We start from the raw sequence: 137,755 nt of genomic DNA, 5'->3' as shown, positions 1-137,755 counted from the left end.
CCACTTATCAATCACAAAATAGGCCAAGTACCTTCCTCTGTGACACTGCACTGATACACACACAGGTGTGCCATTCTGGATGCCCTTCTCCCATAGGTCAGGAACTCACCTTTCAAGTCTTAGATCAAGCTCCAGCTCTGGAATCCTTTCCAAAAACATCCCTTTTCTCTTTGACTTGGCCACACTACTTGAGGAGTCCGCATTGCAACCTCTACTGTCTTCTAACATGCAGCTGTCAACACTTTGTTGCACTTACTAGTCTGTACATTTATAGGCACAGTGGCTCATGCCTGTAATCCCAGCACTTAGGGAGGCTGAGATAGGCAGATCACCTGAGGTCAGGAGTTTGAGACCAGCATGGCAACATGGCGAAACCCCATCTCTACTAAAAATACAAAAATTAGCTGGGCATGGTGGGCGCCTGTAATCCCAGCTACAAGGGAGGGTGAGGCAGAAGAATCACTTGAACCCGGGAGGCGGAGGTTGCAGTGAGCCGAGATTGCACCACTGCACTCCAACTCAAAAAAGAGCTAGAGTCCAACTCAAAAAATAAATAAATAAAATAAAATAAAAATAAAATAAAAAACATACAGTGGCTGGGTGCAGTGGCTCAAGCCTGTAATCCCAGCACTTTGGGAGGCCGAGGCAGGCAGATCACCTGAGGTCAGGAGTTGGAGACCAGGCTGGCCAACATGATGAAACCCCGTCTCTACTAAAAATGCAAAAGTTAGCTGTGTGTGGTGTGCATGCCTGTAATCCCAGCTACTACAGAGGCTGAGGCAGGAGAATCGCTTGAACCCAGGAGTTGGAGGTTGCAGTGAGCCCAGATTGCGTCGCTGCACTCCAGCCTGGGTGACAGAGCAAGACTTGGTCTCAAAAAAAAAAAAAAAAACCCATAGTGGAGTGAAGTAAATCTGGCTGGTGAAGCCACGGGTCAAGGTTCACATCCAGGCTTATATATATATAAAATATATATTTATATATATATTCATATTTATATTTTTATATTTATATATATATTTTTGAGACAAAGTCTTGCTCTGTCGCCCAGGCTGGAGTACAGTGGTGCGATTTTGGCTCACTGCAACCACGCCTCCCAGGTTCAAACAATTCTCCTGCCTCAGCCTTCTGAGTAGCTGGGATTACTGGTGCCTGTCACCATGCCTGGCTGATTTTTGTATTTTAGTACAGACAGGGTTTCCCCATGTTGGCCAGGCTGTTCTCAAAACTCCTGACCTCAGGTCATCAGCTCCCCTCAGTCTTCCAAAGTGTTGGGATTACAGGCATGAGCCACTGCACCTGGTCTATTTATTTATTTATTTTTATAATTTTTTTTTTTTGAGACGGAGTTTCGCTCTTGATACCCAGGCTGGAGTGCAATGGCGCGATCTCGGCTCACCGCAACCTCCGCCTCCCGGGTTCAGGCAATTCTCCTGCCTCAGCCTCCTGAGTAGCTGGGATTACAGGCACGCGCCACCGTGCCCAGCTAATTTTTTGTATTAGTAGAGACGGGGTTTCACCATGTCGACCAGGATGGTCTCGATCTCTTGACCTCGTGATCCACCCACCTCGGCCTCCCAAAGTGCTGGGATTACAGGCTTGAGCCACCGCGCCCGGCCTATAATTTTTTTTTTGAGACAGAGTTTCACTCTTGTTGCCCAGGCTGGAGTGCAGTGGCGCGATCTCAGCTCACTGCAACCTCTGCCTTCTAGGTTGAAGTGATTCTCATGCCTCAGCCTCCCAAGTAGCTGGGATTTTTTTTTTTTTTTTTTTTGTATTTTTAATGGAGACGGTGTTTCTCCATCAGGCTGGTCTCGAACCCCCGACCTCAGGTGATCCGCCAGCCTGGGCCTTCCAAAGCACAGAGATTACAGGTGTGAGCCACCATGGCAAGCCTCAGCCTCTATTTATTTATTTATTTATTTATGACGGAGTCTTGCTCTTTCACCAGGCTGGAGTGCAGTGGCACGATCTCGGTTCACTGCAACCTCTGTCTCCCGGGTTTAAGCGATTCCCCTGCCTCAGTCTCCTGAGTAGCTGGGACTACAGGCGCACATCACCACGCCTGGCTAATTTTTTGTATTTTAGTAGAAATGGGGTTCCACCATGGCCAGGATAGTCTCAATCTCCTGACCTCGTGATCCGCCCACCTTGGCCTCCCAAAGTGCTGGGATTACAGGCGTGAGCCACTGCGCCCAGCCTATTTATTTATTTTTGAGACAGTGTATCACTCTGTCGCCCAGGCTGGCGTGTCCTGGCTCGATCATGGGTATTTTTTGTAGAGAAGAGGTTTTGCCATGTCGCCTAGCCTGGTCTTGAACTCCTAGGCTCAAGCATTCCTCCTGTCTCAGCCTCCCAAAGTGCTAGGTTTACAAACATGAACCACTCAGTCCAGCCGTGTTTTTATTTTAGTTAAAAAAAATTTTTTTTTTTTTTTTTTAGCTGGGCATGGTGGTGCACACCTGAAGTCCCAAGCCACTCCAGAGGCTGAAGCAGGAGGGTTGCTTGAGTTTGGGTGGCAGAGGTTGCGGTGAGACCAGATTGTGCCACTGTACTTTAGTGTGGGTGACAGAGCTTCTGTTTCAAAAAAACAAAAACAAACAAAAATAAAGAAATAGTTTGTTTTTGTTTTTGAGATAAGGTCTCACTGTGTCACTCAGCCTGGAATGCAGTCATGGGATCTCAGCTCATTGCAGCCTTCACCTCCTGGGCTCAAGCAACCCTCTTACCTCAGCCTCCCCAAGTAGCTGGGGCCATGGGTGCCTGTCACCACACCTGGCTAAATTTTTTATTTTTATTTATTTTTTATTATTATTATTTTTTTCTTTTTTGAGACGGAGTTTCGCTCTTGTTACCCAGGCTGGAGTGCAATGGCACGATCTCCGCTCACCGCAACCTCTGCCTCCTGGGTTCAGGCAATTCTCCTACCTCAGCCTCCTGAGTAGCTGGGATTACAGGCACGCACCACCATGCTCAGCTAATTTTTTGTATTTTTAGTAGAGACAGGGTTTCACTATGTTGACCAGGATGGTCTCGATCTCTTGACCTCGTGATCCACCCGCCTCGGCCTCCCAAAGTGCTGGGAATACAGGCGTGAGCCACCGCACCTGGCCAATTTTTTATTTTTTATTTTTGTAGAGACAAGGTCTCACTGTGTTGCCCAGGCTGGTTTTGAACTCCTGGGCTGAAGCGATTCTCCTGTCTCAGCTTCCCAAAGTGCTGGGATTACAGACATCAGTGACCTTGCCCAACCTTAAAACATGTTTCTGAGACAGAGTCTTACTGTGTCATCCAAGCTGGAATACAGTGGCACAAGCATGGTGCACTGGAGCTTCAACCTCCTGGGCTCAGTGATCTTCCTGTCGCAGCTTCCCAAGTAGCTGGGACTACAAGCAGAGACCACCATACCCAGCTAATTTTTAGAACTTTTTCTAGAGATGAGGTCCGAATACGTTGCCCAGGCTGGTCTCAAACTCCTGGACACGTGATCCTCCTGCCTTGGCCTCGCAAAGTGCGGAGATTACAGGTATGAGCCACCACGAGTGCCCAGCCAGATATTTTTATTTTTTGTAGAGATGGGGGTCTGTGTTCAGCCTACATTTTGGCATTGAATTGTTTGACTTAGTGTTACAGCTCTTTTAGAATTTGTCTAGCAGGCTTTCCAGTTTTTACCGGAAAGCACCGCCCCCCCAGACACACACACACACGCGCACACACACACACACACACACACACAATTGTTTGACTTAAAGAAGTTTGTTATGTGTGTTATATATTATTTGTTTAAAATATGACAAATATTTTCTCCATATGGATTGTCTTTTTAAAAATTCACATGCTGCAGGTGTCTTTGTTTGTTTGTTTGTTGACACAGAGTTTTGTTCTTGTTGCCCGCCACCACGCCTGGCTAAGTTTTGTATTTTTAGTAGAGACGGGGTTTCACCATGTTGGCCAGGCTGGTCTGGAACTCCTGACTTCATGATATGCCTGCCTCAGCCTCCCAAAGTGCTGGGATTACAGGTGTGAGCCGCTGGAGTTTTCCTCTTGTTGCCTAGGCTGGAGTGCAATGATGCGATCTTGGTCACTGTAACCTCTGCCTCCCGGGTTCAAGTGATTCTCCTGTGTCAGCCTCCTAAGTAAGTAGCTGGGATTACAGGCATGTGCCACCACGCCCTGCTAATTTTATATTTTTAGTAGAGACAGCGTTTCTCCATGTTGGTCAGGCTAGTCTCGCATTCCCAGCCTCAGGTGATTCGCCGGCCTCGGCCTCCCAAAGTGTTGGAATTACAGGTGTGAGCCACTGTGCCCAGCTCATTTTGTTTTTTGAGATTAAAAGATACAGCTTTAGTGAGGTTTATTTTATTTTATTTTAAAGCCGGGGTTTCACCATGTTGGCCAGGCTGATCTCAAACTCCTGACCTCAGGTGATCCGCCCACCTTGGCCTCCCAAAGCACTGGGATTACAGGTGTGAGCCACCACACCCAGCTGAGGTTTAATTTTTACACAATAAAATGCACTGAGTTAAAGCGTACATTTTGATGAGTTTAGACAAATGTCTATATTATCACAATGATCAAGATATACCGCATTATCCTAAAAAGTTCCTTTGTGCCCCATCCTCCCAGGCAGTCCCTGCTAACCACTCTCCCTCCACACATATCTTAGTCCCAGGCAGTCACAGTCCTGCTTTCTGTCACTCTAGATTAGATTTATTTTTTTCTAGTTTTACAGATGGAGGCTGAAGCAACTCCATCTTGGATGCTAATCTGCTATGTTGACTTCTGAATAACCCCAGCTCCAGGAATGCCTCTAAAATTACTGTTTTATCTACAGATCTTTAGGTAAGAGCATGTACTTATCATAAATCCTGCCCTTAGGTCAAGACCTTGACCATGAATTCTGCCCTTAGGCAGATTCACAAACATTCTTGCCTTTCCCTTAGAGGTGGACACATTGTCCTGCACATTCCTTCCCTATGGTATATGAATTCTGGATCAGGAGATTCATGGCACAGGGATACACCATCTTCTTTCACCACCGCCAGACATACAAACATGGCTTCTGTTCATAAGTCCCTATTAAATGATTCTTTTTTGAGATGGTCTTGCTGTGTTGCCCAGGCTGGAGTGCAGTGGTGCAATCATGACTCATTGCAGCCTAACATCCCAGACTTAAGTGATTCTCCTGCCTCAGCCTCCCCACTAGCTAGGACTACAAGCAGGCAACACCCTGCCCAGCTAAATTTTTTTTTTTTTTTTTTTTTGGAGACAGAGTTTCATTCTTGTTGCCCAGGCTGGAGTCCAATGGCATGATTTCGGCTCACCACAACCTCCACTTCTGGGGTTCAAGCAATTCTCCTGCCTCAGCCTCCTGAGTAGCTGGGATTACAGGCATGCACCACCAAGCCCAATTAATTTTTGTGTTTTTAGTAGAGATGGGGTTTCTCCATGTTGGTCAGGCTGGTCTTGAACTCCTGACCTTAGGTGATCTGCCTGCCTTGGCCTCCCAAAGTGCTGGGATTACAGGCATGAGCCACCATGCCTGGCCTTATTTTATTTTTTATTGTAGAGATGGAGTCTCACTTTGTTGACCAGGCAGGTCTTTAACTACTGGCTTCAAGCAATCCTCCTGCCTCAGCCTCCCAAAGTGCTGGAATGCTTGAATTGCAGGTGTGAGCCACTGCACCTGGTCTAGTGTATCAGTTCTAACTTTTGCATAGTATTCCCTTCAAGATGGAGAACTAACTTCTTTATTTTTATTTATTTATTATTTATTTTTTTATTAAAAATTCAGTCCCTGTAGAGACTGCCAAAAATTGCCAATGCCGACTATATTTCAAGTCGTCATGGCGGGGTATTGGGTAAAGTTTTCCATTAGCAATAATCGCACCTCGGATAAACCTCATTGGCTATGATACTGCTACTGAGCAAAGCTGAGAACTAGCTTCTTGAACCAGAAAGCTGCCATGAATATCCTCAAGCATATTCTCTTACAGTTCTGTGCAATACTTTCTCATGGTGATGATTCTAAAATAAAAATGTGGTCATTTCACCTCCCTGCTCCACATCCTTCAATAACTCTTCATTCCTTTTCCTTCTTCTAAGTTTCTGTGGACTTTCTGAGAACAAAGATCAGACCTTGAGTGCAGTGGCAGGACTTCAGCTTACCACAACCTCAATCTCCTGAAGCTCAGGCGACACCTCAGCCTCCCAAGTAGCTGGGACTACAGGTAAACACCATTACGCGTGGCTAATTGTGTGTGTGTGTGTGTGTGTGTGTGTGTGTTTAATAGAGGAGGGGTTTCACAAAGCCTTCCAGAGGCCATGGCTGGTCTGGAACTCCTGGACTCAAGCAATCCACCTGCCTCAGCCTTCCAAAGTGCTGAGATTATGGGCATGAGCCACCATGCCCAGCTTCTTTTATTTTTTCTTAAGACAGGGTCTCATCGGGTGCAGTGGTTCACGCCTGTAATCTTAGCACTTTGGGAGGCTGAAGTGGGTGGATCACCTGGAGCTTAGGAGTTCAAGACCAGCCTGGATAACATGGCGAAATCCCGTCTCTAACAAAAATCCAAAAAAAATTAGCTGTATGTGGTGGTTTGTACCTGTGGTCTCAGCTACTCAAGAGGCTGAGGTAAGAGGACTGTTTGAGCCTGGAAAGGCAGAGGTTGCAATGAGTCAAGATTGTGCCACTGTACTCCACCCTCAGTGACAGAATGAGACCCCATCTCAAAAAAAAAAAAGCGTCTCCAGCAGGGGGTGGTGGCTCACGCTTGTAATCCCAGCACTTTGGGAGGCCCAGATGGGTGGTCAGGAGTTCAAGACCAGCCTGACCAACAAGGAGAAACCAGGTCTTTACTAAAAATACAAAATTAGCCAGGTGTTGTGGCATGCACCTGTAATTCCAGCTACTTGGGAGGCTGAGGCAGGAGAATCACTTGAACCCAGGAGGCAGAAGTTGCAGTGAGCTGAGATCATACCATTGCACTCCAGGCAGCCTGGACAACAAGAGTGAAACTCTGTGTCAAAAAAATAAAACAAAAAAGGGTCTCAGCCTCACCATGTCACCATGTTGCTGATCTTGAACTAGGCTCAAACTGGACCCCAGCTATCCTCCTGCAGCACTGTAGGCATGCGCCAGCATATACAGCCCTTTTTTTTTTTTGAGTCATAGTCTCTCTCTATCACCCAGGCTGGAGTGCAGTGGCTCGATCTCAGTTCACTGCAACCTCTGCCTTCCAGGTTCAAGTGTTTCTCCTGCCTCAGCCTCCCAAGTAGATGGGATTGCATGTGTGTGCTACCGCACCTGGCTAATTTTTGTATTTTCAGTAGAGATGGGGTTTCTCCATATTGGTCAGGCTGGTCTCCAACTCCTGACCTCATGATATGCCCGCCTTGGCCTCCCAAAGTGTTGGGATTCCAGGTGTGAGCCACAGCACCTGGCCTCCTTCTTTCTTTTCTTTTCCTTCCTTTCCTCCTCCCTCCTTACTTTTCCTCCTTCCTTCCTTTCTGCTCTCTCCCTCCCTCCCTCCCTCCCTTCCATCCATCTGGCTCTGTCACCCAGGCTGGAGTGCAATGGCATGATAGTAGCTCACTGCAGCCTTGAACTCCTGGGCTTAAGGTATCCCCCTGCCTCTGCCTCCAAAGTAGGTGGGACTATAGGTGTGCACCACTGTGCTTAGCTCCCAGCTCTTTATTTATCATCATTAACTCTTATAACTCTTTTTTTTTTTTTCTTTTTTGACACAGAGTCTTGCTCTGTTCCCCAGGCTGGAGTGCAGTGGTGTGATCTCAGCTCACTGCAACCTCTGCCTCCTGGGTTCAAGCAATTCTCCTGCCTTAGCCTCCTGAGTAGCTGGGATTACAGGCACATGACCCTACACCTGGCTAATTTTGTATTTTTAGTAAAGATGGGGTTTCACCATTTTGGCCAGGCTGGTCTCAAACTCCTGACCACAGGTAATCCACCTGCCTCAGCCTCCCAAAAATGCTGGAACTACAAGCATGAGCCACAGCGGCCAACCAACTCTTATAATGCTTGAAAGAAGTTCCTGGCCGGGCGCGGTGGCTCAAGCCTATAATCCCAGCACTTTGGGAGGCCGAGGCGGGTGGATCACAAGGTCAAGAGATCGAGACCATCCTGGTCAACATGGTGAAACCCCGTCTCTACTAAAAATACAAAAAATTAGCTGGGCATGGTGGCGCGTGCCTGTAATCCCAGCTACTCAGGAGGCTGAGGCAGGAGAATTGCCTGAACCCAGGAGGCAGAGGTTGCAGTGAGCCGAAATCGCGCCATTGCACTCCAGCCTGGGTAACAAGAGCGAAACTTCGTCTCAAAATAAATAAATAAATAAATAAATAAATAAATGAAATAAAATAAAAAATAAAAAAAAAAAAAGAAGTTCCTAACAGGTGCTCACCAAATTCATGTTGATCTGTGGAGAGAATCCAGACCATTCCAGCCAGCCTCCACTGTGAGAAGCTGGGCCTGTCCTGTTCCTGTGCTGGTGAAGCAGGGCGTGTACATTTATGTTTTCCATAGTTCATCTGTCTTACTCCTCCTGGCCTACCTTCCCCTACCACACTGCCTTTTCCCCAGCATACCATATACATCTGCCATTCATCCTTCACAATTCTTCTTTTTTTTTTTTGAGACGGAGTTTCGCTCTTGTTGCCCAGGTTGGAGTGCAATGGCGCGATCTTAGCTCACTGCAACCTCTGCCTCCCAGTCAAGCGATTCTCCTGCCTCAGTCTCCCGAGTAGCTGGGATTACAGGCATGTGCCACCACGCCCAGCTAATTTTATATTTTTCATAGAAATGGGGTTTTACTATGTTGGTCAGGCTGATCTCGAACTCCTGTCCTCAGGTAATCTGGCTGTCTCGGCCTCCCAAAGTGCTGAGATTACAGGCGTGAGCCATTGTGCCCGGTCTCATCCTTCACAGTTCTACACAGTGGTTCCCTTCTCTGGGGAGTCTCCTCAAGATGGAGCTGGGGACTGCTCCCCCAGCATCAGCATTTATAGTAACTACCATGTGGCAGGGAATGACTTTTATGTATTTCTCCTTAGGCAGTGAATTTTTTTTTTTTTTAAAGATGTGGTTTCACCATGTTGGTCAGGCTGGTCTTGAACTCCCAACCTCAGGTGATCCGCCCGCCTTGGCCTCCAAAGTGCTTGGATTACAGGCGTGAGCCACCACGCCTGGCCAGGTAGTGAATTTTTATGTATCATGAAGGTTGTCTACCCCATTTTATACACAAGGAGACTGAGGCTCAGATAGATGGTGCAGCTAGCAAGTGTTGGTACTTTAATTCACACCCTACTCTGACTTCCAAGGCAGTGTACTTAACCACTACTCAAACTACCTCTCAGCATCATACAAGTGTAGTGTTGTGTTAACCAAGGTCTCTTCCACGAGATCGGACACTTCTTCTTAAATGCTACATTGTACACTTCTAGTACATACCTGGCACACAGTAAATGTTTAGGAAATGTCTGTGAAAGGCAGGTAGACAGGCTGGTGGGGCAGAAAATAGACCAGCACTTGCAGAACTCTGATACCTTGTGCTTGCCCTCTCCGTGCCAAGACTATAGGGAACGATAGAATAAGTATTATAAGTATCATAACTCTGAGACTTTTTCCCACCTCAGCCCTTGCCTCAACCGCTGACAACTCTGCCACTTTCCCCTGCAAAAAAGGTGCCAACAGTCTGCTTCCAGCCATGAGCCCCAAGCAGTCGGCGATAGGTGGTGTTGGGAGGCTCACTGCTGCCGCCTGGTGGTAGGAATAAGCTTTCCTTATTCTCCAGGGCAGTGGATCCTAGGGACGGTCTTGTCGTCTAGAAAAGCGTAGAAGCTCTTTTGCACACTGCCCTTTCCCCTGAGGGAGGGTTTTCTTTTTTCTGGAATCCCTTCGCACGCCTTGACATTCCTGTTATTCCAATATGCTGAATTGGATAGAGTTAGGACCCTTAAAGATCCTAAGCTCTAAAAAGATTGCGGTGCACGTCTCTACCATGAGGGGTTCAAGACAAAAACAATACGAAAAACTGTCCCGGTGCGGTGGCTCACGCCTGTAATCCCAGCGCTTTGGGAGGCCGAGGCGGGCGGATCACTTGAGGTCAGGAGTTTGAGACCAGCCTGGTCAACATGGTGAAGCTCTGTCTCTACTGAAAATCCAAAAATTAGCCTGGCGTGGTGGCACATAGCCTGGCATGGTGGCTCATGCCTATAACCCCAGTTACTTGGGAGGCTGAGGCAGGACAATCACTTGAACTCGGGAGGCAGAGGTTGCAGTGAGCCGTGATTGTGTCACAGCATTCCATCTTGGGCGACAGAGGGAGACTCCGTTTCAAAAAAAAAAAAGAATCAGGCCCCTACCCACCCTCTTATCCTTTGCTCCCACCAACTGTAAGAAAACACATTTCAGGCTGGGCACTGTGACTCACACCTCTAATCCCAGTGTTTTGGGAAGCCGAGGCAGGTGAATCACCTGAGGTTGGGAGTTTGAGACCAGCCTGACCAAAATAGAGAAACCTCGTTTCTACTAAAAATACAAAATTATCTGGGTATGGTGGCACATGCTTATAATCCCAGCTACTCAGGAGGCTGAGGCAGGAGAATCACTTGAACCGGGGATGCTGGAGGTTGCTGTGAGCTGAGATCACACCATTGCACTCCAGTCTGGGTGACAGAGGGAAACTCCGTATCAAAAAAAAAGAAAGAAAAATAAAAAAAAAAAAAGAGAACACATTTCAGCTCCAAAGAAGGATCCTAAAATGGTAATCTCTTATCATTTGCTGAATAGTGTTTTTTTCAAATAAGTTTCATTAAGAATAGCCATCTTGACTTTTGTCAGATGTCTTCTTAGCATCCATTGAATTGATGATGTGATATTTCTTTTATTTATTTAGTTTTAGTTTTTGGAAACAGAGTCTCGCTCTATCCCCCGGTCTGGAGTGCAGTGGTGTGAGCCTCTGCCCGCAACTTCTGCCTCTGGGGTTCAAGAGATTCTTCTGCCTCAGCCTTTTGAGTAGCTGAGTAGATTACAGGCGCCTGCTACCATGCCCGGCTAATTTTTGTATTTTTAGTAGAGACAGAATTTTGCCATGTTGACCAGGCTGGTCTTGAACTCCTGACCTCAGGTGATCTGCCTGCCTTGGCCTCTCAAAGTGTTGGGATTACAGGTGTGAGCCACTGTGCCCAGCCTGTTTTTATTTTTTAAGACAGAGTCTCGCTCTGTCACCCAGGGTGGTGTGCAGTGGTGCAATCTTGGCTCACTGCAACCTTCACCTCTTGGGTTCAAGTGATTTTCCTGCCTGAATCTCTTGAGTAGCTGGGACTACAGGTGCATGCTACCATGCCTGGATAATTTTTATATTTTTAATAGAGACAGAGTTTCACTATGCTGGCCAGGCTGGTCTGGAACTCCTGACCTCAGGTGATTCACCAGCTTCAGTCTCCTAAAGCGATGGAATTACAGGCATGAGCTACCACGCTCGGCCTAATGTGTTCTTTATTAACTAATTCCATCATTAAAGACCCATTCATTCCTGATGCAAATCAAAAGGGACCTTAGAGATCACGGAGACCAGTGGTTTTCAATTAGACATAGCCAATTATTTCTTTTTTTTTTTTTTAGCCAATTATTTCTTCTTCTCCTTCTTCCTCCTCTTCTCCTCCTCCTCCTCTTTCTTTTTCTTTTCTTCCTTCTTCCTCCTTTCTTCTTTTTCCTTTTTCTGAGATGGAGTCTCCCTCTGTCACCCAAGCTGGAGTGCAATGGCGCGATCTCGGCTCACAGCAACCTCTGCCTCCCAGGTTCAAGCGATTCTCCTGCCTCAGCCTCCCAAGTAGTTGGGATTACAGGCACCCACCAGTGTGCCCAGCTAATTTTTGTATTTTTAGTAGAGACGTATTTCACTATGTTGGTCAGGATGGTCTCGAACTCCTGACCTCAGGTGATCCTCCAGCCTCGGCCTCAAAAAGGGCTGGGATTATAGGCATGAGCCAATGCGCCCAGCCTTTTCTTCTTCTTCTTCTTATTTTTTTTGAGACAGAGTCTTGCTCTGTCTCCCAGGCTGGAGTACAGTGGTGCAATCTCGCTCACTGCAACCTCCACCTCTCGGGTTCAAGCAATTGTCTGTCTCAGGCTTCCAAGTATCTGGGATTACAGGCGCCCACCACCACGCCTGGTTAATTTCTGTATTTTTTTTTTTTTTTGAGACAGAGTCTTGCTCTGTCGCCAGGTGCCAGGCTGGAGTGCAGTGGTGCGATCTCAGCTCACTGCAACCTCCGCCTCCTGGGTTCAAGCATTTCTCCTGCCTCAGTCTCCCGAGTAGCTGGGACTATAGGCACGTGCCACCATGCCCAGCTAATTTCTGTATTTTTAGTAGAGACGGGGTTTCATCATCTTGGCCAGGCTGAGTCTTGAACTCCTGACCTCGTGATCCATCCGCCTTGGCCTCCCAAAGTGCTGGGATTACAGGTGTAAGCCACCGCGCCTGGCTATTTTGTATTTTTAGTAGGGACGGGGTTTCACCATGTTGGCCAGGATGGTCTCAAATTCCTGGTCTCAGGTAATCTGCCTGCCTCGGCCTTCCAAAGTGCTAGGATTACACTTGTGAGCCATCGTTCCTGGCCCCTAGTTTTTTCCTGCATCTTTTTTTCCCTGACCACACTGCTAAACTCCCAAAGAGCAAGGACCAAGGGTTGTATGCAGCATTTTCTCTATAGTATTTCACCCAAGGGGCCACTCAATAAATGTCATTGACTACCAAACTGATGACTAGTCTTTTGTACTGGAGCTAGAGCAAAAAGTTACAAGCTAAAAGGAAGATAGAAGATGATGGTTATACCACATAAAGGACTTCTGGGCAAGGCATGGTGGGTTATGCTTGCAATCTCAGCACTTTGGGAGGCTGAGGTGGGAGGATAGCTTGAGCCCAGGAGTTCAAGACCAGCTGGAGAACATAGGGAGGCCTGTCTCTACAAAAATATAAATAAATAAATAAATAAATAAATAAATAAAATGACTTCTGGATAGTTAGAGGCAAATCATTAAACATGTGAGTGAAGATGGCTTGAGATATTGCCTCCCCAGGTGAGCTTGGGAAAGGAGGATATATTTTCTAACTGGCCCACAAAACTAAAGAAAGAGCACAGGACTTTTGACCCTTATGATTATGTAGTCAGTCCCTCATCCCTTTATGGTAACCCTGCATCCCAGATTTTCTGGAACTTTCCAATTTCAAATATTTCCCTAAACCAGTGATATGTTCCAGGAAACAGAAGACTATGTATCTCTATCCGCAGCTTTTCCATAGCTCTGTCCCATATTGTGTTCATGCACAAATCTGTGCCCTTTCCATTCAGCAAAAGACAAATGTGGGATGTAAAAATTACGTCACTGGGGCTGGGTGTGGTGGCTAATCCCTATAATCCCAGCACTTTGGGAGGCTGAGGCGGGTGGATCACCTGAGTTCAGGAGTTCAAGATCAGCCTGGCCAACATAGTGAAACCCCATCTCTACTAAAAATACAAAAATTAGCCAGGAGTGGTCCCGCATGCCTGTAGTCCCAGGTACTAAGGAGCTTGAACCCAGGAGGCGAAGGTTTCAGTGAGCTGAGATCGCACCACTGCACTCCAGCCTGAGTGACAGAGCAAGACCTTGTCTCAAAAAAAAAAAAAAAAAATTAGGGTCTTGTACTGGCAATGTGATGGGCAGAAGATAATTGGTTGAAGAATAGGCTGAGCTGGGGGCGCAGTCCCCGCTCTCTTCTCAATCACCAGGGCTGAGATAGAAGAGATCAGGAGGAGCAGTGGTGGGGGCAGGATGTCACCATTAAGGCCACAAAATCCCTAGGCTCCCTCTCTGTCCCCAGGAGTTACTCTGGTGTTCCTCCTCCAGGCTCCCAGAGCTCCCTGCAGCTGCACACATTCTTCCCTTTCTTTGTCCCTTGGCTGCCATGAGTGAGCCCACTAGACATCCTATGCATCTTCTCCAAGAATCTGGAGGCAACCAGAAAGTGTTCTGAAGGTAATACTTGAGAAGACGCCCCCACAGCCTTCCTCTACCCCAGATCCCAGGATCCTGGAGAGATGGGCTAGGCAGGCCTGAGCACCATCTAGAAGTGGAATGGGATGGTGGGTGTTGTCTGGCAGGGCACTTTAGATGTCTCTGTCTCTTCTGTTAACTGAGGTCTTCGTGCTGTCCTGAGCTAGTGTTCTTGGATTCCTAAGGTCTCCTTATCTGGCAAGGAAGGCCCAGGGTCCAAGGATATTTTAAAGAGCCAGGTGGAGAGAGAGTGTGATCATCCATGGGTGTGTTAACTTTGTATATCTTTTTCTAAGACCTGGCCTCTGTGGTTCATGTGCCGCCATGGATGCCCATGGATGTGTGACTGTGGCATGTGCTATGTGTCTGTGTCAGCCTCTGTGTGTCAGGGCAGGGGTTCCCGTGGTGTGCATATGTGTTGGGAGGGGGTGATGGTGAGAGCCTGGCTCCCTCTCCTCCTCCCCCATTCCTGCTCCCATCTGGCCTTGATCAGCCGGTCCCTGGGGAGGGAGCCGCGGTTTCGGATACAGGAAAATGTTCCAGGAAGCAGCCACTGTGCTGGGCCCTGCTCTGGCTCCCCCAGCGGAAATTGTTCTAGGAGGGAGGGAGGAAGGGAGTGTTGAGATAGGACTAAGGGAGGAGTGGGTTGGCTCTTGGCTCCCCTCTCCACAGGATAAAGCTGGATAAGTTGATGGGAAGCTCAGGTCAGCCACGAACCTGGATGCTGCTACCAAAATAATTGAATGCAGGCAAATGGAAGGCCAGCAAAAGAGGGTCCCCTTTCCTATCTGCTTCTCTTTTTAATAAAGTTTCAGGATTGGGATGAGGATGGCCTCTGAGAGTCCCTCTTCTGGCCCTGCTGTCATGTACACAAGCTGGAGACCAGAGCACCTGGGTCTTGTCTGAAAGTGGTGTGGCTTGGTGAGGAGGTAGAGGGTGTAGGATTCAGCTCCTTTTTCTCCCAACTGAGGGGGCTTTGAAGCCTGGATCCAGGACTGGGAGGGCTGCCTAATTGGGATAATGGAGGTTAATGGGGCGCCTGGAGGGGGTTGCCACGCTCCTAGATCAAAGAGGCCAGCTCTTCCCAGCCACCACAGCTGGAGGTCACAGCTGGAGGGGGAGGGGCAGAGGCTTCGGGCCAGCCAGCAGGGGGTGCTCTGGCCCTGGAAAGTCTGTCCTCTGCCTCTCTGACCCCTTCTTCGCTTGGAACGGCTTTTGCCTAGAGAGTGCGTTGGGGAACGGAGGATAAGTGTGGAGCCCTGAGACCCCGACTCCTCTCTGTGGAGCCCTGAGACCCCGAGCCCTGAGACCCGACTCTGGGGTGATAGGGAAGAGGAAGGGCATGAGAGACTGGCAGCCTGGGGTCAACGGGATGTTAGCACCGTTGGGACCTCGGACACTGCAGGATCTGGAGGAAGAAGCTGGGTCGCAGCCTCGAGAAAGCTACGGCCGAGGAGGCAGGACTCCTGTCCTAAGTTCGGGCGGCTGAGAAAGGACTGGGCTGGGCAGCGGGGGGCGCTGGCTGGGCGGAGGCGAAGGGGCATCCGGCGCTCCCCCGCCGCCGCCCCCTCCCCCGAGCTGGCGCTCCCTCTCGGGCTCTAATCGGCGCGGCGGCCGCAGCGGGCAGAGTCAGCGCCGCCAGTCTCCGGGACGCGACTCCCAGCAATTGTGGTCGGGACCGCAGATATGCAGCTGCCTCCTGCCCGGGCGCCTGGCCCTGCCGGCCCCGCCCGCGCCCCGCCCCCCGGCCGCCCGCCCCTCGGCTGCGCGGGGACACTGAGGCACGGGAGGGAGGCGAGATTCCCCGGCGGCCCTGAGCCCGGCCTAGGCCGCGAGACCTCCCAGCAGCCTCCAGCTCACGACCTGCCCTGTTCGTCTGAGGGTGCCTATCTCCCTAACAGCTGTAGGTGGGGGCTGAGACCCCCCCAATCCTGCCTCAGCGTCAACTGTGCTTTTTGCCTCACACCACCACGCGGGGTGCGGGTGGATGGAGGGCGTTGAACAGTGCTTTGAAATCTAGAGGAGGGGCCAGGGAAGTGGCTCACAGCTGTAATCCCAGCACTTTGGGAGGCCGAGACGGGTGGATCACCTGAGGTCAGGAGTTCGAGACCAGCCTGACCAACATGGAGAAACCCTGTTTCTACTAAAAATACAAAATTAGCTGGGCATGGTGGCACATGCCTGTAATTCCAGGTACTCGGGAGGCTGAGGCCGGAGAATCGCTTGAACCCGGGAGGCGGAGGTTGCGGCCAGCCAAGATCATGCCATTGCACTCCAGCTGGGCAACAAGAGCAAAACTCCGTCTCAAAAAAAAAAAAAAAGAAAGAAAGAAAGAAAAGAAATCCAGAGGGGTGCGTCCCATTGAGGCTGTGCGGGGAGGAGGTGGTAATGTTGGTACCTGAGTCCCAAGGACCCTCATTAACTGAGGCAGTGGAAAAACAGGTGGGAAAGACTAGGCCTAGATAGGCTTAGAAGTTACAGCGGGTTCCTATGTAGGGGAGGTGATGGAAGGTGGGGAGGCAGAAATGGGTGAAAAGGGGGAAAGGAAATAGTTCAGGAGGAATTGGGGCAGAGGGCCAAGGCAGGGGTCCTTCTGGGAGGCTGTGGGCCAGGTCCTCAGATATTGCCCTGGCCCTTCACTCTGTTGGCCAGATCCAGCAACTGTCAAGAGCCATTCTCAGAACTGAATAGATACCTTTAAAATGCCTGCATGTCCTGTGTGCAAGTGCACACGTCAACACACAGATCAAGGGAAGTCATGCATGACTACTCACCCTTCACATCCAACTGGGCACTAGTCCTGTCTACTTCACATCCTCAATATCACCCCTCCATTGACTTTTTTTTTTTTTTTTTTTTTGAGACAGGCTGAAGTGGCGTGATCTTGGCTCACTGCAACCTCTGCCTCCCAGGCTCAAGCGATTCTCATGTCTCAGCCTCCCAAGTAGCTGGGATTACAGGCATGTGTCACATGCACAGCCAATTTTTTATTTTTAGTAGAGAAGGGGTTTCACCCATGTTGGCCAGGCTGGTCTCAAACTCCTGACCTCAAGTGATCCGCTCTCCTTGGCCTCTCAAAGTGCTGGTGTGAGCCACGGTCCCCCTCCACTGACTTCTGCTCATCCCTACTGCTGCTGCAGGCCACACCTTCCCACATCTTGCTTGGACTGCTACAACGGATTGTTTCCTTGCCTCCAATTTTACCCACCTCCCAACTGTGACAATATTGATAGGCACCATTTATGGAGCAACTACTAAGTGCCAGACCCTGTGCTAAGAACTCTACATGTATTATTGCTAATCCTTAACAACAGTGGGAGATTACCAAATTATGCTGCCCCTTTCAACAGAAGAGGAATCTTAGGCATCAGAGGTTAAATAGCTCACCCATGCTTGCACCATTGTAAATGGCTGATTTACCCAGAACTGCCTGGCTCCGTATTTCATTCTCCTCTCTGAAGTCAGTCGTTTTTCTAATACACAGGTATTCTCGTATGTTGCCTTTGGATCAAGTCTGGTCCCTTGCATAGCTGATTAGATCTTCTCCATCAGCCTCCACTCTGTGTTGCACTCATACTCAATTTTCAGCATCTCAAAAGTTGTCAATCCCTCATACCTCTGAGTCTTTGCATATACTCTTCCCTTCCTTTTTTTTTTTTTAGATGAGGTCTCATTCTGTCACCTGGGCTAATTTTTTTTTTGTATTTTTTTGTATTTTTTTGTAGAGACAGGGTTTTGCCATGTCGCTCAGGCTGGTCTTGAACTACTGGACTCAAGTGATCCACCAATCTCAGCCTCCCAAAGTGCTAGGATTACAGGCATGAGCCACTTTGCGGGGTCCACTCTTCCTTTTTTTACTTGATAACTCTTATTCGTCCTTCGGTTTCTTTATTTAGTCATCCTTTCTTCCAGGAAGCCTTCTTCAACTCCCCCCAACACTGGCTTAGATTTACCCTTTTGTCCTTATGCCATCAAGATACTTCTAGGCTGGGCACAGTGGCTCATACCTGTAATCCCAGCACTTTGGGAGGCCAAGGAGGGCGGATCATGAGGTCAGGAAGTGGAGACCATCCTGGTTAACAAGGTGAAACTCCATCTGTACTAAAAATACAAAACAGGCTGGGTGCGGTGGTTCACACCTATAACCCCAGCACTTTGGGAGGCCGAGGCGGGCGGATCACAAGGTCAAGAGATCGAGCCCATCCTGGCCAACATGGTGAAACCCCGTCTCTACTAAAAATAGAAAAATTAGCTGGGCGTGGTGGCATGCGCCTGTAGTCCCAGCTACTCGGGAGGCTGAGGCAGGAGAATTGCTTGAACCCGGGAGACGGAGGTTGCAGTGAGCCGAGATAGTGCCACTGCACTCCAGCCTGGTGACAGAACGAGACTCTGTCTCAAAAAACAAAACAAAACAAAACAAAACAATTAGCTGGGTGTGGTGGCGCACGCCTGTAATCTCAGCTACTCAGGAGGCTGAGGCAGTAATCACTTGAACCTGGGTGGTGGAGGTTGCAGTGAGCTGAGATTGAACCACTGCACTCCAGCCTGGGTGACAGAGCAATACCCCATCTCAAAATAAAAAAATACTTCCTACTCTTTTGTTAGATGCTGGTTAGTTTGTGAGGTAAAGGGATGTTTGTTGTTGCATGCCCAAGTCTAGCCCAGTGTGCTTGGCACACAATAGGTGCTTTCTGAACATTTGTTGAATGAAAGAATGTTCTCTAGGTTCATTCCACATCTCAAAAATCTGTGCTACCAAGAACACAGCAGGTCAGAGAAAATGGGGAGAGATGTGTATTTAGGATTTTTTTTTTTTGAGATGGAGTCTTGTTGTCTCCCACGCTGGAGTGCAGTGGCTCATTCTCAGCTCACGACCTCTGCTTCCCGGGTTCAAGTGATTCTCCTACCTCATCCTCCCGAGTAGCAGGGATTACAGGCGTGTACCAGCACACTCTGCTAATTTTTGTATTTTTAGTAGAGAGAGGGTTTTGCCATGTTGGCCAGGCTGGCCTCGAACTTCCTGACCTCAGCTGATATGCCTACCTCGGCCTCCCAAAGTGCTGGGATTACAGGCCCGAGACATCGCACCCAGCCTGTATGTAGGATTTTGAAGGACCATTCCCTTGGGTTGCTCAGCCTTACTCCTAGGGATGATGTAATCAGAATTCCATCACCCCAAATTCTTCCTGTGAAAGACATTAGAATATTTCATGTATCAGATTCTAGGATATCATTTTTACAAAGAGTAATTTTCCTTTTTTTTTTTTTTTTTTTTTGAGACAGAGTTTTGCTCTTGTTTCCCTGAGCTGGAATGCAAAGGAGCGATCTCGGCTCCTAGCAACCTCCACCTCTTGGGTCCCAGTGATTCTCTGCCTCAGCCTCCTAAGTAGCTCGGATTACAGGTGCAAGCCACCACACCCAGCTAATTTTTGTATTTTTAGTAGAGACAGGGTTTCCCCATATTGGTCAGACTGGTCTTGAACTCCTGACCTCGTGATCCACCTGCCTCGGCCTCCCAACGTGCTGGGATTACAGGTATGAACCACTGCGCCTGGCCCAAAGGGTCATTTTCTAGAGATGACCAGGTTCTTACTTAATTCAGTGTTGTCCCATGTGAGACACGCCCACCCAGGACAGGTCCCCTTTTTCAGAATCAGACTTCAGTCTTCCCCTTCCTTTCATTTTCCTCTTTGTCCCCTGCCATCCAGATTTCTTCTTCCTGCTTCCATCATGGCACTTGTTTCTGATTCTGATCTGCCTCTCCTAAAGCTGCCAAATTATATCAGGGCTCAAATGTCAATGAAGGAGCCTAAGGTTCAGAGAAGAGGGGAGCCAGAGCCTGTCCCAGAAGTCCTCCCTTGTAGCCCTAGTGCTGGAAGAGGCGGTGGGGAGACCTAGGAGAGAGGGAGGGAAGTTGCAGTCTGTCTGTACCTGCAAATTTGTGTACATATTTGTTGGGGTGGGGAGCTCCTTTTCCAAGCTGTCCTATACAAAGGTTGCTAGCCTCTTAAAAGTTTCCCTTCTATCCCATGTCCTCAGCTTTGCCTCCTAAAATTGGATCCTCTTCCCTAAGTACCCTGAGCCTCGTGTCAGAAATGCTGGGTCAAGGCACTCAGCAGTCTGTAAATCCTGAGGCCATGAGTGGATGTTCCTTCAACCCAAGGAGCAAGCTTTCCTGGTCATCAGCCCCATTATTCTTGGAGGACCCAACAGACTGGTAGCTGATCCTCAGGGTCTCTTATCTGTAGGCCCACCATTTGTTTCTGCTTTGTCTCTCCCATGTCTTTCTGTTTCCCTGTCTCTGGATGCCTTCTTCTTTCCTGTCCCCTCTATGTTCTCTGTTGCTGGAGTATCCACTAGAGACAAGGGCTGGGCTGGGTGCATGCAGGGGTAGTGGCCAGACCAGGGGCCCGGGACATGAGCGCAACTTTCCAAGCTTCTCTTCCAGGCCCCTGTGGTTGGGGAGCTCCACAGAGGGAGAGATGAGTCAGCGGGGCTGCAGAGCAGCAGGGGCCTGGGTGGGGGTAGGGATGCTGGGGTTCCCCAGAGCCAGGGAGTTTGCTGGGGCCATCTGGGTCTCTGAATTCCGGTGTGTGTGGGGAGTATTGGATCAAATACTCCCCATACGCACCAGACCTAAAGGTACACCAGAGCTTCTTATACTAGTAGGAGTTGGAGGCAGCAATTTGCAGGACTGGCAGTGGCCTCCATATCACCCTTATCCCCAGATCCTTATAGGGAGAGGGGTTCCCAAATGGCCTTTAGGAGACCTCAGGGATCTCCAGAGCTGTAGAGTTGTAACAATAGCCCTGGGTATATGTGTGTGACATTTGCCACATGTGTAGATACATGTGTTGATGTGAATCTGTGAGTCCATGTGGGACGTATTCTGGGTGACCATGAGTCTGTATGCATGTAAACATACTGGTGTGTGCATTTTTATGATTGGGGGTTAGGGTGTCTTGGGGTAAGCATTATCTGTAGAGTATATGTATATATCAGTGTGTGTCAGTATGGGTGCCTGCATAGTACAAATGTGTATGAATTATGTGTCACCTTGTGTGTGTGCAAGTATGCAGATCTGAATGTGTCACTCATCAGGTATGCATTAGGGCGTGTGTCAGTCTCTCTATTTCAGGGGCTCTGCTCACTATTCTCTGGTGATTCTCTCTAGGGTAGTCAAACCTTCTATAACAGCGACAATGAAGAGCTGGGAGTCACTTTGGATGAGGCTGTTAGAGACAGCCCAGCCTAGAAGAGTGGTAGAGGGCGATGGTGTGCATGACAGAGGGTGCATCCCTTGGGAGTAGGGGGTACAGGTCTCCCACTCTCCACTGATCTTTCCAAAAAGATCCAAAATCATTTGGAGAACTGAGGCAAGTTCCAGATTCAACCCCCTCTAACCTAGAAAGCCCACCCTGATTCTCCTAGGGGAGGGCGAGAAGGGAGTGGTTCCTGTGGTTCAGCGAGTCCTGGCATTGGGATATCAGAAAGGCATCATCCCACCCCTTCCTTCTGGGGCATCCATCCCTTGGAGTTCAGTGTCTGGGTGGCCATGGGCGGAGGCTGAGGGGCCCCCAGGGTGGTGGGGGGTGGTGGATAGAAACCAGATGCCTAGGGGGTTTATACTGGAAGGACCAGAGCCGCAGCCTCTACCCGCCCCTGCCACATGGCGCCTCTGCTTGGGCTGCCCCACCCCCTCGGAGGCTGGGCTGAGGGAGGACTGAGAGGGTGGAGGTAAGTCCTTGGTTAAGATTTCTAATTGCTGCCCCCAGCCCCTCAGGGCACTGGGAAGGAGACTGGGGAGCTGGACCCAGGAACACCAGCATCTCAGCTGGCCTGCAGGATTATCTTTAAAAAGGATGTGGGAGAAGTCAGAACCCAGGGGCTCCTGAGGGCAGCAGCTGGGGCTTCAGGCAGCCCCTCTGCCTATCTTTGGCCCTGATCTCTGGTGGGGGGCAGGCTCTGTGTCCAGGGGCTGTCCTCTGTTGATCCATCAGGGGCCCTGGCTCACATCTTCCTGGGACTCTGCTCCTCCTTTTTCTTTCCCTAGAACTCTTAGGATTTGAATGTGTCTGCCCCTTCCCAGGTAGGGTTAGGGATTAAAGCCCACACGGGGAGTGAGAAGGTGACCCTTCCTTCCAACTCCTCTCCCCAACCCTGTCTGTCCATTCATCTTTCCATCCTTCCTCCTTTTCCCCTTCGGTCTCTTCCTTTCTTCTCTCATCTAATCTGAGTCCCAACCCCCTCCTCACCTGCTCTCTCTTCTTTAGAGGGTCACAGGGTAGAAGGGAAGCTTCTCTAGAGTCCTCCTCTGCCTCAGTTTCCTTCCTGATCAAACTGGTCTTAGGCTTTTCTGCTGGTGATACAGGAATTGCTCTAAATTTTCTCCTTCCCAACATCTGAGTTGGGGGCCCCAGAAATCCAACTGGCACCTCAGTCTCAGACTCCTCCCAACCAGGGGGAGACCGCGAGGTCACAGGGACACCCCACCACGGGCACTTCCTCTCGGGCAGACGGGTGGGGTGGCCCGTGTAATCAGCGGACACAATTATGCGCTATTTATATTCCATCCCCGCCTCCCCACCTGCCTGGCAGCCTCCTCCTCCTCCTCCTCCTCCTCCTTCTCTGGACCTGGCTATGCCTCAGGCTATTTTCCCTGTCCTTCCCAAGCCTTTGTCTCTCCATCTTTGTTCCTCTGGTCCTGTTTCTTTACCTTTTTAGTTTTTTTCCTGATCTTTCTTTTTTTTTTTTTTAAGCCACACATCTGGTCTTCTGTTTTCCTCTTTCCTATCTCTTTCTTATACCCAGTGATATCTCTTCTGATTCTCTTGGACTGTTTCATTTGCTCTGTTTCTTCTTTTGCTTCTTTCTCTTTGTCAGCTACCTGGTTCCCTAACCCTTCCCCTAAACCTTGGGTTCTCAGAGTTCCTTGGGGTAAATCAAATCGTGGGGCTAGAATCCAGAACTCCTGGGTCCTACCCTGAAATTCGTGCCTGCCTGTTGGCAAAACTGCTGTGCAAACCTCCCTGGACCTCCATCTGCTCCTGTCACCTCCCAGACCTTTCTTTGGAGATCTGGGAGAGCTAAAGGAGCGAGGAAGTGGGCACTCCGAGAAAGTGAGGGGATGGTGTTGAGGAGTGAGGAGGGTGGAAAGGACAGGGCTTTATTCCTCTGACAGGAAGAGCTGGGAGGGAGAGAGATGTGTGTTAAGGAATAAGCTGCCAAACAACCCCGGCAGGCTAAGCCCCACTGTGGGAGAGCTGTCAGTTCCACCACTAGGCTGCCCAGTCCTCTCTCTCCCATAAACACCTGGGGGTCCAGGGCCCAGGTTTCAGGTAATAGACTTTTTGGGTTTCCCTCCCAACCTGGCTGACCTTTCTTCTCTTATTTCCTATTTTGATGGGAAGTCAAAGTTGGGAAGTCCTTATTAAGTTGTAACTTCAGATCTTTCTTTGGAAGAGGGAATTGATGCATGGCAATGAGAAAGGGAACTGGGAGTTCCCAGGAAAGTCAGATCACTCAGGAGAACTGTCCACCAAAGGGTGGAGATTAAACTCATGGCCTCCAAGAGAGGCCCAGGTAACTGACAAGGAATGATGAAGTTTAGGGCATTTCTTTTTGGGGAAAATAATCCAAAGGGGCTAGGTGTCAGCATGAATGAGTTGACCCAATGACCTTCCACTGCCACCCTCACCCCTGCCTGTCTTTTTTTTTTTTTGAGATGGAGTCTTGCTCTGTCACCCAGGCTAGGTGCAGTGGCACCATCTCGGCTTACTGAAGCCTCTGCCTCCCAGGTTCGTGATTGTCCTGCCTCAGCCTCCAGAGTAGCTGGGATTACAGGCACACACCACCACACCCGGATAATTTTTTTTTTGTATTTTCAGTAGAGATGGTGTTTCACCATGTTGGCCAGGCTGGTCTCGAACTCCTGACCTCAGGTGATCCACCTGCCTTGGCCTCCCAAAGTGCTGGGATTATAGGCATAAATCACTGTGCCTGGCCTCCTGCCTGTCTTAAATTCTCTCTTCATCAGAAGATCCAGGTTCTGCCCCACAAGGTGAGGTAGGCCTAGGTATCCAAACAGTGAAACTGAGGCACTGGGAGGAAAACTGAGGGACCCCCCCAAGCCAATACCAAGCCTTCCCTAACTCTTCACCCCTTCCTCCAGGCCTTGCTCTGGAACCTACCTCAGTGACACTAAAAGTTTAGGCAGCAGAAGCCTCCACCTCAGAACCTCCCGTCCCTCTTCACACAACACACACACTTGGGCACATACACACTGCTCTCCTGATCTAGAGGCAGGTGGGTGACTGGGGAAGCAAGTTCTCCACGGTCAGCTGGGGCGGGTGTGGCGCGTGTGCCTCCAGCGTGTTACCGTGTGCATTTGCGTGTGTCCATCTGCGTTCATTCATGATAGTGGCTGTGCCCCGTGTGAGTGGTACTGTGTGTGTACATGTGCACGCATCACCCCTGTGTTTGGCCACGAGTGTGTGTGTCAGTGCGTTCCAGTCTCTCTGTGTGAGTGTCGTCCCCAACCCCCCATCCCCCCCCGGATCTCTAATTAGTGGTTTGGGGTTTGTTCCTTTTCCCTCCTGTTCCTTCCCTCAGCAGCGGCGGGCGGCAGCAGCCTCAGCAGCAGCAGTAGCAGCAGCAGCAGCCAGCGAGCAGCAGCAAGGACTCTGGAGTCAGAGTAGGACCGTAGGACCGGAGCCTGAGTGGGAACGGGAGTGGAGCTGGCCTGGGAGACAGCCGATCCCTCCCAGCACCCTCAGGCCACCCGCTGCCTGCAGTCTCCCTGCCAGACCTCCAGAGAGGAAAGACTCGGGACAGCCAGCCCCAGGTTCCCCCAGGTACATGACACTGGGGAGCGCTGGGAGGGGTGTCCACAGATGCCTATGGGATTGCTGCCGCGTGTAGGACACCGGGGTCCACCATCCCTTTAACCTCTCCCCTCTGCAGCCCCTGACGAAGCCCTGACAACTGGCCGTCGTTGCTCTCCCCTTTTCCTGCCTCCCACCCCTTCCATGGGCGCCCCTTTTTCTCCTCTCCCTCCCTGATCCCTTCTTTGGGGAGCTTAGCAAATGGAGCAGGAAATTTGGACCCTCTGCCTCCCTCTCTCGCCCTCCTCATTGGATCCGGAGCCTTCTCCGCTGGGAAAGCTGTAATTAGAGGGTGGATCCCTACAGACAGAGAGCAGCCCCCCACCCCCCACCCCGGTCCCTTCTAACTTTAGATATCTTCTCTCTCATTCTCCCATTCTCCCTCCCTCTCCCTTCTCTCTCTCTCCCCCCCCACGGCTCAGCTCTCTCCATCTGCCTGGCTCCTTGGGACCCGTTCCCCAGCCTCAGGATGGCGTCCTCCCTGCTTGAGGTAACTGTCCCCTCTTCCCCCCAGGAAACCAGCCACAACCGTAATAGTCCTAGTCCCTGCCCACCCACCTCCTGCAACTCACATAGATAGTAGCTGTGGTGCCTGTCAATTCCAGGGGTCCTTCTGATGTGGAGAGAGGAGTGGGGTCCAAGAAGGGGGAAGCAGGGGGCAGGAGAAAAGGGAGGGAAGAAGAGGGCCAGGGGTCAGAGGGCAGTGAAAAGAGGGTGAGAGGGGATTAGGTCAGAAGGAGGAACACGTATCCCAGCTAAGCACACTGACTGTGAGGAGTGGAAAAGGGATGGGGATAGGAGGGGAAGAGGGGGAGAGGGGACTGAGGAGAGAGGGGTGGGAACAGATAAGCTGGCAGCAGAGATAGAAGGCAGAGAGGACTGGCTGAGGGGGCACAGAGCAGCAACTGGGTATAGTTCTTTGGGGGTCCTGTCTCCTGGGACTTGTGGCCCAGGCAGGATCTTGCCTGTTGTGTGGGGAGGGGGCTGGGCCCGTGAGCTGGTGTGTGGAGGCGAGGAGGAAGGCTGTGAGAGAAAGGAGGCCAGCCTGTGCCTGTGGGGGGCTGACCAGGGGAACTGAGCCCAGGCCTGAGAGGGAACCAAGGAGGAGGGACGGGGTCTGAGGCCGCTTGCCCGGCTCACAAATATTTAGCTTTCAGCCAAAGACAAACTCAGCTCTATTTTGGGAGTGGGAGGCTCCAGGGCGGACTGGGCCACTTCCCCTCTGGGCTGGGACCCTTGCATCCCTTGCCTCTGGCGTGGGGACAAAGGGAACTGGGGTACTGTGGGGGTCAGGGTTTGGGGTCTTGAGAAATTTCTGACTCTACCAGGGCTTCTGGGGGACCCAAGCCACGGAGTTGGGAAGGGAGGGCTCACAGCCACTCAGGGCCAGAGTCCTCCCTGCTTCTGGGTCTCTGACACTGTTCCTCTGTCACTATCTCTGTCTTGCTTTCTGGGTCTCTCTGCAGGAACTTAGGGCCAGAGGGCCCTCCCCAAAAGCCTTGACTCTTCCCTATTCTTGGGTCCCACATCTCTCTTCCCAGCGCCCTAACTCAGGCCCAGGGGTGCTGGGCCAAACAGGAAGCCAACTCACTCAACCTGTAGGAGAAGTGTGTGTGTGAGAGATGGGGCAGGAGTCTTTTAACACCTGTGTTCATTGGTCTGAGTATAATCATTAGGGTGCAGTGGAGTGTGCCCGCCCGCTGCCGGCTCTGTGAGAGAGAGAGAGAGACAGAGAGAGAGAGAAAGTTGGGCCATCTGAGTGCTGTGAGTCCAGGTGAGGATTGGCGTGTGCAGAAGGCTGTGAGATAGTGAGTTTGTGGCTGAGTTTGGGGAGTAGCATGCAAGCCAGCCAGATGGCCACCATGTCCCTTGTCATACTCTGTATCCAGCCAGGGGTCTCTGGATGTTGTACTCTACCCACAGCTGCAATGGGGGCAGATTGTCATCCTGCCACCTCCCCAACAGACTCTATTTTGAGCCATCATTGAAACACTGTGGTCTTGAGGAATAAGAAGCATGGAAATCCTGGGTCCACCCAGGGCAGGGACAGTGTCAGTGGGCGTGGGCATCATGCCAGTATTGCCAACGTGGCGCTGGTGGCTTGGGAGGGACTGGCCCAGAGGCCTGCTGGAAAGACATGGGATTGGGGTAGTGCATGGTGAGAGGAGGGTGTCGTGGAAGCTAGCCTCTCACGTCCCCTCACTCCTGCGAGCTGGAGATGCCTACGACACAGGCACACCAGTCCTTCCCATCTCTCTACCACTCTCACCTAGTTTTTGGGTACCTGGGCCCTCAACTTCCTCCCCCTCTCCCCAGGAACCCCCCTGCCTGGTATGGGTAGGCTCTCTGGCAGTGGGAAGAACTTGGGGTTCAGAGAGGGAAGCAGCTGCTGCTTGATAGGGGGCTCACCTGGGCCAAGTGAGATGCAGGAGAACAGGAAGGAGGAAGAATTGGTTGGAGCCCTAGGTGGGAATGGAGAACTGGGAAGCTGGGAGAACTAACGAACTTGGGAGAAGGCTGAGAATGTTGAGAACTGGAAAATGGGAACTTGGCTGCTCAGAACCTAAGGCCAGTCAGCCCTGAGATGTCTAGTGAGATTTCCACTGGGAGGCCAGGCTGGGCACTGCACCACCAGTTCCCTGGGAGGAGGGGTCCCCTTCCCCTACTCCACATCTGGGTGGGAAAGTTGGGACAGCTCCTATCTTGTTCTTTTTCCAAACAGTCCCACTTCAATACCTTAAGTCTGTTTTTTTGTTTTGTTTTTATTTTTTTAAGGGTGGTGGGTGGAGGTCAGGAGGGAACAGCTGGAAGGTGGGACTGCTGGGCCCTGGAAAGGGAACACATTTGATCAGGTATGGGGACACGTACTTAGAACTCTTAACCAGGACTCTTTCCCTGAGTTCCCAGGAGAGACCAATCAGCAAGAGAAGGAAACTGAGGCTGTGGTGAAACTTAGCCACGTGCCCAGCCCATAGCCTCCAGAGCATTCTGAGTGGGTCTGGTTCTTCCCTCCCCGTTCCCTGCCCTTAAGGGCCCTCTGGGCCTCCACTCCCCAGGGCTGGGGTCTCCTGTTGGCCTGGGGCTGGCTGCCTTCTTTCACCCCTCCTTCCCTCCCCACAGCTGGGTGGGGTCCCTGGGCTTGGCTGAGGCCCCTGTGGCCACAGTGTGAGGGCCGGGCGGGGGACGGCGTCGGCGTTTTTAAAAATAAACCGACCGCAGGGAAACCATCGGAGCCGGGCTGGGCAGAGGGAGAGGGGACGGTCAGGGGGGAGAAGGAGGGAGGAGTGGCCTGGTCTGGGGGTTTTCTGGGGCCCAGCACCATGGTGGTTTTCTCTTAGGTAGGAAGTCTCCTCTCTTCTTCCTCCTCCCCCTTTTCTTCTCCTCTCTGCTTTCCTTTGCTTTTCTAGCCCAGTCTGTTTTCCAGCATCCCTCCTTCTTAGTTTGTGTCTTTTCACCTTTCTGCTTTTTTAGGTCCCTGCCTATTTCTGCCTCTTTTTTGTTGTTGTTTTTGATACAGGGTCTTGCTCTGTTGCCCAGGCTGGAGTGCAGTGGCGCAATCATAGCTCACTGCAGCTTCTAACTACTGAGCTCAAGTGACCCTCCCATCTCAGCCTCCTGAGGAGCCTGGACTACAGGGGTGCACCACCAAGCCCAGCTAATTTTTACATTTGTTATGGAGATGGGGATCTCATTATGTTGCCCAGGCTGGTCTCAAACTCCTGGCCTCAAGCAACCCTCCCCCACTTGGCCTCCCAAAGCACTGGAATTACACCTATTTCTGCCATTTAATGCCAATTTTTCCTCTCTAGTCCTCCTTCCCCCGTTGCTATGGGCATTTTATGTCAATTTGTCACCCTACACAGGTCCTTTGTGCCCCATATCTCTGAGTATCTGCCCCTCTCCTTTGAACTTCATGTTTCTACCTCTTCTCTCTGCTAGGATTTGACTCCTCCTCATCAGCTACCCTGCTGTAGCTCACCCTCTGCTTGGAAGATCAGGGGTTCCAGGGAAACCCTGACTAGAAGCAGCCATAGGTGTTCACTGTGGTTAGACTGGAGAAAGCTTTTGGTGGCTCGGTTTGGGAGTCAACAGGACCTTAGAGAGAGGTAACTGCCCAGGAGGAGCAGCAGGTTTGCACTTGGGGGTGTAGCGCGGGAGGGGCTGCACACACGCCTCATGGCAACCCCAGGGCCCAGGCCCACCTCTCGGATGGGCATTGTACACATGCCACATGCTAGGAGCTACCAGGCAGGTGTGAGAACCCTGGATTCTTGAGTTCTCTTCTCCGCTTTACTGGGAAAGCAACAGGCATATCAGCTTATGAAGACCCCAATCCTCAAAACTGCTTTTCTAGCCCTTTGAAACCCATATAACTGTATAGGGTTAGATTTTGAGGGCATTTGTTTTGGTGGGATTCCCAGCAATACATGAATGTCTATGCCAGCCAGGGATGCTATAGAGCATTTCTTCCTTGGATGACTCACCCAAAGAGAGGTACCATGAGCTCCCGAGGGTGATTTGGCCCAGTAGCAGCAGCACGGTGGGCATTAAGAAGATACTTTACGTTTCTAAAAGACACCCATGCACTACAGCCACGTCTTCCTTCATTCACAGTGCTAGAAGGACTATGTGTTAGGGGACGCTGAGGCATGGAGCAATGTGGCTGTGAGCCAGTATGTTAGTCACCCCAATTCCTTGCCTTGGAAGGGCATGATGTCTTTGGGTTCTTCTCGCCCTCTCAAAGGGGTACCAGCTGGCACCACAAAGCAGGAGGTGCTCACTGCCTGCTTGAAAGGCATTCTTGTCTCAGCCACAGTTCTGGCTTGGCTGCAGCCCTGTTCCCTCTCAATGTCCCAGTGTCTCCACCATCACTTCCTCTTGCTCCCCAGCCTGAGTCCCTGCCAAGAGATTCCTTACCAAGGACATGAGGATTGGACCCCAGGGAGACCAGGCCACTGCCTTAGTCAGGAGCTGAAGCAGTGACAGGAAATGAAATATGGGGTATGGGATGAAGCTGGGAAATCAGGCATGGGAGCAAATACAGTCCTCTAATACTTTGGCCTTCTCCCCATGCTGCTCTTTGAGCCCCATCTTTCCTCTTCAAGACCCTGACCATGGCCTCGTTCTGCTCCAAACTGACTTCCAAGGGTCAGGATCCCCAATTCTCACCTCAGCTAGCTGCTGTCTCTTTCACCAGTTCTTCCCACAGCCATTTAAAAAGAGTTAGGCTGGGCACGGTGGTTCATGCCAGTAATCCCAGCACTTTGGGAGGCAGAGGAGGGGGTGGATCATGAGCTCAATAGATCAAGACCATCCTGGTCAACATGGTGAAATCCTGTCTCTACTAAAAATACAAAAATTAGCTGGGCGTGGTGGTGTGTGCGTGTAGTCCCTGCTACTCAGGAGACTGAGGCAGGAGAATTGTGTGAACCCGGGAGTGGAGGTTGCAATGGGTTGAGATCGTGACACTGCACTCCAGCTTGGAGACAGAGCGAGACTCTCTCTCAAAAAAAAAAAAAAAAAAAAAAGGACTGATGTATCGGCTCAGGCCTGTAATCTCAGCACTTTGGGAGGCAAAGGTGGGCGGATCACGAGGTCAGGAGTTCGAGACCAGCCTGGTCAACATGGTGAAAACCTGTCTCTACTAAAAATATGAAAATTAGCCAGGAATGGTGGCGGGTGCCTGTAATCCCAGCTACTTGGGAGGCTGGGGCAGGAGACTTGCTTGAACCTGGGAGGTGGAGGTTGCAGTGAGCCGAGATTGCGCTACTGCACTCCAGTCTGGGTGACAGAGCAAGACGTTGTCTCAAAAAAAAAAAATAAATAAATAAAAATAAATAAAAAGAGCCACCTGGCACGTGCCTGTAGTCCTAACTACTCTGGAGGCTGAGGTGGGAGGATCACTTGAGCCCAGAAAGAAGTTTGAGGCTACAGTGAGCTATGATGGTGCTACTGCACTCCAGCTTGGGAGACAGAGTGAGACTCTGTCTCTAAAAAAAAAAGTTTTTTGGCTGGGCATGGTGGCTGATGCCTGTAATCCTAGCACTTTGGGAGGCCGAGGCAGGTGGGTCACTTGAGGTCAGGAGTTTGAGACCAGCCTGACCAACATGGTAAAACCCTGTCTCTACTAAAAATACAAAATAGCTGAACATGGTGGCATGCACCTGTAATCCTAGCTACGTGGGAGGCTGAGGCAGGAGGATCACTTGAACCTGGGAGGCAAAGCCAAGACTGTGCCACTGCATTCCAGGGTTCAAGTGATTCTCCTGCCTCAGCCTCCCGAGTAGCCAAGATTACAGGCACCCGCCACCACACCTGGCTAATTTTTTGTATTTACAGTAGAGATGAGATTTCACTATGTTGGTCAGGCTGGTCTTGAACTCCTGACCTTGAGAGCCACCCTCCTCAGCCTCTCAAAGTGCTGGGATTACAGGTGTGAGCCACCACGCCCGATCTTCTTTTCTTTTTATTAAAAAAAATAGTCTGGGCTTGGTGGCTCACGCCTGTAATCCCAGCACTTTGGGAGGCCGAGGCAGGTGGAGCATGAGATCAGAAGACGGAGACCATTCTGGCCAACATGGTGAAACCCTGTCTCTACTAAAAATACAAAAAAATTAGCTGGGCGCAGTGGCATGTGCCTGTAGTCCCGGCTACTCAGGAGGCTGAGGCAGGAGAATCTCTTGAACCCAGGAGGTGGAGGTTGCAGTGAGCCAACGTCACACCATTGCACTCCAGCGTGGGCGACAACAACAAGACTCTACCTCAAAAAAGAAAAGAAAAGAGCTTCCTGTTCCTTGGAGGCCCCTTGGACACCCCTAGTAACTCCAGAATGAGCTCTGCCTACTGCCTCCCAGGTTCGGGTACTGGACTGCAGTCTTCAGTCTCTGTTCTCCTTCTATGACTCCATGTGAGCTCTGCCCTGAGGTCCAGTTTTTACTGGCCAACCTCTTTTACCTGTAATTCTCCAGCCTCTTCAACTCTTCCCGGACCCCTCTGTTCTGTTATGGATGTCTCTAGGTCTCAGTCCTAAAATGCTGCCCTTCATTCTGCACCTATCCTCCCCTCTCCCTAAGCAGTGCATCCCTCTTTCCACAGGAGGAAGTTCACTATGGCTCCAGTCCCCTGGCCATGCTGACGGCAGCCTGCAGCAAATTTGGTGGTTCCAGCCCTCTTCGGGACTCAACAACACTGGGCAAGGCAGGCACAAAGAAGCCATACTCTGTGGGCAGTGACCTTTCAGCCCCCAAAACCATGGGGGATGCTTATCCAGCCCCCTTTTCAAGCACGAATGGGCTCCTCTCACCTGCAGGCAGTCCTCCAGCACCCACCTCAGGCTATGCCAATGACTACCCTCCCTTTTCCCATTCATTCCCTGGGCCCACTGGCACCCAGGACCCCGGGCTACTAGTGCCCAAGGGGCACAGCTCTTCTGACTGCCTACCCAGTGTCTACACCTCTCTGGACATGACACACCCCTATGGTTCCTGGTACAAGGCAGGCATCCATGCAGGAATTTCACCAGGCCCAGGCAACGCTCCTACTCCTTGGTGGGACATGCACCCTGGAGGCAACTGGCTAGGTGGGGGGCAGGGCCAGGGTGATGGGCTCCAAGGAACACTGCCCACAGGCCCTGCTCAGCCTCCACTGAATCCCCAGCTGCCCACCTACCCATCCGATTTTGCCCCCCTTAATCCAGCCCCCTACCCAGCTCCCCACCTCTTGCAACCAGGGCCCCAGCATGTCCTGCCCCAAGACGTCTATAAACCCAAGGCAGTGGGAAATAGCGGGCAGCTGGAGGGGAGTGGTGGAGCCAAACCCCCACGGGGCGCCAGCACCGGGGGCAGTGGTGGATATGGGGGCAGTGGGGCAGGGCGCTCCTCCTGTGACTGCCCCAACTGCCAGGAGCTAGAGCGGCTGGGAGCAGCAGCGGCTGGGCTGCGGAAGAAGCCCATCCACAGTTGCCACATCCCTGGCTGCGGCAAGGTGTATGGCAAGGCTTCACACCTGAAGGCCCACTTGCGCTGGCACACAGGCGAGAGGCCCTTCGTCTGCAACTGGCTTTTCTGTGGCAAGCGGTTCACTCGTTCGGATGAGCTGGAGCGCCACGTGCGCACTCACACCCGGGAGAAGAAATTCACCTGCCTGCTCTGCTCCAAGCGCTTTACCCGGAGCGACCACCTGAGCAAACACCAGCGCACCCATGGCGAGCCAGGCCCAGGTCCCCCTCCCAGTGGCTCCAAGGAGCTAGGGGAGGGCCGCAACACTGGGGAAGAGGAGGCCAGTCAGACACCCCGACCTTCTGCCTCACCAGCGACCCCAGAGAAAGCCCCTGGAGGCAGCCCTGAGCAGAGCAACTTGCTGGAGATCTGAGCTGGGTGGAAGGCCTCCCACCCCAGGGCTCGCCTGCCAGTCTCTCTTGGTTCTCTGGACCACTGCTTGACAATCACTCTCTTTACCCGACGCATGCCTCTTTTGGGGATCTCTCCCTCTGTCTTCCTCCTGGCCATTCTGAGCCTGGGTATCCCCTTGCATGCCTCCTCATCTCACCTTCTCCCTTCACCATGAGACTGGCTTTCTGGAAACTCTCATCTCATGCCCTCCCTTTGTGCCTGATTCCTGCACTCCAGCTTCCTAGACTCTGGCCCTGCCACGCCAACTCATTTTCTTTCCATTTGGGCTCCCAATACTAGTTCTTCATCTAGCTCCTTGACATGTATGTACCCTTTCTGCTTCTCAAGTTTATTTACTGATGTCCCTCAGCCTTCAGGCTCCAGTCAGTCTTCCCAACCTCCCATCATTGCTTGCCATTCTCCAGAGCCTTTTTTCCTTTTTACAATCACAATGATAATGATGATAATTTATTGCCCCCTGGTGGCCTCTTCATCAGGGATCATGGTTAGGGGGATTGGGGTTAGTGACCTGGCCAGAGGCAGGGTGCCAAGAAGGGGGCAGACCAGTGGGGATCTGATCCCAAAGACGGGGTAACCCCAGGGTCAGGGAGGCTGCCCCCAGGCCTGTATATTTAACCCCTATGTACCAGGAGTAATGAATAGTAATAATAATAATTCTATTTATGTAAGTTATGATGACGGGTCAGGTTGAGTGAGCTGGGGAGGGAAGCGGATCCATTTCTGCCAGAAAATTCTAGCCAAATGCATCTCTGTATAGACAAAATGTTAGTGGAGAAGGTCTTGTTAATAGAATGTCTATCATCAGGATCTCAGTTGATGGGGTTTCTCTTTTAATGAAGTCTCTACACATTGGGTTAGCTAGATCTCTGCTAAAGAGTTGATGGGGTATTTCTTGATTAGGGGATACTTAATATCCCCAGCCCCAGCCAGAAGCTGTGAAACCTCAAGTCCTATGGAGGGGAGAAGGACTGGAATGTATCCCAGCTCCCTTGACCCCAGAGCAGGTTCTTCCACTGCCCCTCCCCTTAGACACCATGACCCCATCAGGTCAATCCCCTGTTGCCATGGTTATGGAGGTTTGCAGCTGCCATCTTAGACGTGCTCTTTGGGGAAGTCCATCTAACAGGAGGACATTGGTTTGGAGGTGCACCTCCTGAAGAATGGGTGGGGAAGGCTTTCTCTGGGATCAAATTCAAATAAATCAAGTATTTATTGAGTGCCTACTCTGTGCAAGGCACTGTGCTAGACCTGGTGCCTAGAAGCCCTGAGAAAGAAGAACTTACAGAGCTAGGAGGACAGAGGCTCCCGAGCTGATCTGGGAGTGCACCCACATGCCCCCACGCTGGTACTTCCGATGCTCCCACCTCCACCTCCAGTGACTTTTAAAGCCGCTTAGTGCCTTTCCTGTAACTTTGGATCCTCCTTTTCTGTCCCCTGCTGTCTCAAGGCCCCAAGTTAAAGGGTTAAAGTCGCTGGAGCTTGGGGAGAGAACATTGTGGAAAGGAAGGGATCATGCCCTTTGTGGAACCTTTCTTTTTTTTTTTTAATTTAATAAATAAAAGTTGGATTTGAAATTTTGTCCTGGTGAGAAAAGGAGAAGAGGAAGAGTGGTTCAAAGATTTTTTTCTTTGGCAAATTGGGGACTACCCATGGGCGAATATTCTATTGCGCATGTTTGCTTACTATGCTCGCGGTTAGTTTATCGGCGGGCGCGGTGGCTCACACCTGTAATCCCAACACTTTGGGAGGCCGAGACGGGCAGATCACTTGAGTCAGTAGTTCGAGACCATCCTGGCCAACATGGTGAAATCCCCATCTCTACTAAAAATACAAACATTAGCCGGGCGTAATGGCAGGCGCCCATAGTCCCAGCTACTTGGGAGGCTGAGACAAGAGAATCGCTGGAACCTAGGAGGCGGAGATTGCAGTGAGCAGAGATCGCACCACTGCATTCTAGAGTGGGTGGCAGAGCGAGACTCCGTCTCAAAACAAAACACAAAATTGTTTATCGGTCAAATCCTCCAGCCGTGTTCAGTTTTTGGGCGTGCAGTGCTTTCTGCAGAGTTGGGAAGACCCACTGGTTTCTACCCACCGACCCTGGTCAGTGCAGTGACGCGACCCGAGCGCGGGCACCGCGGTTGCAGTGCGGGCTGCTGCGCGGCCCCAGTCCGGCGGTGGTGCGGCTCCCGGCGGGCGGACGCGGCCTGGCACGTCACCCGCCCCCTGCCCCGGGCCTGCAATCAGTTGTGCCCGCCACGGAGTTAGCAGAGGAACAAAAGCCACTCTGTGGCAGCCATCCCCGAGCCACAATAGGGCTTTGTGCGGCCCCCGCCCCCCAAGGTTACCCCGCTGGGCCGAGGGGGCGCACAGGCCTCTTCCCCCAACCTGGGCCCGGCTCCCAGCTGCGCCGCGCGTCGGACGGTCCACCGCGCGGGCCGCAGGAGGCGCTGCTACGGCTGGGAGGGGACCGGCGACCCTGGGCGGGCTCGGGTTATGACCCCTCTCCCCACCCTGACGCCACTCCCGCCCCCGCCCAGGTGCGAAATCTCCTGCCCTCTGGCTGGGAGCGCTGCTTCAAAGGCGCTTTGAAGAAATCGAGTTCCGAAGACTTCTTTAGTCGGCTGGGGGCTGTGACGGAAGAGACCCGGGAGAGGGGGCTGGGGCGGAGGAAGGGCGGGGGGCGCCTTGGAGCTGGTCTGAGCGAGGCAGCGGCCTGGGGTGGACCCCCGGGATCCCGTCCCAACCCCGCCGGGCAGGCTCCTCCGGACCCCCCAGAGTCTGGCCCTTTCGCCTCCCGGTCTCCGCCTGTCCGGTGCCAGCTCCCTCCTGCCGCAGCCTCGCGGTCCTCCCCTCCCCAGCCCCTCGGTCCCTTTCATCTTCCCTAGACTCCGCATGGGGTTTTGCTGGTTTCTGGGAGATAAAAACCGCTTCAAATAGCGGCGGCGCGCTGCCAGGACAAACAAGGGCCGGGCGGGCCATGTGCGCCTGGTTACCGGCCCCGGGTCGGGGCGCCGGGCTCCAGCGGGCCCAGGAAGGGGTGGCGGGCGGAGCTCCAGGCACCCAGGCTCCGGCGATGACTCCCAAAGTGGGGGGCCCCTTTTAGAAGCGGCCTGCGCGCGGCCTCGGTTCCCGCCCAGGTCGTAGGGAGGGGCTGGCGGGGACCGCCCGCTAAGCGCTCCGAGCCCGTAGGGTTCCCCACAGTCGCTGAGTCGCCGGGGCCGCCGCGCCCCCTGGTGAAGTTATTGGGTGAGCAAGCTGGGCCTGGACTTGGACTTCCCTAGAACCCGCAAATTGTGAAAACCGTTCCACAAACGTTAAATAAGCAGTATGGGGGAGGGAACAGTACTTGTGCCAGGCCAGGGCGGGGGCAGCGGGCGGAATAGCACTGTTCCTTCTCTCCAGTTCACCTTACAGGGTAAGATGCAGGCACCTAACCGATCATTATAACCTGTTGGTGAAAATCGAGGTTTCATGGAAGGCTGGTGGAAGTTGCAGGTCGGGGTGATTTCCTGGGAGTATCTGGGTCTGGATGGTGTTACGACTAAGGTACAAACGGAAACTTGATCGCGGGTCCTCAGTGCTCTCCACTCATCAGTCAGTCACCGACTCCGTCTTCTACCTCCAACCTGCCCACTTCCCCTTCTCAGGGACAGCTTTCCCAGCCAGGTTCCCCAAACCATCCCCAGTGTATACCTTAGGCTCTTCAAGCTTTCTGTGACTTCCCAGGTGAAGTGAACTCATTTCAATAGGGCTATGGGAAAGGGTTAGAGCAGGGGTCCCGCCTCGGTCTGTAAAGGAACCGCACTGCAGGATGAGCTAAGCAAGCTGAGCACCGCCTCTCAGATCAGCGGCATTAGATTCTCAGAAACGCGAACCCGCCAGGCGCGGTGGCTCACGCCTGTAATCCCAGCACTTTGGGAGGCCGAGGCAGGCGGAGAGCCTGAGGTTGGGAATTCTAGACCAGCCTGGCCAGCATGATGAAACCCCGTCTCTACTAAAAAAAAAAAAAAAAAATACAGAAATTAGCCAGGCGTGGTGGTAGGCGCCTGTAATCCAAGCTGAATGCAGGAGAATTGCTTGAACCTGGGAGGCTGAGGTTGCAGTGAGCTGAGTTCCCGCCATTGCACTCCAGCCTGGGCACAGAGCAAGACAAAAAAAAAAAAAAAAAAAAAAAAAACTGATCTCAGGTGTAACAGCTTTATACCGAAACCACTCCCTCCCCACCTCCCCGTGGAAAAACTGTCTCTGGTTGGGGACCGCTAGGTTAGAGACTTGCTACTTAAAATGTGGTCTGTGCAGTATCAGCTGGGGATTCTTTGGAAATATAGCCTCTGAGCGCCACCCTAGAAGATGCTCAGGTGATTTTTTTGAGACAGAGTCTCATTTTGTTGCCAGGCTGGAGAGCAGTGGCACAATCTCGGCTCACTGCAACCTCCGCCTCCCAGGTTCAAGCAATTCTCCTGCCTCAGCCTCCCGAGTAGCTGGGACTACAGGTACACTCCACCACACCCAGCTAATTTTTGTATTTTTAGTAGAGACGGGGTTTCACAATGTTGGCCAGGATGGTCTCGATCTCTTGACCTCGTGCTCTGCCCGCCTCGGCCTCCCAAAGTGCTGGGATTACAGGCTTGAGCCACCGTGCCCAGCCTCAGGTGATTCTTATGTCTCTTAACAGTTGAAAAGTACTAGATTAGAGGAGGTCCAGCTGCCTTCTCAGGTGAAGTGCATTTTCAGGAGACTCTGGAGCCCTTTGTTTTTTGACCTGGGAATAACTCTCTTGGGGGGAACTTTTCTGGTGAAAAGAGGGCAGACACGTAATCCAGAATACTAGAATTGGAATGCCCCCCTAGGTTATTCAATGAGACTGGCAGCTCTTGGGAGTGGGAACTGCCTTATACATCTTCAAACCACTTATTAACATTTGTTAAGGAACTCTGACCAAGGTTACCTAGCTGATGGCAGTTATAGCAATTAACCTCTGACATTTGTTTAGCACTTCAAAATTTATTAGACAGCTTCACTTCCATGATTTTTATGGAAAACAACCATATGAAGTAATTAGGACACTGCAAATGAGGGAAGGGAGACTCAAAGAATTCAATGGTTTTAACAAAGTCTGTAAGAGGGGCCCCCATTCTCTTTTTCTTCCTTCCTCCCTTTCTCCCTTTTTTTCTCTCTCCTTCCTTCCTCCCTTTCTTCTTTCTCTCTCTCTCCCTCCCTCCCTTCCTGCCTTCTTTCTTCCCTCCCTCCCTTTCTTCTCTCTCTCTCCCCCTCCCTCCCTCTTTTTCTCTCTTTCTCTTGCTTGCTGGCTTGACAAGGTCTGGCTCTCGGACCAGGCTGGAGTGCAGTGGCGCAATCTTGGATCATTGTAGTCTTGATTCTCCCATCTCAGCCTTCCAAGTGTCTGGGACTACAGATGCTTGGCACTGTGCTGGCTAACTTTTGATTTTTTGTAGATACATGGTCTTGCTATGTTGCCCAAGCTGATCTTGAACTCCTGGGCTCAAGAGATCAGCCTCTGTCTCTCAAAGTGCTGGGATTACAGACGTGAGCCACCATGCCAGGCCTCACTTTTATTCTTAAGTCAGAATAACTGGTTTGGGTGTATCTAGTTCCAATCTCTCTGTGACTACTTTCCTTGTGGTGACAGAAAAGCACATACCTTATGGGGTTATAAAGATTATAAAAGCACTTATTGTAATAAGTGCTCAGGAAATAGATTTCCAGACAGGTGAGGTGGCTCAGGCCTGTAATCCCAGCACTTTGGGAGGCTGAGGCGGGTGGATCACTTGTGGTCAGGAGTTTGAGACCAGCCTGGCCAACATGGTAAAACCCGGTCTCTACTAAAAATATAAAATAAGCCGGGAGTGGTGGCGCATGCCTGTAATCCCAGCTACTTGGGAGGTTGAGGCAGGAGAATCGCTTGAACCTGGAAGGCAGAGGTTGCAGTTAGCCGAGATCCCGCCACTGCCTTCAGCCTGGGCAATAGAGCGAGACACTGTCTCAAAATAAAATAAAATAAAATAAAATAAAATAAAATAAAATAAAATAAGGGAAATGTTAGTTTTCCTTCCTTCCTTTCTTTTTTTTTGAGATGAAGTTTCACTCTTGTTGCCCAGACTGGAGTGCAATGGTGCTATCTCAGCTCACTATAACCTCTGCCTCCTGGGTTCAAGTTATTCTCCTGCCTCAGCCTCCTGAGTAGCTGGGATTACAGGCACCCGCCACCACACCGGGTAATTGTTGCATTTTTAGTAGAGATGGGGGTTTCACCATGTTGGCCAGGCTGGTCTCGAACTCCTGACCTTCAGGTGACCCACCCACTTCGGCCTGGCCGTAAGCCACCGCGTCTGGCCAGGAAATGTTAGTTTTCCAACCGTCCCCACCTCCCTTTCCAGGACGCCTAACCTTGTGGGTGCAGCACTGCTTCTCCTCTCTTAAGACTTTTCCTTCAGCTTTCCAGCCTGCTTCCTGTGACATGCCTGTATTTTCTTCTGGGTGATCCACAGGCCTGGGAGGGTTAATTTGGTACTTCCATGAATGTGGCTGATTTCGGGCTTTCTAAGCGCTAAGAGAGTGAATGGCAGAAGGTGTAGGGGAATTCGGAGCTGGAAAGAACAGTAGTAGCAGTCTCATGGAAAACAAGAAAACTCCGCTTCCGACGGTAACCAGGGGTTGGCCAGAGGACGCACGTATCCGCGCTGCTCCCCCTCCGGCCGCCAGGGGGCGGAGGAGGAAGCTTTGGAGGTCTGTCCCGGGACCACGCACGCGTCCTTCTTTCCCGTTAGTCTTTCCTTCACTTCCGTTGAGCTCCGCCTCGCCGTTTGTCCCTTGCGGCTACCCGTCCGCATACGAATCTAGCCCGGGAACTGAGTCGCGGGAGTGCGGTCTGTGCCGTTCCGGCCGGGAGTTTGCTGACTCCAGACGTCCTGCGGACCGGCAAGATGTGCTCCCTGGGGTTGTTCCCTCCTCCACCGCCTTGGGGTCAAGTCACCCTATATGAGCACAATAACGAGCTGGTGACGGGCAGTAGCTATGAGAGCCCGCCTCCCGACTTCCGGGGCCAGGTGGCCAGGGCGAGGAGGGAGGGGACCTACAGGCATGGGGGCGGAGTCGGAGAGAACTGGGGAAGGAAAGCAGTATGACAGGGGCAGGGTCGCAGAGTCTAGCCGACTGCAAGCAGCCTGGCCCCTGCAGAGAATAGAAGGGCTGGAATCTGTTTGGACTGGGATTGGAGTATAAGAGGGAGGTTAAGGAGCTGTGGAGGAGGCCTAGAGGGGATGGAGAGAATGAGAGAGATTCTAGGGAGTGTGAAGATGCAGGAGAACTCTTTAAAAATTGGGGACAGTATCTTGGGAGGATCAGGACGTTACAACCTGGAACTTTTTCCATGGTGTTTCTGGGAAGGACAAGGAAGGGAAACTGACATTGAGTGTTTGTCCTGTAAGAAAGAGGCTGAGTCAGGTGCTTTCTAAAAGTGTTATACAGTTTCATAATTACAGCAACCCTATGAAATATTATTCTAATTGTACAGATACGGGAGCTAAGACTTGTTTCCCATTCTCACAAGTGTTAGCTTTGTGGAAATGGGAAACAGGCCTCTGGAATCTCTTATACTTAGCCCAGCGGTGGGTGGAGATAGCAAGAAATTAAAGATTTGGGAGGAGACTGACTCACTGTCACACCCCTCACTTCTGTGCTATAGTGGATCAATCTTCCGATCCTACACCTGACCAAGGATCCCCTAAAGACCCCTGGAAGGCTGGACCATGGCACAAGAACTGCCTTCATCCATCACCGGGAGCAAGTGTGGAAGAGATGCATCAACATTTGGTGAGGCATCGCAAAGGGTTTCCTGGGTCATAGTCTGCAGATCCTGGAAAATGAGTCACCACCCCTTTACCTTGGGGTGTTCTTCAAAAGATTTTTTTTTTTTTTGAGACGGAGTCTCGCTCTTGTTACCCAGTCTGGAGTGCAATGGCGCGATTTCGGCTCACCGCAACCTCCGCCTCCTGGGTTCAAGCAATTCTCCTGCCTCAGCCTCCTGAGTAGCTGGGATTACAGGCATGCGCCACCATGCCCAGCTAATTTTTTTTTGTATTTTTAGTAGAGACGGGGTTTCACCATGTTGACCAGGATGATCTCGATCTCTTGACCTCGTGATCCACCCGCCTCGGCCTCCCAAAGTGCTGGGATTACAGGCGTGAGCCACTGCGCCCGGCCTGATTTTTTTTTTTTTTTTTGAGACGGAGTTTCGCTCTTGTTACCCAGGCTGGAGTGCAATGGCGCGATTTCGGCTCACCGCAACCTCCGCCTCCTGGGTTCAAGCAATTCTCCTGCCTCAGCCTCCTGAGTAGCTGGGATTACAGGCATGCACCACCATGCCCAGCTAATTTTTTGTATTTTTAGTAGAGACGGGGTTTCACTATGTTGACTAGGATGGTCTCGATCTCTTGACCTCGTAATCCACCTGCCTTGGCCTCCCAAAGTGTTGGGATTACAGGCGTGAGCCACCGCGCCCGGCTATATCAAAAGACTTTTATTCAGGCTCGCTCTCCATGAGAGCTGTATGTGCTAAATCGTATGAAATTACTAGTCCTTATTGTAGAACTCAAATGCTCAATAAATATCAGTTTTCCTTCCTTGTCCTTCCCATGAACACTATGGAAAAAATACTTCCATTTCATCTCTAGTTACTTGCTTTGCTTTCTGGCTTGATTAGGTGAACCTGCTCTCTGCCCCTACCCCATATCATTACCACTTCTGAGCTTTTACTTGAAGCTCAGCGAGATTAGATATAAGGTTGCATTGAATAGTCTCATACATAGGTGATCCACTTTGCACATGTAGGAGTGGAGCCACACTCCCTGGGTCCTTTTGTTTTTTGAGATGGAGTCTTGCTTTGTTGCCAGGCTGGAGCGCATCTCAGCTCACTGCAACCTCTGTCTCCTGGGTTCAAGTGATTCCCCTGCCTCAGCTTCACAAGTAGCTGGGACTACAGGCATGTGCCACCATGCCTGGCTAATTTTTTGTATTTTAGTAGAGATGGGGTTTCACCATGTTGGCCAGATGGTCTCGATCTCCTGACCTCATGGTCTGCCCACCTTGGCTTCCCAAAGTGCTGGGATTACAGGCGTGAGCCACTGTACCCGGCCGGGGTTCATTTTCTGGCTGTGCCATTTTTTAGCTGTGTGACCTTGAGCAAGTTACTTAATCACCTTGTTTTTCAGTTTCTTCATCTGTATATGGAACTTATCTTACAAGGTTTTAGTGATGATTAAGTGAATTAATAAAGTACTGAGAGAACGGTGCTTCATATTAATGGCACATTTTTTTTTTTTATGAGACGGAGTCTTGCTCTGTCCCCCAGGCTAGAGTGCAGTGGTGTGATCTCGGCTCACTGCAACCTCTGCCTCCCGGGCTCAAGTGATTCTCCTGCTTTGGCCACCTGAGCAGCTGGGACTATGGGCTCACACCACCATGCCTCGCTAATTTTTGTATTTTTAGTAGAGATAGGGTTTCATCATGTTGGCCAGGCTGGTCTTGAACTCCTGACCTCACCTGATCTGCCCGCCTTGGCCTCCCAAAATGCTGGGATTACAGCTGCGAGCCACTGGGCCTGGCCCTATTAATGGCACATATTAATCCCTTCAAGGATTAGTTGTGCCAGGCACAGTGACTCATGCCTGTAATCCCAGCACTTTGGTAGGCTGAGGCAGGTAGATTGCTTGAGCTCAGTAGTTCCAGACTACCCTGGGGAACATGGTAAAACCCCGTCTCTACAAGAAAAATGCAAAAATTAGCCAGGTATGGTGGTGTGTGCCTCTAGTCTCACCAACTCAGGAGGCTTAGGTATAGGAGGATTGCTTGAGCCTGGGAGGTGGAGGTTGCAGTGAGCCAAGATTGCACCAGTGCAGTGGCATAGAGTGAGACCTTGTCTCAAAAAAAAAAAAAGGGTTAGTAGGGATGAATTCCTAGAAATTAAGTTGCTGGGCTCAGAGGTTATGTTCATCTGTAATTTTATGAGGTGTTCCAAATAGTCCTCTGTCAAAATTGTACATGTATATGGTCCCACCAGCAGTGTGTGAGAGCCTGTTTTCCAACACATGTACTGTCAAACTTTGATCTTTGGTACTTTAGTATAGTTGAATGTGCATGCCTGTGTGAGTGAAGTTGAACATCAGTTTATTGAAAAGCCATTCATTCCCAGGCTCTTTCTTGTCTCTTACTTCTGCGGCTGCTGCTTGTCAGGCTTTTTGGTGGCTCCTCTTCCTGATGTCCTTTAAATGTTGGTGTTCCTGGGGCTAGATTTCCAGTCGATGCATCAGACCTGGGTGTTCACTTGTTTGCCAGATTATCCTGCTTGAATATTTCACAGGCTTCATATATTCAGCATGCTCAAATCCAGTGTCTTTATTTCTCTCTCCAAACCTACTTCTCAATGATCATATTACTCATTTAGGAACAAGTGGTTTGAGTGTAGGTTCTGCGGGAGATAGATGGTTGACTCCTGACTCTGCTACTTTCTACTGAGATTACCTTGTTCATATTAATTAACCTCTTCACACCTTTTCTCTCATCTAAAAATGCAGTGATAGGCTGGGCACAGAGGCTCATACCTATAATCCCAGCACTTTGGGAGGCTGAGGCGGGTGGATCACTTGAGGTCAGGAGTTCGAGACCAGCCTGGCCAACATGATAAAACTCTGTGTCTGCTAAAAATAAAAAAATTAGCCTGGCATAGTGATACCCACCTGTAATCCTAATTACTCAGGCTGAGGCACAAGAATTGCTTGAACTTGGGAGGTGGAGGTTGCAGTGAGCTGAGTTCACACCATGGCACTCCAGCATGGGCGATATAGTAAGACTCAGTCTTTAAAAAAAAAAAAAAAAAAGCATAGTGAAACCCTGCCTCTACAAAACATTTACAAATTAGCTGGGCGTGATGGCGTGTGCCTGTAGTCCCAGCTGCTTAGGAGGCTGGGGCAGGAATGCCTGAGCCCAGAAGGTTGAGGCTGCAGCGAGCTGTGATCATGCTACTGCACTTTAGCCTGGGTGACAGAGCAAGACTCTGTCTCAATAAAATAAAAATACATGCAGTGATAACAATACCTATCTTGTAGGATTGTGAAAATGGCTTGATTAGTTCATGTGAGGCACCTAGTCCGGAGCTGGCACACTGTAAGCATATTAGCTGATATAGATACTACCTAGGCGTTTCCCTTGTATTGCTCTTTCCTTTACTAATGTCTGTTTAGTCTTCACATCTTGTTCATGCTACTTCCTAAATCTCTCAAATCTGTCTCTTTTCTTCATACCCACCAGTTCAGGCCATTTTCACATTTTTCCTGAAGTAGATTCTTAACTGATTTATTTTTCTTTTCTTTTTTTTTTTTTTTGAGACAGAGTCTTGCTCTGTCGCCAGGCACCAGGCTGGAGTGCAGTGGCATGATCTCGGCTCACTGCAACCTCCACCTCCAGGGTTCAGGCAATTCTCCTGCCTTAGCCTCCTGAGTAGCTGGGACTATAGGCATGCGCCATCACGCCCAGCTAATTTTTGTATTTTTTAGTAGAGACGGGGTTTCACCATGTTGGCCACGATGGTCTCGATCTCTTGACCTCATGATCTGCCCAACTCAGCCTCTCAAAGTGCTGGGATTACAGGTGTGAGCCACTGTGTCCAGCCTTTTTTTTTTTTTTTTTAAAGCAGGGTCTTGCTCTGTTACCCAGCGTGGAGTGCAATGGCACAAACATGGAACACGGCTCACTGCATCGTCAGCCCCCGGGGCTCAAGCGATGCTCCCTCCTCAGCCTCCCAAGTAGCTGGGACCACAGGCGTGTGCCACCACACCTGGCTAATTTTGTATTTTTTTTGTAGAGACGGGGTTTCTTTATGTTGCCTAGGCTGGTCTTTGAGCTCCTGAGCTTAGGCAATCCACCTGCCTTGGCCTCCCAAAGTGAGCCACTGCACCTGGACTTTTTCTGTTCTGTGTGTGTGTGTGTGTGTGTGAGAGAGTGAGAGAGAGAGAGAGAGAGAGAGAAATGGAGTCTCACTCTTGTCCAGGCTGGATTGCAATGATGCGATCTCGGCTCACTGCAACCTCTGCCTCCCAGGTTCAAGTGATTCTCCTGTCTCAGCCTCTCGAGTAGCTGGAACTAGAGGCGCATGCCACCACCCCCAGCTCATTTTTGTATTTTTAGTGGAGATGGGGTTTCACCATGTTGGCCATGATGGTCTTGATCTCCTGACCTTGTGAACCGCCCGCCTTGGCCTCCTAAAGTGCTGGGATTAGCATGAGCCTCGTGTAGGCCCTTATTCTTATCACTCCCTAATCTGCAGCCAGACTGCTCTTTCTAAAATGCTACTGTGTGATCGGTTTATTCTTTTCCTTAAAATGCTTCCATTGCTTTCCATTCATTGTCTTAGATCAGGTCCTAACTCCTTGGCCTGCTCACAAAGCCTCAAAAGTCCTCAGAGCCTTGGTTGCCTCATAGATAAATGGGTAGAATGTCATTCAGATTTGTGAGATACTTAAATGAAAGGACAACATATAGAGTGCCTGGTACATAGTTGGCACTCATTAAATGTGAATGCCCATATTTTTAATACATGTATATTGAATGAATGAATGAAACTTGTAGAGGGGACAGAGGGGATCAGAGTAATCTGACTCACATTTTCCTCCCTTATCAGGTGTGATGTGGGCCTTTTTGGGGTACTAAATGAAATTGCAAACTCAGAAGAAGAGGGTAAGTATTTTTCCCTCCAGCCTTCCCTAGTTTTGTAGTTATTTCCCCTCCATATTCTTGAACTCACCCCAACACCTGTTGGCCCAGACTCTTTCCTTTTAGCCCTATTTTTCCTGTTCTCTTCTCTCCTACCTACCCAAATAACCCAGAGTGGGTGTGCAGAGTGAGGTGTTGGGAGCACTTACTGGGCAGAAGGACCTGGGGAGTGGCTGGCTGTCCTTCCTTGTCTTTCACCTAGAGGGCATCTGGTGAGAACCCTGTGAATGCTTTAATCAGAGTTGCTTCCTCAACCCCACAGTGTTTGAGTGGGTGAAGACGGCATCTGCCTGGGCCCTGGCACTCTGTCGATGGGCCTCCTCCCTCCATGGGTCCCTGTTCCCCCATCTGTCTGTAAGTTTGGCTTCCTCCCCAGCCCTCTGCAGTTGCTGCATCCTCAACCCACTCTGCCCCCATTCCTATCCCTGCAGATCAGGGTTGGGTGTGATGACTTTAGAGGGTAGGAGTGGTCCAGCTCCCCAGTAGGAATAGTGAGGGGATGAGCTCCTTTTGCCCCAGTGTGTCCTCTGTCTGCTTTGTTCTTACAGCTCAGGAGTGAAGATCTGATTGCTGAATTTGCCCAAGTCACAAACTGGTGAGTGCACAGTCCCTGGAGCTCTGTGGGAAGGAAGTCCTGAACCTTGAAACTTCTTCTGGGGAGAAGGCAAAGACTCCTACTCCTTTCCTGATTACTCCCCATATTCTCATTCCTCCTGTTCCCCCGAAAAAGAATAAAAGAAAAAGTAGAAAAAAACCAAGTCCTTACTGGAAATGAATGTGAGCTTCTGGGCTTGGCTGGGGTAGGTGCAGGACTCTTTATGTTAACTCCTTCCTTAGGTCCAGCTGCTGCTTGCGTGTCTTTGCATGGCACCCTCACACCAACAAGTTTGCAGTGGCCCTACTAGATGACTCAGTCCGTGTGTATAATGCCAGCAGGTGTGTGTGGGCATACCAGGTGGGCTCTGACTTGTCAATATCACCTTTGCTTGCCAGCCTTGGTCCCATGGTCCCAGGGAGTCCTGTAGTTCTTGAACCTGATTCATAGGGCTCCTTCCAGAACTGGGGTCAGGGAAGCTCCATAACTGAATGTGTGCTCTTTCTAGACCTAAACTTTATCCCCTCCTACCCCATAATGCCCCTGGGCCCTGGATGGATCATCTTTCTTCTCTGTGGCTTTCTCTCCTTAACTGCACTCTGGGCCCTGAAGCCTTAGTGTTCTTGCCTTGACTCAATTCCCTACCCCTTTACCCTAGCACCATAGTCCCCTCCCTGAAGCACCGGCTGCAGCGAAATGTGGCAGCTCTGGCCTGGAAGCCCCTCAGTGCCTCTGTCTTGGCTGTGGCCTGCCAGAGCTGCATTCTCATCTGGACCCTGGACCCTACCTCCTTGTCTACCCGGTGAGTCCTAGTAGCCTGTCTTACCTTGGCCTGAGAGTTGTGCAATGCTAGGCATGGTGGGTGATGAGGAGATCTGAAAGGAGAAATTCTTTGTCCTCACAGCACTTCCCAGGGCTATAGGAAAAGCAGATTAAGATCAAGGTTGGTTGCTAAGAATAATCTGGAGAAAGAGACAGAACTAGGGGCGTTTTGGATTGTGGGTACAATGTGTCTGTGGGTTACAGGGTGGAAAGACTTTTCTTTTTTTGTTTTATTTTATTTTTTTTGTTATTGCATTTTAGGTTTTGGGGTACATGTGAAGAACATGCATGATTGTTGCATAGGTGCATACGTGGCAGTGTGATTTGCTGCCTTCCTCCCCTTCACCTATATGTGGCATTTCTCCCCATGCTATCTCTCCCCAACTCCCCACCCCCCACTGTCCCCCCACATTTCCCCCCAACAGACCCCAGTGTGTAGTGCTCCCTTCCCTGTGTCCATGTGTTCTCATTGTTCAACACCCGCCTATGAATGAGAACATTCGGTGTTTGATTTTCTGTTCTTGTGTCAGTTTGCTGAGAATGATGGTTTCCAGGTTCATCCATGTCCCTACAAAGGACGCGAACTCATCGTTTTTGAAGGTTGCATAATATTCCATGGTGTATATGTGCCACATTTTTCCTGTCCAGTCTATCATCGATGGGCATTTGGGTTGGTTCCAGGTCTTTGCTATTGTAAACTGTGCTGCAGTGAACATTCGTGTGCATGTGTCCTTATAGTAGAACGATTTTATAATCCTTTGGATATATACCCAGTAATGGGATTGCTGGATCAACTTTCTTTTCTTTTCCTTTTATTTTTTTGAGACGGAGTCTCACACTGTTGCCCAGGCTATAGTGCAGTGGCGCGATCTCGGCTTACTGCAATCTCCACCTCTGGGGTTCAAGCATTTCTCCTGCCTCAGCCTCCTGAATAGCTGGGCACATGCCACCATGCCCAGCTAATTTTTTTGTATTTTTAGTAGAGACAGGGTTTCATGTTGGCCAGGATGGTCTCGATCTCCTGACCTCGTGATCTGCCCACCTTGGCCTCCCAAAGTGTTGAGATTACAGGCGTGAGCCATCTCGCCCAGCTGGTAAGACTGTTCTTCAGAGGACTATCAGGAGACTTAAAGGAACTATGAAGAAAATTAGTACAGATAAGATCAGAAACTAGGAATACCTGTGAGCACTAACTAAAATAAAACCAGAAACTGGTTGTTTAAATTATGAATAAGCTGGGTGCTGTGGCTCATGCCTGTAATCCCAGCACTTTGGGAGGCCAAGGAGGGTGGATTGCTTGAGGCCAGGAGTTCAAGACCAGCCTGGCCAACATGGTGATACCGCGTAACGCCTGTGATCCCAGGGACTTGGGAAGCTGAGACCGAGAATCACTTGAACCCAGGAGGCAGAGGTTGTAGTGAGTTGACATCATGCTACTGCAGCTGCACTCCAGCCTGGGGGACAGAGCAAGACCCTGTCTCAAAAAAACAAAAAACGAAAAACCCAACAATTGGTGGTATGCACCTGTAGTCTCAGCTACTCAGGAGGCTGAGGCAGGAGAATCACTTGAAACCCAGGAGGTAGGGGTGGGGGTTGCAGACGTTAACATGGGGGTTGCATGTTAACATCTTATATTACCATGTTAGATTTGTCAAAACTAAGAAGGCAATGTTTGTTATATTTGTTCATTATAATTAACTACAAATTTTATTCAGAGATCACACCACTGTGATCCAGTCTGGGCAACAGAGCAAGACTGTCAAAAAAAAAAAAAAAAAAAAAAAAAAAAAAAAATATATATATATATATATATATATATATGTATATATGAATAAAAAAGAAAACCTTTTGGCCAGCCTAATTAAGGAGAAAGAGAAAACCAAAGTATACTATTTTCAGAAGTGGAAAGAGAGATAACCATAGATATGGTAGAAAATAGAAGAATTATAAAAGAATATTACGGACATGTTTAGGCCAACAAATTTGAAAATCTGAAGGAAATCTTTGATTTTCTAGCAAAATATAAGTTACAAAAGTGGATTGCAGAAGAAAATGATGAGTTCTACCACTAAAACAGACACCAGGCTGAGATGGTTTTATGAGGGTTGTATCTAATTTTCAAAAGGATAGTCTTAGGTTGGGTGCAGTGGCTAACGCCTGTAATCTTATCACTTTGGGAGGCTGAGGTGGGAGGATCACATGAGCCCAGGGGTTTGAGAGAAGCCTTGGCAACTTAGACCCCATCTCTAAAAAAAATTTTTTTTTTTTTTTTTTGAGACGGAGTTTCGCTCTTGTTACCCAGGCTGGAGTGCAATGGCGCGATCTCGGCTCACCGCAACCTCCGCCTCCTGGGTTCAGGCAATTCTCCTGCCTCAGCCTCCTGAGTAGCTGGGATTACAGGCACGCGCCACCGTGCCCAGCTAATTTTTTTGTATTAATAGAGACGGGGTTTCACAATGTTGACCAGGATGGTCTCGATCTCTCGACCTTGTGATCCACCCGCCTCGGCCTCCCAAAGTGCTGGGATTACAGGCTTGAGCCACCGCGCCCGGCCGTCAAAAAAAATTTTAAAAATTAGCCAGATGTGGTGGTGCAAGCATGTGGTCCCAGCACCGCAGGAGGCTGAGGCAGGAGGATTGCCTGAGCCTGGAAGGTCAAGGCTTCATTGAGCCATGATCTCTACAGAGTGAGACCTTGTCTCAAAAAAAAAGGTATAGTCTCTATGTTACTTATTCCAGATTATAGGAAATTTGGAAAGCCTTCTGATTTTTTTTTTTTTTTGAGACGGAGTTTCACTCTTGTTGCCCAGGCTGGAGTGCAATGGCGCGATCTCGGCTCACCGCAACCTCCACCTCCTGGGTTCAGGCAATTCTCCTGCCTCAGCCTCCTGAGTAGCTGGGATTACAGGCACGTGCCACCATGCCCAGCTAATTTTTTGTATTTTTAGTAGAGACGGGGTTTCACCATGTTGACCAGGATGGTCTCAATCTCTTGACCTCGTGATCCACCCGCCTCGGCCTCCCAAAGTGCTGGGATTACAGGCGTGAGCCACCGCACCCGGCAGCCTTCTGAATTTTTTAAAAAAACTTTAATAAACTTTTTATTTTGGCAGAATTTTAGATTTATAGAAAAGTTTCAAAGATAGTACAGAGAGTTTCAGCATACCCTTCATGCAGTTTCCCCCATTGTTAACGTCTTATATTACCATATTAGATTTGTCAAAACTAAGAAGGCAATGTTTGTTATATTTGTTCATTAACTACAAATTTTATTCAGATTTCACCTGTTTTCCTGTTAATGTCCTCCCTCTTTCTGTTGCAGGATCCTTCCTGATTTATTTTTATAAAGTTAATGTAATCCTAATACCTAAACCTTGACAATAGATACTATAAGAAAAAAAATACATGATAATAGGTTTTGTTTTTTATTTATTTTTGAGACAGAGTCTTTCTCTGTCACCTGGGCTGGAGTGTAGTGGCATGATCTCGGCTCACTGCATCCTCCACCTCCCAGGTTCAAGTGATTCTCCTGCCTTAGCCTCTCTAGTAGCTGGGATTACAGGTGCCCACCACTGTGCCCAGCTAATTTTTGCATTTTTAGTAGAGACGGGGTTTCACCATGTTGGCCAGGCTAGTCTCGAACTCCTGACTTCAAGTGATCCGCCCACCTCAGCCTCCCAAAGTCCTGAGATTAGAGATTGGGCCATTGTGCTCTAGCCTGGGCGACTAGCAAAACTCAATTTCAAAAAAATTTAAAAAAAAGGCCAGGCGTGATGGCTCATGACTGTAATCCCAGCACTTTGGGAGGCTGAGGCAGATGGATCGCTTGAGTCTAGGAGTTTGAGACTAGCTTGGGCAACACAGACACTGTCTATACAAAAAAAGTTAAAAAACTAGCTGGGGTTGGGGTGTACTCCTGTAGTCCTAGCTACTTGAGAGGCTGAGGCTGAGGCAGGAGCTATATTTATTATTATTATTTTTTTTTGGAGACAGAGTCTTATTTTGTCACCAGGCTGGAGTGTAGTGGTGTGATCTCGGCTCACTACGACCTCCGCCTCCTGGGTTCAAGCAGTTCTCCTCCCCAGCCTCCCGAGTAGCTGGGACTACAGGTGCGTGCCACCACGCCCAGCTAATTTTTGTATTTTTAGTAGAGACTGGGTTTCACCATGTTGGCCAGGATAGTCGATCTCTTGACCTTGTGATCCACCTCCCTCGGCTTCCCAAAGTGCTGGGATTACAGGTGTGAGCCGCCGTGCCCAGCCAGGAAATATTTTTTATAGCATTATGTATAATAAAAACTTACAAACAAGTCAAATGTCCATTTGTAGAGGCATGACTGAATAAACTATGGTTCATCTATTGAGTGGTATACAGTGGAGCCACTGAAAAGAATGAGATGAATCTGAACTGACCTGCAAAGGCAGCTGTGATTTATTGTAAAGTTCAAGAGAATTAAGTTGTATATCCATAACTAAGCCTTCACTGGAGCTGAAAGTGGTTATAGTTAGGTGGAAAGAGGAGAAGGTGGCATTTATTCAGGTAGTAGCCTTCATCTGTCAGGTCAGGCACATGGCTCTGGAAATACACAGCTGCAGACACATGGCAGGTGCCCTCAGGTAGTTCCCTTTCAGTGATGGAGGCCAAGCCACAGGCAGCATCTTTGTGATGAGCAGCAAACAATGCAGGAGTGCAGATGTGGGAGGAGCTCTGATAAAGGAGGGGTGTGTTCTGAGGAGCCTTAGATAACTTATTCTGGGGAGGAAAGGTTGGAACCTTATGTCATAAATTATCCTTGGATGGATGGATGGCCAGGCTGGATAGCCTGCAGCGGGAAGCTGTGTTCTGGGGTGGGGCCTGACATCGCCCCAGGGCACACCTTCTAGGTTACTGGTTAGGTTTTACCTCCTCATGGCCTGTAGTGAAAGCATTCCCTTTCACCCGGGCCTTGAGACCTTGCAGATCACCTCTTCTCTGTTGACCTGCTCATGGTGACTTGGCCCTTTTTTCCTTCGCTGTTTTTTTCTTTTAACTTCCACAATCCTTATTCCTTTTCCCTAACCTGGATTTGACCTCAGAGCAGGACATCAGGATAGGGAGATTTTAGCAGAAGGAGGCAAAGAAATAGAATTTTGGGGCTAGCTTCTTGTCATGTTCTGACTCTATACCCTCTGTGTTCCCCTCAGACCCTCTTCTGGCTGTGCCCAAGTGCTGTCTCACCCTGGGCACACACCTGTCACCAGCTTGGCCTGGGCCCCCAGTGGGGGGCGGCTGCTCTCAGCTTCACCTGTGGATGCTGCTATCCGGGTGAGTGGGTCCCTGTCCTGCATGCTCCTTTCCGTCCTGGCGAAAGTGTTTCTCACTCACTGGTAGAAACATCATGGGGGAAGGAGGAGGGACCCTGGTCCATTTAGTCTTAAACTTACCCAGGGAGGAGCTTTGCCATCAGTCTCATTAGGATGAAAACTCCACCCTCTGTAATTGTCAGCACGAACCCGTGCCTTCTGTTTCACAGTCCCTCTCTTGGTTCCTTTCCTTTCTGGCTTTTGTATGTTAGAGAGGGCAGCCCACTATGAGATGATAGGGTGCTTGAGTTTTCTCTACTGCCCCACTCTCCTAGGTATGGGATGTCTCAACAGAGACCTGTGTCCCCCTTCCCTGGTTTCGAGGAGGTGGGGTGACCAACCTGCTCTGGTCCCCAGATGGCAGCAAAGTCCTGGCTACTACTCCTTCGGCTGTCTTTCGGTGAGTGGGAGAAGGATGGAGGGGGGCATGGACCTAGAGAAAGGCACTTAGCTCCTGGAAGCTCTGTCAAGGGAGGTAGGTCCAAATTTTGGAACTTAAGAGGTCCTAAGCTGTAATTTGTTTCTGTCTGGCTCAGAGTCTGGGAGGCCCAGATGTGGACTTGTGAGAGGTGGCCTACTCTATCAGGGCGCTGTCAGGTAAGAGGGGACTCTGATTCACAGATGCTGGGGAGGAGAGGATTCCAATGGGTCCCTGATGCCCCCAAGCCCAGCCACCTCTACTTTCCATCCTGCATTCTAGTATAGACATAGCTTCCTCCCCTGCCTTTTGCTTCCTGACCCCAGACTGGCTGCTGGAGCCCAGATGGCAACCGATTGCTGTTCACTGTGTTGGGAGAGCCACTGATTTACTCCCTGTCTTTTCCAGAACGTTGTGGTGAGTTAGGGCAACACTTCAGTATTTGGGGTGGTCAGAGGGAGGCAGCAACATTTGGTAAGATGCAGCTCTGAGGGATAATGGGAAATATAGAAGATTAGGAGATTTAGAGGTGTTGATGCCTGTGGTGAGCTGGCGGCCGACCAGTGAGAGGCCTGTTTCTTGCAAGAACCTCTGCTCTTATCCATCCACAGGTGAGGGAAAGGGGCGTGTTGGAGGTGCGAAGTCAGCAACAATTGTGGCAGATCTGTCTGAGACAACAATCCAGACACCAGATGGTGAGGAGAGGTGAGCTAAGTGTTTGAGAGAACGGCAGTGAAAAGCAGGTGGGAGGGACACACTGAAACTCTCCCAACCTGTCCTCACACATAGGCTTGGGGGAGAGGCTCACTCCATGGTCTGGGACCCCAGTGGGGAGCGTCTGGCTGTGCTCATGAAAGGTAAGAGGCAAGGATGAAGGGCTCAGCCCACAGCCATCTTCCCAGTTAAAGTAGTGAGGCCATGCCCTGGCCTGCAGTTCTCCTCTGCCCCCATCCTGGGACTCTGCCATCAGAGTTCCTCCCCATCCCTGGATCCATTTCTTACAGGAAACCCAAGGGTACAGGATGGTAAGCCAGTCATCCTGCTCTTCTGTACTAGAAACAGCCCTGTGTTTGAGCTCCTTCCCTGGTAAGTGCCACGTGGGCCCTTAGGTCTGGACTCCTCACCAGACTTCCTGCACAAAACCCATATCTCACTACATGCAGCTCCCTTCCGCCTCCAGTTGCCTGCTCACCTTTTCTTTTAGTGGCGTTATCCAGGGGGAGCCAGGAGCCCAGCCCCAGCTCATCGCTTTCCATCCTTCCTTCAACAAAGGGGCCCTGCTCAGTGTGGTGAGTGTGCCAGGCTGCTGGGGCTTCCGGGCCTTGGCTGCTATATGGCTCTGCCAGGTGCCCTTCTTTGGGCCCAAGCTGATCCTTTTCTTTCCCCACTCTGCAGGGCTGGTCCACAGGCCGAATTGCCCACATCCCGCTGTACTTCGTCAATGCCCAGTTTCCACGTTTCAGCCCAGTGCTTGGCCGGGCCCAAGAACCCCCCGCTGGGGGTGGAGGCTCTGTTCGTGACCTGCCCCTCTTTACTGAGACAACCCCAACCTCTGCTCCTTGGGACCCTCTCCCAGGGCCACTACCTGTTCTGCCCCACTCCCCACATTCCCACCTCTAATAATAAAAGTTTTCCTTTTGTTTTTCAATCTGTTACCAGACTGTCTTCCAGGGAGTTGCACTGGAGTATAGTCAGGGAAGAAAGCGTGGACTTTGGGTTAAGACCCTGTTCTGTCACTTTTTAGCCACTTGTGAATTTGGTTGAATTATTTAACTCTAGAAACTGTATAGTTTCAAATGATTTGGAAAGCAAGGCTAAGAAGCAAGGCTAAGAAGTTAGTGTGAAGAAAAGAATATCTAGCACAGGGTCTCACAAATAGTTGTTTTCACTTTCCAGAATGGTATAGAGCAAGAATGTCAAGGAGTGGGTATGAGACAGAAAGTTTTGTTGTTGTTTTTTGAAATGGAGTTTCACTCTCGTTCCCCCGGTTGGAGTGCAATGGGGTAATCTTGGCTCACCGCAACCTCCGCCTCCCAGGTTCAAGCGATTCTCCTGCCTCAACCTCCTGAGTAGCTGAGATTACAGGTGCCTGCCACATGCCCAGCTAATTTTGTATTTTTAGTAGAAACGGTTTCTCCACGTTGGTCAGGTTGGTCTCAAACTCCTGACGTCAGGTGATCCGCCCACCTCGGCCTACCAAAGTGCTGGGATTACAGGCGTGAGCCACCGCGCCCAGCCAGAGATGGAAGGTTTTTTTTTTTTTTTTTTTTTTTTTTTTTTTTTGAGACAGAGTCTCGCTCTTGTTACCCAGGCTGGAGTGCAATGGCGCGATCTCGGCTCACCGCAACCTCCGCCTCCTGGGTTCAGGCAATTCTCCTGCCTCAGCCTCCTGAGTAGCTGGGATTACAGGCACGCGCCACCATGCCCAGCTAATTTTTTTTGTATTAGTAGAGACGGGGTTTCACCATGTTGACCAGGATGGTCTCGATCTCTCGACCTCGTGATCCACCCGCCTCGGCCTCCCAAAGTGCTGGGATTACAGGCTTGAGCCACCGTGCCCGGCCTGAAGGTTTTATTAGACTAGGAGATTCGTGGGAGGTGTGAGCGCTGGGCCAAGGTGGCACGGGCCATGCTCAAGGCACCCTCTCGGGTACAGTGACCGCCAATGAAGCCGCTGGCATGGACGAAGATGCAGCCAGGAATCCCACTGACCTGGTCCAAGGCCTTGTCCCGAAGACCCCGCCATGGCTCTGGCAGGGGCAGCCTACGAATGGGCAGAAAGGAGTAGAGCAGAGGTCAGAGTTGGCAGCATTCTCTTAACAAGGCTGAGACAGGCCTGAAGGTGTGCAGGGTGGTTCCCTAGGGCCTCACCGGCTTTGGAATGAGTGGAGCTCCTTGGGCACACACTGTACTCGCCATTGTCCAGCCTGGTCAGTGTAGATAACAAAGATGATGGCCACTGGAGGGGACAGCCCAGATTCCAGGTGGTAGAGATGCTCCTTCCAGGGACATCCACCTTTTGCCAGTTCCACAATCTCCCCACTTGGGTCCACCTGGAAGAGGGAGAGCATAGCTAGAAGATTTAAGGTAGGCTGGGCATGGTGATCATGCTTGCAGTCACAACGCTTTGGGAGGCTGAGGTGGGAGGATCAATTGAGCCCAGGAGTTTGAGACCAGCCTAGGCAACAAAGTGAGACCCTGTCTCTACAAAAAATACAAAAATTGGCTGGGTGAGGTGGCATGTGTCAGTAGTCCCAGCTACTCAGGAGGCTGAAGTGGGAGGATTGCTTGAGCCTAGGAGGTTGAGGCTGCAGTAAGCCAAGATTGTGTTCCACTGTACTCCAGCCTGGGCAAGAGAGGAAAAAAAAGGGTTTAGAGTAGAAGCAGGAGCTCCTATTTATTGGCAGTCAGTAATCCCCAAGCCACAATGCCTCCTCCCAGGCCTGTACCTGAAATCGCTGGGCAAGGGCCTTTTCCACCAAGGCCCGGGCTGGCAGCCAGCTGTGTTGGTAGAAATCTAATCTCTGCAGAAACTCCTCTTGAACCAGATTCATTGCACGCTTGAAGCCTGCCTGGGAATGATGAGAATCAGAACCAGTGCTGGCCCAAACTTTGAATTTGCTAGGACTTAGGAGGAAATGCTCCCATTTCCCCTCAGCCCACAGTTCTTACAGGTCCCAGAAGCCCCATTACCTCAGTGTCTTGATCGGGCTGGCTCCAGGTAGGATTAAGTCGAGCAACTCGTGCACTCAGGGTAGTGGTCACTGCATATCGAGGCTCCCCTTCTGCCCACTGGGAGATCCCATTGTCCACTGCATCCACCTCCTCCACAAAGTTCTCATACATCTAAAGCAGCAGCAAGGGAAATGTTATTGAGGCTACCTACTAGTTTCGTGAAGTCTTACAGGATTCAAAGTATGTTCATACACACAGTCAGCCCTGTGAGGATCTCTCAACATTAACTGGAGGAGAAAAGGAGAATTGGCAAGTTCAGCAGCCTGCTGAAACTCAGAGGGCTCGTTGTGCTGTGACTGAAATTCAGATCACCTGGTTTCTAATCCAATGCTCATTGTGCACAAAGCTCAAGCCAACGGCAACACATGTGGGGAAGGGACTGCTAACTTTTGAACAAGGAAGATCTCCAGTTGCTGCTAGAGGGTATCTATCTATCTATCTGTGGGGGTGAATCCCCATGGCTGAAGGCTGGTACATCTCCAGGTGGGGTGAGTAGGTATTTAGTGACATGGTCAATGAGGTGCAGGAGGGGCTCTGGTCAAGAACACAAGCGGGAGAAAATAAGTGTGAGACTAAACTCTAAAAGCTGGATGCTGGGTTATGGTTTTGGGGAAGCCCATAATGTGCCACATGACATCAGCAGTTGCTACATCTCCTGGGTCTGAATAAATGGTAGGCTAATGCCTCAAGAGTTTTGGGTCAGACACTTTATGCCAAATGCTCTAAAAAACAGACCTCCCTATATAGCAGTACATCTGTGGTATGTAGAAAAGTGCTACTCGCAGAGCACTGAGAAAGTAACTCCTATGCCCAGCACCTCTTTGTGTGGACCCCAACCTGATGATCAGCTAAAACATAAGTTTAGGGTGAGGCGTGAGGATCACTTGAGCCCAGGAGTTTCAGTCTAGCCTGGGCAACATAGCAAGACCCTCCTACAAAAAGTTAAGATATATAATTAGCCAGGCATGGTGGCATGCACCTGTAGTCTCAGCTACTTGGGAGGCTGAGGTGGGAAGATGGCTTGAGCCCAGGAGTTTGAAGCAGCAGTGAGCCATGATGGCACCACTGCACTCTAGCCTCGGCAACAGTCTCTCAAAAAATAAACACGGGTTAAGTTTGGTCAATTGTTGTTAGGGCCGGGTGTGGTGGCTGCAATCCCAGCACTTTGGAAGACCGAGGTGGGTGGATTACTTGAGGTCAGGAGTTCGAGACCAGCCTGGCTAACATGGTAAAACCCTGTCTCTAATAAAAATACAAAAATTAGCCAGGCATGTTGGCAGGAGCCTATAATCCCAGCTACTCTGGAGGCTGAGGCACGAGAATTGCTAGAACCCAGGAGGCGGAGGTTGCAATGAGCCACTGCACTCCAGCCTGGGTGACAGAGCAAGACCCTGTCTCAAAAAAAGAAAAGAAAAAAAAATTTAGTCAATCATTTAGAAATCCTTCAGCAGTAGAAGGGAAAACTGACTCAGTCTAAAATCTTGATACTCCAAAAACTCTATAGTCAACAGAGGGCAGAAGATGGGCAAGCTGAAACTGAGAACTGAACTCAACAGTCCACATGCCAGAAATCCAGCTGACTGAATCTGCGCTTTGACTTGCGAACAAGTAGGTGTCCTCGGTACTGTGCGACCCGACTTCATGTTCCTTCCCCAGCAGCAGGAAGCTGCTTGCAGGGGATACTGGTGGAATCCAAAGATAGTTTCATAATAAAACTCTTCCCAGCTGAGCTTCCCAATTTATGTACCACTAGTGAATTACAGTGGTGCCTAACATATGCTCCTCTCAACCTTCAGAGCAGCCAGAACCTCTTGAGCCATGTTTCCAAACATAAGCAGCCTCCCCTGTGTTTACCCAAAGGTGCTGAACAATTGCTCTTTGTGTGTCAAGAAAAAGACGGGGCCATGCTGCTTTATGGTTTTCAAAGCCCTTTCCAATATATTACAGCATCCACTTCTCACAACCACCCCAGGATGTAGGTAGGGGCGGTATCACCATCTCCTTGTGACATGAGCCTGATTGAGGGAGAGGATGAGTGTTGGGCCAGCTACAGGCCAGGAACCCTGACCCGAGGCCCCAGTGCTGAGTGCTGTGTGAGCACTGCTCCCAGGCAGCCTGGTGGAAATGCATGTAGGGGGCATGTCTGTCCTCAGGTTCCCACCTTGTCATAGAGGGTGCCCACCACGCTGTCCTCTTCACTAGTGCCCAGCAACTGGGCCAGCAGCTTGTGCCCGAAGTGCAGATAGATGAGTCCTGCACTGCTCAGCTTGGTCTGCCATGGCTTCCCAGGGGACAGGGAGCTCATGGTCTCTGTGAAAGACCTGAGAAGCAGAGGGAGGTAGGGCTCAGGTGAGGGACCTTGGCTAGTCTCCATGCATTCATTCAATGGTTAACTCAATGCTTCCTAACTGCCACATTTTATGTTTTATATGACATTAAGGATAAAAAAACCAAGATGCTGTCCTCGTTTTCTGATTCATCTGCGGAGGCTAACAAACACAACCCCCCCGAGTACTCTCGCTAGACATGAGAAGGAAAAGGAAGGAAGGGATGAGGAAAGGGTTTAGAGGACAGCCTTCAGGTCAGTTCTGAAAGATTAATTAGTGATGTCCACCAGAGAGACAAGGGGTGAAAGAGAAAAAGCATTCCAAGTAGAGGGAACAACATGAATGATGGCTGAAAGACAAGTGTTTTGATGGGACTTCAGGAAAGGCAGCTCAGGTGTGAGAAGTGAGTGGCAAAAGATAAAGCTGGAAGGGCAGGCAGGGCCAGACCACTGGACTTTATCATTGGGTAATGAAAGTCACTGGGAGATTTTAAGCAGGCAGGTGCATGTTAGAGCATTGCACCAGCCAGCATGAAGAACAGATACAAGATTACCTGCAATGGTTCAGGTGAATAAAGAAGGCAAGAATTGAACAGCAGTGGGGTGGAAAATAGAAAAAAGATATAACAGATGTTAGGGAAGTAGAAACTACAACCATTTCTAAATACCAGTCCATCTCAGAATCACCTAGGGAGCTCCATTTGTTTACTTTTATTATTAAATATTGAATACAGGCTGGGCCCAGTGGCTTACACCTGTAATCCCAACATTTTGGGAGGCCGAGGTGGGCGATCATTTGAGGTCAAGAGCTCAAGACCAGCCTGTCCTACATGGTGAAACCCCATCTCTACTAAGAACACAAAAATTAGCTGGGCATGGTAGCGCATGCCTCTAATCCCAACTATTTGGGAGGCTGAGGCAGGAGAATTGCTTGAACCTGGGAAGTGGAGGTTGAAGTGAGCTGAGATTGTGCCACGGCACTCCAGCCTGGGCAACAAGAGTGAAACTTCATCTCAAAAAAACTAAAACAAACTAATTGAGGCTGGGCATTGTGGCTCACGCCTGTAATCCTAGCACTTTGGGAGGCTGAGGCGGGTGGATCACCTGAGGTCAGGAGTTTGAGACCAGCCTGGCCAACATAGTGAAACCCCGTCTCTAATACAAAAATTAGCCGGGCATGACGGTGGGCAGCTGTAGTCCCAGCTACTCGGGAGGCAGAGGTAGGAGAATCACTTGAACCTGGGAGGCAGAGGTTGCAGTGAGCTGAGATTACACCACTGTACTCCAGCTTGGGTGACAGATGAGACTCTGTATTAAAAATAATAAAACAAAAAGCTGAGTAAATACAAAAGAATATATAAAATATTCACAGGTATGACACAAATGATACAGTAACCCCCCCCAGATAAAAGTTCGAAAAGAAGCAAAACTAAGTACACTGTTAATGCAAATAGACATTTGCTAAACTATACAGAAGAACAAGCGTATGAAGAACACAAAATTAGGACACTGCTGACTTCTGGGGGTCGACGTGGGATGGGATAGAGAGAAGCACACAGGTATAGATGTAAAGGTACTGGCAATGTTCTAGTTTCTTAGGCTGGGAGACTGTTTCATTTTGTTTGATATTTTAGAAATGTTATATTCTTTGTTTCAAATGTGTAATTTTAAGTGTACATAAACAAAACAATTTGATAAAAGGAGGTGGTCAATAATGCCAAGTGCTAAAGAGATCAGTTGAGACCCTTTGCCAGCTCCCTGGTTTGGTGCTGAGGTCACTGGTGCCCTTCTGTTGAGCAGTTCCAGTGGAGAGACTGGGAATGGGCTCGAGGGGAATGAACTGGAAACGAAGAGGTGAAGCCACGGTCAGCTGATTTTTGAAGGGCAGCTGAGGAGTGAGTGTGAGAGCTTAGGCTATAAATATTGGGAGGGTTTCCTCCTGACATCATTTATAATATGTATGCTAAAAAAAAAAAGAGAGAGAGACTTAAAACATCATAATCCCTCTCTCCAAGATAGTTACTTTTCATGGTATGGTATAATTGAGGGAGGGTTTTGTTTTTGTATCTTTGTTTCTTTTCAAGATGGAAGATACTTGAGAAGGGTTTTAGGCTGTAGGGAAGGTGAGGTGAAGACACTAGTGGAACTGTGACATGAAATCTCAAAGGATAGGCTGGTAGTGGCTCACGCCTAAATCCTAACACTTTGGGAGGCCAAGGCCAGTGAATCACAAAGCCAGGAGTTTGAGACCAGACTGGCCAATATGGTGAAACTCCATCTCTACTAAAAATACAAAAATTAGCTGGGTGTGGTGGCACGTGCCTGTAGTCCCAGCTACTCAGGAGGCTGAGGCAGGAGAATCGCTTTAACCTGGGAGGTGGAGGTTGCAGTGAACTGAGATCGCACCACTGCACTCCAGTCTGGGCAACAGAGTGAGACTGTCTCAAAAAAAAAAAAAAAAAAATCCAAGAGGACAAAGTAATAGACTGGAAATGGGGCAGAGGATTAATCTCCGACAGAAGGGAACAAATTTCCCTGAATTGGTAGGAGAAGCTGAGGATAGTTTGGGGTGGGATACTGAGGAAATGCTCAATTTCTTTTGAGAAGAGGCAGGGACGCTGAGTTTGATGCCGTAGAGGCCTGATGGGGAAGAAAAGGATTGGAATGGACTACCCTTGAGCAAGAAGGATTTCCCTTTGGAAGGGTGTAAATGAAGTAGAAAACTTCACACATTTGAACTGTCACCAACTGCCACAATCGTGGGCGCAGCGGTTAGGTGGAGCAGCAAGGGCACCAGAATGGATTAATAAAAACTGATGGCTTTATCTAGTTGGGGTGAAATTGCTGTTGGCGGGGGCGGGGGGGGGGAACAAAAAAAAAAAACCTTAGCTAAGGAAGGAGATGAGATAAGGAAGGGGCCCAAGGGACTCCTTGGAACCAAGGGAGGTCCCAGGCCAGGGAGATAGGTGAAGAACAGACAGAGCCAGAAGGATGGTGTATCCTAGTGGGAGTTTGATTTCAATGATGAGGCAGTTCTTTTCCCTGACACTGACCAAGGCAGTAGATGGCTGAATTGGAGCACAGAGGAAAGTTGAGGTCAAGGAAGTTAAATAAATGGTATCTGGGAACCTACCTCTGGTGATGGTCATATCGGTGTCTCTGAGGGTCGTACTCGCCCCCCACGTCCACCACGATATCACAGGAAGCGAGTTTTTCGGGATCCCGGGTTCGCACAATCTCTGCATCCTGTGAGGTACATAGTGGGTAAATGGACTGACAGGGGTTGCCAGGTAGGGGATTAATGCTGGACTTCAGGGATGCAGGGCGGGTAGGAAGGGTGCTTGGGCTGCTGGGCGCTACCGGAGGGACCCTGATAGCGGAACGCCGTCCACCCTGGAGGCATGCATGCACGCAGTCTCAGGGTCATTTTTGCGGACCATACCTGGTACTCCGGCAGCAGGCGAAGCAGTGCGCATGCCAGTGCCTCGTCGCAGTGGAAGGTGCCATTGTGCGTCCCGATTCTGGGTGGTGCCATGAGTTTGCTGCAGGGTCGCTTTGAGGGCGGGACGGACTCTGGGCCGAACATGTGGTGCCTGGTATAGAAGGGTGACGGCGGCAGCAGCAGCGTATACAGGCCGCGCAGGAAGCGGTGACCCATCAGATCATCCCCGCAGGGAGGCGGTAGCGCCGACCCGGAAAAGGAAGCGCCAATGCAACTCCACTTCCGCCTAGCGACCGTTCCCTTGGCAACCAGCTCTGCAGCGTGAGCAGCACACTCCCAGCATAGGATTTCTTCCAGCTGGTCAAAGGGCCCTGCGGTGGAGCCTCCAAGAAGAGAACCGCATCACCCCTGTGCATCAGGCTCTGGGGCGGGGCCCACACTCTCGGCCACCCCCGCAATCTCATCACCAATCCCTTGCTTAATCCAAGAAAAGACCAACATTCTGCCCAGCTGGCACATTTATTGGCATTAAACACAAGACCCTTCCAATTCCAGCACCAGGAAGCCACGCCCAAACGGTGTCCCTCTGCCCCATTTCTGCAAAAACTCTCAGGCCTTAGCAGTAGCCTGAGCTGCCCCCAGAGCTGTGAGCTGCTGAATCTTCTGGCTCATCATTTCCATGACAGCTGTGGAAAAAAAGAAGAGTCAGATCTTGGTGAGGAGCAAAAAGGAGAATCTGGAGTTAAGGAGAAGTGACTGGCAAGTTTAAGGACGGGAATACAACTAACTGCAGTGTATTAATAGAACTTTTTTTTTTTTTTGAGATGCAGTCTCACTCTTGTCACCCAGGCTGGAGTGCAGTGGCATGATCTTGGCTCACTGCAACCTCTGCCTCCCAGGTTCAAGCGATTCTCCTGCCTCATCCTCCCAAATACCTGGGATTACAGGCATGTACCACCACACCCAGCTAATTTTTGATTTTTAGTAGAGACCAGGTTTCACCATGGTGGCCAAGCTGGTCTTGAACTCCTGACCTCAGGTGATCCACCCACGCTGGCCTTCCAAAGTGCTGGGATTACAGGCATGAGCCACTGCACCCGGCATTAATAAAACTCAGTGATCCACTGTGGGGTCACTAACACAGATTTAGGGTCTACAATGCATCAGTCAATATACTAACCACAGCTGGGTGTGGTGAGAACAAGACCGTCTTGAAAAAAAAAGATGCTAACCACAGATATAAAAACGAACACTATATGGTATTAAATGAGTCACACATAATCAGAAGACTATAATGTGGGAAGATTTTTACCTTTAGAACACTGGTTCTGAATCCTGATTTTAACAGAGGGGAGCTTTTTTTTTTTTGGGATGGAGTCTCACTTCGTTGCCAGGCTGGAGTGCAATGGTGCGATCTTGGCTCACTGCAATCTACGCCTTTCTGGTTCAAGCCATTCTCCTACCTCAGCCTCCTGAGCAGGTGGGATTACAGGCATGTGCCACCATGCTCAGCTAATTTTTATATTTTTAGTAGAGACAGGTTTCACCATGTTGGCCAGGATAGTCTCAATTTGCTGACCTCGTGATCCACCTGCCTCGGCCTCCCAAAGTGCTGAAATTACAGGTGTGTGCCACGTGCCTGGCCAAGGGGAGCTTTTTTTTTAAAAAAACACTGACCTTGGTATAACTTCTCCTCCCTTGACTTCCAGGTTTAGTCGATCTGGAATGAACCCAGGTTTTCTTTCTAAACCTCCTGAGTGAATCTAGTGTGCAGCTGGAGTTGTATTTGCTGGTAATTAGTTCGTCTGGGTCATGATTCCTTCGTGTGTGTTTATTTCATCCCCCATCCCATCCTCATTAAATAGGAGCTCCACCAAAGCACACACAGGATTTCTTTCCTCTCAATTTCTCAAACACTCAACCCAGAAATCTACAGATAGTGATTATGCAGTACACAGATTCTAAAGATGCCAAAGAGCAACTAAGACATAGTTTTAATCCAGCAAAGGGGACACCCCCATGGTTCACACTCCAATCCATGTTTTTTATCATGGAGATAGAGACGGTCAAGAGGTGCCCCAGGAAAAGCTTACCCTGTTTCATGGCGTGCTTCTCCTGGAGAGCTGGTTGGATTTTCTCCATCTGCTTGGTTAGAAAATCTATCTTCCTCTTGAAGAAGTCCTTGGCATCCTCAGCTGTCTGCAAGATCAGAGGTGAATGAGGGGCTAAAAGGAGATACCCTCTGGCCATGTTGCACTCTAGGTCTTCCCTAAATTTCCCTTCCCTGTTTGGAGGGGCATCCACATGCTCTCACTCACCTTCTCTACATAGTACCCAGTTCCCACATCGATGAGCACGTGCTCCACATCATGCAGCTTCCCAGGGACATACATCTGAGAAGCAAGTATTAAGGGAAAAACTAGCCCAGCATGAGCTGTGATTCTGCCACCCAGCCTGCTTGGCCTCCAAAGACCCTCGTTTTCCAAAAAGCTACAAGGCATAAGGACTCAATAATCTGGAGGCCTTAGAACAATACCTATAACTACAAATGGAAAGAAGACAGAAGTTGGTTCTTTATGGAGAAAATGATGTATGCTGGAACTCTCTCTTGTCCTGCCTCATCCCATCTCTCACCCTCTAAACAGTTCTTGCAGTTCTTCCCATTAGCCCCTCCAGAAAGACCAGATATAATGTTTTCCTACTGTTGTAGAGTATAAGTGGAAAGCTAGCCTCACTTCCCTTAACCCCCTCAATCATGAAGTAGCTAATTCTTGATGAAGTTAATGTTTTTTTTTTTTTTTTGAGATGGAGTCTTGGTCTTGTTGCCGAGGCTGGAGTGTAGTGGCACACTCTCAGCTCACTGCAACCTCCACCTCCCGGGTTCAAGCGATTCTCCCACCTCAGCCTCCTAAGTGAGATTACAGGCATGTGCCACCACGCCCGGCTAATTTTGTATTTTTAGTAGAGATGGGGTTTTTCCATGTTGGTCAGGCTGGTCTTGAACTCCCGACCTCAGGTGATCTCCCCACCTCAGCCTCCCAAAGTGCTTGGATTACAGGCGTGAGCCATGGCACCCAGCCATTTTTTTTTTTTTTAACGATTCCATACTACACTACTATTCCTGTGTTCCTTTTAGCCTGTCAGTTCTCAGACTACAGATTAAAGGTGCCCTATTGCCATAACTCGCTCATTCAAGTAAAACGTTCAGCAAGTGGACACAATCCAGGTTCCTTAGTGGCAGTTTAGAATGAGCCACAATTAAGCTGAAATTGAAGATTAATTAACAGAGTCAACCTACCTGTTTCTATATCCTCCTATTTTGTCTATTGCCTGTGTCTTCTAAGTTATTAGCAAAATGTAAACCACCAGCTTTATCTCCATATTCATGTACTCAAACAGCAAAGGGAAATACTACATCTCAACTCGACATACTCCTTGGTATTCACAAGGCATTAGTTGGATGTGGTGTGAAGTTAGATAAAAGAGCTACAAAGTGTGTATAGTAAGAGTATTCTCAAAATGATTGGGGGGAGGGGAATCTGAAGTAATCAAAACGACCCCCCTCCCTGCTTTTTGGGGGAGAGTGAGGGAGAAAGGGAGAAGGCAGCAGGTAGCCGTTCCTGTGGAAAGGATACAGAACTCGTCAGTGGGACGAGTAATTCTTTCCCTGTGAAAGCAATGAAGACAAACACCTGGGGAAGGTTAGCGGCTCCAACATAAGACATTAAAGAGAGTTCCAAAGGGGTACAGCACCCACAGACAGTGTGAAAAGAACGGAAACAGGGGCAACAGGAGTAGAGGTATGTCCTGTACATTTCAATTCTAGGTAGGCAACATGCAAAGGGTTCATAAAGCGGTATACGAGATGTAATGGATTTTCTCGTTTCAGGTAAGAAAAACTGGATTAGTAAGTGGGACGAGAGAAGCCGGCTCGCCACTTTAGATTACCCTCACCCGCCTACCCCATACCCTCGTTGCTCTTGTTCAGCACGTTCAGACAGTCCTTGGCTTCCACATACTTGGTCTGTACCACTTTGAGCTGGGCAATGGACGTGGACAAGAACTCCACTTCCTACAGAGGACGGGAATAGAATCAATGAAAGGGCTGCGGGGAGAAGAGAGCCCGGCCAGGGAGGGGGCAGATCCTGGGACCGGATAGAGGTTTCGCCTGGGAAAGGCAGTCTCCCAACTTGGAACGGAGAGTGAGGAAGTACGCGTGGGCAGGGGGGATGTAGAGCAGGAAAGAGGTGCCTCTGGGGCCCGTCCCCACCTGGTCCAGCTGGTTTTTGAGCATTTCTAGCTGCGGCAGATTCAGCTCCGTGATATTAATCGACTGCGCCATGTTGGGAAGGAGGACTAACGAAAAGGAAGTCCCTCGGCGAGCAACGCTCTAGCCGTCCTCTGCGCGTCTCTATGGCGCCAGGAGGCCTCGCTGCGCCAGGCAGCTCTATGATTCTCCGTCCCGGAAGGGAAAGAGGGGCTTGAACCTGTCAGAGGCTGAGTTGTGCGTTCTTTTCATAAAACATCCTAAGCCTAGCACAGTAAAGTTGCAGCAAACAAGACTCCTGCCTACAAGGAACTGCAAAATCTTAAAGTCCTCACGACACAACCACGATGTTATAAAGTAGTGTATGCTACTCCACATGGGTGGTATAAGCTACTGACAGATCTTCACAGTAGGAAGCCTGTGAAGTTCTTTGGTCCAGGAAGTAGCATCGTGAAAATGGTGCTTTGGGCAGATGAAGTGGAAGAGAGTCTGGAGATGGAGAGAACAGCAAGGAAGCACCATTGTCAACCAAGTAGAGCACAAATTAATCAATAAAATGTTTTGGCCGGGCACGGTGGCTCACGCCTGCAATCCCAGCACTTTGGGAGGCTGAAGAGAGTGGATCGCTTGAGCCCAGGAGTATGAGACCAGCCTGGGAAACACGGCGACACCCCGTTTCTACTAAAAATACAAAAATTAGCCTGGCTGGTGGTGCACGCCTGTAGCCTCAGCTGCTTGGAAAGCTGAGGTGGGAGGATAGCTTAAGCTGGAGAGTTTGAGGCTGCAGTGGGCCGTGATTGTGCACTCCAGCAACAGAGCCAGACTCTCTTCGAAAAAATAAAAAAGGTTTTACCATGTGCTATATGTGAGGGATACGTGAGAGTGTAAGATATTTGCTTCCCTTGAGCTTAACAATTGGAGAGAAAAACTTCACTATTATAACTCCACAGATCCACAGAATCTATTGCTAAAGTATACACAGTGGTAAGTGTGACAGCTGTACATGAGCAGACAGCAGTAGCCTTTAACATCTACTTAGGAGTCAGGCAGGGCAACTGAGGCATTAAAACTAGTGCTACTCCCAGGATACCTGAGGCAGGAAGACAGGATGGATGGGTGGTACCTGCCCAAAATACTCTCAACGGGTCAATGATTACCCTTCCTTGGGCTTGTCTCTACTTAGCATTTTGATGCCCCTTTCTCCTCCAGATTTGTCTGCTGAGGCCCAGCAAGGCCTGGCAGGCTTTGTCCTATGTCTTTGCCTTTCTTCCCCAGGCTCTCAAACTTGATCTCCTGTAAGCTGTTCCCATCAGTTTACAGTACCACAGCAGGAAGGGGGCAGTTATGCTGTTTTTTGTTTTTTGTTTTTTGTTTTTAAGAGAAGTCTCATTCTGTTGCCCAGGCTGGAGTGCAATGGCACAATCTCAGCTCACTGTAACCTCTGCCTCTGGGTTCAAGCGATTCTCCTGCCTCAGCCTCTCGAGTAGCTGGGACTACAGGCATGCACCACCACACCTGGCTAATTTTTTTTCTTCCTTAAGTTGGAGAAATCATGATTTTAAATTTTGTGTTATTTCAAATCACAAACACTTGTTAAACATTAAGCTTCTGTTCAATCCCCTGGGAAGAGGATTCATTCTGATATTTATATTTCAAAAAAAAGTTACATTGTGCTTGGAACACAGAGAACCAGTTATTAGCTTTCTGCTACTATTATGTAATAAATAATAACAGCTTGGCCTAGGTTACTGTGACCTGTGACAGATCAAGGAAACAAGTTATTTTCTCCTCTTTGTGATTACAGCACATTGCAAGACATTTATTCCTTTTTTTAAAAAAAAAGAGGGTTTCACTATGTTGGTCAGGCTGGTCTTGAACTCCCGACCTCAGGTGATCCACCCACCTTGGCCTCCAAAGTGCTTGGATTACAGGTGTGAGCCACCACGCCCGGCCGACATTTATTCCTTTTAATAAATGTCCTGGTACTCTGAGTTTCTCTTTCATTTAATTTCAACAATCTGTCAAAAACAGCCAAAAAACAAATGCTGAATTACATTCTGTTGAGTTTTTTAAAGACTCTAGACTACAAAAACATCTTGTATATCTCCCACCCTGACCACCCTGCTATTTTTCCATATACCACAGGCCACCCACAGACACAAAGCCGTGGGTGAAGCTGACGTGGTCTACTTGGAGGCAGTAGACAGGAGGGGCGATGAGTCCTAATGAAGCGCTTATGGACAAAATGTAATTCACTGTGGGGTTGAAGTTCTTCAATATGAAGAAGGAAGCAACAATGACCGAGACCAGGAACAGAGTGTTGTTACAGAAGATGGAAAATGTAGCTTCATAATCAGCAACTTCATTCCCCTTCCACAAGATTCTTTCATCTTTCTCCTTCCAAGACATCTTTCTATTATCAGCTTCAGAAAGTTTTTGAGTCACTTCTTTGGAAACAGCATCCTCCCTCTTCTGTGCTACTTTGTGCTTGAGAACAAATGTCACATTCTTATATGCAAAGGCTACTAAATATGTACTTACTAGGGTCATCACACTATATAAAACAGCAGACTGAAGAAGATCCAGGGGCTGGGCACAGTGGCTCACACCTGTAATCCCAGCACTTTGGGAGGCCAAGGTGGGCGGATCACAAAGTCAAGAGATCGAGACCATCCTGGCCAACATAGTGAAACCCCGCCTCTGCTAAAAATACAAAAATTAGCTGGGCGTGGTGGCGCACGCCTGTAGTCTCAGCTACTCAGAAGGCTGAGGCAGGAGAATTGCTTGAACCCGGGAGGCGGAGGTTGTAGAGAGCCAAGATCGTGCCACTGCACTCCAGCCTGGCGCCTGGGGATGGAGCGAGACTCTGTCTCAAAAAAAAAAAAAAAAAAAAAAAATCCATATGCCATATTCTCCAGTGTAACCAGATGGGGATGGCAGACACAAAGAACATGTTCCCAAAGAAGAGCGCAGAGGACTTGGCTGAGAGGTTGAGGCTGAAATCCTGCAGGAGCAGGTCCTCCTCGGACTGCTGTTTGGCACTGCCTTTAGGAGCCATGGCAGAATGGGAGGCAAGAGCCTGATATATTTTTTTTAGTAGAAACGAGGTTTCACTATATTGGCCAGGCTGGTCTCTAACTCCTGACCTCATGATCTGCCTGCCTTGGTCTCCCAAAGTGCTGGGATTACAAGTGTGAGCCACCATGCCTGGCCATGCTGTGTTTTTAAATGTTCTCAGATAAACTATGCAAAACAGGGTTTGAATGATGTATCTTTATTATATTGAGGTTAAATCAAATGGAAATGTTTCATATAAAACACTGAGGAAAATCACTTTAAAAGAGTTATCCTAAGGATTAAATCTAAGCTTGGAGGTAGAACTGTCATGTTGCTTCTAGCATCCATAAGACAGCTCCAAGGGGTTACCGCAGAGAGACAGGCAAACCATAGGCTATAGGTGCAGCCCCAATAAGATACTTGAGTCGGGGAGCTTGGCGGGCCCGGTTTACATAGTAGAGAAGGGGGGCTCCTGGGCCTGCTCCAAGCCAGCCCTGCAGCAGAGCTTCCGTGTAGCGGTCAATGTCACGGTCAGTCACATCCCAGAGATTACCCAGAAACAAGGGGCTGGGAAAAGAGAAGGAAGAAATACAAAGTAAGGGCTCTAAAACAGAATACATAGGAAAACACCATTGGTGGTGGGGGTGGGTGAGTAGAGAGGATTGAACCAATGAGAAACTCCTTTGGCCCTTAGTTACAAGAGAAGAACAGAAGGGAGCTAAGGGTTAATGGTTCAGGCATGCCAGGGAACTGGGATAGGACGAAGGTGGGGCACAAGAGAGGCAGGATTCAGACCTGAGAAAGAACCTGGGGTGAGGGCAGGAGTCTTAATGCCCTAGGATGGATCTTGCCCTTGGAGACTCACCAGCCAGCCATGATGTACTTGAGCACGATGCCAGCCCCCTCCAGGTTTCCATGCACAGCGAGGGCCGCACTGCTGCAGCCAAACAGCAGGGCCACTGCCCGGCAGCTCAGCCGCAGGACAGCCTGCCCATCAAGGAAGCGGGCACCAGCCCCATGCCCTGCATAGCTAAGGCAGAAGGAGGTGAGATGAGTCTTGACCTAACAGTACCTGACCTCTGCCTGTGTCTCCAGAGGCACTGAAGTCCCAAAGCAACCCATGGTGACACCATCCTTAGGACTGCCCCTCTCCCCACATCCCTGCCTTCAGCACTCACATATACAAATCATGCTTTGTCAGGGCTTCCTGCACCTGTTCGGGTCTTGGCACCTCCCCAACCACTCCTTTCCAGCCAGCTTCACTGCAGGGAAAAGGTGGGAGTGAGAATAGATAGGGAAATGCACGGCAGGGGTCATCAGACAGAAGGTGGGCTGCGACAGTTTATTCTGGAGAAAAGGCTTGTTGCCCCTGTATGTTGTCTCTACCCTTCCCCACTCCCCTTCTTGTCTTCACTCCCCTGACCTGCTGAAATTGGCTCGAAATTGTTCCTCTGTGCTTGATAGGTTATTGTGAGGGTTCAGGACATAGAAGGTACTTCGCGGATCCACCCCTTGATTCAGCACTGGCGAGGCCCCATACTGAGGAGGAGACACTGGCGATTAGGATGCTGGTCTCACCAAGAGGCCCTAACTCGTAACAATCTCAGCCCCTTTCCACATCTGAGCAATTCCTAGGACCCTCTCCTATCTTCCCACGTCTCTCTGCCCTTCTTTCTTCAGGTCTTCCCCAATCGCCAGTCATTCCCAGACACCACTCCCTAAACCTCACCTCTTTGGTGATGGAGTAGCTGAGTAGGAAGCGGAAGGAGGGCAGCCGGGTGACAGGCAGTACCTGGAGGCAGGGCATGCTTTCCCACGGCAGCTTCTGCAAGTCCTGGGCAAAAAGCACTAAGAGATTACCGTCCCCAGCCAGGTATATGCAGAAGTCAGAAGAGGCATGGGGATGAGTAGTACTCACTGCCCAGTAGACACTACCCTCTGCCCCAGCTCCTTACCTTGTCTAGGACCAAGACAAGGTGCCTATTGCTTGGTACTGTCAGGCCCTGTAGATGCTCTACTGCCTCATTCAGGAGCTCTTGGGCTCTCTCTGGCTGGATTGGGCACATCCCGTAGGCCAGGGCCTGAATGTCCTGAGGGGTGAGGGCACTGGCGCCACTGAGCATGATCTACAGGGGAACAGTGGTGGTGAGCACCATCTTCATTCATTCATGATGGCTGCTGGGAAAGGATTGAGTCAAGTTTCTTCTCCTTCCCTGCTTTCTTTTTTTTTTTTGAGATTGAGTCTCGCTCTGTTGCCAGGCTGGAGTGCAATGGCGTAATCTCATCTCACTGCAACCTCTGCCTTAGGTTCCAGCAATTATCCTGCCTCAGCCTCCTGAATAGCTGGGACTACAGGCATGCACCACCATGCCCAGCTAATTTTTGTATTTTTAGTAGAGACAGGGTTTTTTTTTTTTTTGAGACAGTTTCGCTCTGTCGCCAGGTGCCAGGCTGGAGCGCGGTGGCGCAATCTCAGATCACTGCAACCTCTGCCTCCTGGGTTCAAGCAATTCTCCTGCCTCAGCCTCCCAAGTAGCTGGGACTACAGGCACACGCCACCATGCCCAGCTAATTTTTGTATTTAAGTAGAGATGAGGTTTCACCATGTTGGCCAGGATGGTCTCGATCTCTTGACCTCGTGATCCGCCTGCCTCGGCCTCCCAAAGTGCTGGGATTACAGGCGGGAGCCAACCACACCTGGTCGAGACAGGGTTTTACCATATTGGTCAGGATGGTCTCGAACCCCTGACCTCGTGTCCACCTGCCTTGGCCTCCCAAAGTGCTGGGATTACAGGCACAAGCCACTGCACCTGGCCCTTTTTTTTTTTTTTGAGATGGAGTCTCGCTCTGTCACCCAGGCTGGAGTGTGGCGATCTCGGCCCACTGCAACCTCAGCTCCCCAGGTTCAAGCAATTCTTCTGCTGCAGCCTCCGAGTAGCTGGGATTACAGATGACCCCGACCATGCCCATCTGATTTTTGTATTTTTATAGACAGGGCTTCGCTATGTTGGCCAGGCTGGTCTCAAGCTCCTGAGCTCAAGCAATCTACCCGCCTTGGTCTCCTAAAGTGGTGGGATTATAGGTGCAAGTCACTGGGCCCGGCCCCCTTCCCTGCTTTCCTCACTCACTTTCAGCAGAGTGGGGTCAGGATATCTCCAGCCACATTCCTGCAGCAGCTCCTGTAGGCGGGAGGCCTCCTGGGCAGGGCCAGGCTCCTCACTGGACGGTAGCAGCAGCCCCTTCCAGCAGCCCAACACAGACTTCTCTAGGGAAGCGATGAGAACCTGAATGCAGAGGGCAGAGCCTTCAGTCAGAGAGGAAGCCGAGCTTCTTTCTCACAGGCACTGACATTTTGGAGAGGAGAAAATGTGTTATCCGATGTGCCTATTTGTCTTACATATCTTTCTGCTAGTCATAGAAGGCAAGAATCTAGAAACTTTCTTCATTTTCTGAGACTGGGAGAGTCTAGACTATAATCTATCCCTCTGTTGTGACAAATATGAACAGGTGGGCAACGAAAGCTAAAACTGGGAAGCTGATAGTTGGGTTTAAGCCCTTTGTTTTTCTGTGTATCGTTAAATATCCATCGCCATATATTCTTCAGTTTCTGGGCTCTGAAGTTCTTCCCAGGTGACACAATTTTTTTTTTTTAACTGGGGTCACACTCCCCACCCACACCCCTCCCAGAGCCCTGACAGGGACATTCAGGGGCGTGCCCCCAGGTGACACAATTTTTAAATTTAGATCTACACTTCCAGAAGGGATATGAAGTGGCTTTAGCACTGACCCAAGACCTCTGGCAGAGAAGACACTGGGACCCCCCCTCCCTGGGTCATTCCTAGGGCAAGCCTGACCCCACCCCAGCAGCACACACCTCCATCCTGTGGTCCAGTGCTAGCCGCCCCGTCCACCATTCGCGCTTGTCAGTACAACTGCTGTTCTCTTTCTGTGCCTTCTGGATGGCATCGAACTCACTCAGGGCTGAACTCAGAGAAAGCTTTGGGAGACAGGGCTGTGAGAGCTCTGCTTATCCACGTGATCACCATCTCTCCCTCCCGTAACACAGAATGTGAGCAGCTTGACCCAAAGCCCAACCCAGCCCAACTTTGCTCCATGGCCCAGGAATCCTACCTTGTTTTGGGCAGTGGGAATCTGCATAGTGACTGGGGGACTGTCCTTTTCCAGCCGGGTCAGCAGGAGGGTGTTGCCCACAGTTCCGGGCTGGAGGGTGACCAGGGCCAATACACACACAGTCACCCCTGACACACAGGATACAGACAGAATCATTTCAGCTGTTAAAGGAATTCCCTTCCCTGTCTTGGCACTCAATCCCTATCTATCACTCAAGACAATGTCAAGAAGTCTGCCCCGGTCACTGGAGTTCAAGGTGCTCTCCTTTGCTCTAATATTCCCTGTGCACAGAGACCACGTCCTGTACTTTGTGTCCCTCACAGCAACTAACAAAAGGTCGTGTACAGAGAGAGGCACTCAAATCATGTTTCATGTTAGTATAGAAGACCCCAGACATTTGAACCCACCTCTGAAGCAAGACACTGAATTTGCTGGTAATTCCAAGTTGAATTTTTTTTTTTTTTTCTTTGAGACGGAGTTTCGCTCTTGTCACCCAGGCTGGAGTGCAATGGCATGATCTCGGCTCACCGCAACCTCCGCCTCCTGAGTTCAGGCAATTCTCCTGCCTCAGCCTCCCGAGTAGCTGGGATTACAGGCGCGCGCCACCATGCCCAGCTAATTTTTGTATTTTTAGTAGAGACGGGGTTTCACCATGTTGACCAGGATGGTCTCGATCTCTTGACCTCGTGATCCACCCGCCTCAGCCTCCCAAAGTGCTGGGATTACAGGCGTGAGCCACCGCGCCCGGCTGTTTTTCTTTTTTTAAAAAACCTTCCTGATTTAAGATGCTAACAGGTAAAAAGTTATGACATAAGGGTCATAAATCTATGTAAACTAACCAATGCCTAAACTCCTTCACCCAGCTCCTCAGTAAGAAGATGCAGAAGAGGACAGAGGAGCCGGCCAGAAGCCTGCCTGCATACCACTGGGAATCAGAGCCAGGCGCTCCTGGAAACTCTCCTTCTCGGGCTGGGGGAAGTGGCCAGATCCCGAAGTCCTGAAGGAAAAGAGGCGCTGGATGCGGGTCAGCGGGACATCTCCAGGAGTCTCCTGAAGGCTCAGCCCCTGCAGCTGGTCTGCTATTTCAAGTGATCCTCGGTGCTTCTGGGCCTTGCTGCAAGCAACACAGGGAGGGGTGAGGTCCCCTTCCTTCAAAGTCTGGACCCTCCCTCCAGTCTGGCCCAGCAGGAGTCTTGGGGATGCTGGGTACCCACCTGAGCTGTCTGTGGAGGTGGGTGAGCAGCTGGTGGCGACAGGTGATGGAGACGGACTCGGTGACAAGGAAAGCAGTGGCATAGGGATCCCAGTGGCCCAGGCACAAGGCCAGGAAGCGGCAGAGGTGGGCATAGAGCCCACTAGGAGGACAGTGACTAATGCCCCTGAAAGCAACACTCAGGGAGTCACAGATGGAGTCCAGGGTAGAAAGACCTAGAAGAATGTCAGGACACTTGGTACAGCTTAATTCCTTATTTCATAGTTGACAGGAACTTTCCAAGAAGGAAGAGTCCCTGTCTCATCTCCCACATGGCAAACAGCAGCTACCATTTATGAAGGGCAATATGCCAAATGGGGTGCTGTGCAACTCACAGGCATCAGCTCACTCCACCATGCCCCTAAACCCCATTTTACAGAAGGAATGGAAGGTCAGAGAGCTTAAGTGACTTGTACACAGCTCATAGAGAGAGTGCTGGGATTCAAACACAGGTTCAGAGGCTACTGGATCCAGATCAGAATCCAGCCTGGAAAGACAGAGGGATCAAGAGCCCTAGAGGCTCAGCCCTCTCCAAGTGACCAGCGTCAGGGGTGGCATATTCACCAATGGCTACAGGAGCTGAAGGGGGCTGGAGCCGAGGACCAAGATCCTTGTCACTCTCCTTGTCTGGGCATGGGCTGGGCAGCTCCTTCTTGCTGGAATCCAGTCTCATTAGCTCCCATTCTCCAGAGGCTGCCTCTGGGCCCGGCACTGGAGCCTTCCCACCTGGGGAGAGAGCAGGCCTTTTTCACAGTGCTCCCTCCCCCTGCCATCTTCATCATTCTTCCTTCTGTAATCCACTCCCTTAGAGCCAGCAAAAGAGCGTTCTTTCTGTACTCCCTTGGCAGCACTTACTGCTTGTGCTTTGCCCCAGGACACACCCCAAAAATATGCACCATCCTCCTCACCCTTGCTTTCCTACCTGAGGCAGAGTCTTCCCCGTCAGAGCCCCTGAGGTTCTCAAAGCTCATTTCTCTCCAATTGTCAGTCAGTTCCTCCTCAGGGATGGTCCTCATGATCTCAGGGCCAGGTCTGGCCTGGTCACAAAGGGCCCTCTGGGGACACTGCTCCTCACAATGTCTTGATGCCACCTTCTTGGCCCTCCGGCTCCTGCCACTCAGGCCAGGGTTCCCAGGGGCACTACCTGGGGCAACCACCACATCTGTCTTTAGGCTCAGGCCCTTCCTTGCTCGCCCCCGGCCCCGGGAGGCAGTGCCCCGTCTCTTAGGCTCCTCTGCCAGCCAGATCTCGGCTGAGACAGGGTCTTCCAAGTCACTGTCATCACTGAAGTTCACCTGAGATCAGAGGGAAAGGGTGAAGGGCCAAGGGGTCTTCAGTGACAAGACACCTTGTGACAGCAGGTGGCGCTGTGGAGGCACCAGCAGGCACCATCACATGGGACCCTGGAAGATTTTAGAACTAACTTCCCACAAAACACCCAACACTTTAGATCAGGGGCAGCGATTCTTGGATGTGGAAGGAGGAAGAAAAGGAGGGAGCAGAAGGTGGGATGAAAAGGTAAAAGGAACGTTCGAGTTAAGGAAAGTGCCTCTGTCTGAAACAAAGGGAGACTTGGAACTAGGTCTTGCTGTGAAAGATGTTGGCCAAGTGTGATGGCTCACTTCCATAATCCCAGGACTTTGGGAAGCTGAGGCGGGCAGATCACCTGAGGTCAGGAGTTTGAGACCACCCTGGCCAACATGGTGAAACCCCGTGTCTACTAAAAATACAAAAATTAGCCAGGTATGGTGGCACACACCTGTAATCCCAGCTACTCAGGAGGCTGAGACAGGATTGTTTGAACCTGGGAGGTGGAGGTTGCAGTGATCCAAGATGGCGCCACTGCACTCCAGCCTGGGCGACAGAGCAAGACTTCATATCAAAAAAAAAAAATGTTGGGGTACTGTAGACAGCAGATTAAGGTTCCACGAGGCCCTGGGGAGTTATTCCACAGGGATACCTGCTCTATAGAACTCTCTCCTCCAGGACCAACCCCACCCAACACCACCATCACCACCTAGCAACAGTCCCAACTCACCTTGAGGCGTGTCTGGACTCTCTGTTGTACCCTTGGGGCCTGGGGAACTTCAGGCTTGCTCTTTGTAGGACAGACTTCCTCAAACACCGTGAAGGGGACATGAGGGCCAGCCTGTCTGACCCGGCCTGGAGGCCTAGGTGTGCAGGGCAGTCCTTTACCTTCCAGACCTTTCTGAGAAGTATTATGGAGGCGCAGGGGAGCACAGGCTACCTGTTGGCGCCCTCGTCCAGAACGTTTTTGGCTCCGAGTCTTAGAGGGCTCTGAGCTGGGGATACTTTTTATTAATGGTGGCTGCCAGCCCCAGGAGCTTGCAAAAAGTTGGAGAGTACAGCAGTTGAGGCCAGCCAGCTTTGTGAGGGCCCAAATCAAGAGCAGGCTGGCTCGCCAGGGCTCTAGGTGGGGTAACCGTGCTGCTACAAACTTCAGCCCTGACTCTAAAACCTTCTGCAGGCTCTTGTTTGATGGCTGACTCAGGCCCTCCAGTGCCAGCTGTGTGTATGCTTGAGCCAAGATCTCATCCAAGAGGCTTGGAACCAAGGAGGGGGGTGTCTTATGATTCAGGGAAGCTTGGAGAGCTTGGGTGAAGCGCTCTGCAGCTTCAGGGCAGCCCTTCAGCACAAACTGCAGCAGATCCAGGCCCTGGGCCTGGTGGCCCATGGCCAGCTGCACGCCTGCCGTGACCAACACCCAGCGCAGACAGACTGCTGTAAGGACAGGGCTGGCACAGAGCGAGCAGTCGCAGGTGGGTAAATGGGACAGGAATTTGGGGCTGGGCTGGGGCTTGGTTTTCAAGACTGGGGAGGAGTTTGTAGAAGGTGCTATGGGGCCAGGCTCCTTGGCCACAGTGGCCACCAGCTCCAGAGCAGGGCCTCTTAGGAAGAGCTCCTCCTCTGGGAGCTGCGAAGGACAGGGGACCTGGGCCTGCTTCTTCCCCTTCTGTAGGTGGACCTTCTTCACAGAGTCCAGGTGCTGGGTCACCCCACCAAACTCTGGGGAGAAGGCAGAACAAGAATTACAAAACCAGGAGAAATGGCATCAAGTACTTCCTGAGCTACCTCAGGGCCCAACTCCCCGTTATATATGCGTACATATATATGTTTATATATATGTACGTATATATGCGTGTGTGTGTATATATGAATTACTGTATAACATACCAAATAGTAGTACGGCTTATTATTTTTCTTTTTTTTTTGAGACCGAGTCTCGCTCTGTCACCCAGGCTGGAGTGCAGTGGTGTGATCTCGGCTCACTGCAATCTCCGCCTCCCGGGTTCAAGCAATTCTCCTGCCTCAGCCTCCCGAGTAGTTGAACTACAGGCACCTGCCACCACGTCTGGCTAATTTTTGTATTTTTAGTAGGGAAGGGTTTCACTGTGTTAGCCAGGATGGAGTATGGCTTATTATTTTTTAGATAAAATCTTGACTGTTTTCTTTCCAACCAACAGTGGATCAAACACAAAGCTCCCATACCTGCAGCTCAGGGCCCCCATGGCTGAGAAAAGCAGGCTGGCCCCAGGAGGCCCACACACCTGAATCTGCCTCCTGCCCTGTGATCCTGCTGTGGACTTTCTCAACTTTCTCATTTAACAGATGAAAACAATTTATGCTTCTACTCGGCTTTACAGGGTCTAGTGTGGGGCAAATTAAAACAAAGTATATGTGAGGAGACAAAATGTGACATAAATGCAGTGTTTTATTATTAGCTTCAGCCCTCCTGAGGATATGTTTGTGCTACTCAATACAGTAGCCACTAGCCATGTGGCTACTGAGCACATGAAGTGTGGCCAGTGTGACTGAGGACCTGAGTTCTAAATATTATCTAAATCAAATTTAAATAGCCAAAATGTATTAGGAAGCACTGAAAACTAGAACTAGGGTAAGTTTGGGGCAGGCTCTCTGAAGGAGGGAGACCAATAGCTGGATTGAAGTCAAGGGAATGTTGCCCTGGGACCAGAAGTCAGTATCTGATTAAAAAGGGAAGAAAGGCCTGGCGCGGTGGCTCATGCCTATAATCCCAGCACTTTGGGAAGTCAAGGTAGGTGGATCACCTGAGGTTAGGAGTTCAAAACCAGCCTGGCCAATATGGTGAAACCCCATCTCTACTAAAAATAATAAAAAAAAATTATCTGGGTGTGGTGGTGTGCACCTGTAATCCCAGCTACTCGGGAGGCTGAGGCAGTAGAATCACTTGAACCTGGGAGGTGGAGATTACCGTGAGCCGAGATCACACCACTGCACTTCAGCCTGGGTGAAGTGAGACTGTCTCAAATAAAAAAAAAGGAAGGGAACAAAACCTTTACACAGAAAGATGTGCTGTAGTGTGTGTCATTTCAGCACTGTCCATGGGCATGGGGACATGTCTGCTCACCTGTGCAAGACTCGAGCAAGAACAGAACCTGCTGCAGGTCTGACCGACAGAGGTCAATGTCACTGCGGGCCAGCTCCAGATCGCCCTTCAGCACCAGGAACAGGGCACACCTTGTTGAGAGAGGAGAGGAGAACCAATCAGAGCAGTCCTTTGTTTCCCAGGAGAGTCTCTCTTTGTCTCTTTACCAGGCCTAGCTACCTCAGTCCTTCCCTGCCTCCAAAAGGCATTCACTCCCTTAAGCTGATTTAAAGGCTCCCTGGGGGAAAGCCTGAACACTTCTCTTTAATCTCAATGCTCTTTGTGCATTGGAACAGGATTTCCCAAACTGCATTCCTCAATAAAAGTATCCTGGCCAGGCATGCGGTGGCACACGCCTGTAATCCTAGCACTTTGGGAGGCCGAGGCGGGCGGATCACGAGGTCAGGAGATTGAGACCATCCTGCTAGCATGGCGAAACCTCATCTCTACTAAAAATATACAAATTAGCTGGGTGTGGTAGCACACCTCTGTAATCCCAGCTACTCGGGAGGCCAAGGAAGAACTGCTTGAACCCAGGAGGGGGAGGTTGCAGTGAGCCGAGATTGCACCACTGCACTCTAGCCTGGCGACAGAGCAAGACTGTCTCAAAAAAAAAAAAAGGGGTTTCCTGTGTGGCCGGATGCAGTGGCTCACAGCTGAGGTGGGCAAATCACGAGGTCAGGAGTTTGACACCAGCTTGACCAACATGATAAAACCCCCGTCTCTACTAAAAATACAAAAATTAGCCAGGCATGGTGGCACATGCCTGTAATACCAGCTACTTGGGAGGCTAAGGCAGGAGAATTGCTTGAACCCAGGAGGCAGAGGTTGCAGTGAGTTGAGATGGCGCCACTGCACTCCTGCCTGGGCAACAGAGCAAGACTGTATATGAAAAAAAAAAATCCTGTGGGAAAACATACTTAGGGAAACACTGTACACTAGATCTCCCTTTTGGAGATTTGCAAAGCATATCCAAATACTGAAGGACAGTATTTTATGTCCTACAGGAAATAAAAACATCTAACCTTGATTAACCCAGCATTTCCCACTTATTTAGCCATGGAATGCCTTTTTCCACGAATGCCTCTAAACATAGCATGTAGCCTGTGTGTGGAACAGTTTGGAATGCATGGTCAAGGGTGCATGGCACTCTGGTGCCATCATCAATATCCTGCGGCCCTATACTCACTGGCGTGGTATCTGCAGTTTTGTTGTAAGTTTTAGGGCCTCCAAGCAAAAGGCCTTGGCTTCACTCACACTACCCAGGCGGCCCAGGTGGCAGACCAGTTTCTCTGAGCAGCTCAGCACCTCTGAAAGAACCTGCCATTTTTGTACCAGATTTTCACCTGTAGCAAAAGAGAGAGATAAGACCAGCATCACTCAGCCACAGTGTGGATCCTCTGGAGACAAAACTGCAGACCTCCCATACAGCCCGTCCATTCCAACAGCGCCCTGCTGTCCTCCCCAGACTCACCATAGTCCAGAAACGATGTCGACACAGCTGCTTTCTGAGTTGAGAGGACATCAGTGCCCATCAGCAGGAGGATGATGCTTCGGAGGAGCTTATGGGAGTCTACGAGAGCTATCTCAGGTGTCTGCCAGCCTGTGGTGGGTGGGGCGAAGAAGGGAAAGGATGCAGCCAGAACTTCACCACCTTCAGTTACTAAGGCAGCAAAGCCTACTGCCCATGCTTCCTTCTGCACTGAGGCCGACAGAGCTAATCAATCTCAGAACTCCCTCTCTCTGAGATCCCATGGGGTCTCAGAATCCTTTCAGCCAGCCAGGAGCAGTGGCCCATGCCTGTAATCCCAGCATTTTGGGAGGCCAAGGCAGGTGGATCACCTGAGGTTAGGAGTTCAAGACCAGCCTGGCCAACATGGTGAAATCCCATCTCTACTATAATATAAAAATTAGCTGGGCATAGTGGCGCATGCCTGTAATCTCAGCTACTTGGGAGGCTGAGGCGTCAGAATCGCTTGAACCTGGGAGGCAGAGGTTGTAGTGAGCTGAGATTGTGCCATTGTACTCCAGCCTGGATGACAAAAGCAAAACTGTCTCAAAAAAAAAAAAAAAAAAAAAAAAAAGGCCAGGCACAGTGGCTCATGCCTGTAATCCTAGCACTTTGGGAGGCCAGCGTGGGCAGATCACGAGGTCAGGAGATTGAAACCATCCTGGCTAACATGGTGAAACCTCGTCTTTACTAAAAATACAAAAAATTAGGCAGGTGTGGTGGCGGGCACCTGTAATCCCAGCTACTCGGGAGGCTGAGGCAGGAGAATCACTTGAACCTGTGAGGCAGAGGTTGCAGTGAGCCAAGATCGTGCCACAACACTCCAGCCCGGGCAACAGAGCAAAACTGTCTCAAAAAAAAAAAAAAAAATCCTCAGCCTAGTATTAAAGGCAGTCACTAATTGTTTAGAGTTAGCAGACAAACTGAAACCCATCTGCTATCCCAGGCCTACTCTGTGCAGGTTCTAGGTAGGCTGGGCCACACAGTTAGCCAGCAGAGGGGACAAGGTTTGAGAAGAGCTGACAGCAGACAAACCATACATGTCATCCAAGGGAAGCCATCCACCCTATTCTTTCACCTTGGGCACAGAGCTGCTCCCACAGGGAGTGTGAGAGGCTGTTTGATGGGAGGCTAAGGTAGACTGCCACCAGCTGCAGGGCCTGGACACGCAGCAAATACCAAGCCTTGGAGGACTTCTGGAGGGCAGGATCCCGAAGCACAGACAGCAGCAGAGAGACACCCTCAGTTACCTGAAGGGGAGAAGGGGCCAGAGGAGGCAGTAAGTGAAGTCAGACAGGCAGTTTGGAGCTTGAGATGCCCTGGAGATTATGTGGCCCCATCCCTGAAGGCCCCGGGTATTAGAAATATTTTAGAATTTTCTGAATATTTGCCTGGCTTTTGAGATCTCCCTGGAGGTAGGCAGAATGTTCCCAACCCTGAGAAGCAGTAACATTTGCTAGCTTTACCCTTGCCAGTGACTTGTTCACTATTTTAGGAATGATAAAACCATAGAGAAGAAACTAGAGCATGAGAGGGTAGAAGATGTGCCTAAGTCACACAACTAGTCTGGGAGAAAACTCAAGTCTCTGTGATCACCCTGGATTTCTAGTCCAGAGCCCCCATGCCTTCCCAGGATCACTGCTGTTTCAGCTTCAGGACAGACTTTCTCCCTTGCCCCTGAGGAAACTGGGAAGAAGGAGAAGGACCATATCTCTACCACAGGAGAACTGGTGAGCAAGTCACAGGGGAAAGCAAGGTTAGAAAATATGCCTGCCTGTCAGGATCAGGAACATTCTGCCTAACTCCAGGGAAATCTCGAAAGCCAGGCAAACATCCAGAAAATCCTAAAATCTTTCTAATACCCAGGAGGTTAAGAAAGTGAGAAATACCTTCTGGTGAGTCCAGTAGAGTTGACTTCGAAGTAGATCACAGGTCAGGGAAAGGAGCAGGTATGTGTCAGTGGTCTGATCAAGATGCTTCAGGCTTGAAGCTGCCTCTTCCAGGTGTAACTAAGGAAGCAATCAGAAGGCGCATGAGGAAAGGCAGCCAGACTCTTCAAATGAAAGTGGAGTAAATAAGGCCAGCCACGGTGGCTCACCTTACAAAGTGCTGTAATCCCGGCACTTTAGGAGGTCGAGGTGGGTGGATTACCTGAGGTCAGGAGTTCGAGACCAGCCTGGCCAACATGGTGAAACTCTATCTCTACTAAAAATACAAAAATTAGCCAGGCATGGTGGCGTGTGCCAGTAATCCCACCTACTGGGGTTGGGGGGCTGAGGCAGGAGGATTTCTTGAACCTGGGAGGCAGAGGTTGCAGTGAGCCGAGATCGTGCTACTGGACTCCAGCCTGGGCAACAGAGTAAGATTCCATCTCAAAAAAATAATAATAATTACTGTATTTTAGTCGGGCACAGTAGCTCACGCCTGTAATCCCAGCACTTTGGGAGGCCAAGGCGGGCAGATCATGAGGTCAGGAGTTTGAGACCAGCCTGGCCAACATGGTGAAACCCCATCTCTACTAAAAATACAAAAATTAGTTGGGTGTGATGGCAGGTGCCTGTAATTCCAGCTACTTGGGAGACTGAGGCAGGAGAATCACTTGAACCCAGGAAACAGAGGTTGCAGTGAGCCGAGACTGTGCCATTGCACTCCAGCCTGGGCAACAGAGAGAGACTCCATCTCAGGAAAAAAAAAAGAATTACTGTATTTTGTAAATGGAAATAACACCACTAAAAACAGAATGATGTCTTCTGTTTCTAAAGTCAATACACTAGAGTGATGTGAAAATAATAGTAAAAGTGAGATATTTTGTGGCAAAGTTATCTAGGGGTAAAAACTGTAACTGCAAGTGCCGGCAAGTATTCTTGGGGCAAAACGGAAACGGGTTAAGCAGGAAAGGAATAAGATCACACCTGTGCCTACCAGGGGTCGTTAAGAAGATGAAGTCGAAAAGGGAGAAACTGGAGGCAAGGAGCCCCACCAGGAGACACTGTGATACTTCCATGTGAGCAATGAAGCATCAACTAGGGCAACAGAACCAGTTAGGAAATACAAGATTGGCAGTGTGTTCCTGCAGCAGAGTCTGTATGTCAGACTTAATGAATAACTGGTTTTGCAGGAAGAAGGACAAAGATGCCTCCCCTTCTTACAGCTGCCTCTAACTGCTCCACATTCTACAATTCTCCAGCCAATTGTGGTGGTAGAAGGCCGAGAAGCTGCCCCTTTGATATCCTGTCTTATCAGAAAAGAGGTGAGTCTCTAAAGCCACAGGCCCCCTGCAGCCCCCAGACTAGGCTGGGTGGGCACTTACCTGGGCATAGCTGGGACAGCCGAGGGTCAGAAGGAGCTGGGTGATGTGGCACGAGGAGCTAGCGGCCTTCGCGTGGTCCTTCAGTTTCTCAGAGACAGTCCGTAGAAGCAGGAGGACCTCCAGAGCCTGCATGGGCTGATCAGCAGGAACAGCCAAGTTTACTCCACCCCTGGCTTAAGCCTCCATTTCTACCCTCTGCTTCCCAGCCCTTTGGGACCCTGGACTGTAGTCTGACCTCATGGCCTGGTTGGAATGTGGTTACCCAGAGGAAGCAACCATCACCCTGCCCCTGCTGTTTTAAAGCCTAGATGCCAATCATCACCAATAGCCAGGATTTTCTGAGTACTTACTATGTGCCAGGCAGTGTGCCAAGGTTTACATGCATCAATTCATTTAGCCTTCATAAAAACTCTAATTCCAATTTTACAGTACAGGAAGCTAAGACTCACATAGGTAAAGTTGCTTGTCTAAGTTCACATAACAGGTATGTGGCAGAACCAAGACTCAAATCTAGGGCTGAGGTAGCTTCCCCTGCTAGAAATATGGTCTATTGGCTCACACTTAACAGCATGTATAATGCCTTTTTTTTTTTTAAGTTTCCTAATGTGGGGTTTAGGGAAGAGCTTCAGGAAATTTGTGAAAGTCCCTGAAATAAGAATATACACATAAGGCCAGGCAGGTGGCTCACACCTGTAATCACAGCACTTTGAGAGGCAGAAGCAGGCGGATCACCTGAGGTCAAGAATTCAATACCAGCCTGGCCCACATGGTGAAACCCCATCTCTACCAATAATACAAAAATTAGCAGAGCGTGGTTGTGCATACCTATAGTCCCAGCTACTCAGGAGGCTGAGTGAACCGGGAGAATCCCTTGAACCCAGGAGGTAGAGGTTGCAGTGAGCTGACATTGCGCCACTGCACTCCAGCCTGGGTGACAGAGCAAAACTGTCTCAAGGAGAAGAAGAAAAAAAAAAGGCCAGGCACAGTGGCCCACACCTGTAATCCCAGCACTTTGGGAAGCTGAGGTGCATGGATCACCTGAGGTCAGGAGTTCAAGACCAGCCTGGCCACTATGGTGAAACCCCATCTATACTAAAAATACAAAAAAGCCAGGAGTGGTCATGCACCTGTAGTCCCAGCTACTCAGGAGGCTGAGGCAGGAGACTCGCTTGAACCCAGGAGTCAGAGGTTGCAGTGAGCTAAGACTGTGTCACTGCACTCTGGCCTGGGCAACAGAGCAAGACTCCATCTCAAAAAAAAAAAAAAAGGTACACATAAGAATGTAAAATTGTGTCCAAAGGCATCTATGGGCCTGGGCGCGGTGGCTCACACCTGCAATCCCAGCACTTTGGGAAGCCAAGCTGGGCGGATCACGAGATCAGAAGATCAAGACCATCCTGGCCAACATGGTGAAACCCCGTCTCTACTAAAAATACAAAAATTAGCTGGGTGTGGTGGCATGTGCCTGTAATCCCAGCTACTAGGGAGGCTGAGGCAGGAGAATCTCTTGAACCCAGAAGGCAGAGGTTGCAGTGAGCTGTGATCACGCCATTGCACTCCAGCCTGGCAACAGAGCGACACTCTGTCTCTCAAAAACAAACCAACCAACCATCTATGTAATTTTCTGATAGGCAACAAAACATCTAATTATTGAAGTTAACTCTTTTTTTTAATGAAACAGCATCTTGCTCTGTCCCCCAGGCTAGAGTACAGTGGCACAATCTAGGCTCACTGCTGGCTCCAGCGGTTCTCCTGCCTCAGCCACCTTAGAGTAGCTGGGATTACAGGCACATGCCACTGTGCCGGCCTAATTTTTTTAAATTTCTTGTAGAGATGGGGTTTCACCATGTTGTCCAGACTAGAGCTAACATTTGAGGACACCATTTACACAATACATCTTCCATGCATTGCCGCACCGAATAACACCATAGGCAGTAGTATGGACCCTATTTTAGAGATAAAGAAACTTGGGCTTAGAAGGTTAAGCAACTTGGCTGAGGCCATACATTAATAAGTGAGGGAGCTGGGATTTAAGATAAGACTGGTCGCCAGGTATGGTGGCTCACGCCTGTAATCCCAGCACTTTGGGAGGCTGAGGCGGGCAGATCACAAGGTCAAGAGATCAAGACCATCCTGGCCAACACGGCGAAACCCATCTCTACTAAAAATACAAAAAATTAGCTGGGAGGGGTGGCGCGCGCCTGTAGTCCCAGCTACTCTGGAGGCTGAGGAAGAATTGCTTGAACCCGGAAGGCGGAGGTTGCAGTGAGCCGAGATCACGCCACTGCACTCCAGCCTGGTGCCTGGTGAGAGTGAGACTCTGTCTCAAAAAAAAAAAAAAGATAAGACTGGTGATACAGCCCTGTGCTTGACCATTGACTTTCATGACTTCTCAGCAGGCTCACAGACCAAAGAAGGCAAAGGTGCTGTTTCTAGTTTAGTCCTTTTTTAAATGGGTCCCCCCCGATGCCCTGCCCCATTACCTTTGCCACCAGTTGGTAGAGGGCTGCTAGGATCTGCAGTGAGGCTGCTGTCTGCTGGAGACATCGCACAGCTGGGGATTCCCCCTTTGTGAGCAGCTCCTTCCACAGGGCCAGGGCTTGGTCCAGGCATTTGGATTGAGCTGTTAGAAGAAAATGACTCACTCTCTCAGCATGGGCCATCTGGAGAGAACTTGCCTTTCTCTGTAACATCCTCTGCACTTTACGCCAACCTCCTGCTGCTTCCACAAACTCCTACCCTACAAGGTCAGGCTCTCCCTCACCAGGGGTCCCGTTCCACTCAGGAAGTCATGGAGATGCCCATGCCACACTACATTTACCCCTCACCAGCATCTGCAGCCAGGTTGAAGGCAATGTTACTGTATAGGAAACGATCTTCCTGGAGTTTATCTTCATAGTTCAGGTCATTGATTTCAAATTCCTCCAAGTTACCAGGGACCTGGGCTCTCCGATCCCGCTCGATACCCTGGATTGGAAGATTGGGTTATAAAACAGGGCACAGTGGTGTGTGCCTATAGTCCTGGCTACTCAGCAGGCTGAGGTGGGAGGATTGTTTGAGACCAGGAGTTCAAGACCAGCCTGGGCCACAGAGAGACCCCATCTCTAAAAATAAAAACAAAAAACGGCCGGGTGCAGTGGCTCACGCCTGTAATCTCAGCACTTTGGGAGGCCGAGGTGGGTGGATCACGAGGTCAAGAGATCGAGACCATCCTGGCCAACATGGTGGAACCCCGTCTCTACTAAAAATACAAAAAAAATTAGCTGGGCGTGGTGGCGCACACCTGTAGCCCCAGCTACTCAGGAGGCTGAGGCAGGAGAATTGCTTGAACCCGGGAGGCAGAGGTTGCAGTGAGCCGAGGTCACGCCACTGCACTCCAGCCTGGTGCCTGGTGACTGAGTGAGACTCAGTCACAAAAAACAAACAAACCAACAAAACAAAAACAAAAAAAACCAGAGCTGGTACCAACCAACTTGTTGGGGGCCCAGGGACAATAATTCCTACACCCAGTTCTGCTGAACCCCACAGCAGCCACACTCACTTCCTGCATTTTGGCTTCCAGAGTACAGATGTAAAGCCACAGCAAGGCCTGTGCTTTATCGTCCAGAAGCTGATCTCTGGCCTGGGCCTCAGGCCTCACAGACTCCAGAAGCTGCAGGGCTTCCCGGATAGCATCCAGAGCAGAGCTGTAGGGAGAGGATGTGCTTAAGCTGGGCCTGCTACAAGTACCTGCCACGGCGCCCTGCGAAGGGCCGGCTACAGAACAGCTGGCCTCGCCCTTTGCATGTGATCCCACAGCCACGAGATGAAGGGAGCACTCAGGGATGTGGAGACGGACACTGGTTCTGAAGAGGGCGAGAGGACCTAGGGCAAGGAGCAAGAAGGGCCTCCCCAGCAACTACTCCTTACCAGTTGGCCTGCTGGGCAAAGTTGTGGTAGCAGAGCACCTGAGCCAGTTCCACCAGGTGGGTGGCTCGTGCCCAGGCCCCAGCTGGTGTCTCCTCGGGGCTCAGCTCCAGGAGGTCACAGATGACGTTGAAGCGTTCCTGTCCAGTGTTGGCCCGCACCGCCTTGTAGGCCTGCAGCTCCTCCCTCAGCAGGAGGGCCAGGGTCTCCGGGTCCCAGCCACTTAGGCTGTCTCGCAGAGTCCTGAGGGAGGGCATGCTCAGCACCAGGATGGAGCCCAGGAGGCACAAAGCTGCTCCCATGTGAGGAGCCCCAGCTTTGGCTTGCTGAAAGCTCAGTAAGTTTCAGTCACGGCTTTCAACGCCTAAATCAGATTGCATTGCTCCCCTGTTTAACAAACTGCAGTGGGCTCCCACTAGGAATCATTTCCAAAGCCCTGACCATGGCCTATAAGGCCCTGTGTGACCTGGCCTCTTCCCACCTTGACCACCTCCATTCCATATGGCTCCCCATTCTATACCACTGTTCTACTACCCCCAGCATGCTGGCTTTCTCAAGCATGTTCCCAAGCTCGTTCCCACCTTGCAGTCTTTGTATTTACTACTCCCTCTGCAAGGATTCCCTTTCCTGAAATCTTTTTTTTTGAGACAGTCTCACTCTGTTGCCCAAGATGGAGTGCAATGGCGTGATCACGGTTCACTGCAGCATCGGTCTTCCAGGCTCAAGTGATCCTCCCACTTCAGCCTCCTAACTAGGTATAAGTAGACTATAGGTTCACGCCACCACATTTGGCTAATTTTTTTTTTTAAGTAGAGACAAGGTCTTGCTATGTTGCCCAGGCTCCCTGAGATCTTTATAGAGTAGATTCCTTCACATCCTCAGGTCTCATCTATCACTTCTTCAAAGAGGGCTTTCCTAAATAACCCACCTAAACTTGTTCCCTCTTTTGGCAAATCACTCTGTTTAACTGTTTTCATAGAGCATACATGAAGGCGGGGCAAGTTGGCTCATGCCTGTAATCCTAGCACTTTGAGAGGCCAAAGTAGGAGGATCACTTGAGCTCAGGAGTTCAAGATCAGCCTAGGCAACATAGTAAGACCTTGTCTCTATAAAAAAAATTTTTTTTAAAAAAGAACAGATAGCTCCAGGTGCGGTGGCTCAAGCCTGTAATCCCAGCATTTTGGGAGGCTGAGGCGGGTGGATCACGAGGTCAAGAGATCGAGACCATCCTGGTCAACATGGTGAAACCCCGTCTCTACTAAAAAAACAAAAAATTAGCTGGGCATGGTGGCGCGTGCCTGTAATCCCAGCTACTCAGGAGGCTGAGGCAGGAGAATTGCCTGAACCCAGGAGGTGGAGGTTGCGGTGAGCCGAGATCGCGCCATTGCACTCCAGCCTGGGTAACAAGAGCGAAACTCCGTCTCAAAAAAAAAAACAAACAAACAAAAGAACAGATATAAAATGTACTCGTAAAAAATATCTCCCCAAGTAGAATATAAGCTCCATGAAAGGAAGAACATTGTCACGACTATACCACCAAGTACCTAGCACAGTGGCTAGCATATAGTAGGCACTCAGTGAATAACTAATGAATGAAGGAATTACTGTCTTTACTGGCCAGACATAAAGATGAAAGGACATGACCATGATTACCAAAAGCCACCCCATTCATGGGCCAAACATGGTTGACCCCCTCCCTAACTCCCTTTTGAGACAGTCTGCCTCCAGGCTGGAGTGCAGTGGTGCAATCTTGGCTCACTGCAACCTCCGCCTCCTGGTTCAAGCGATTCTCCTGCCTCAGCCTCCTGAGTAGCTGGGATTACAGGTGTGTGCCACCACACCTGGCTAATTTTTGTATTTTTAGTATAGACAGGTTTCACCATGTTGGCCAGGCTGGTCCCAAACTCCTAACCTCAAGTGATCCACCCACCCTGGCTTCCCAAAGTGCTGGGAGTACAGGCATGAGCCACCGCACCCAGCCCCCAACTCACTTTAGCTGTAGCTCCTTGTCTCCAGCCTTGGCTGCATCCATCTTGACCCGAACCCAGAAAGTGACTGGCTCAGCCATGTGTTCAGGGCTACAGGGTTGCAGGGCTGCCAGCCACAAAGTCACCATCTTGCAGCCCTGGGCCTGTTTACCCAGTTTCTTCAAACTCTCTACTTGCAGCCGGAAGCACCTGTGCAACTGACCAGACAAAGAGAACAGACCAAACTGGAGAGGAACCAGTGAGTGTGTATGGTGGAAGGGATGTGCATGCATAGGCGCATAACCACATGGGGGGGCAGGGTTAGCAGGTGGGCCTCCTGTGCCACCCCCACCCCAAGGCAGAAGATCCCTAAGAATGAATTACTCAGTGCCTTCAATTCAGAGGCTCCAATCCACTCCACCCCCATGTTCATCATCCACACCCTTGAAAACCCGCTTCTCCTCCTGTAATCCTCGGAAAATGGCACTGCCTTCTCCTGAGTCAGAAATGTGAGGCCATTTCTGATGTTCCCTTCTCTGGCTTTCCCGCCCAGCCAGTCACCTACCAGGTTAATCCTTGGCTTCTTGCACCCATCCACTGCGTTCCATCCCTCATGCAGCTGCTTCGGCTCAGTCCACCCTTCCCTGTCTAGGCTGCTATGGGCAGCCTGATTACCCAGTCTTGTCTCCTCCACTCCACTCATCACAGCGAAGTCAAGGAAATCCAAAACGTCTGTCTGCTGTCATGCCTCCACTTAAATCCTTTGGAGGCTCATCACCTCAGTCAAGGTGAAACCCAAGCCTCTCTATGACCCATCTTGCTTGCCAATCCTGCCAGTGCATCAGTTCACAGGTATTCTTGCTTAAGAACACTGGATCTCACTCTGGTTGCTCCAAGGACCATCTGGGGGGATCTTTGAAAATATTCAGATGCCTGGGCTCCAGCACTAGAGTCTTGTTTTTTTTCAGATGGAGTTTCACTCTGTTGCCCAGGCTGGAGTGCAGTAGCACGATCTCGGCTCAGTGCAACCTCCGCCTCCTGGGTTCAAGCGATTCTCCTGCATAAGCTTCCTGAGTAGCTGGGATTACAGGCACATGCCACCATACCCAGACACTTTTTGTATTTTTAGTAGAGACAAGGTTTCACCATGTTGGCCAGGCTGGTCTCAAACTCTGGACCTCAGGTGATCCACCTACCTTGGCCTCCCAAAGTGCTGGGATTACAGGTATAAGCCACCACACCCAGCAAGCACTAGAGATTCTGATGCAATTAACTAGGGGCATTAGAATTGCTTTAAAGGTCACTCAGGTGATTCTAATATGCAGCTCAGCTGGAAACCAGTAGCTCAGGACCAGGCTAAATATAAAAAGTGAGTCAGGCTGGATGCAGTGGCTCACACCTGTAATCCCAGCACTTTGGGAGGCCGAGGCAGGCGGATCACCTGAGGTCAGGAGTCTGAGACTAGCCTGGCCAACCAACATGGTGAAATCTCATCTCTACAAAAACTACAAAAATTAGCTGGGCATGGTAGGGCAAGCCTATAATCCCAGCTGCTACTTGGGAGGCTGAGGCAGGAGAATTTCTTGAACCCGGGAGGTGGAGGTTGCAGTGAGCTAAGATCAAGCCACTGCATTCCATCTTAGGGGAAAGAGTGAGACTCATTTAAAAAAAAAAAAAGTGAGTCAATCTAAGGAAAAACACTAAATAACAGTCCAGTGAGGTTTGGGAAACACTGCTCCAGATACTGGTGCCAACATGCTGCTACTAACACCCTACTCCAAGGCAGGGTGCTGGCTAGGCCCTTTCCTGCTACCCAAGCCCCCCACCACATAAGCTCCCCTCCTGTACTTCTCATTCCCTTGTACCTTCTCAGGAGGCACCTCAGGATAAGTGCCTGGCTTCACCAAACCCAGGTGCTGACAGAGCGGCTCAGAGATGGCACAGGCCTCAGCATAGAGCTTGTGACTGTAGAAGCTATAGGCCAAGTTACTGGTGTAAGAAGCTGCAGGGGAGAAAAGGGACAATTGACCGTAGGAATGGCTCCCACCATGCTCTCCTCCTGGAGAGGCACCAGAGAGAGGCTCAATCTGTGGTCAGCTCAGCAGCTTCCAAATCAGACAGGAACCCCTACTGCTAGGAGTGAGGAAGGGGCAGCTCTCCTCTTCCTGCTCCAAATAGGCCCATGCCTTCATTCTAGTATGGTGAACCCACACCACTCAGCCCATCTGCACTTGTTTTACAAACCAGACCTCTCCTGCCTCAGGGCCCTGGCACTGGGTGTTTCTTCTGCCAGGGATGTTCTTTTCCTGGTACCCACATGGCTAACTCCCTCACATCCTCCAAGGCTTTGCTGACGTCGCCCTCTCAATTAGGTCTACCCTGAGCACCTGATTTAAGGTGGTAACTTGCCCCATGTCATGCACCTTGGACTCCCAATTCCCTATCTTATCCTGCTCTGTTTTTCCTTTTCCCCCATATTTCTTACCACTTTCTAATATGTTGATAATTCACTTATTTACTGAGTTTATCTTTTCCCCCAAACTAGAATGTGGCTCTGTGAGGGAAGGGATCTTTGTTTTATTTACTGACACATCCAAGTACTCAAAATAGTGCATGGCACATAGTGAGTACTCAACTAACATTTGCTGAATGAATAAATGATAATATTTATGCAGCTTCTTGGCTATCAACATAGATGACTGAGAGAAAATAAAATCAGTCTTCGGTACTCTGTGGGAGGAATTTTTCTTTTTCTTTTTTTCTTTTTTTTTTTTTTTTTGAGATGGAGTTTCACTCTTGTTGCCCAGGCTGGAGTGCAGAGTGCAATGATGCGATCTCAGCTCACTGCAACCTCCACCTCGCAGGTTCAAGCGATTCTCCTGCCTCAGTCTCCCAAGTAGCAGCTGGGATTACAGGATTGCCCTACCATGCCTGGCTAATTTTGTATTTTTAGTAGAGACAGCGTTTCACTGTGTTGGCCAGGCTGGTCTCAAACTCCTGACCTCAGGTGATCCGCCCACCTCAGCCTCCGGAAGTGCTAGGATTACAGGCCTGAGCCATCACACCTGGCCAGAATTTTCATACTAATAATTTTTGTTACTTCTAATGATATTTTTATCTCTATGGCTAGGTTCAACCACTAAGAATATAAAAAGTTCTTTAGAACCTTCCCATGACTGAAAATCTTAGAATTATGAGGCTTAAACTAACAGGCCTTGTTTTTAAAATGATGGGGCTGGGCATTGTAGCTCACACCTGTAATCCCAGCTACTCGGAAGCTGAGGCAGAGGTTGCAGTGAGCCGAGATTGTGCCACTGTACTCCAGCCTGGGTGACAGAGGGAGACTTGGTCTAAAGAAAAACAAAAACAAAAACCCCACAATAATTAGCAGAGAAGTGTGCACCTGTAATCCTAACTACTCAGGAGGCTGAGGCAGCAGAATTGCTTGAGCCCAGGAGGTGGAGGCTGCAGTAAGTTGAGATCATGCCACTGCACTCTAGCCTGGGCAACAGAGACTCTGTCTTAACAACAACAAAACCGGAAAAGCTATTAGGATAGTGATTGCTGGTGGGGGTTGAAAGGGGACCCAAGGAAGGATTTTTTGGGCTACAAGTATGTTACTTGACTTAAATATTGGTTATGGGCCGGGCGCGGCAGCTCACGCCTGTAATCCCAGGTTTGGGAGGCCGAGCGTGCGGATCACCTGAGGTCAGGAGTTCAAGACCAACCTGACCAACATGGTGAAACCCTGTCTCTACTAAAAATACAAAAATTATCCAGGTGCGGTGGCGGGCGCCTGTAATACCAGCTACTCAGGAGGCTGAGGCAGGAGAATCGCTTGAGCCCAGGAGGTGGAGGTGGCAGTGAGTGGAAATATATAAATTTTTTTTTTAAAAGACAGGGTCAGCCAGGTGCGGTGGCTCATACCTGTAACCCCAGCTTGAGTCCAGGAGGTTAAGACTGTGTTGAGCTGTGATTGTGCCAGTGGACTCTAGCCTAGGCGACAGAGCAAGACCTTGTCTCAAAAAAAACCAAAACCAAACCACTTAAATACACAGAAAGGTCATTTGTAATGACTTCTGGATTCTGGTAAGTAAAGAAAGAGAAAAAATAAACATTTTAAAAAATTAAAAAGATATTGAAAGGTCCTAAGGTTGCATATCGGGTACAACTGTTAAACGTCGTTAGATTCCAGTCGAGGCAACAGTGTCCACTGTTATAAATTAGCCTCGGCCAGGTGCAGTGGCTCACGCCTATAATCCCAGCACTTTCGGAGGCTGAGGCGGGCAGATCACTTGAGGTTAGGAGTTTGAGACCAGCCTGGTCAACATGGTGAAACCCCATCTCTACTAAAAATACAAAAATTTAGCTGGGCATGGTGGTGGGTGCCTGTAATCCCAGCTACTTGGGAGACTGAGGCATGAGAATTGTTTGAACCTGGGAGGCTGAGTTGCAGTGAGCTGAGATCACACCACTGCACTCCAAACTGGACAACATGGTGAGACTCCATCTCAAAAAAAAAGTTAGCCTCATCACTTCTCTACTGGTGTTAAATATAGAGTAGCTGGTACTTATAAATTTCTTTCACTGCCTCCTTGAACCATAGGGAACCTCACAGTGGTCAGAACCATGCAGCAAGTACTATTTACCTGCCTAGTGGGTGATGACCCTCCCATGAACTCTAAGACCCAGGGCACTAACCAGTCATCCCCATGTAGTCCATCAGCTCCTGGCCTGACAGGCCGTCTAAGGCCTCCAGCATCCAGACAACGGTAGATTTGCAACTCTCCACTAGTTGGGCCAGGTCAGCCAAACCAGCTACCTGAAGGGACAAGAAGGGCTTGAGGGTGACGAGTCATGCTGGGTCCAAGATGACCTCCACCCCACTCCACACCCAAAGCCAAGCAACCCCAAAGCTCTTCGAGGGCAGTGGAGCAACCGCAGACCCTATGAGCCTTATCCAGGTTCCTTGATTCCCAGACAGTACCTGACAGCCTTGTGCAAAGTCATACACCACCACAGCGTAGAGGTGAAGTCCCTGAAAGTACATCTGAAGAAAAGACTGCTGTTGCTTCGAGGAGCCGCCACACACCTGAGGAAAGAGGCCGAAGGTTGGTATAAGGAGCAGAGATAAAGAGGGCTCCAAGCTGAAGACTAATCCATACTCCTGGAGAGCTGACAGAGCCCAGAGAGCAGGAAGAAGGACATCCAAAAGGGCCACTGCTCTCTCAAGATAGACTAGACTGCTTGCTGGCTGGCTAGGCACAGTCCAGAGAGCAGCCTAACAAGGAGGGAGCCAGGACTTCTAGATCTTGCCCAACACCCTAGGCTGGTAGTGAGTCCACAGACCACGTCCCCACCCTGCCTCCAGGTCCTTAACTCACACCATCATCCTGCAGCTGCTGCATAAGAGAGCAGTACCCTCCAAGAAAAGCAAAGAGGTTCAGAACAGCATCAAGTCCATAGCGCCTCTTGGTGCCTCGCTCCAGGCCTGAAAGGAAGAACTGGCAACTCTCATACAATGCACGAAGCGGGGGCGACGGTGCCTCCATACTATTGCTCAGGACAGCTGATGCCTTCATCAGAAGCTGGGCCACTGCCTGAGGTCCTTCCTCCCCAACCTGCAGCAGTTCAACCCCTAGCTGACATAGCTGAAGGCTAGGGGCCAGATCGGTGTTCCGTAGGTAACTATGAGCCTTCTCCACTGTGCCGATGGCTTTGTCATGGTGGCGGCTCCAGCAAAGGCGACGGCAGTGTTCCAAGGTGAGCTCCAAGAGGCAGAGGGCCCTCTGGGGAGAAAGAAGCCCAGAAGAGCTCTCTGTCTCCCCAACCAAGGTTCTGATCACGTGCCTGGAGAGCAGGTCATCTAGGAAATCAGCATCTGCTTCATTTAGACCATGCCCACTGGCATCGAATAGCTGATGGGCAGCTACCATTCGACAGGCTGTTGGCGAAGCAAAGTGAGGAATCTCACAAGGGGTACTTTCATCCTCCAAGAGTACTAGGAAGCTCAAGGCCTTCAGCCGAGCTGAGAATGCATCTCTCCGTTCCAACAGGGCTTCTGCCCCCTTCCAAAGCAGAGAAAAGCTGCCCCGAGCCACAGCCTCATAGTCCTGGGGAGCAGCCTGGCGAGAGCACTGCACCAAGCAATCATGGAGGGGCTGAGCAAGGCGGAGCATGGCTTCTGGGCTTCCTTGTGCAGCAGCATTCCGCAGCAAGACGAAGATAATTCGTTCCAGGTAGAGGGGAGGACGCTGTGGGGTAGACACCAAGTAGCCATCACAGGCCAGCTCTGCCAGCTCCAGCAGGCTCCCCAGATGCCTAGGGCAAGCTAGTTTAGCAGTCAGCTGTTGGTTGCAAGCCCTCAGGATGGCATCACAAGCTTGTCTCCTCTCAGCATCAGACCGGCTGCTGGGAAAGCCAGTTGGAGGCTTGGACAGGAACTCCTAGGAGTAGAGTAAGATATGAATGGGGCTAGCAAAGGCAGGAAAGAGGTAGAGAAAGTAATTAGAAATAGGGTTGCTCAGAGAAGGTCCCCTACTTATGCATCTCTTCAAAAGGCAAACACAAAACAGCTCAGTTGGGAAAGCCAGGTGTATTCCGAGCCAGGCAGCAACCCCACCTTCAAGTCGGGCAGCAACTCTTCAGCCTCCTTCTGGCTGCTTAGCAGAGTCCCAAAGTTGGCTCCTTTGAAGTTCCTCATGACACTGGAGAGCTAGGGAAAAAGAGACCAATTAGTGAAGATTGATAATGAAGCTCACTGGAGGAAGGGAAGAGGCCTGAAGGCCGTGGAAGGAGGTAAAGAATCACATCAGAAATTTCATCGGGGAAAAAACCCACACCGGGACGCCGGGCTCCCGTTATAAACTGACGTTTCCGCTCTTCCTTCCTCCGGGCAGATCCCCGCCTTCGCTACCACACCACTCGCTGCGCTACCCCGGAGGCCTCGGCCCAGCCCTTCAGCGCCCCGGGGACGTCCCAAAGCCTCCTGACACTCCCTCCCGGAGCCACCACTGCCTCCCCTCGCGTCAGCTCTGGGGATCCCCTTCACCTCGGCTTGTACCCACGCTCACGAATCCCTTCTGGCCTCACCGCCCCAAAAGTCGCCCTCTTTCCCAGGTCCAGGACTTAGCCGCCAGACAGTACTCCGCGAGGATCCAAAACGTAACCTTCGTTTTCCGCGCCAGCCCCTCCTTTCAAATACGCCCAGCGGCCAATGAGCGGGCGCGGCGTAACGCCGGGCGCGCGGTACGCTGGGAGTTGTAGTTTACCCGCCGCGCGGCACGCTCCCGCGGCGCTCTGGAGGTTCCTGTTGCTCTGTGCGTTAAGGCCTCTTGGGGGCGCGGATTTCTCCCTTTTTTCCAGTCTGAGCTCAGGCTCAGTTTCTCAGCTACCCGTCGTTTAGTCGCTATCGGTAATACCAGCCTTTTCCCTCCTTCTCTTTATGTTCAGAGATTAGGCAAAAGTTTACGTTTCTTTTCTTTTTTTTTTTTTTGAAATGGAGTCTCGCTCTGTCGGCCAGGCTGGAGTGCAGTGGCGCGATCTCTGCTCACTGCAACCTCCGCCTCCTTGGTTCAAGCGATTTTCCTGCCTCAGCCTCCCGAGTAGCTGGGACTACAGGCGCTCTCCACCATGCTTGGCTAATTTTTTATTTTATATTTATAGTAGAGACGGGGTTTCACCATGTTGGCCAGGCTGGTCTCGAACTACTGACCTTGTGATCTGCCTGCCTCGGCCTCCCAAAGTGCTGGGATTACAGGTGTGAGCCACCGCGCCGGCCTAAGTTTCGAAATAAGAGAAATAACAACAAAAAGAACTTAGTTGGGAACTCACGCGGTTCGGGTTTCTAGAAGAAAAGGGTGTAGACTTCTATGAATTTATTTTTCTTTTGACAGGGTCTCGCTCTGACACACAGACTGGAGTGCAGTGGCAGGATCACAGCTCACTGCAGCCTTGAACTCCCAGGCTTAAGTGATCCTCCCTCCTCGGCCTCCCAAAGTGCTGAGACTACAAGCATGCACCGCCACGCCCAACTTCCTACAAAATTTTTTAAAGATAATTTTCTAGGGGAACTAAAATGAATACCCGTGGCGACCTCCAGCTCTCTCTCTCTCTGCCTTCCAGCCTTACCCCTTACTCCTTCCATTGGTTGTATGAGAAAGATAAGATCCGGTGCTCTTTGATGGGGGATAGAGGGTAGTGGGTGGGGTGGGACTTGTGAGTGGCAGGAAGAACTATGGAAATTCATCCCTTGGGATATTTTACAGTCTTTAATGGCTTATGTTTCCTAAGTACTAACCACTTCCCCAAACACAGATTAAGCTGTCTTTTTCTCTTTCCTTCCTTTACCAAAGAATTCAGCTCAAAACTGGTTATCAGCTTAATGAACTCTACTGGATAACTCATCCTTCTCCATCATTTTAGAGCTCTTTTATGAGTTGCGAATCTAACTGGGAAGATTATTTTTGTAAAAAAAAGAAAAGAAGGCTGGGTACAGGCTGGGCGCGGTGGCTCACGCCTGTAATCCAGCACTTTGGGAGGCCGAGGTGGGTGGATCACCTGAGGTCAGGAGTTCAAGACCAGCCTGGCCATCATGGTGAAACCCCATCTTTATAAAAAATAAAAAAGAAAAAAGAAGTCTGGGTACAATGGTTCATGCCTGTAATCCCAGCACTTTGGGAGGCTGAGGTGGGTGGATCACTTGAGGCCAGGAGTTCAAGACCAGCCTGGCCAATATGGTGAAACACTGTATCTACTAAAAATACAAAAATTAGCCGGGTATGGTGTCGGGGGCCTGTAGTCCCAGCTACTTGGGAGGATTGCTTGAACTTGGGAAGCTGAGGTTGCAGCGAGCTGAGATCCTGCCACTGCACTCCAGCCTGGGTGACAGAGCAAGACTCAGTCTCAAAAAAAAAAAATTATGAAAAAAAAAAATTATTCATCACAGTACTCAATTCCTCTTGTTTATACCTTAGGTATCAGTGTTAATTTACATGTTGTTTAGCAAGCATTCTAGGACTTTTACCCAATGTATTTTATTATACCTACTTTTTTTTAAAATATAGAAATGAAGGCCAGGTGTGCTGGCTCACACCTGTAATCCCAGCACGTTGGGAGGTTGAGGCAGGCAGATCACCTGAGGTCAGGAGTTTGAGACAAGCCTGGCCAACATGGTGAAACCCTGTCTGCACTAAAGATACAAAAATTAGCCAGGCGTGGTGGTGGGTGCCTGTAATCCCAGCTACTTCGAAGGCTGAGGCAGGAGGCGGCCAGGCGTGGTGGCTCACGCCTATAATCCCAGAACTTTGGGAGGCCGAGGTGGGTGGATCATGAGGTCAAGAGATCGAGACCATCCTGGTCAACATAGTGAAACCCGGTCTCTACCAAAAATACAAAAATTAGCTGGGCATGATGGCCACACCTGTAGTCGTAGCTACTCGGGAGGCTGAGGCAGGAGAATTGCTTGAACCCAGGAGGCGGAGATTGCAGTAAGCTGAGATCACACCACTGCACTACAGCCTGGCAATAGTGCAAGACTCCATCTCAAAAAAGTAATAATAATAATAGTATATATATACTATGGAATACTATGCAACCATAAAAAAGGATGAGATCACTTCCTTTGCAGGTACATGGTTGAAAGTGGAACCATCATTCTCAGCAAACTAACACAGGAAGAGAAAACCAAACACCACATGTTCTCATTCATAAGTGGGAGTTGAACAATGAGAACACGTGGACATAGGGAGGGGGACATCACACGCTGGGGTCTGTTGGGGGGTTGGAGGACTAGGGGAGGGATACCATTAGGAGAAATACCTAATGTAGATGATGTGTCGATGGGTGCAGCAAACCACCATGGCATAGGTTTGTATACCTATGTAACAAACCTGCACGTTCTGCACATGTATCCCAGAACTTAAAGTATAATAAAAAATAAAGGCTAGGTACAGTGGATCACACCTGTAATCCCAGCACTTTGGGAGGCTGAGGCCAGTGAATCATGAGGTTGGGAATTCCAGATCAACCTAACCAACATGGAGAAACCCCGTATCTACTAAAAATACAAAATTAGCTGGGTACGGTGGCGCAAGCCTGTAATCCCAGCTACTCAGGAGGCTGAGGCAGGAGAATTGCTTTAACCTGGGAGGCGGAGGTTGCAGTGAGCTGAGATCGAGCCACTGCACTCCAGCCTGGGTAACAAGAGCGAAACTCTGTCTCAAAAAATAAATAAATAAATAAATAAATAAGAAGCATGTCCTATGTCAAGCATATCATCATATAAAGATATCAGAGATGCATGCATGACTCTTACAGACTTCCTGTGGACTTTAATTGTTTTTAAGGAAAGAAAAAAATACATAAAAAACAAGTTGCAGAAAAGTATGATCCAATTTTTATTAAATTTTTTTTTAAAGAAGACTAGCCAGGCATAGTGGCTCGCACCTGTAATCTGAGGACTTTGGGAAGCTGAGGCAGGCAGATCACTTGAGGCCGGGAGTTCAAGACCAGCCTGGCCATCATGGCAAAACCCTGTCTCTACTAAAAATATAAAAATTGGCCGGGTGTGTAGTGGCTCACGCTTGTAATCCAAGCACTTTGGAGGCCAAGGCGGGTGGCTCACCTGAGGTCGGGAGTTCAAGACCAGCCTGACCAACATGGTGAAACCCCGTCTTTAAAAGTTAAAATATTTTTAATTTTTTATAAATTAAAAAAAGAAAAAAATATATAAAAATTAACCAGGTGTGGTGGCTTACACCTGCAATCCCAGGATACTTGGGAGGCTGAGGCATGAGAATTAATTCAACCTGGGAGACGAAAGTTGCAGTGAGCCGAGAATACACCACTGCACTCCAGCCTAAGTGACAGAGTGAGCAGAATGAGACTCTGTCTTAAAAAAAAAAAAGACTGGGGGGCCGGTCCTGGTGGCTCACGCCTGCAATCCCAGCACTTTGGGAGGCTGAGGTGGATGGATCACGAGGTCAAGAGATCAAGACCATCCTGGCCAACATAGTGAAACCCTGTCTCTTTTTTTTTTTTTTTTTTTTTTAATAAAAACGGGGTTTCACCATGTTGGTCAGGCAGGTCTTGAACTCCCGTCCTCAGGTGATCCACCCGCCTTGGCCTCCAAAGTGCCTGGATTACAGGCATGAGCCACTACGCCCAGCCAGAAACCCTGTCTCTATTAAATACAAAAATTAGCTGGGTGTAGGGGTGCACGCCTGTAGTCCCAGTTACTTGGGAGGCTGAGGCAGGAGAATTGCCTGAACCTGGGAGGCAGAGGTTGCAGTGAGCCGAGATCGTGCCACTGCACTCCAGCCTGGCGCCTGGCGCCAAAGCAAGACTCCGTGTCAAAAAAAAAAAAAAAAAGACACAAGAATTAATTCAACCTGGGAGGCGAAAGTTGCTGTGAGCCAAGAACACACTACTGCACTCCAGCCTGAGTGACAGAGTGAGCAGAATGAGACTCTGTCTTAAAAAAAAAAGACTAGGGGGCCGGGCGTGGTGGCTCACACCTGTAATCCTAGCACTTTGGGAGGACAAGGCAGGCGGATCACCTGAGGTCAGGAGTTTGAGACCAGCCTGATCAACATGGAGAAACTCTGTCTCTACTAAAAATACAAAATTAGACTGGGTGTGGTGGTGTATGCCTATAATCCCAGTTACTCGGGAAACTGAGGCAGGAGAATCACTTGAACCCGGCAGGTGGAGGTTGCAATGAGCCGAGATCAAACCATTGCACTCCAGCCTGGGCAATAAGAGCAAAACTCCATCTCAAAAAACAAAACAAAACAAAACGACTGATATTAAATCTGCTGCTAGTCTAGACCCCAAACATTTAACAGTAGTAATCTCTGATGGGCAAGATTAAGGAAACCTGTCTTTTTTTTACGTTTTATATTTCTTCATGCATATATGTATATAGTACAGTTCACTCTTGAACAATACAGGCTTTAACTGCAGAGGTGAACTTATATGAGGATTTTCTTCCACTTCTGCCACTGCCGAGATAACAAGACCAACCCTTCCTGTTCCTCCTCCTCATTCTACTCAACATGAAGACAATGAGGATAATGATCCACTTCCACTTAATGAGTAGTAAATATATTTTCCTTATGATAGGAGTCCTCCTGATTTTCTTTTCTCTGGGTTTTTTTTTTTTTTTTTTTAAAGACAGAGTCTTACTCTTTTTTCCAGACTGGAGTGCAGTGGCGCACATGATCTCAGCACACTACAACCTCCACCTCCTGGGCTCAAGCAATTCGGCTTCCTCAGCTTCCCAAGTAGCTGGGATTACAGGCATCAGCCACCATGCCCAGCTAATATTTTTTGTAGAGATGGAGTTTTGCCATGTTGGCCAGGCTGGTCTCAAACTCCTGCCCTTGAGTGATCCGCTCACCTTGGCCTCCCAAAGTGCTGGGATTACAGGTGTGAGCCACATTGCCAGGCATGTGATTTTTTAAATAACATTGTTTTCTCTAGCTTACTTTATTGTAAGGATGTAGAATATAATATATATTACAGAATATGTGTTAATCAGCTGTTTATATTATTTATTGGTAAGGCTTTAGGTCAACAGTAGGTTATTAGTAGCTAGGTTGTTGGGGAGTAAAAAGTTATATGCAGCTGGGTACATGGTGGCTCACGCCTGTAATCCCAGAACTTTGGGAGGCCGAGGCAGGTAGATCATGAGGTCAGGAGTTCAAGATCAGCCTGGTCATGATGGTGAAACTCCATCTCTACTAAAAATACAAAAATTAGCTGGGTGTGGTGGTGGGTGCCTGTAATTCTAGCTACTAAGGAGGCTGAGGCAGAGGTTGCAGTGAGCCGAGATTGCGCCACTGTATTCCAGCCTGGGTAACAGAGCGAGACTCCGTCTCAAAAATAAATAAATAAAATAAGAATACAAAAATAGCCAGGTGTGGTGGTGCATGGGAGGCTTGGGAGGCTGAGGCAGGAGAATTGCTTGAATCCGGAGGCAGAGGTTGCAATGAGCCAAGATCATGCCATTGCACTCCAGCCAGGGTGACAGAGTGAAACTCCGTCTCAAAAAAAAAAAAAAAAAAAAAAAAGGCCTAAGGTCGGGCACAATCACTTGAGGTCAGGAGTTTGAGACCAGTCTGGCCAACTTGGCAAAAATACAGAAATACTAAAACTACTACTAAAAATACAAAAATTAGCTGGGCGTGATGGCTCATGCCTGTAATCCCAGCTACTCAGGATGCTGAGGCAGGAGAATCACTTGAACCTGGGAAGCGGAGGTTGCAGTGAGCCAGGATCACACTATTGCACTCCAGCCTGGGTGACAGAGAGAGACTCCGTCTTAGAAAAAAAAAAAGTTATACGCAATCACTGGGCATGGTGGCTTGCATCTATAATCCCAACTACTTGGAAGGCAGAGGCAGGAGGATCACTTGAGGCCAGGAGTTTGAGACCAACCTAGGCAACATAGCAAGACTCCATCTTTATAAAAAGTTTAAGAATTAGCCAGGTATGTTTGCTCCAATGCCTGTCATCACAGCTACTCAGAAGGCTGAAGTGGGAGAACTGCTTGAGCCCAGGAGTTTTAAGACTGCCATGATGTATGATCTTGCCATTAGGCTTCAGTTTGGGCAACAGAATGAGACTCTTATCGCTAAAAAAATTAAAGTGGCTGGGTGAGGTGGCTCCCACCTGTAATCCCAGCACTTTAGGAGGCCGAGGCAGGTAGATCACCTGAGGTCAGGAGTTTGAGACCAGCCTAACTAACATGGTGAAACCCCGTCTCTTCCAAAAATATACTAATTTTGCTGGGCGTGGTGGCGTGCACCTGTAGTTCCAGTTACTCAGGAAGATAAGGCAGGAGAATTGCCTGAACCCAGGGGGTGGAGGTTGTAGTGAGCTGAGATCGCACCATTGCACTCCAGCCTTGGTGACAGAGTGAGACTTTGTCTTAAAAAATAAATAAATAAAAATTGAAAAATTTTTTTAAAATTAAAAAATTAAAGTAAGTTTAAAGAATTATCTTCAGGCCAGGTACAGTGGCTCACACCTGTAATCCCAACACTATGGGAGGCTAAGGTGAGAGGACTGCTTGAGCTCAGGAGTTTGAGACTAGCCTGGGCCATGTAATGAGACCGTCTTCTCTATAAAACAATAAAGAAAATTAGCTAGGTGTGGTGATGTGCACCTGTAGTCCCAACCACTCAGAGGTGGGAGGACCGCTTGAGCCCAGAAAGTTGAGGCTGCAGTGAACTGTGATTGTGCCACTGCACTCTAGCCTGGACAACCTAGTAAGACCTTGTCTTTTTTTTTTTTTTTTTTTTTTTTGAGACGGAGTTTTGCTCTTGTTACCCAGGCTGGAGTGCAATGGCGCGATCTCGGCTCACCGCAACCTCCGCCTCCTGGGTTCAAGCAATTCTCCTGCCTCAGCCTCCCGAGTAGCTGGGACTACAGGCATGCGCCACCGTGCCCAGCTAATTTTTGCATTTTTTAGTAGAGACGGGGTTTCACCTTATTGACCAGGATGGTCTGGATCTCTCGACCTCGTGATCCACCCACCTTGGCCTCCCAAAGTGCTGGGATTATAGGCGTGAGCCACCGCACCCGGCCCCAAGACCTTGTCTTAAAAAAAAAAAAAGAAAGAAAAAGAAAAGAGGCCAGGCTGGATGGCTCATGCCTGTAATCTCAGCACTTTGGGAGGCCAAGGTGGGTGGATCACTTGAGATCAGGAGTTCGAGACCAGCCTGGCCAACATGGTGAAATCCCATGTCTAATAAAATACAAAACTAGTTGGGCATGGTGGCACATGCCTGTAGTCCCAGGTACAGGGGAGCAGAGGTGGGAGAATTGCTTGAATCTGAGAGGTTGAGGCTGCAGTGAGCCGAAATTATGCCACTGCACTCCGGCCTGGGAGACAGAGGGAGGCCCTATCTCAAAAAAAAAAAAAAAAAAAAGTCATGCACAGATTTTGAACTGCACCAGGGGTCAGTGGCTTGCTGTTGTTCAAGGGTCAACTGTATATTTATATAGCAATATAAATATATATATTTTAACATGCTACTATAACATAATTAGCACATACTGATTTTCACATATACATATTAAATGTGCATTTCTGTATTTACATTTGACCATTTTACAATGAGGCCATATAACTTTATGAAAAAAAGTTAATGTGAGGTATTTTTATAACATCAGATCTGATCCCAAGCATGACATATTTGTTTGTGCTACATTTCTATTCTGTGGTTCTATGGGGTGGTGATGGCAGAAAATAATAAAAAGGACAGGGAAAACCACAGGATTGGGGTTAGGGGAAGAGCAATGAGGAGTGGACTTAGACTCAGCTGACCATTAGCTGGGAACAGCCCACTCCCCTCCCAGGGCAGGGACTGAATTTCCAGGAAGAGGTCATCCTCCAGGCCTCAGAACCCTGTACTGTCTTCCTGCCCCAGGCCTCCTGCCTCCTCGTCCATTGGCTTCTGGGTCTTTGGGATGTTTCTCTTCTCTCCTCAGGATCACTTAAAAGCTCCAGATCAAATAATCATGTTTCCAGCTGGATGGAAATTCAGAAAATCAGGAGCCTCTTAGTGAAAGATGGTGGTATGTATCCAGTCTAACCCCAAGCTGACCTTCCCACTAGAGGAAGAGGAAATGAGTTCAAGTGGAACACGCTGACACCCAGCTCAGATGCTCACATACCCCAGAGTAGAAGCCTTTTCAAATAGTCGATACGTCCATCTGGGCCAGCACCGAGGATAAACACTGCTGGGAATCCCCCAGTCACTGGGATGCATTGGAAAGTTCTACACCCCATTACAGCCCTCTCCACTCATTCCCACACTCAAATCCAGATAGGCTCAGCTGGATTGGAGAAGTTAAAAAATAAAATATAAAAGCAAACACTTATGTAGTGCTTATACTGTGGGCCAAATACTATTCTAAGCACTTAAGTATAATGATGCATTTCATCCTCACCAGAAACCTTAGGGGTTGAAACTATACTATCCTCCCCATTTCACAGATGAGGAAACTGAGGCACAGAGTTGTGGAGCCAGATTTGAACCAGAGAGTTGGGCTCTGGATCCACATTCTTTTCTTTTTTTTTTTGAGTTGGAGTTTCACTCTTGTTGCCCAGGCTGGAATGCAATGGTACGACGTTGGCTCACTGCAACCTCTGACTCCTCAGTTCAAGCAATTTTCCTGCCTCAGCCTCCCAAGTAGCTGGGATTATAGGCATGTGCCACCACACCCAGCAAATTTTTATATTATTAGTAGAGACAGGGTTTCACCATGTTGGCCAGGCTGGTCTTGAACTCCTGACCTCAGGTGATCCACCCGCCTTGGCCTCCCAAAGTGCTGGGATAACAGGAGTGAGCCACCGCGCCCGGCCTTGGATCCACATTCTTAATCACTTCCCTATGGGACTTCTTGGTGGAATATCACGGACAGCATTATGCAGGGAGTGTTCACCTGGTGAACCAATCCCTCATTTGAATCCTATGGATAGCTACCCCTAAGTGGATCAGACAGCCAAATGTTCCCACTCTCTTGCTGTTCTCCAGGGACAGAGCTTGGGATGGGGAAGCAGGGTTGGAGGCTAAAAAACAGGTAAGTGAAAGCCCATGGGACAGAGGCAGCATGTGTTCATAGAGGGGGCACTGGGTTGGCAATAAGAAGCAAGATTTAGTTAGTTTTATCACTCACTTGCTACATGCCCTTAGGCAAGTTATTTGCTTCCTTTAAGTGGATTTTCCTCTTGGGTAAAAAAATAAAATAAAATTCACCAGTACCTAACAATAAAACACATGGCATATAGTAGGTGCTCAATAAAAACCGTTTAAGGTCTGGCTGGGCACGGTGGCTCACGCCTGTAATCCAAGCACTTTGGGAGGCCAAGGTGGGTAGATCACAAGGTCAGGAGTTCAAGACCAACCTGGCCAAGATGGTGAAACCCTATCTCTACTAAAAATACAAAAATTAGGCGTGGTGGTAGGCGCTTGTAATCCCAGCTACTCAGGAGACTGAGGCAGACAACTGCTTGAAACCTGGAGGTGGAGGTTGCAGTGAGCAGACATTTTGCCATTGCACTCCAGCCTGGGCGACAGAGTGAGACTCCATCTCAAAAAAACAAAAAAAGTTTAAGGCCAAATGGACAATCTCTAAGATGCCTTCCAACTCTTAACACATTGTGAGACTGACAGGAAAGAACTCTCTCCACTCTATTTGCCACTAGCCCCTTTGAAGAAAGCTCAGCAGGGACAAAGCTAAAGGAATCTCAGTTTGTCTCCCCTACCCCTCTATTTCCATATCACTTAGGAATGTGAGGGCCCCTAAATAATTACTGTCAGGCCAAGTGTGGTGGCTCACACCTGTAATCCCAGCACTTTGCGAGGCCAAGAAGGGAGGATTGCTTGAACCCAGGAGTTTCAGACCAGCTTGGGTAACATAGTGAGACGCTTATCTCTCCAAAAAAAAAAAAAAATTAGCTGGGTATGGTGGTGCTGCCTGTAGTCCCTGCTATTCGGAAGGCTAAGGTGGGAGGATCGCCTGAGCCCAGGAGGTCAAGGCTGCAGTGAGCCACGATCATGCCACTACACTCCAGCCTAGGTGACAGAGTGAGACCCTATCTCAAAAACAAAATAAAAGAAAAACCAATAATAATGACAATTATTGTCATCCAAAACAACAAATGAAGTGTCTCGTGAAAAGCCAGGTGTGAGCTAGCCTGTCTCCTCTCCAGCTACACACCGAGCACAGCCATGGGGAAAGCATCCACTTATGTGTATATATGCAGGAGATAAAGGTGAGTAAGATTGTTTCCTCTTCCCCTCAAGATCATAGCATGATAGAAAGAGACAGAAAGTCTACAAATAACTATAAAGTATATCTAGGTCTAGCCCAACAGGGCAGAAAGAGGAAGTGGAGTTAATGCAAGACTCTGTCTTTAGTCTTGAGATGACAGGTGGCGGGGGTAGGGAAGTAAAAGATACCTTTTTGGCCTTCAGTCCTGGAGAGCTGCAAGCCCCGCAGACTCTCAGGCTGTTGGTCCCCAGATAGACCCACTCTGTTGGGCTATCCGGGTATAAAAAGAAATAAAAAAATCAAAAAGATACCTTTTCTTTTTTTGTTGTTTTTGTTTTTGAGACAGGGTTTCACTCTGTTGCCCTGGCTGGAGTGCAGTGGCATGGCTCAATCATTACTCTCTGCAGCCTCAATCTCCCAGGCTCAATTGATAGTCCCCACCTTAGCCTCCTAAGTAGCTTGGACTATGGGTACACGCCACTACACACAGCTAATTTTTGTATTTTTTTTTTTTTTAGAGATGGGGTTTTGCCATGTTGCCCAGGCTGGTTTAAAACTCCTGGGCTCAAGAGATCTGCCTGCCTTTCCCTCTCAAAGTGCTGGGATTACAGGTGTAAGCCACCACACCCAGCTGATACCTGTTTTTCTTACTTAACCTTAACCTCTATTCCCTGAAGCCTGGGTGGGGGAACACGTTTTTTCTGGTCTGAGTAGGTATCTGAGACCACCTATTTCCTCCCCTTGGCCTCACCCTGCAGAAGCCCTTCCACCGTGCATTCCACCAGCACCTGCTGATGCTATCTTTCCACACAGGTTGGGACCTGCAGGTCTTAGAACATCCTGCGTCTTCCTGTCTGAGAAGTAGTCTGAGACCCAAGGAAAGGTCTTCAACCCCTTTTCAGAAGGGGTAGGTGTCCCCCATGCCCATCTCAAGTGAATTCCAGGATACACCCTTGAGACTACCTTCCTTCCCTCCCCACCCTTCTTAAAGCTGGCTGTGCTTTCCCTGAGAAGCCCAGGTTTTGGTGGGAGGAGGAAAGGCAGATACAATCAGGGGCGAGGCAGGGAGGGACCCACAGAACTGGCTTACTAGTACTGTTTCCTGCCCTGATGGCTCCCTCACCCTCATTCAGGCTGGGTGGGGGAGAGTCAGGTACAGACAAGATGTCCTAGTCCCTCAGCCATGCACCACTCCCCCTGTGGCAGCCTTTCACTTCAGTTTCACACAGGGATACAGGATCTGGTAGACCCAGATGATGCTGGACAAATGGTGCATTCATAGCCATAGAAGCAAAGGGCAGGCCGTAGGCCTATGCTGAGCTGCAAGCTTACTTTGGTAGGAAGGGCCTGGCTTTGCCCAAGGTGTGATCACAGCAGCAGCCCACAAGCCCCTGGAATCTTTGCTCAGTGACCTGGCACATTGGGCATCTACTCCATGTGCTCCTGAGATCATCTTACCCTGGATGTGGAGCAAGGGTTTTGCTTGACAACTGGGGAGAGTGCCTGTCCCCCAGCAGAGGAATGTGGAGGACCTAGGAGCCTCAGGCCCTTCCCACACAGCTCTGCTGACAGCAATTCCATAGTTCTCAGTTTGAGCTAGAGACAGTCTTGGAGAAGTTAGAAATAGAAACCTTTTGCTGATAATCCCACCTCGAAACCTTTAGCTGGCCCAGGTATGGTGGCTCATGCCTGTAATCCCAACACTTTGGGAGGCTGAGGCGAGTGGATCACCTGAAGTCAGGAGTTTCAGACCAGACTGATCAACATGGTGAAATCCCATCTCTATTAAAAATACAAAAATGGCTGGGTGCGTTGGCTCACTCCTGTAATCCCAGCACTTTGGGAGGCCAAGGAGAACAGATCACCTGAAGTCACGTGTTCAAGACCAGCTTGACCAACATGAAGAAATCCCAACCCTACTAAAAATACAAAAATTAGCCAGATGTGGTGGCGCATGCCTGTAATCCCAGCTACTCAGGGGGCTGAGACAGGAGAATCACTTGAACCCGGGAGGTGGAGGCTGCGGTGAGCTGAGCTTGCACCATTGCACTCCAGCCTGGACAGCAACAAGAGTACAACTCCACCTCAAAAAACAAAACAAAAAACAAAAATTACCTGGGTGTGGTAGCGGGCACCTGTAATCCCAGCTACTCAGGAGGTTGATGCAGGAGAATCACCTGAACCCAGGAGACAGAGGTTGCAATAAGCCAAGATCACACCATTGCACTCCAGCCTGGGTGACAGAGTGAGACTCCATCTCAAAAAACAAAAAACAAAAAACAAAACTTCTAGCTGCCCACTCACCAGAAACTACTGAGAAGGCTACAGGTAAGGATGAGTAAATCAAATCAAAGATCATTTAAAAGTATTTATTTTCTAAATGGGAGTAACACGGAGGCAAGTTTTGGCACCTTCTTTCCAGTCCATCACCCCCATCATGTCCTCCCAAACACAAAGCAGTGGCAGGAGAAGCCACAGGTCAGAGTCACAAAATCAGTCACAGAGACATCTGTACAATCCTGGATAGTTGGGATTCAAGAGTCTGTCCTAGCTATCTTGTCTTGGAGTGGGGTTACAGCTCAGGGGCATAGGGCTCCTCAGTAGGTGAGGGTACCCGCAGCTCAGCATCATGCCTTACCACAGTGAAGAGTCCCACCACTGCCAGCAGAGCCATCACCATGACGGCAGAGCAAATGCTGAACATGTTCCGAGTGCCTGTTTTTCGATCACTGTCATGGAGGACAAGGAGCCCTAGGCAAGCCAGTAAGTGCAGAGGTACTCGGAACCAGTTGAGTACACCAGCCTGCTCTGTCTCAGGGATCACCTTTCTCCGTAGGAAGCTCATGCTGGGAAAGTATAGTCCACAGGCCAACTCAATGAGTAGAAAGGCTATGAAGGACTCCACTGGATTCTCCTGGCCTGGGCTGGTAGAGAAAGTCAACATGAAGAGAGAGAAGACAACCATGAGCACAGCAAGGGAGAGCAGGTGCATGGGCTGAAGGTGATACCTCTTGGAGGTGGCGATACGATACAGGGAGGAGCCAAGCAGGCTGGCTGCCATGAAGCTGGAGAAGACAATGCCCAGAGGGGCCCCATGTGGGTCCAGCACAGGTGTCCAGAGGAAGACAAATATGAAGATGACACTCTCAAATAGAGCTTGTATGGTGCCCAACAGCAGCACGCGGCGGTCCGACAGGAGGCAGCGCAGCCCTCCAGCACAGGTCCTTGAGAAGGCACGCTGCCGGTCATAGTTCTCCTCCCAGTTTCGAAGGGCCAAGGCCCCTGCCAGAGCCAGGAGAGGGATGGCAGCCACAAAGGGTGCTACAGGCCCCAGCCCTATCCAGCTGGCTACAGCCTCGGCTGCCACACCTGCCACTACAGCCAGCACATGATTCCAGAAAGCAGCTCGAGCAAAGGTAGCTGGGATCCACTCGGCAGGGAAGTCATGCCGTTCCACGTGCTCATGGATGTACCAGGCCTCGAAGGCTGAGAAGAGCAGGGCTGTGGACAGCCCACCAAGCGCTCGGCCCACTAGCAGCACAAAGTAGTCTTGAGAGAGTTTGGTTAAGCAGCATAGTGAGTAAGTGAGGGAGAAGAGGACGCAAGAATTTTTGCGACCCAGCCGATCCACAAGGGAGGAGGCCACTAGGCCAAAGAGGACTGTGGCGGCAAGGCCACAGACATAGAGGATGGCAATTTGACCTTCCAGGAAGTAGTAATGCTGGTAGAGTTTATAGAGGTAGGGGGCCTGGAGCCAGTCAGCTGCCAGGGCCAGGAAGTAGACCTGATAGAAGTCCAGTTGAAACCGAAGGAAGGAGGGGTTGCTGCAGGCCCTTCCTGGGGGCTTAGCCCGACATCTTGACAGTTCCAGCCCCAGGCAGGAGGCCAGGAGGCCTACAAAAGCAAGGTAGGCAGTCACCAGCATGGTGGGCCCCCGGACGACCTGGGGAGAAAGGTGGGGGTCAGAGTCATATCCATCTTTCAGGCAGCACGGTCAAGGGGCTGACTGTCTTAAGCAGAAGGCAGCTCCACCCAACCCCACTGCCAACTCCACTCCCCAAGATCTCAGACCGGAGGGACCAGTCGGGTGGGTGGGAGGAGTGGCCCCGCCAGAGCTGTCTCCTAGGACGCTGTGGAGCAGGGAGGGGCAAGAGGGCAGGGGAGAGGACTGAGCACTTACCCCATCCTTGCCTATAAAGAGGGAGTCCCTTCCAATAATCCCGCTCCCGCAAATTCTAAAGGGGCTACAGCCCTTTCCCACAGGAGCTCCCGCACACGTCCTTCTATTACCTCCCATCCTCGCTGGGGAGCCCCTTTTTGCCCTCAGTGTCTCATCCTCTGTGCCGGGCATCCCTCCCACCAGTGCGGGCCTCTCGAGTTGCTTCAGGGTCATGCGTGTGCATCTCAGATTCCCAGTCCTCCAGGTCACCGGCAACCCCCTGCGCCCCCTAGCCCCTGCCCAGCGCCGCCACACCCGCTTGCGCCTCTAGACTCCGTCTCACCTGCTGCCCCGGTCTGCGGGGACGCCCGGACACGTCCGGCTCCAGGCCGCCCGGCCACCCTCCCCGCTCTGGCTCCGGCTCCGGCTCCGGCTCGGGTTCCAGCAGCGCTCCCGCCCCTCACAGCCTGCTTCCGGGAGCCGGGCAGGCCTCTGGCCGCCGCCATGATGGCTTCGTCACGTGACGAGGGCACTGCGCCCAAACCCCGCCCCGTCCCGCCTTCTTTTCCCTTCCCTGGCGCCGAACTACGGACGCCTGGGGTGGGTGGGGAAGGGGCGACCAGAGGCGGCTGCAGTTGCTCCTCCTGGTCTGGCCTCGCTCGCTGCCCTCCCGTGACACCCGCTCCTCTGGCTCTTGGATGCTTGCGGGGCCACCCCGAAATAAAGGGCCATTTTCTTTTCTTCCGTGCAGTGCTCGGGAAAGATGCCGGCAGTCCGGTAGAGCCAAGGGCTGGAGCTTCCTAAGGAATAGCACCGCTGCCCGAAGCCGAGACGGTCTTCTCGGTTTGCCTCCTCTCCCACTGTAGTGACCTCTGTGCAAGAGAAGTTAGTATGGTCCAGACTCCTGAGGGAGGCGGTGTGGTGTAAAGAACTTGCGGGCTGCAGACAGACTAAGGCGCAATCCTGCCCCTGTCACTTACCAGCTGTGTGGCCTTGGGCAAGCCGCATAACTTCCCGGTGTCCCAGTTTCTTTGAAGTCACAGGAGAGCAATGCCCAAATAAAGAAGGCTAAAGTTCAGTGGCAGCATAGGGTTAACAACTTCAGCCCTGGAGCTTAACTCCTTACCTTCTGCCACTTACAAGCTGTTTTACCTTGGAAAAGCTTCCGCATTATCTCCTCAAGAGCCTCCAGTGACTTCCCATCTCACTAAGGGTAAAAGCCGAAATCTTTATAATGGCCTACAAGCCCCTCTGTCCTCTGACCCTCTGCCACTCATCTGACTTCATGCCCTACTAATCTCCCTCCTACTCTGTCTACATTGGCTACCACCAGGGCCTTTGCACACTGTTCCCTGTACAGTTTTTCTCCAAGATATCCACGTGATTCCCCCACTCACCTCCTCCAGTTCTCTGTTCAAATGTCACCTGATCTTGGCCGGGCCTGGTGGCTCATGCCTATAATCCCAGCACTTTGGGAGGCTGAGGTGGGCGGATCACTTGAGGGCAGGAGTTATAGAGGTAGGGGGCATGGGCCAGGCTTGAAATCATCCTGACCAACATGGTGAAACCCCTTCTCTATTACAAAATATAAAAATTAGCCAGGCATGGTGGTGGGCACCTGTAATCCCACCTACTTGGGAGGCTGAGGCAAGAGAATTGCTTGAACCTTGGAGGAGGAGGTTGCAGTGAGCTGAGATCGTGCCACTGCACTCCAGCCTAGGTGACGGAGCGAGTCTCTGTCTCACAAAAAAATTAAAAAATGAAAAAAGTTACCTGATCAGAGAGGTTTTCCTTGGCCCTCCTGGTTAAAATAGCAACACCACCACCTCCAGGACAGTAATCTATCTACTTTCCTTCCAATTCTCTATTCTCCTCTGCTGCTTTTGCTCTACAGTACACTATGTATTTTCCTTGTTTATTTATTTACTATTTAGGCCAGGTGCAGTGGCTCACACCTGTAATCTCAGCACTTTGGGAGGCTGAGGTGGGCTAATCACTTGAGGCCAGGAATTTAAGACCAGCCTGGCAAACATGGCGAAACCCTATCTCTACTAAAAATACAATTAGCTGGGCGTGGTGGCGGACACCTGTAATCCCAGCTACTCAGGAGGCTGAGGCAGGAGAATCACTTGAACCTGGGAGGTGGAGGTTGCAGTGAGCCGAGATCACACTACTAGACTCCAGCCTGGGCAACAGAGTGAGACTCCATCCAAAACAAACAAACAAAAAATTAGCTGGGCCTGGTGGTGCGTGCCTGTAATGCCAGCTACTCGGGAGGCTGAGGCATGGGAATTGCTTGAACCTGGAAGGCGGAGGCTGTAGTGAGCCAAGATTGCACCACTGCACTCTAGCCTGGGTGTTAGAGCAAGACTTTGTCTCTAAGTAAATAAATAAATACATATTTACTATCTCTTTTCCCTACAGACTTTTATCTGTTTTGTTGACCTGTATTCCCAATACTTAAAACAGTCATTGATATGTATTAATAATAAGTATGCCATAAATATTCTATGAATAGAGGCCGGGCGAAGTGGCTCACGCCTGTAATCCCAACACTTTGGGAGGCCAAAGGCAGGTGGATCATGATGTCAGGAGTTCGAGACCAGCCTGGCCAATATGGTGAAAACCCATCTCTACTAAAAATACAAAAATTAGCCAGTCGTGGTGGTGGGTGTCTGTAATCCCAGCTACGTGGGAGGCTGACGCAGGAGAATTGTTTAAACCTGGGAGGTGGAGGTTGCAGTGAGCCAAGACCACACCATTGCACTCCAGCCTGGGCGACAGAGTGAGACTTCGTCTCAAAAAAAAATTATATGGGCTGGGCATGGTGGCTCATGCCTGTAATCCAAGCACTTTGGAGGCCAAGGCGGGCAGATCACCTGAGGTCGGGAGTTCAAGACCAGCCTGACCAACATGGTGAAACCCTGTCTTTATTTTTAAAAATGAAAAAAAAAAAAAAAATGAATAAATGAATGAATGAATCATGTAAATTACTATCAAAAGTATTGACCCATATTAATTGTTAACACTTATCAGTTATTATGTACCTAAGGAATTTTAGGAAGGTTTAGTCTAACTGCATAGATGAAATCATCTCATCTGACTTTCACAACAACCCATACAGGAGGTACTAACCAGAGTGGAAAGGTTAGGTAACATGTTTAGAGTTATATAGTAAAAGGTAGAGTCAGAACTGGGACCCCCATCTTTCCAGTTCCAAGCTCACATAGTTTCTGCTATTATGCTAGTTCACCTACCTGCACAGCAGATCAGTAAATATTGCATCTTTTTTATTCTAAAGATAGGGTGGGAGAGTTTGGGATTACATCTGGAGAAATACTTTCTTTTGGCCAGGCCCGGTGGCTCACGCCTGTAATCCCAGCACTTTGGGAGGCCAAGGCAGTTGGATCATTTGAGGTCAGGAGTTCCAGACCAGCCTGGCCAACATGGTGAAACCCTGTCTCTACTAAAAATACAAAAATTAGCCAGGCAGTAGTGGTGCACGCCTGTAATTCCAGCTACCTGGGAAGCTGAGGCAGGAGAATCAGTTGAACCCAGGAGGCAGAGGTTGTGGTGCGCCGAGATCATGCCACTGCACTCCAGCCTGGGCAACAGAGTGAGACCCTGTCCCATAAAAGTCTTGAACTCCCTGGCCTCAAGGGATCCACCCACCTTGGCCTCCCAAAACACTGGGATTACAGGCATGAGCCACTGCGTCCAACCTGGAGAAATATTTTCTTATGATAAAACAGTTGATTTATAGCCTACAAGTTCCAAAGTGCTTTCATCCTTAGCTGGCAAACCAGTGGAGGGTAGAAAGGCGTGATGGTTTCCATGCTTTCATCTAGAAACACTAAGATAAAATTCAGGATATCTGGCTGGGTGTGGTGGCTCACACCTGTAATCCCAGCACTTTAGGGGGCCTAGGCGGGTTTATTGCTTGAAGCCAGAAGTTCGAGATCAGCCTGGCCAACAGCAAAACCCCACCACTACAAAAAATACAAAAAATAGCCAGGCCATGATGTTGCACGCCTGTAATTCCAGCTACTCAGGTGACTGAGGCACGAGAATCGTTTGAACTCGGGAGGTGGAGGTTGCAGTGAGCCAAGATTGTACCTCTGCACTCCAGCTTGAGTGATGGAGTGAGACTCTGTCTGAAAAAAAAAATCATGATTTTTGCCAGGCTTGGTGGCTCATAACCTCTAATCCTAGCACTTTAGGAGGTTGAGGTAGGAGGATTTCTTGAGGCCAAGACTTTGTGGCCAGCCTGGGCAACTAGGGAGATCCCCATCTGGGCATGGTGGTGGGTGCCTGTAACTCCAGCTATTCCTGAGGCTGAGGCAGGAGGATTGCTTGAGCCTAGGAGTTTGAAGCTCCAGTGAGCTCTGATCGTACCACTGGACTCCAGCCTGGGTGACTGAGCAAGCCCTGTCTTTAAAAAAAGAAAAAAAATCGCTTCTCTGCCTTTTGGCTAAGATCAAGTGTAGTATCTGTTCTTATCAGTTTAATATCTGATACGTCTTCTATCCGAGGACAATATATTAAATGAGAAGATAAGAAAAGAAAAAAAGAAAAAAAAAAATCATGATTTCCCCAAGGTTACTCAGTAAATGCCCTCCATCCCAGTCCTGGGCTTTAGCCCCTTGAACTCATGACAGTGAGTCTCTGAATTCTTAGTGGTATTTCCTTTGGGGTGGAGGTCATCCTGGTTGAAGGCAGTGGATGAGACAGGACGACCTTACATCCCTTGCCTTCTGTTTCACAGGATGGAAGCCAGTTTTCTACTGCATTACATTTTGCTCAGAAGCACCTAATAGAGACCAAAAGCAAGATTACATTATTTTGGATTATTTTTGTTTATTGTAGGACCTACTCAAAATATGCATAATCTTTAAGGTCTGTCTGGCCCCTCAGAGCTGTGAAGGACAGCTGGGAAAAGTCCTAAATATGGGGACTGTGCCAGCAGAGAACTACAGGGGATAAAGGGTGACCCGGTGGAGGGGAGAGAGGGCTGGGATCTGTGTCTGAGGAGCCAAAGGGGGAAGTGTTGGCTTTCAGGGCAAGTGGGGAGCATGCTCTGGGAGTTACTAGAAACCATGCTTACTAGAGGAGCATCATTTAAAACTCTTACTATGGAAGTCTTCAAATGTACACAAAGGAAGAGAGCATAGTTCTATGAACTTCCATATTCTTTTTTTTTTTGAGACAGAATCTTGCTCTGTCACCCAGGCTGGAGTGCAATGGCGCTATCTCAGCTCACAGTAACCTCCGCCTCCCGGGTTCAAGCAACTCTTCTGCCTCAGCCTCCCGAGTAGCTGGGATTACAGATGCCCGCAACCATGCCCAGCTAATTTTTTTTTGCATTTTTAGTAGAGATGGGATATTGCAGTGTTGGCCAGGCTGGTCTAAAACTCCTGACCTCAGGTGATCCACCCACCTTGGCCTCCCAAAGTGCTGGGATTACAGGCGTGAGCCACCGTGCCTGGCCAGAACTTCCATATTTTTAATTGAACAATTACTGATTATTGTCACTCTTCCCTTTCTGTCGTTTTCTCTCTGCTGAAATATTTAAAATTAAATAGGTCACTTCACTTCACTCTTCAGCATACATCTCTAGGAAATAATGACCTTCTCTTCTATAACCCAAGACCCATTTTTATTATTTATTTATTTATTTTTATTAATTTTTTTCTTTTTCTTTTATTTTTTTTCTTTTATTCTTTTTCTTTTATTCTATTGGGAAAATAAAGATGGGGTTTCACCATCTTGGCCAGGCTGGTCTTGAACTCCTGACCTCAGGTGATCTGCCTGCCTTGGGCTCCCAAAGTGCTGGGATTACAGGTGTGAGCCACCACACCTGGCCGAGCCATTTTTATATCTAATGAAATTAGCACTGCTTCCTTGTTATCATAAATACCCAGTCCATAATTACATGTCCTCAATTGTCTTTACAGTTGAGCTGTCCAAATTAGGAACCAAGCAAGGTCCACTTGTTCCATGTAGTAGTTCTCTTCTTAAGCCTCTTCTCATTTTTTACCCCCAGCCATTCACTAGTTGAAGAAATGGGGTCAGATTTCCTTTAGAATGTCCACATTCTGGAGGTGTTTACCTGCTTCCTTATTGTGTCATTTTATTTGTTCCTTCATTCCCTGTATTTCCTGTTAAGTGGAAGTCAGCACTAGAGGTTTGATTAGGTTTATGTTCAGTTTTGTTGTTTGTTTGGCAAGATTCCTTCATAGGTGGTGATGAGTGCTTCAGATTGCATCACATCAGGAGGTACGCAGTGCCTGGCTGTGTCACTTTTAGTGAAGCTAAGATTCGTCCGTGGGGTTAGGTTGTGGCAGCTCAATTTCCCATTGCAAAGTTCTTCATCACCCATCATCTTTGGTTTCATCCGTTAGATGAGTCTTGGTTTGATCAGTTACTTCATTAGGAGTTACAAAATGGTGATTTTTCTAATTCCATATTCCTTCCACATTAGCTGGAACTATTCTGTAAATAAGAAGTTGTCTTTACCAATTAGAGCTATTTGGCTATCATGAAATATAGTTTATACATACAAGCAGCATAAGAGCTTAATTCTTTTTTGTTTTTTTGAGACAGAGTCTCACTGTTGCCCAGATGGAGTGCAGTGGCAGGATCTCAGCTCACTGTAGCCTCTGCCTCCCAGGTCCAAGCGATTCACCTGCCTCAGCTTCCCAAGTAGCTGGAATTATAGGTGCATACCACAACGCCCGGCTAATTTTTGTATTTTTAGTAGAGATGGGGTTTCACCATGTTGGCCAGGCTGCTCTCAAACTCATGACCTCAAGTGATCCACCCGCCTCAGCCTCCCAAAGTTCTGGGATTAAGCCATGAGCCACTGCATCCGGCTGTTTCTTTTTCTTTTTCTTTTTATTATTATTTTTTTTGAGACGGAGTTTCGCTCTTGTTACCCAGGCTGGAGTGCAATGGCGCGATCTCGGCTCACTGCAACCTCCGCCTCCTGGGTTCAGGCAATTCTTCCTGCCTCAGCCTCCTGAGTAGCTGGGATTACAGGCACGCGCCACCGTGCCCAGCTAATTTTTTGTATTTTTAGTAGAGACGGGGTTTCACCTGTTGACAAGGATGGTCTCAATCTCTTGACCTCGTGATCCACCCGCCTCGGCCTCCCAAAGTGCTGGGATTATAGGCGTGAGCCACTGTGCCCGGCCCCTCTTTTTATTTTTTGAGATGGAGTTTCTCTCTTGTTGCACAGGCTGGAGTGCAATGGCATGATCTCGGCTCACTGCAACCTCTGCCTCCCTGATTCATGCGATTCTCCTGCCTCAGCCTCTTGAGTAGCTGGGATTACAGGCATGTGCCACCACACCTGGCTAATTTTGTATTTTTAGTAGAGATGGGGTTTCTCCATGTTGGTCATGCTGGTCTCGAACTCCCGACCTCAGATGATCCGCCTGCCTCGGCCTCCCAGAGTGCTGGGATTACAAGCGTGAGCCACTGCGCCCTGCCATCTTTTTATTTTTTAATTGCCAACTTCCAGAATAAGAATTTGGGAGAAGCATCATTAAAAAAGAAAAAAGAAGGAAAGAAAGAAAAGAGGCTTGGGCTTAAAGCTGAGCAGAAATGAATGGCCTGGATAGTGAATGGGGAAAGAAAGGGCTGTTCTGGAAGACATGTCTACCCCTGGCTCACCCCAGGGCAAGGACTGTGTGTCCATGACAGACACTGGTGGAGAGCTCAGTGTTCTGGCCCTTGGCCAGCAATGACAAAGACATGAGACAGGCATGGTGTGCCCTGTTGTGCAGGACCCAGGGAGATAGGGAGATGAGTGACAGGGTAGCACAACAGCAAACCAGATATGGGGAGGCAGAAAGAGAGATAGGAAGTGGAAAAGCAGCCAGACATAGAAGACAGAAAGAGAGACAAAGAAAGAGAAATAGAAATAGAAGAGATCAAGAATGAAATGTGGCCAGGTGCAGTGGCTCACACCTGTGATCCTAGCACTTTGGGAGGCTGAAGTGGGAGGATCACTTGAGGCCAGGGGGTTTGAGACTAGCCTGGGCAACATAGTGAGACCCTGTCTCTACAATACATTTTTTTTTTTCTTTTTTTTGAGACGGAGTTTTGCTCTTGCTGCCCAGGTTGGAGTGCAATGGCGCTATCTTGGCTCAATGCAACCTCTGCCTCTCAGGTTCAAGCAATTCTCCTGCCTCAGCCTCCGGAGCAGCTGGGATTACAGGCATGAGCCACCACGCCCGGCTAATTTTGTATTTTTAGTAGAGATGGGGTTCCTCCATGTTGGTCGGGCTGGTCTCCAACTCCCAACCTCAGGTGATCTGCCGGCTTCAGTGTCCCAAAGTGCTGGGATTACAGACATAAGCCACAGTGCCCAGACCCAATAAATTTTTTGTTTTTATTTTTATTTTTATTTTTATTTTTTGAGACAGAGTTTCACTCTTGTTACCCAGGCTGGAGTGCAATGGTGTGATCTCGGCTCACTGCAACCTCCGCCTCCTGGGTTCAGGCAATTCTCCTGCCTCAGCCTCCTGAGTAGCTGGGACTACAGGCACGTGCCACCATGCCCAGCTAATTTTTGTATTTTTAGTAGAGACGGGGTTTCACCGTGTTGACCAGGATGGTCTCTATCTCTTGACCTCGTGATCCACCTGCCTCGGCCTCCCAAAGTGCTGGGATTATAGGCATGAGCCACCGCGCCCGGCCCCAATAAATTTTTTTAAAAAATTATCCAGGAATGATGGTGCATGCCTGTAATCCCAGCTACTTGGGAGGTTGAGATGGATCACTTTAGCCCAGGACTTAGAAATGGCAGTGAGCTCTGATTGCACCCCTGGATTCCAGCCTGGGCGATAGAGCGAGCCTTGTCTCAAAAAAAAACAAACAACGGCAACAAAAAAACTAAACAAAAAATGAAAAGAATGAAACGCACCTAGAAGCAGAATAGGACAGAAAAGCAGAGAGATAATGAGGGCAACGGAAAGACCAAGGAAGAAAATAGACATGAAGACAATTGAGACAGAGAAGGGGAAAGAAAAAGACATATGTTAATTTCTTTAACCTTTCCCATGGTGCTGAAGACATATGTTAAATTGATTTCAAATTAGATAGAGAAATAGAGGGAGGGATAGAGAGAGGGGAAGACAGATGTGGCATACAATTAGGTGAAGGCAAAATGTCCCAGTGACAGGAGGAAACAGAAATGGAGAGAGTGAAGTAGAAAGACAGGAGGAAAGATAAACAGAAAGACAAGAACGGAAGGAGTCCTAGAGAAGGCAGCTAAGAAAAAGAAGCTTGAAGCAGATTAGTGCAGGAGCCAGAAAACCGGAGAGACGCAGAGCAGTGCTGAGGGACTCTCAGCCTAGGAGCTCGTCCCAGGCAGATATGGGAGTCTCCCACTCCCAGCTATCGCTTGGTGGCTTGTCCCATCTCTTAGCCCCAACCCCCAGGGACAGACTTACAACTAGCTATGTGTGGATGTGGCCCTTAGGAGCCTGGGTCAGGGGTTCCCAGCCTCCCTCATCCCCATGCCAGATGAGCCTGGATGTCACAGATGGGAACACTGCTACAAAATTGAGGTCATGAGGCTGAGTGAGCTCTCAGAGATTTGAAAGACCAGACATCCAGGCAGAGGGTTCCTGGCTAGAAACAAATGACCGGCCAGGTGCAGGGGCTCACGCCTGTAATCCCAGCACTTTGGGAGGCCAAGGCGGGCAGATCACCTGAGGTCAGGAGTTTAAGACCAGCCTGGTCAACATGGTGAAACCCCATCCCTATAAAAATAATAAATAAATAAATAGAAACAAAGGACCACAAAGGATGCCAAGGAGTTCCAAGTGGAAGGAGGAACCAGATGTCTTCCACTCAGCCTCCTCTTCTGGTCCAAAAGCCACTGACCCTCTCTGTCTGACTCAAGGTGAGAGGTCAGGGGTTCAGAGACTCTCGGGTCAATCTTGGGTGTAGGTCCGAGGGAGAGGCAGCAGCCTCTGGACCAGGATTCTCCAGCTCCTCTAGAGGAAGAGTCCATTTATTCATGTGAACTGCAGAGGAGACTCCAGTGGAGGCTCAGTGGAGGGGAAGACATGACAAACTTGCTCACCTTCAGGGGTTGTGGGGGAGGCTCTGAGAAGAACACTTTCCATTCCAGAGGTTGCAGAGGAAGAGGTTCTGGAACCAGCAGGAGCACACCCAGACACTAACAACTTCAAAGCAGATTCCCCCTGCTGCCTCCCCAGGACTGGGGGAAGGAGGGTTCTGAGCAGCCGGCTGCCTCTTCCTCCTTAAGGGAGGGGTCCAGCTGATCCCTCTCCCACCCCACGCAGCTCCTGCCTCCTTGCCAGGGCAGCTGTACAGAAGTACTCCAGGAGACTGGCAGTCTTCTGGTGGACAACAGTCCATCTAAACTATCAGACAGCGCCCCCGAGAAGTGCGTGATTGTCCCCTGAAGCAGTTACAGCAGCCAGTGGAGCCTGGAGGCCCCCAGGCAGCCCCTTGGCCACAGCTACAGCTGCCACCGCAGCCTAAACGGGAGCTCAAGCAGGCAGCTCGGCTCTTGGAGCAAGGGTAAACTGGGCAGGGTGAGGAGTGACAGCAGGTCAAGGGCGGACCAGAGCATGAGATACAGGAGTTATGGGGACAAGTCAAGGGAGGACAGGCAGGGCAGTAGGGGCAAGAGCAGGTACAGGGTGGGCCCGGGAGGCTGGGACAAGCAGGGCAGGGAGCTACATTAGAGGGACAGGCAGTGCAGGAGCAGGGGGGTGGGGGACAGCCAGGGCAGGGGAAGGCACAGGCAGAGGGGGGACAGGACAGACAAGGAGAGGCAGCAGGTGGACCATGCCTGGAGCGGGCAGGAGGCTCTTGGTGGGCAGCCTTCTTATTCCGAGGCCCCAGGCGTAGGCCCAGAGAGAAGTCCATCCAGCTGCAGTTGCGGCCAGGCTGGGGGCTGGGTGAAGGGGAGGACAGGGATGGAGTAGGAGGGGAGGATAGTGGGGGGCAGGATTAAACCTAAGACATGCTGAGCCTTGCTGATCCTTCAGGGAGCTCAGCCCTCCACATCCAGCCCTCCTCTTCCAGCCCTCCCCTTCAAGGCCGCCAAAGCTCTCCTGCTACCCCCGTCCCCTGAAAATCCTCCAACAGCACCAGATCAGAACGAGTTCTTCAAATATGACGTGTACTCCCAGACCTCCAGTCCTTTGTTCACACTGGTCCTTCTGCTCCGAGTGCCCCTGCTCTCTTCTCCACCTGGCAAGGCCCTGTCATCTCTGAAGTCTTCTCCTTTACTTAATCAAAAAGCATTTCTTTCTTTCCTTCCTTCCTTCCTTCCTTCCTTCCTTCCTTCCTTCCTTCCTTCTTTCTTTCTTTCTTTCTTATTGGAGACGGAGTCTCACTCTGTCACCCAGGCTGGAGTGCAGTGGCGAAATCTCAGCTTACTGCAATCTCCGCCTCCCTCCTGGGTTCAAGGGATTCTCCTGTGTCAGCCTCCCGAGTAGCTGGGACTACAGGCACACACCGGCATACCTGCTTAATTTTTCGTATTTTAGTAGAGATGGGGTTTCACCGTGTTGCTCAGGCTGGTCTCAAACTCCTGAGGTCAGGCAGTCTGCCCGCCTCCACCTCCCAAAGTACTAGGATTACAGGCGTGAGCCACCTCGCCTGGCCTCAAAAAGCATTTCTTGAGCTCTAGGCCCCTGTTGTCTGTCAGAGTCTCTCCAACACTGACCTCCAGAGCTGCTGCTTCAGGACTCCCAAACAGCTCCCACAGGGGACTCGGGGAAGCAGCAGTGGGCGACAGCAGGGGCCACAGGAGGGCTCTGGGAGACAGAGTCCAGGATGTACTTGGGAGCTGGCAGAGGAGGCGGGATGCCTGGGTTCTAGGAATTTCCAGAGAAAGCAAGTCCCCGGTGTGAGTGTGGGGGTGCCCAGCTGTCTCTGGGAGACTGACAACCAGCCTGGCCAACTATTATTTGAGGCCTAGTATGCATCGGACACTGACCTTGGTAGTGAACAAGATAGCTAAGTTTCCTCTCTTACGGAGTTCCGGTAAAAGCAAGGGGTGGGATGAGGTGGGGACAAAAAACAAACAGGTAAACAAACACAAAACTAAGTTTATTTCAGAGCATGAGAAAGGCTACTCTTATTATCCCAGGGTGATGTGATAAAAAGTGACTCAGACAGGTGACTCCATCAGAAGTGGCAGTTAGAACAGCCCCTAGTCAGGTATGACCATCCTTAAGGGCTCTGGGGGAGATGCAGTCTGTCAAGCCCTGGCAGAGGAGGCAGAGCTGACTGGGGAGAATGGAATTCAAGTGGCTGGACTGTGGAGAAAAATAAAGCTGAGAGAGGAATCAGGAAGGCTGGAGGTGCTAATCTAAAATTCAGTGGTCAGAGAAGGTGTCACTGAGGCAAAGACATGAGGAAGTGAGAGAGCAAGCCATGGAAATATCTAATGAGAGAGGCCGGACGCGGTGGCTCACGCCTGCAATCCTAGCACTTTGGGACGCCAAGGGAGGTGGATCATGAGGTCAGGAGTTCAAGACCAGCCTGGCCAAGATGGTGAAACCCTGTCTCTTCTAAAAATACAAAAATTAGCTGGGCGTGGTGGTGGATGCCTGTAATCCCAGCTACTCAGGAGGCTGAGGCAAGAGAACCACCTGAACCTTGGCGGCAGAGGTTGCAGTGAGCTGAGATGGCGCCATTATACTCCAGCCTGGGTGATAGAGTAAGACTCCGTCTCAAAAAAAGAAAGAAAAAAAATCTAGTGGGAGAACATTCCAGAGAGTGGGGACAGCAAGTGCCAGGAGCAAAGGGGAAAGCCATAGTGGCACAGGTCAGAGATTAAGGCAGGGGTCCTACCATGCAGGGCCTTGTGTACCATGGCAGGGACTTGGATCTTATTCCAAGTAAAAAGGGAAAACCAGCTGGGCCAGGTGGCTCACACCTGTAATCCCAGCACTTTGGGAGGCCAAGAGGGTAAGATTGCCTGAGTCCAGAAGCTCAAGACTAGCTTGGGCAGTACAGTGAGACCCAGTTTTCTACAGAAAATTAAAAACATTATCTGACTTGGTAGCATGAGCCTGTAATTCCAGCTACTCGGCAGGCTAAAGCAAGAGGATCGCTTGAGCCCCGGAAGCAGAGGATGCAGTGAGCTGAGATCACACCACTGCACTCCAGCCTAGAGCACAGAGCAAGACCCTGTCTCAAATAATAATAATAATTAAAAATAAAAATAGGCTAGGCATGGTGGCTCACGCCTGTAATCCCAGCACTTCAGGAGGCCGAGGTGGGCGGATCATGAGGTCAAGAGATCGAGACTATGGTGAAATCCCGTCTCTACTAAAAAAAAAAAAATTAGCTGGGCGTGGTGGCGCGCACCTGTGGTCCCAGCTACTCGGGAGGCTGAGGCAGGAGAATTGCTTGAACCCGGGAGGTGGAGGTTACAGTAAGCCGAGATCACGCCACTGCACTCCAGCCTGGCGCCTGGCAACAGATCAAGACTCTGTCTCAAAAAAAAAAAAATTAAAAATAAAAAAATAAAAATAAAAGCCGGCATTGTGGCTTACACCTGTAATCCTAGTCCTTTGGGAGGCTAAGGTGAGCAGATAGGTTGAGCTCAGAAGTTCAAAACCAGCGTGGGCAACATGGCAAAAACTCAATCTCCACAAAAAAGACAAAAAATTATGGCTGGGCATGGTGGCTCACCCCTGTAATCCCAGCACTTTGGGAGGCCAAGGTGGATGGATCACCTGAGGTTGGGAGTTTGAGACCAGCCTGACCAACACGGAGAAACCCTGTCTCTACTAAAAATACGGAATTAGCCAGGTGTGTTGGCACATGCCTGTAATCCTGGCTACTCAGGAGGCTGAGGCAGGAGAATCACTTGAACCCAGGAGGCAGAGGTTGAAGTGAGCCAAGATAGCGCATCGCACTCCAGCCTAGGCAACAAGAGTGAAACTTCATCTCAAAAAAAAAAAATTGTGATGGTGGACTCTTGTAGTCTCAGCTACTTTGTGGACTGAAAGGATCGCTTGAGTTGGGAAGGTCAAGGCTGCACTAAACTGTGTTCACACCTCTGTACATCAGCCTGGGTGACAAAGTGAGATTCTGTCTACAAAATAAATAAATAAATAATAAAAAATAAAAATAAATAAGATAAATAAAAAGAGAAAACTTCTGAGGGTTTACACAAGAAAGTGTGTGGGTCTTCTTGGCCCTGTGCCTGTTCCTGGTTAGAATGTTCTGCTTCTTGGCTGGGCGACGTGGCTCATGCCTGTAATCCCAGCACTTTGGGAGGCCGAGAGGGTTACCGTTAGATCACCTGAGGTCAGGAGTTCGAGACCAGCCTGGCCAACATCATGAAACCCCTGTCTCTAGTAAAAATACAAAAATCAGTCTGGCGTGGTGGTGGGCGCCTGTAATCCCAGCTACTTAGGAGGCTGAGGCAGGAGAATCATTTGAACCTGGGAGGTGGAGGTTGCAGTGAGCTGAGATCGTGCCATTGCACTCCAGCTTGGGTGACAAGAGCAAGACTCTATCTCACCAAAAAAAAAAAAAAAAAGAGAGAGAGAGAGAATGTTCTGCTTCTCGTATGATTGTACAGCCACTTTGGAAATCAATTTGGTGCTATCTGATAAAATTGAACCTGCATATACAGTTTGACTTAGTTCTATATCCTGGAAAAACTTGTACATCTGTCTGTTGGGAAACATGTACAAGAATGTTCATGGCTACATTGTTTATAACAACCCAAACTGAAAACAACTCAAACATTTACCAACAGTAGAATGAAAAAAAAATTCTGGTATATTCATGCAATGAATACTATGCAATAATAGAAAGACAGTTGTGTGTAATAACTTGGATATATCTCACAAGTTGAACAAAGTAAGTGGGAAGCAAAATGTAACGGAGTATCATTCCATTTATAGAAACTTCAAAAACAGGCGAAGTTGAGGAGTATTACTTATGAATGCATACATAAGTGCTAAAACTATAAAAAAAACAAGTTTCTGTGTTTATGATCTTTACAAATGTCAGGATGGTTGTTTCTTAGAGGACTGAGGGAATTTTGAAAGGGATGCATGGGGAACTTCTGAAGTATAGAAAATAATCCACTTTTTTTTTTTTTAACCTGGATGGCAATGAAATAGGTATTGACTTTATTCCATTTGTCCTGTATACTGTTTATAATATATTTATATACTCTGTGCAGAAGAAGGAAATAAAAGTACTGCTTCTTTCTCAGCTCCCCGCCACCTTGTTCAGGTCATTAAGCTGACATTAGGCACTTCCTAGTCCATATGCTCGTATTTCCCATCAGACCTTGAGGACAGTGATCTCTTTATTTCTGGTACCTATCAGAACCTGTATATAACAGATGCTCGGCCGGGCACAGTGGCTCACGCCTGTAATCCCAGAACTCTCGGAAGCTGAGGCAGGTGGATCACGAGGTCAGGAGTTCAAGACCAGCCTAGCCAAGATGGTGAAACCCCATCTCTACTAAAAATAAAAAATAAAAATAAAAAAAATTAGCAAGGCATGGTGATGGGTGCCTGTAATCCCAGCTACTCGGGAGGCTGAGGCAGAGAATTGCTTGAACCTGGGAATTGGAGGTTGCAGTGAGCCCACATCGCACCACTGCACTCCAGCATGGATAACAGAGCAAGACTCTGTGTCGAAAAATAAATAAATAAATAAATAAATAAATAAATAAATAACAGATACTCAATAAATGTTTGCTGAATTGGATTGAATTGAATTTCTCCTGTCTCATACCATAGAGAAGTGGGCAGCTGCAGGAGAAGTGGAGGAACCCTGCTATAGTGAAGAGAGCTCCGGACTGCCAATATCTGGGTTCCCGTCTTAACTCTGCCACTTCCTAGCTGTATGATATTGAGCAAGTCACTTAACCTCTCCAGTTCTTGCTCCCTGCTCTGTTAAGTGGGGATGATAATTGCTGGCTCTCTGGACTTCCCTGCCTTGTACATTAAATGTACATTAAATGAGATCTCATGTACATTAAATGAGATAATGTACATGTCTAGCACAATACTTGGCACATAGAAGGTGCTCAACAAAAGATGGCTTCTCAACAACCCCCTCCCCACAGCTCCACATCTTTTCTTCAAAGGAGTCCACCAGAATGGGCAGTCAGACACCAAAGTGTGGGCTGGGGCACAGATGTAGTTTGGTGAAAGGCTGGCAGACAGGGAGATGTAACTGAAGCTGAACAGAACCCAGGCAGTTGGTAGGAGTTGGCAGGGGAAGCAGGATGCCTGGGTTCTGGGAGTTTCCATCCAGGGGAAGTCCCAGGTGTGGGTGTGAGAGTGCCATGCTGGCCCCACCCAACACCCTGGCCCCAGGGGATGTGGGCACAGAGAGGAAAGTGGGTCAGAGCAAGGCTGGGACTTAACCCCATTGGTCCCATGACCTCTTTGTTTGCTCTAGATGGTGGCACAGCCATAGAGAGGACCACAGTCCTCTTTCAAAGGGCTCTCAATTTATTTTCAGATAGGAAGAGCCTTGGCATTTGGGCAGGAGGAATTGGAAGCTCTCCAGTGGACAGAGGAGAACCCCCTATCCCCTGGATGGAGATTCTGTGCAAAGCAGACAGCTACATCTATCCACACATTGGCTGTCAGACACCTGTAGCACTCGCCTCACACACACTCCAGGTAACTGTGGAGGCAGACATGCTAGCTTCAGGGAGTGGGACAGGTCAGGACTGGATCGGGGGAGTCGGCACATGGTAGAGCAGACTCAGAGGAGAACACTTTCTGTCTGGTGAGGCTCCAGCTGGGCAAACACAGGAATCCCTCACCCCAGAGGATTTGCCAGCATGGGGCCTGGCTTTCTGTAGTAGAATCTCAAGTCTCAGCCTGTGAGTCCTCTTCCCTCTCTGTCTCTGTTTTCCTTTCTGGAGGAAATTAATGCATTCAGGTGTCTCAGAGTCCTGCTATGGCCACGAGGAGGTGCTTACCATCCTTCTCTTATGGCATATTGAAATCTAAGCAGGTCACAGGAATGGCAGGCCCCTCTTCTTTTTTGGGGAACAGAGTGGCTGAGAGCCAGGACCTCAATTCCAGGGCCTTTGCACATACTTTTGAGCGGCGCATATAGTTTGCTGCCCTTCCTTCTCTCTAATCTCCCCTCATTTTTTCTCCAAAGGCTTTCCTGACCTCCTTGGCAGGGGAGAATACTCCTCTGCTCCATTCTTGTGGTCCCTCATGCCTTTCTACACTGATTATTCTAGTTGCAGTTTTATGGATTATTTGGTTAACATCTGACTCCATTAGACTGTAAACCTGCCAGGGACCACACCTGGGTATTCCCAGGACCTAGCACAGTACTTAGCACATAGTGGATGCTAATAAAGATTTGTTGAATTAATGAATGGCGCCTGTTCAGGGAAGAAATTCCCAGAGCTGTTTAGGCTAATTCTAAAATCCTGAGCTACAAAATTAAGTCCTTATTCTATGTGGGGATCTGGGCAGCACTGGGGCTGGTAAGGACCTTCCACATACAAACTCACTCACCAGGAGAGTCAACGAGCTGGCAAGCAGCAGAATAGGCCTGGTACAAGGCATGGAGTGGAGCAAGCACCAGAGGCAAGGCTGGCACCAGCATTGACACAGAGCCTGCCTAGGGGGAGGAGGCGGGAGAGTAGAGGAGGAAGGGAAAGGAAAGGACACATGTTGTACAAAACATGTTTTCATCACGCTCTCCCTGGGTGCCCCAGTCTCCAAGCCCTGACGGCACTTCCATGCCTTAATGATGTCCTTGGGGGCTGCAACCCGCCACCCCCATAGACATCTGCCAGACACCTCTGAGCATGGCATAGGACATCCCCACACCACCAGATTTGGGCATAGGGAAATGACCTGTTCAGTATCCTGATGCTGGAGGGTTGGGAGGGGGTGAGGGTAAAAATTAGGGTGGGGCAATTTTCACCCTCACCATTGCCCCCCATCCCCCAGCATCAGGACACTGAATCGGTCATTACCCCATGACTTTCAGGTCAGGTGTGACATCGTTTTCCCCTCCTCAGAATCTCTCCTTTTGGTCTTTGCTCTGGGATGAGGGGAGCAAAAAAAGCCTGGTCCTAGGGCCCCCAAGATATCATTTCTCCAAGTTGCCAGAGTGACAGAGTATAGCAGCCACACACAGACCAAAGCCCAGAAATAGGGATAACCCAAGCGAAACAGGAATGAGGGAAGCCCCCTCCACCAGTTTCCAGAGTGGGAAGCCCTCTTCCCAAGCTTCCTCCTGGAATTTCTGGACAGAAAGCTGGCTCTGTTGCAAGCTGGGGAGTGGAGGGTGGGGAGAAGAATCTGAAGCCCTCACAATGCCCCTCTTCCCTGTCCCCCAATCTGCTGCTGCCGTTTGGTTTGACTTCCAAACTGCTGCAGTGAACAGACCCCAGTCACTGGGTCCTGGGGAGGGGCGGTAGAGGGGGCGGGGTGGAGGCAGTGGGAATCCCAAGGGGAGGGGCCGGTATAGGGCGGGTCTTCCTGGGCATGGCTGCTTGGCTGCTGTCGTCGGCTGGGGACGAGGAGGCCGCCCGAAGGGAGGAGCTACAATTACCGAGACGGATGGATAGACAAACGCCCACCAGAGACAAAGACTTGGGCAGACGGACCGACAAACCAAGACAAAGGGAGGGCAGAGACAGTTGGAATTCTGACTCCCTCTGTCTTCAGAGGCTACTCCAAGTGTTTTGTCCTCCGATTTAGCTTCCCTGGCCCCATTTGCTACCTAGATGCACAGTCTCAGAGCTCCAGCTGTTGATCTTTGGGACCAACCCTAAGCCCCTCTACAGAGGAAGAAGGGAAGAGTTCAGAGAGATGATACCCAGCAGGGAGAATGTCACAGGTGGTGCCTGGTTCTGTGTCAGAATGCCCGGCCAGGGAGGGAGTGGTGCCCTCGCCTGGTTCATGAGGACAGGAGGCTCATTCACTGTAAACCAAGTACAGATGTGCTGGAAAGGGGAGGGGGAAATTAGGGCCACATTCCCAAACCACAACTGGGCCTGCCCTCCTCCCACCAGCCACCACTAGGGCAGGGAAGGAGGGGTTAACTTTGCAGCCTCTTGGCCGGATCCCTGCCACACAGGCAGGGCGCCATCCCACCCCAGCCTGGACGCCTGGGTCCAACTCCCTGACACCCGCCCCTCCCACACTGCTGAGAGCTGCTCCCAGGGTAACCAAGCAAAGTCAACAGCAGCTAGGCCACCTGGGGACGGGACCCTGGAGTACCTATTCCCAGCTCTTCCTATCCCTGGAGTGAAAGGGAGGGCTTGTCCGCACCCCCATTGCCGTCTCCTGTTCTCCTGAGATAGCCACAGCATGCATCTTCTTTCCTCCGTCTTCTTCACCTGACTTTGGCTGTCAAAAGCGGCCTTTCCCAGGAGGAAGGACACCTGGCCCCCAGGAGGCAGTGAGGACAGAGCAGAGTAATTCCAGTATGGAAAATGTGACGTTACCCGAGTCTGTGTCCCAGGTCCTGGCCACCCTGGGAGCGTTGCTGAGGAGGGTGCTTTGGGTATGTCTGTCCAGCCCACCAGCCTAGCTCAGCCTCTCTAATGCTCCCCTTCTCCTCTTTCTCCCTCCCAATTCCAGTCCCCATGGGAGTGTTTGGGATCCACGCACAGAGCTTTGGACTGCAGATCCCTTCTTTTCTCTCCCTCTGTCCTCAGTAGAATGGAGAGTGAAACCACTGGGTTCTCACTCTAGGGTTGAGAGTCTGTCTATGTTGAATCAGAGAATGCCCCTATCAGACACAGACACTGACTCTCGGCACTGGATGCACAGGCGCGTGCGCTCACATATGCACGCACACACACACACACAGAGTCAACAACATTCATGGCACATCTACCAGGCAGGCAGGCAGGCAGGCAGGCAGGCCAGTGCTGGCTAGGGCAGACACACACCCTCTGCCTGGGCTTTCTCTCTCACACCCAGCCCAAGGCTCCTCCCACTCCAAGCCACAGTTCCTCCTGCCCTCCTCTCCAGCCTCTCTCCCTCCAAATCCAGGCCTAAAGGTGGAAACAACATTGGCAGCCAGGGACCCAGGCGCCCTAACTCCTGGAGCTTACTCCAGACAAGATGACAGGGAAGATGACTGTGAGCCCTGGCCTCAGCGCCCCCAACGACAGCCAGCAGTCAACCAGTTTGCTCCTGGGACCAAAGGACTGAGGTGGGCTAAGGGAAGGGAGAGGCTACTTGGACCTGTAGGTGAAGACTGAGCAAAGAGTAAGGGCAGTGGCATCTATTGTAGATCGGGCATACTCCTGCCCAGCTACTCCAGCGCTGGGAGGGAGTGGATACTGCCCCATTGCCTACCCTGGGGAGGCACCAGAGACTGGCTTCGGAAGAGTCACAGCCTGGCCACAGACAACTCAACTAGTCCCCCCAAAAGGCAGAAAGGATGAAAGTGCCAGAGAGAAAGGGTTGGCATCACGGGGCCAGGACCCTGACCCCCTCTGCCAACCGTGCCCGGCCTCCCAGGGGATGGAGTCAAGGAAGCCCAGCAAATGGGAGGGGCAGAGACCCAGGCGTCCTGGGCCGCCCCGCCCAGTCCCCCTCCCGCCCACCCATCCCTCCGCCCCCCAGCCCCAGGGCACAGAGGAGGGAACCGGGCAGGGGCAGGCAGGGGAGGGAGGAGCGAGGGCGGGAGGGGGAGGAGGGAGCTGGGCAGGGAGGGAGGTGGGGGGGTGGTGGGGAGGGAGAAAAAGAAAGAAAATATTTTCCGTGTCCCCGCCTGCAGAGTCAGTGTGCGGTTTGGGAGAAAATGTGTCGGATATTTTGGGGCGGTCACGTGGGCGGGCGGGCTCCGAGAGGCCCCGGGACAGTCCCAGCCTAGAGCCGTGCCCCCCAGGAGCCCCCCAGTACTGCGAGCCCCGGACATTACGACGCTCCATCCCAGAGACCGCCCGACGCCGGGACCTCGGGGCTCCGCCGCCTCCCTTTCCCCTCCCCCTCCAGGTGAGTCAGGCGGGGAAGCAGGCTCGCCCGCCTCGTCGCCCGGGTCCTCCACCGAGGCGGCTGGGGGAGGGGGCGCGGAGAAGCCGCACGGGCGAATGCCCTCCCGAGGCTGGCCAGGCTGGCCGCCGGGCTTGAGGGGGACTTCTTGCCCGGCCCGGGCCAGCCCTGCTGTGGGAAGGGATTGGGGAAGATTTTAACAGGCTGAGGATGGGCTGGGTCATCTGCCCTTCTTCATTTTGGTGCATAGCAGGGGACAGCATTTGGGGAAGTCTTCAGCCAGGGGGCATTCCTCCTTATATTTTTGCGCTGGGAATGTGAGAGAAGACAGGGTTTCGTCTCGCGGGGAAAGACTACCACCCTCTTACCCCAGGGCTCTGAGGGGTAGATTTTATGTTCCACGCTGGTCCAAGTTCCTCCCTCTCCAATGGAATGGCACAGCTTGGACATCAGAAGGCAAGGAAAAGGTCCAGAGGCAAGTGAGCCTGGCCCACCGCGTCCGGGAGTTCGGAGTGCATAGGATAGGGATCTATGAACTTTCCTTGAAGCTCTGGATTCCCTCAGACACTTTCCCAGCCCAGGTGGGAGCCTTGGCTCCCTCCAGCCAAGGTGGGGGGCACTTCTGGAGTATTCTTGAGGGAAGCCCAAATGGAACAAAGGAAGAGAAGGAAGACGGGGATAGGGACCCAGGAGTGCTAGTCCCAGAGTTCCACTGACGCTGCCTCTCTATCTTGCAGCTACGGCCGAATTCCTTCAACCTGACCCAGTATGTAGGAGCGAGTCTCTGCAGGCGGCCAGCGGGTAAGAAGATGCTTGGTTGTTAGTGCTGCTGGGGGCAGGGGAGCCTGTGTAGGGGGTCTTCAGGGCAAGAAGCTGAGATGACTGCCCCGCTTTAGGGCTTTAGTCTGGGCAGCTGGAATCCCAGTCCTCAGGTCTGAGGCTTCTGCCCTTGGGGTGACTCTTCAGACGCTGAGTTGGGGTTAAGGACCACAGCCAGTGTCTCATATCCTTGAGGCAAGTAGAGAGAAGACAGGGGAGCGGGGGATAGCGTATGCAGGGTGCCTGGAGCTTGGGTATCCCAAACACACACACACACACACACACACACACACACACACACGCACTGTGGCCTACAGCCTGGTAGGCAGCATGGGGCACGCCCCCCCACACTCCGGCACACCCCCATCCCTGGCTCAGAAAGCCACCTAACTGGCACCTCCAGTTCCCCCCTCTGCCCCACCCTGCCCATGCCCTCTGATGCCCACACACATTCCACTGGCATTGCCTGCCTGCCTCCTGGGCACTGCCCCTCCCTGGGGCTAGTAGGGTGGAGGGAGGGCACCTGGGGATGAGAGGTGGAGACTCAAGGGTCTGGACTCCCCCAGGGATGGCACAAAGCCAAAGAAGCCTGACCCACTGCTGCCTCCTGGGGAGCAGGCTGGGGGCCCAGGCTAGAGCAGAGGATGCCTGGGTTCTCTGCCCAGGCTGGAGATGGGGTCATGGAAAAAGGTGGTCGTGTTTATACAGAGGGGAGGGGGGCAGCGGGTGGAGAGCAGCCGACAAGAGCAGCTTTGTTCCAGGCTCTGGAGCGGGCAGGGCGGCAGGGAAATGCGCCCCCCTCCATCCGGCAGCCCCCTTCATCTATGCCCTCCCCTCAACTCCACCTCAGCTCTAAGAGAAGCAGCTTTGTAAGAGCCCCTCTCCCCTAGTCCGTCATCCCCCCTGCCTCACATCTGAGATGGCATCTTACTGGAGGAAGAATGTTCTCTACTTTCCACGAGTCCCCCAAAGAACCAAGGCATCTGGGGCCTCAGTTTAGGATTTCCTTTTAACTCTACACTGCCTTCAATTCCTTAGTCCACTCCTCTACCCCGGATGTAAGACCCTCCCCTTCTCTTCCCAGCCAAGGTAGAGAACCAAGGCTCAGAAATGGGAGGAATCTCTGCCCCCTTCCTCTCTTCATTCAACTCCCAAGTTCCTCCTCCGAGGCAAAATAAGTGGAGGGCCAGGGACAGCTCTCCCTGGCCCTCCTCTTATTTTGTTCTTGGTTCACGTCCAGCCTCATTCCTTGGTGAGGACCAGGAGCTGAGCATCCCTCTGCAGGGATCCCCCCACTACCTACCCGCAGGTCTGTGTTTCCCATTTGTAGGTGAGAAGCAAAGACAAGGAGGGCTAAGGCAGAAAGCCCTGTTCCCAGTCTAAGCCGAGTCTGGGGAACCTGGGGATAGGGGAGTCCTCTAGTAGCTTCTCACCCTTGTCATTGGAGGGGTTAATCCATCTGGAATGTGGCCCGGCCAGTTGAGCTGTGGCCCAGGGGCCTCAGGGGTCCCGGACTCCTGGCTCCATCTGGGCTTAACTAGGGATAAGGACTTTGGAGGGAATAGGAGAAGGAAAAGGAGAGGGACCCTGGGGGCTCAGAACTCAGACTTTTAGGGTCTGCGAAGACACTGGGCTAAAGAGTTTGAGGGGCTGGGTGTATGGGTGGTGCCATGGTAAGGGGCAGGGGCTGCCTCATTCATAAGGGCTGAATGAAGTGTGATGGCATTGGGGTCTGGGTTCTTGTAACCTTCATGATAGTTTACCCGCAAGGGCTTGAAGGCCAGGTAGAGGACAGAGAGAAAAACAAACAAAAAAATTAAAACCAAAGGTACAAAGACTGAGAGCTATAGATCCTAGCAGCAAATGCTGACAAAAAGAAAGGCAGATATGGCGCAGTGGCTCATGCCTTTAATTCCAGCACTTTGGGAGGCCGAGGTGGGTGGATCATAAGATCAGGAGATCGAGACCATCCTGGCCAACATGGTGAAACCCCATCTCTCCTAAAAATACAAAAATTCGCTGGGCGTGGTGGCATGTGCCTGTAGTCCTAGCTACTCAGGAGGCTGAGGCAGGAAAATTGCTTGAACCCGGGAGGCAGAGGTTGCAGTGAGCTGAAGTTGCGCCACTGCACTCCAGCCTGGCAACAGAGAAGACTCCGTCTCAAAAAAAAAAAAAAAAAAAGAAAAGCAGATATACCCATCCCTTACCTCTGGGCCTGCCCACCCTGTAGTCTCTCTGTGTTTTAGTCTCTCGGCCCTTCTCTGCCCTTCATAGCAGTCTGTTATGGTTCTGGCTGGTGGAGATACCCAGGCTGGGGTGACTCTTCCTCCCTTGCCCACTAACTGCCTAAAGAGGCGAATACTTCTAGGGATCCTGGGAAAGCCAACCTTTTCCTTGTCAGAGGATCAGGATAGGAACCACCTACTTAGCACTAGGACTCCCACCTCCTCTCTCTACCTCCTTCTCCTCCCCTTCCCCTGGGCTCAGGTTCAAACTCTTAGAGGGAAGCCTACTTTTAGGGGAGGAGAGGATGCAGGGAGAACTTCCCAGAAACAGGGAGCCCAGGGATGAGAAAGAAAAGGAGGCAGAGAAGTCAAGTCAGCTGACCAAGAAGCAGCTCCTTGGCATCATATACTTGGCACAAGTGGGGACTCCATCAACATCCTTAGATTTGAAGCAAGAAGGCTTAGAGGGTGAGGAAAAATTGGAGACAGGAAGAATTGGGAGGGGAAATGGGAAGAGGGAGTGTTGAGGAAAATAGAGAGGGAAGTGCTTAATAAAGCAGAGCTATGGAGGAAAATAAGGTACAAAGAGAATAATATGAGACATTTACGTAACACTTCCCATGTGCTCTACATTATTCCAAACACTTGACATTGGTTAACTTATTCAGTCCTTAAAACAACCACATGAGTAGGCCCTATTAATAGTCCCAAGTGACACATGAGGAAACTGAGGCACAATGAGGTTAAGTAACATGCCTGAAGTCCCACAGTTAGCAAGTGGTGGGGTACAGTCCAGGGAGTCTGGCTCTAGAGTCCGTTCCTCTAACCTTTGCCCTGTACTCCTCTCCAGAGAGCTGTAGGGCCCCCAGCTTATAACAGAGTTATGTTTGCTTTCACCAGGATGGTAAAGAGTTTGCATCTTGGCTCCCCCACTTGCAGCCATGTGACCTTAAGCCAGTCCCTTCACCTCAGTTTCCTCATACGTGAAATGGGAATCATAACTCAGTCCACAGGACTGACGTGAGGGTTAGGTCAAATGCCTAGCCCATTTGTGGTGATTTATGATCACTTCCCAGTCTAGGAATTCTCTCCCCTAGAAGTCCTCAGACCTTCATCATTCACCTTGGGACCTCCATTCACCCTTTCCTGGAG

At 50.1% G+C, this 137,755-nt stretch overlaps 7 protein-coding genes, 2 non-coding genes and 2 pseudogenes across 15 annotated transcripts; 4 read left to right on the top strand and 7 right to left on the bottom strand.

Moving 5' to 3' along the window:
- Window positions 1-3,622: 3,622 nt before the first annotated feature.
- LOC135275511 (U7 small nuclear RNA) lies at window positions 3,623-3,684 on the top strand. Its single transcript, XR_010343136.1, has one exon. It is a non-coding gene; the product is annotated as a U7 small nuclear RNA (small nuclear RNA).
- A 2,110-nt stretch (window positions 3,685-5,794) lies between these two features.
- On the bottom strand, window positions 5,795-5,935 carry LOC135275578 (U4 spliceosomal RNA). The gene has a single exon (XR_010343192.1). It is a non-coding gene; the product is annotated as a U4 spliceosomal RNA (small nuclear RNA).
- A 9,896-nt stretch (window positions 5,936-15,831) lies between these two features.
- On the top strand, window positions 15,832-34,985 carry SP7 (Sp7 transcription factor). 3 transcript variants are annotated; one of them, XM_012450544.2, is made up of 3 exons: window positions 15,832-15,935; window positions 24,668-24,906; window positions 32,032-34,985. In XM_012450544.2, the coding sequence occupies exon 3, from the start codon at window positions 32,065-32,067 to the stop codon at window positions 33,304-33,306; it is 1,242 nt and encodes a 413-aa protein (XP_012305967.1). In that variant the 5' UTR covers window positions 15,832-15,935; window positions 24,668-24,906; window positions 32,032-32,064; the 3' UTR covers window positions 33,307-34,985. The 3 variants fall into 3 exon arrangements, with proteins under 3 accessions (XP_012305967.1, XP_012305966.1, XP_064232786.1); XM_012450543.2 differs by lacking the exon at window positions 15,832-15,935 and adding an exon at window positions 25,359-25,426 and having other exon boundaries at window positions 24,697-24,906; XM_064376716.1 differs by lacking the exons at window positions 15,832-15,935; window positions 24,668-24,906 and adding an exon at window positions 25,282-25,426.
- A 5,159-nt stretch (window positions 34,986-40,144) lies between these two features.
- On the top strand, window positions 40,145-54,956 carry AAAS (aladin WD repeat nucleoporin). The gene is made up of 16 exons (XM_012450316.2): window positions 40,145-40,414; window positions 41,053-41,180; window positions 46,042-46,097; window positions 46,396-46,487; window positions 46,682-46,728; window positions 46,971-47,069; window positions 47,387-47,530; window positions 52,733-52,853; window positions 53,167-53,291; window positions 53,428-53,488; window positions 53,636-53,726; window positions 53,921-54,014; window positions 54,099-54,166; window positions 54,314-54,395; window positions 54,514-54,598; window positions 54,705-54,956. The coding sequence occupies exons 1-16, from the start codon at window positions 40,292-40,294 to the stop codon at window positions 54,927-54,929; spliced, it is 1,641 nt and encodes a 546-aa protein (XP_012305739.1). The 5' UTR covers window positions 40,145-40,291; the 3' UTR covers window positions 54,930-54,956.
- Window positions 53,677-63,097, bottom strand: MYG1 (MYG1 exonuclease). 2 transcript variants are annotated; one of them, XM_064377136.1, is made up of 9 exons: window positions 62,813-63,097; window positions 62,504-62,616; window positions 60,610-60,678; window positions 59,206-59,365; window positions 57,003-57,155; window positions 56,759-56,881; window positions 56,181-56,362; window positions 55,879-56,073; window positions 53,677-55,558 (listed from the first exon to the last, which is right to left on the bottom strand). In XM_064377136.1, exons 1-8 carry the CDS (start codon window positions 63,026-63,028, stop codon window positions 55,890-55,892), a joined length of 1,200 nt encoding a protein of 399 aa, XP_064233206.1. In that variant the 5' UTR covers window positions 63,029-63,097; the 3' UTR covers window positions 53,677-55,558; window positions 55,879-55,889. The 2 variants fall into 2 exon arrangements, with proteins under 2 accessions (XP_064233206.1, XP_064233207.1); XM_064377137.1 differs by lacking the exon at window positions 60,610-60,678 and having other exon boundaries at window positions 62,813-63,093.
- A 215-nt stretch (window positions 63,098-63,312) lies between these two features.
- On the bottom strand, window positions 63,313-67,190 carry PFDN5 (prefoldin subunit 5). Its single transcript, XM_064377138.1, has 6 exons — window positions 67,083-67,190; window positions 66,782-66,884; window positions 66,448-66,479; window positions 65,131-65,205; window positions 64,906-65,011; window positions 63,313-63,498 (listed from the first exon to the last, which is right to left on the bottom strand). The coding sequence occupies exons 1-6, from the start codon at window positions 67,152-67,154 to the stop codon at window positions 63,422-63,424; spliced, it is 465 nt and encodes a 154-aa protein (XP_064233208.1). The 5' UTR covers window positions 67,155-67,190; the 3' UTR covers window positions 63,313-63,421.
- Window positions 67,191-69,265: 2,075 nt separating this feature from the next.
- On the bottom strand, window positions 69,266-70,137 carry LOC105716004 (translocon-associated protein subunit gamma-like; annotated as a pseudogene).
- A 195-nt stretch (window positions 70,138-70,332) lies between these two features.
- On the bottom strand, window positions 70,333-97,819 carry ESPL1 (extra spindle pole bodies like 1, separase). The gene is made up of 31 exons (XM_064377135.1): window positions 97,731-97,819; window positions 97,261-97,353; window positions 96,023-97,084; window positions 95,626-95,730; window positions 95,340-95,460; window positions 92,504-92,640; window positions 90,663-90,856; window positions 88,675-88,914; window positions 88,307-88,451; window positions 87,594-87,732; window positions 87,249-87,388; window positions 84,766-84,900; window positions 83,345-83,464; window positions 82,534-82,705; window positions 81,420-81,548; window positions 81,135-81,291; window positions 79,928-80,037; window positions 77,558-78,546; window positions 76,442-76,814; window positions 76,084-76,245; window positions 75,482-75,695; window positions 75,191-75,381; window positions 74,268-74,395; window positions 74,011-74,133; window positions 73,265-73,420; window positions 72,092-72,262; window positions 71,866-71,970; window positions 71,560-71,675; window positions 71,315-71,398; window positions 71,002-71,166; window positions 70,333-70,703 (listed from the first exon to the last, which is right to left on the bottom strand). The coding sequence occupies exons 2-31, from the start codon at window positions 97,339-97,341 to the stop codon at window positions 70,502-70,504; spliced, it is 6,366 nt and encodes a 2,121-aa protein (XP_064233205.1). The 5' UTR covers window positions 97,342-97,353; window positions 97,731-97,819; the 3' UTR covers window positions 70,333-70,501.
- A 12,961-nt stretch (window positions 97,820-110,780) lies between these two features.
- On the bottom strand, window positions 110,781-113,106 carry MFSD5 (major facilitator superfamily domain containing 5). 2 transcript variants are annotated; one of them, XM_012450311.3, is made up of 2 exons: window positions 112,928-113,106; window positions 110,781-112,368 (listed from the first exon to the last, which is right to left on the bottom strand). In XM_012450311.3, exon 2 carries the CDS (start codon window positions 112,348-112,350, stop codon window positions 110,998-111,000), a length of 1,353 nt encoding a protein of 450 aa, XP_012305734.1. In that variant the 5' UTR covers window positions 112,351-112,368; window positions 112,928-113,106; the 3' UTR covers window positions 110,781-110,997. The 2 variants fall into 2 exon arrangements, with proteins under 2 accessions (XP_012305734.1, XP_012305735.1); XM_012450312.3 differs by lacking the exon at window positions 112,928-113,106 and adding an exon at window positions 112,716-112,870.
- Window positions 113,107-113,474: 368 nt separating this feature from the next.
- Window positions 113,475-123,518, bottom strand: LOC135275389 (sperm mitochondrial-associated cysteine-rich protein). Of its 3 annotated transcripts, none has more exons than XM_064377132.1 (2): window positions 122,681-123,518; window positions 113,475-120,099 (listed from the first exon to the last, which is right to left on the bottom strand). In XM_064377132.1, the coding sequence occupies exon 1, from the start codon at window positions 123,493-123,495 to the stop codon at window positions 122,980-122,982; it is 516 nt and encodes a 171-aa protein (XP_064233202.1). In that variant the 5' UTR covers window positions 123,496-123,518; the 3' UTR covers window positions 113,475-120,099; window positions 122,681-122,979. The 3 variants fall into 3 exon arrangements, with proteins under 3 accessions (XP_064233202.1, XP_064233201.1, XP_064233203.1); XM_064377131.1 differs by having other exon boundaries at window positions 113,475-119,076; XM_064377133.1 differs by having other exon boundaries at window positions 113,475-117,394.
- LOC135275568 (U2 spliceosomal RNA) lies at window positions 117,036-117,141 on the top strand (annotated as a pseudogene).
- Window positions 123,519-137,755: the final 14,237 nt, after the last annotated feature.

Source organism: Aotus nancymaae, unplaced genomic scaffold, assembly GCF_030222135.1.
Source record: "Aotus nancymaae isolate 86718 unplaced genomic scaffold, 86718_ANA_hifiasm-v0.15.2.pri h1tg000016l, whole genome shotgun sequence".
NCBI classification, from domain to species: domain Eukaryota; kingdom Metazoa; phylum Chordata; class Mammalia; order Primates; family Aotidae; genus Aotus; species Aotus nancymaae.
The sequence above is the reverse complement of the archived record's forward strand: the minus strand, read 5'-3'. Positions and strand labels throughout refer to the sequence as shown.

Excerpts from the sequence above, each read along its gene's own strand:
- SP7 (XM_012450543.2), top strand. The coding sequence starts at position 25,406 with ATGGCGTCCTCCCTGCTTGAG. Across the intron at positions 25,427-32,031 it reads TGGCGTCCTCCCTGCTTGAG|GAGGAAGTTCACTATGGCTC; the intron begins GTAACTGTCCCC and ends CTCTTTCCACAG.
- AAAS (XM_012450316.2), top strand. The coding sequence starts at position 40,292 with ATGTGCTCCCTGGGGTTGTTCCCTCCTCCACCGCCTTGGGGTCAAGTC. Across the intron at positions 40,415-41,052 it reads CTCCCGACTTCCGGGGCCAG|TGGATCAATCTTCCGATCCT; the intron begins GTGGCCAGGGCG and ends TCTGTGCTATAG. Across the intron at positions 46,098-46,395 it reads TGCAAACTCAGAAGAAGAGG|TGTTTGAGTGGGTGAAGACG; the intron begins GTAAGTATTTTT and ends TCAACCCCACAG.
- MYG1 (XM_064377136.1), bottom strand. The coding sequence starts at position 63,028 with ATGGGTCACCGCTTCCTGCGCGGCCTGTATACGCTGCTGCTGCCGCCG. Across the intron at positions 60,679-62,503 it reads CGATATGACCATCACCAGAG|AGTCTCATCTGTCACCCAAG; the intron begins GTAGGTTCCCAG and ends TTTTTAATACAG. Across the intron at positions 57,156-59,205 it reads TGGGCACCCTCTATGACAAG|ATGTATGAGAACTTTGTGGA; the intron begins GTGGGAACCTGA and ends CTGCTGCTTTAG.
- PFDN5 (XM_064377138.1), bottom strand. The coding sequence starts at position 67,154 with ATGGCGCAGTCGATTAATATCACGGAGCTGAATCTGCCGCAGCTAGAA. Across the intron at positions 66,885-67,082 it reads TCAAAAACCAGCTGGACCAG|GAAGTGGAGTTCTTGTCCAC; the intron begins GTGGGGACGGGC and ends CGTCCTCTGTAG. Across the intron at positions 66,480-66,781 it reads GCTGAACAAGAGCAACGAGG|GGAAAGAATTACTCGTCCCA; the intron begins GTATGGGGTAGG and ends TTGCTTTCACAG.
- ESPL1 (XM_064377135.1), bottom strand. The coding sequence starts at position 97,341 with ATGAGGAACTTCAAAGGAGCCAACTTTGGGACTCTGCTAAGCAGCCAG. Across the intron at positions 87,733-88,306 it reads TGGAAGCCAAAATGCAGGAA|GGTATCGAGCGGGATCGGAG; the intron begins GTGAGTGTGGCT and ends CTTCCAATCCAG. Across the intron at positions 76,246-76,441 it reads CGGGGAAGACTCTGCCTCAG|GTGGGAAGGCTCCAGTGCCG; the intron begins GTAGGAAAGCAA and ends CTCTCTCCCCAG.
- MFSD5 (XM_012450311.3), bottom strand. The coding sequence starts at position 112,350 with ATGCTGGTGACTGCCTACCTTGCTTTTGTAGGCCTCCTGGCCTCCTGC.
- LOC135275389 (XM_064377132.1), bottom strand. The coding sequence starts at position 123,495 with ATGGACTTCTCTCTGGGCCTACGCCTGGGGCCTCGGAATAAGAAGGCT.